This window comes from Oncorhynchus clarkii, chromosome 6, assembly GCF_045791955.1.
Source record: "Oncorhynchus clarkii lewisi isolate Uvic-CL-2024 chromosome 6, UVic_Ocla_1.0, whole genome shotgun sequence".
NCBI classification, from domain to species: domain Eukaryota; kingdom Metazoa; phylum Chordata; class Actinopteri; order Salmoniformes; family Salmonidae; genus Oncorhynchus; species Oncorhynchus clarkii.
In genome coordinates, this window is record NC_092152.1 from 78,368,973 (window position 1) to 78,513,151 (window position 144,179).

General features: G+C 44.4%; 3 protein-coding genes across 9 annotated transcripts in view; 2 read left to right on the forward strand and 1 right to left on the reverse strand.

Annotated features, from left to right (window-relative positions):
* The first annotated feature begins 1,091 nt into the window (after nucleotides 1–1,091).
* On the forward strand, nucleotides 1,092–90,357 carry LOC139411650 (proprotein convertase subtilisin/kexin type 6-like). The gene is made up of 21 exons (XM_071158259.1): nucleotides 1,092–1,693; nucleotides 3,909–4,013; nucleotides 8,080–8,205; nucleotides 9,720–9,863; nucleotides 11,151–11,227; nucleotides 15,842–15,930; nucleotides 23,995–24,167; nucleotides 28,088–28,300; nucleotides 33,244–33,344; nucleotides 34,690–34,793; nucleotides 35,826–35,943; nucleotides 54,434–54,622; nucleotides 58,416–58,552; nucleotides 58,628–58,810; nucleotides 59,186–59,288; nucleotides 61,554–61,750; nucleotides 67,726–67,813; nucleotides 68,007–68,110; nucleotides 73,920–74,049; nucleotides 85,949–86,061; nucleotides 89,396–90,357. The coding sequence occupies exons 1-21, from the start codon at nucleotides 1,457–1,459 to the stop codon at nucleotides 89,491–89,493; spliced, it is 2,829 nt and encodes a 942-aa protein (XP_071014360.1). The 5' UTR covers nucleotides 1,092–1,456; the 3' UTR covers nucleotides 89,494–90,357.
* Nucleotides 90,358–125,403: 35,046 nt separating this feature from the next.
* LOC139411656 (BTB/POZ domain-containing protein 1-like) lies at nucleotides 125,404–135,668 on the reverse strand. Of its 4 annotated transcripts, none has more exons than XM_071158266.1 (9): nucleotides 135,102–135,665; nucleotides 133,524–133,680; nucleotides 132,761–132,866; nucleotides 131,803–132,000; nucleotides 131,219–131,411; nucleotides 129,212–129,299; nucleotides 128,690–128,836; nucleotides 126,928–127,095; nucleotides 125,404–126,075 (listed from the first exon to the last, which is right to left on the reverse strand). In XM_071158266.1, the coding sequence occupies exons 1-8, from the start codon at nucleotides 135,518–135,520 to the stop codon at nucleotides 126,937–126,939; spliced, it is 1,467 nt and encodes a 488-aa protein (XP_071014367.1). In that variant the 5' UTR covers nucleotides 135,521–135,665; the 3' UTR covers nucleotides 125,404–126,075; nucleotides 126,928–126,936. The 4 variants fall into 4 exon arrangements, with proteins under 4 accessions (XP_071014367.1, XP_071014370.1, XP_071014369.1 ...); XM_071158269.1 differs by having other exon boundaries at nucleotides 131,219–131,348; nucleotides 135,102–135,664; XM_071158268.1 differs by having other exon boundaries at nucleotides 125,404–127,095; nucleotides 131,219–131,348; nucleotides 135,102–135,668.
* A 6,170-nt stretch (nucleotides 135,669–141,838) lies between these two features.
* Nucleotides 141,839–144,179, forward strand: part of LOC139411660 (transmembrane 6 superfamily member 1-like) — a 12,133-nt gene continuing 9,792 nt past the window's right edge. The window contains exons 1-5 of one of the 4 annotated variants that reach the window (XM_071158274.1): nucleotides 141,870–142,006; nucleotides 142,212–142,346; nucleotides 142,571–142,674; nucleotides 143,109–143,210; nucleotides 143,547–143,646. In XM_071158274.1, coding sequence (XP_071014375.1) covers nucleotides 142,228–142,346; nucleotides 142,571–142,674; nucleotides 143,109–143,210; nucleotides 143,547–143,646 — 425 coding nt within the window. In that variant the 5' untranslated portion in view covers nucleotides 141,870–142,006; nucleotides 142,212–142,227. Of the gene's footprint in view, nucleotides 142,007–142,175; nucleotides 142,347–142,570; nucleotides 142,675–143,108; nucleotides 143,211–143,546; nucleotides 143,647–144,179 lie in introns of those variants that run through there. The other 3 variants (XM_071158277.1, XM_071158275.1, XM_071158276.1) reach the window with 3 other exon arrangements.

Consider the following 144,179-nt stretch of genomic DNA (forward strand, 5'->3'; position numbering starts at 1 on the left):
GATTCAGTCAAAGCCAGAACAGTTAGTGGCAATCAGCAACAAATATTGTGATTAATTTAGGATGACTGCATCCTAAATCCCAAATGGCACCCTATTCCCTATATAGTGCATGTATATTTGGTCAAAGTAGAGCCCTATGTAGAGAATAGGGTGCCATTTGGGACGCAGGTATGATTCACCCTCAGAGGTTTGGGAATGGAAATGTTCTGGTCTTCTATGCTAACTCCAGAGTGAGAACAGATGGCCTTGGTAAAGATGTTAATAATGACTATTCTCATATCAGCATTGTAAATATCCCCCCCAAAATCTGGCTGCAATTATTTTTTTATGAGCTATTTTTCGTTGAAAGCGAGAGAAAAAAAGCCCAATTTAAAAACTGTGGGTGTTTGATGTGCTCTAATCCCAAACGTTGTTTTAAATTAGAAAAGGGGACAATGCCACCACTGTAATCTATATAGGATGTGTCTCAAAAGGTCCTTTATTCCCTACATGGAGCATTACTAATCTCTACATAGAACACTGTGTGTATGTGTGTGTGTGTGTGTGTGTGTGTGTGTGTGTGTGTGTGTGTGTGTGTGTGTGTGTGTGTGTGTGTGTGTGTGTGTGTGTGTGTGTGTGTGTGTGTGTGTGTGTGTGTGTGTGTGTGTGTGTGTGTGTGTGTGTGTGTGTGTGTGTGTGTGTGTGTGTGTGTGTGTGTGTGTGTGTGTGTACATGTGTGTACATGTGTGGTAAAAAGTGTGTGTTTGTGTGTTTGTGTTTGTCATGCTGTATAGAGACACACAATCAGAGTGATTGCAATGATTGATTGCAATTACTATCTTATGTTTCCATACAGTATGCCTATGGCAGAGCAGCAGTCTTGACAAATAGACAGGATGTTGTATTATTCAACCGTTATTCATTCTTCACTCTCCAATGGCTTCTATCAACATAACTGTTTTCAAGAGACAGGGCCTACTTGACAGTCAGATGACAAGTGTATAAATATTTTCTTTATTCCTCTAAGATAATTGGACTTTGGGGTAGTTTATTGAATAATTCATTATCATATTGTTGCAGCAGCCAAAGGCAGAGGAATTATGCCATTGTTCAGTAGCGCATTGACTCTTCAGAGCAACGTGCTGCTATTATAGCGCAGGTTGGAGAGGCGTGGGCTACTACCGATCCCCTATGAGTGAGGCTTTGATGTTCGCACAGACGGGCTCTTTACCAGTGCGTCCCGCTGCTATAGGCTTGGCATGAATGGCATTCTCTGTTGGTGGCTGTGCGTACACGTAGAGGAGCGCTAGCGCGGGATAAGGGTTGGCGCCTGAGGTTCATATTTTACACTTTTTAAGGAATTAAATATCAGTCAACCCAACCCGGCTGTAAATTTCGCTCGGACATGATGGATTTATGACAAACTGCATGCCTTTTCTGATGGAGTTGGATTGACGACTGACTCATTTGAGCGTCCATGCGTGTTATATTTGTAGAGATGTGTTTTATCCCTTATTCTAGAGCTGATGTTGTAGGACAAGTTTCGGACACCAAAATGTGTATATTTTTTATTTTCATATTATCAACTTTAGAAATATGTCAGTCGCTGGCCCCTCGGAACGTTTATACAAATCACTGGGCAGTGCGTATTGCAGGGGGACAAGAAGAAGCGGATAAACTTGCTGCTAAATATGGTTATAATAATTATGGACAGGTAAGACCATTACCGTGTTTTTATTTTGTGCAGCGCGACCTGTTATGATTCCCTCTTTCTGCTTTGCGGATCAATAGTCTAATGTTTTGTCGAGTTCAGCTGCTGAACTTCGATACAGTAGGCTGGCTATTTGTCGATCATAATGCAGAGACATTCATAGAGGAATCAAAGAAAAGTGACGTGTGCGATTATTATCCGTGTCTGGCAAGCACCTGAACCCCAGCGCCAAATGTACAGCTTTCGGAGTTACAGAGCGATTTTCAGTTGGCAACACAAACGCACCAGCGCCACTGAAGTACATTCTTTTCAGGCCGTTCACTTATGGGCAATGGTCACGTTGCACTGTCCATACCCAACGAGACTAAACATGACGCTGTAACTATACAACGTGTTGTAGACTACAATAGGCTTGTGCACGATGATCAACATTGGAAATGGCGCTGTGCCAAAAAAAGGAAGTGCTCAAATTTGTAATATTGGGTCATTTTCATTTCCCAAAAAGGACTACATTCCAACTTGGTACACTATTGATGTTTTCACTTTAAGGATGTTATATATGACTGGAATGGGTTTACTTAATTATAATAGTGGATTTGTTCTGCTCTTGTTTTAGCCATAATAGGCCTTTACAATCCTTCCCAGGGGGTAAAGCAGTGATTATCCAGATTATTTTTAAGAAGAGTGTCCCACAGCATGGCTTCTGTTGCAGCCTTCTTATTGAAGTTGACCACATGCTATAAACAGCAATAAATGATCATGTGGTCTTGACATTTTAGTATTGTCTCCCATTGGGATTCACCCCCTATGGAACTTCCTAACGGATCTTAATTTGAATTTACTGACAGGGGATAGATACCCTTGCAGAATTCATGCAGACTGTGAAGATGACAAGCTTGTGGATGGGGGAGAAAGCAGTAGATAATCTATAGATTATTGACATGAATCTGAGGATAACAAGTCATTTAGGAGTACGGACGTGGCCCACATAACTACTGTAGCCTAACAGATGACACATTTATTCAGGGTATAAGGATTGACACAGTGTTTGCATGATTCAGAGAAGTGTGACATCTGAAATTTACGTTTATTCAATGGACCTTTGACCTTTTATGTTGTGACATTTTATATCTGCAGCGTCTGTGTACACTCAGCTTGCTATCTAGGCAATCATTCCAAATTCCTAAGAACTGACAGACTTGAATGGAGAGGGAGAGAGAAAGGCAGAGGGTGAGAAAGAGGGGAGAAATGGAGTGAGAACAGCAGAGTGAGAGAAAGAGGGAAAGAGAGAGTTGAAATGAGTGGGGGAGACATATCGAGCAAGAGACAGAGAGAGAAAGAGGCTGAAATGACAAATGAGTGAGAACAAGACAGAGGGAAAGAGATGAAGGGAGGTAGCGAAAGGTTGAGCGAGAGAGAGTGTTAAAGAAGTCCTGGTTCAGATAATAACGCGCCTCAGTGCCAGAAGTGCACATGTGCTCTGGGAATCCTGCCCGCATTTTTGGTGCAAAGTCACAAGAGAAAAAAAAATCCTATTTATTACTTCACGTGCTTTGGATCTGAAATGGTTATTTTCCTCAGAGTAAGCAACATTAGCAGAAAAAGTCCTTCTGTACAAATGTAGGATCTTAAGTTGATCACCATGTTGCAGGAGACAAAACCTTGTTTATTTGAGGTTTAAAAAGGCTTCTGAAGTTTGTAATTTCCACTTTGAAAATTCAGACTCGACTTTCCCTTACAAAAATTGTATCAACCCCCTACAAAAATGTCCATGAATTCTAATCCACATAATAATGAACTTGTCCCGTTGCTGCAGGATTATTTTCCTGCTGTAGTAAACTGGCTCACATTAAGATCCTACATCTGTATGTGTTCACAAACTTCGCATTGTTGGATACCGGTGCAAACATGTTTTTTCTCAGAACAATGTAGGCTGTTTGGTCTTAGGTAATCCTTAGATAACCAATATCATGTACTGTATATCGATTTGCATTGATGTACAGACAGTAACATACAATACAATTATATTTGATCACTTCACTGCATACTCTATATCTCACTTTACTGTAGAATGCAGATTTAAGCTGGCGTTACCCTGTCTGCTGCCCACCATGATCATTTGTATGTATACTGTAAAGATTGTAGTGTATTTTATTTTTCTTCTTCTTCTTCTTCTCGCTGCAACCCTACTGTTTGTTTTCATGTTGTTGCTGTCCAGATCGGGAGTCTGGAGGACCATTACCATTTCCACCACAGCAGAGTGGTGCGCAGAGCAGCTTTCTCCACTAGGGGCGCTCACTCCTTCATCCAGATGGACCCAAGGGTGAGACATCTACTTGGTAGTTACTTGGGGTGAATCCTAACCTAGAATTTTCACATAGTGGTCTATTTTCGTCATGTGAAAACTGGTGCATTTGCATTTTCCAGCCCTAACACCAGGTTCGGCAATTTACCTGTCAAACATCAGCACACTTGTGCTCAGATGGAGGGGTTGGAAATATTTGAGGTGTGTCCTTAAAAACATGATCCAAAGTGCTAATTTCAGGCAGTGCTGGTAGGGATATTTAAGACCGACCTAAAGCTGGTTTCAGCAGTAACGTAGATGGTTATGACATTAATATTGACAGCAGAAACACAGCCTATCCAGCCGTGACGCACACTGTCCATATGAACATGGAACAAGAGGAGCCTGATGTGCTTTTGGAGTCTGAATACTTCCTATTTAGAAACACAGTCTATCCAGCCGTGACGCACACTGTCCATATGAACATGGAACAAGAGGAGCCTGATGTGCTTTTGGAGTCTGAATACTTCCTATTTAGAAACACAGCCTATCCAGCCGTGACGCACACTGTCCATATGAACATGGAACAAGAGGAGCCTGATGTGCTTTTGGAGTCTGAATACTTCCTATTTAGAAACACAAAAAACGTGCTTTTCCCCATTTTCTTTCATTTGCTTTAAAACCAAGCATAGCCTCCTCTCAATGAAGGCTTTTTTTCTGCCCAAATCAATCGCAAAGTAGTCAAGACTGTCGATAAAGGGTTTGGCTCCCGAGACCACTTGGAGATAAATCTTAATCACCAAAGCTTTATTAAAATGTAAAGTTTGAGAAGAGTAAAACGGTGAGCTGACATTCTCTTTTTATGTCTGCATTGTAGGCAGGCCCACATTATTTTAGCCATGCAGGTCCCGTTTAGCTTTTGTGTAAGCCCCTCCATAGTCTGCGTTGTTTTAATATTATATGCCCAAGGGAAGAAATGTTGGTGCCTGTAAGTGTGACATAGCCTATTTTAAAAAAGTTGTGTCTTTTGTTGTTTCATTCTCTTTTTAGGCCTTATCAATAATACATTTCATCTTGCTTATTGACAATGTTTTGCATGTCCATGCTCAGCTATAATGCAATTTGCTGTAGACCTAGTCCCTATATCAGTGTGAATTCTATTGAAGCCATGCCATTACTTAGAACAATGCTGACTGCAAATGGGTTCAAGTTCATCTATTTAGCAAAGATGGAATAGATAGGTGTACATGTTGTTATTTCGTATCTGTAAGCCATTTAACTAACTATAACGGACAAATATTGGCATTGGACTTGATTCCAAGGCAAGACATAAAAGATCATAAATACACAACTTGAAGCAACCACAAGTTTAGCCATGGAGCACATTCTGATTGGCCAGTGAGGGGCCAAGCCTTGACACACCCACAACTTGGTAATTCATCAAAACCCAGCCCTTTCCAGCCAAAGCCAGCAAGTCCCCAGATAATTGTAGTAGTGAAAAACGTGTACAAGTCTATTAATATGTATGTGTGAATTGTAAATGTGTTTTTTGCATATCCTAACTCCCCCTGAGACACCTTCGGAGAGTGGGGTCACGGCCAGGGTCTGTTATCACTTTCAGCAACCCGGGAGCAACAGATGAGCAAGTACCAGAGGAGGCTGGTGGGATGAGCTATAGGAGGAATCAATGCAACGGTATCACACACATCAAACATATGGAAACCACATGTTTGACTCCGTTCCAATTATTCTGTTCTTGCCATTACAATGAGGTCGTCCTCCTATAGCTACTCCCACCAGCATCCACTGGCAAATACATAGTCACAACAGTATAACGTTAGTCACAAAAGATGAGCAAACACATGAGCTTAGGGATAGTTCCCTCGAAATTCAAATGTACATGATTTTCCACTTAGCTTGGCTGTTGTTGATTCTCTAAGACAGCTGTTGATATTTGCTTCTGTAGCAGGAGCCTACTGGGGCATGGAAGCCTGTGACATCATCAGCTCTTGTGCTCTGCTACAGATTTTGACTCATGTCTCTGGGTTAGAAATGTGGCAGACAGATGAAATATTTAATGGTAAAGAGCAAAACTTCATATTTGAAGTGGAATTTCCCTTTAAAGTTGGAATCCTTAACTTCTTATGGCTGCAGGGGCAGTATTGAGTAGCTTGGATGAAAGGTGCCCAGAGGTGCACAGAGTAAACTGCCTGCTCCTCAGTCCCAGTTGCTAATATATGCATATTATTATTAGCATTGGATAGAAAACACTCTGAAGTTTCTATAACTGTTTGAAAGATGTCTGTGACTATAACAGAACTCATATGGCAGGCAAAGACCTGAGAAGAAATCCAAACAAGAAGTGGGAAATATTGAGTCCGTCTTCTAAGACTGGCGCAAGGGTTGAACTAGTGTTATGGATACGGTAATGGTTAGGAGTTAAAATCCCATTTGTCGCCAGAAAGTCTTGTACCTCTGTTCTTCCGACCACTTCAGCCCAGCTGTTTTACAGACGCAGCCCGCACACAGAGTTGGGTCTTTAACATACCTAACATAGTGATAGTTGACAGACCATTTTTCCACTCAAGTGTCTCTCTCCCTGCATGCCCAGATCTCATCATTTACTCTGTCTGGATGAAACATAAGCAGAGAGACTGACACGCACACACACACACACACACACACACACGCACACGCACACGCATGCGCACGCGCACACACACATGCACACACGCACACACACACACACACACACACACACACACACACACACACACACACACACACACACACACACACACACACACACACACACACACACACACACACACACACACACACACACACACACACACACACACACACACACACACACACACACACACACACACACACACACACACACACACACACACAGGGACCAAGAGAAGGCAATCCAATCAAAATCCTATCAGAACCTCGAGACAGATACACTTGGATAGATACATAGATACATGTACCCATCACCTGTATCACATCAGGCCCATCAGGTATTACTGGAGGCCTCCTACCACCCTCCACTTATAGCCTACAGGCAGCTTTAAGAATAAAAGTTGCAGCTGTTTGGGGAGCCTCTCCTCTGGCCTTCTCCCTGAGATTATCTCACTCAGACAGGCAGGATCTCAAGAGTAATAAAAGCCAAAGCCCAAAGTCTGGAGCTCCTCGACAGAGCTCATCCTGATCATATCACGCTCTAAGCCCTGTGTGTTTAAATGAAAGGTTGGGGCTGATGCCTAGAAACCAATTTTACCTCTGTCAGGCCTCTGATTTGCTGTCCCCCCCCCCAGCCTGTGTGATTTCACCACCAACCACTGTCACAACATAACTTATCAAGAAGAGAAATCTAAACACGTCATCTATATGGTTTCTGGGCCTCTCACCACAACCACTGGCCTACTACAGTAGGCTATATACAGTAGTTAATAAGATAGGACAGGTTTCCCGGATACAGATTAAACCTAGTCCTGGACTTTAAAGCTATTTCAATTGATATTCTCCATTGAGCATGCTTTTAAGTCTATGGCCAGGCTTAATCTGTGTCTGGGAAACGGGCCCATTGTGTACAATTAACTCCTAATATGCAATGGTTTGAGACTGCTATGAAGGCATGCACTGAATCGGAGCATGCAGACACCACATGCAATTAAAACACGTCTTTGAATTGGGACCGCACTGCACGTAAACAGAGTGTGTACGTATGCAGGGTGCTTTGTGAATTTGTATTTCAATATGTTTATCACATGGATTAAGAATAGATAGGATGGCTCCCAAATGCCCCCTGTTCCCTATGTAGTGCAATACCTTTGACAGGAGCCCTATGCGCCTTGGTTAAAAGTAGTGCTCTACATAGCAAACAGGGTTCCATTTGGGACAGATAAGTAGTCATTCATTCCAATTTGCAAATCGACAAACGTGTTTGTTTGTTAATGTGTGTAAAACCCATATCCATCCATGCAAGCCACAGTGTCCCTATGGTCTCTCTACTGTGTATGTGTGTGTGTGTGTGTGTGTGTGTGTGTGTGTGTGTGTGTGTGTGTGTGTGTGTGTGTGTGTGATGTCTTTTTAGGTTGACTGGGTCCAACAGCAGCTAGTGAAGCAGAGAGTAAAGAGATACATCAAAAGCGACACCAGAAGCCCTGACCCCAACTTCGTCCACTTCAACGACCCCAAATGGTCCAACATGTGGTATATTGTAAGTACACTACATATCTACCATCTATCCTCACTGGAGTCATATATGTAGTAGTACTTGAAATAATTGAATCAAGGAATAAATAAAAATCAGGGTCATATTCATTAGGGCACGCAGTGGAAAACTTTACTCGGCCCTGGTCAAAAGTAGTGCATTATCTAGGGAATAGAGTGCCATTTTGGACGAACCCAAACGAGTGCCCTCACATCTCCTTGACACCATGGATCCCCCTGTTTAAGGTGCACCACTATTCCCTGAACATGTTTTTGTCACCACACGAGTCTAATACAAACTGCCTTGAGCTAATGCATCTCTGCGGCTATGGTCCGGTCGTCTTTTAGTAATTAAACCAGGTTGACGATAAGAGCTTTGGGTCGGAACTCAAGTGTGAAATTGTCCAGAGCCTGCAGTTCTGTTGTCTACTCGGGAGAAGTGTCCGAACTTCTCAGGGCTCAGGGTAAATCTGGGGTTAGGATGGATTAGATGCTATAGAGGCGATGGATGTGGGCAAAATGATTCACTACCTGAATGTGCACTACATGGCAAGAATGGAACTGTTGCCTATGCTGGGGATGGGCCTCCGCTTTGGCATTCCGTGGGAGAAGACATTTTTAAACAGACAGATGGCCTATAATGGTTTCTCTCCCACAGAGCTTACGTTGTATATCTCTTTATCCTATATCTCATGCCAGAGTCTGTTGGGGCGAGTGTTTAACATGCATACTAAAAATAGGAGTCAAGGGGCAGAATCCTAATGCTCTTTAAGAAACGTGGGCTGGGTAAATGTAGGGGAAGTGCTGGGTTGTGATACTGGGTTTGGATCCAGACCTGGTTCTCTTAAATACTTTGAGCATTTGATAGATTAAGCCTGCCTGGAATGCCAGATGGGAAGAGTTGACACTTGTTGGACTATTCTGTTCCATTGTGCCAGACAAGCTAAATCAAGCACTGTTAAAGTATTTGAAAGAAAACACATTATGTGAACCCAGATCTTTTGGAGGGGATTGGGTGATATAACATATAGAGAGACGATAATGGATGGAGAATTTATACTCAGGGTCATGTTTGTCTCACATCATCCTAATGCTGGGTGAGTTCAGAAGGGCACACCTTATCAAAATGTTTTGCAACAGAAAATGAAAATCTGTGTTCCTATTGGACAATATCTGGTAGTACCTCCCAGATGAATTCTGTTTTGAAACCTTTTGTACCTATTTAACACGACCCTAGTATCCTGCCAGACAGTTTCACTCATCTGAGGGGAACAAAATTTGCTCTTCAATGTCCCCACATTCAAATTAGGAAGTGGGATGCAAAGATAAAAAAATGACAAACTCAAGGACAACCAAGCCATCGCTGTTGAATAAAGGTAACTTATTTTCCATTTTTAAGGTTGTCAGTGACACATCGGTTGACATGACAGATATACGTACTGATTAACCTAGGACCCCAGTCTGACCACTCCTCTGTTTCCTATTAACATTGTGTGTGTCCTCTGTGGTCCTCTTCCTCAGCACTGTACAGACAAGAACAATCGCTGTCGGTCAGAGATGAACATTCTGGCAGCGTGGCAGAGAGGCTACACGGGCAAGAACGTGGTGGTCACCATCCTGGACGACGGCATCGAGAGGAACCACCCTGACCTGGCACAGAACTATGTAAGTATACTATTGGGGTCTCTTCACATAGTCAAAAGTTTTGTTCACATATTCCTAGCACACAATGACTACATCAAGCTTGTGACTCTGAACTCATTGGATACATTTGCATTTTGTTTGGGTTGTGTTTTGGGTTGTGTTTTGGGTTGTGTTTTGGGTTGTGTTTTGGGTTGTGTTTTGGGTTGTGTTTTGCCCAGTGGGAACTGAATGGGGAGTTATTTTTATGTTTTGAAAGGGCTACAGTAAAGTAAAGTGTTTATATATTCCAAAATGATGTCGCAGTCAAATGAAAAATGACAACTGCTATCAGTGCCCATCCCTAATGGATATGAATAAAGATGTGTACAGAATATAACACAGAAAATAACAGAACGTCCACCACCACCACCGTAGTTGCTGGAAAGGACAATGTGAAAAGAAAATACCCGGCCAGAACAGTTTGAACAGAAAGGGTACGTCCACAGAAACAAGACACCCACACTGCTAGTATTTGTTGAGGCCATAACAACACACCACCTTTGTCGGACACATTTCATTTCTGTGCCTGACACATTGGATTACGTCTCTAAATTATGGCCGGTGTTGGTTCCAATCTGTCTCTGGTTCTTTAATAGCGCACGAGATGAGATATGACTGAAATGCGGAAAAACCATGGCAATATATTTCCTTTTCTGTTTTATATCCTTCAGTGAGCAAGACATGCTTTGTTTTCTCCTTCTATCTGTCTCTCTGTCCCTCTGTCTCTGTCTCTCTGTCTCTCTGTCTCTGTCCCTCTGTCTCTGTCTCTCTGTCCCTCTGTCTCTCTGTCCCTCTGTCTCTGTCTCTCTCTCTGTCTGTCTCTCTGTCTCTCTGTCCCTCTGTCTGTCTCTCTGTCTCTCTGTCTCTGTCTCTCTGTCCCTCTGTCTCTGTCTCTGTCTCTCTCTCTGTCTGTCTCTCTGTCTCTCTGTCCCTCTGTCTGTCTCTCTGTCTCTCTGTCTCTCTCTCTCTGTCCATCTGTCTCTGCCTCTCTGTCTCCCTGTCCCTCTGTCTCTGTCTCTCTGTGTCTGTCACTGTCTCTTTCTCTGTCTGTCTCTCTGTCTCTCTGTCCCTCTGTCTGTCTCTCTGTCTCTCTGTCTCTCTCTCTCTGTCCCTCTGTCTCTGTCTCTCCGTCTCTCTGTCTCTCTGTCCCTCTGTCTCTGTCTCTGTCTCTCTGTCCCTCTGTCTCTGTCTCTCTGTCTCTCTGTCTCTCTTTATCTGTCTCTCTGTCCCTCTGTCTCTGTCCCTCTGTCTCTGTCTCTCTCTCTCCAGGACCAGCTGGCGAGTTATGATATCAACGGGAACGACCATGATCCAACTCCTCGTTATGATTCTAGCAACGAGAACAAGTGAGAGCAAACATCCTTCAGTCCCCATCCTATCCCTCTATCCTTCATTTATTCCCTCCCTCTCCGTCCTTCTACGTCATCACTTCATTCCTTCACCTATCCATCCATCCTTATATTCCTCATGTATTTATTCCCCTGTCCCTCTATCCATCATCCATCACTCTATTCCCTCTTCACCTATCCATCCATCCTTATATTCCCTCTTCCCCTCTCCTTATCCTTATCCATCCTTCCATTCCCTCTTCCCCACTCCTTATCCTTATCCATCCTTCCATTACCTCTTCCCCTCTCCTTATCCTTATCCATCCTTCCATTCGCTCTTCCCCTCTCCTTATCCTTATCCATCCTTCCATTCCCTCTTCCCCTCTCCTTATCCTTATCCATCCTTCCATTCCCTCTTCCCCTCTCCTTATCCTTATCCATCCTTCCATTCCCTCTTCCCCTCTCCTTATCCACCCTTCCATTCCCTCTTCCCCTCTCCTTATCCATCCTTCCATTCCCTCTTCCCCTCTCCTTATCCATCCTTCCATTCCCTCTTCCCCTCTCCTTATCCATCCTTCCATTCCCTCTTCCCCTCTCCTTATCCATCCTTCCATTCCTTCTTCCCCTCTCCTTATCCATCCTTCCATTCACTCTTTCCACTCACCCCTCCATTACTTGCACCCCTTTCTATTCCCCGTTCCCCATCCCCACGTACCTCCAGTCCTCCATCCTTCTATTCCTCCATATTTCCTTCCATCTATCCCAATGTACCTTTACTATGTACCTTTATCACTCTTTTCCTCCATCCCTCCATCTCTCCATCAACCCATCCCTTGGGCTATTGATGTCACACTTCCCTACACCACGCTTCTGATGTGACCTAAATGACTCATGCACTGTTTTAATGTACATCATTATTAATATGGTACTTTAATGAAACACTTTGACTTTCATCTCTGGTGGATGTGGCTGGGTGTACATATGCTGCCTTGTAGGGTCTCTCTCTCTCTCTGTCTGAGGTCTACAGGCTGGCTAATGAATATAAACAGCACACAAAGACAACTTTGAAATGTGACAGGAAAATGTGATGGCCTTGAAATGTGACAGGAAATTGTGATGGCCTTGAAATGTGACAGGAAAATGTGATGGCCTTGAAATATGACAGGAAAATGTGATGGCCTTGAAATGTGACAGGAAAATGTGATGGCCTTGAAATGTGACAGGAAAATGTGATGGCCTTGAAATGTGACAGGAAAATGTGATGGCCTTGAAATGTGACAGGAAAATGTGATGGCCTTGAAATATGACAGGAAAATGTGATGACCTTGAAATGTGACAGGAAAATGTGATGGCCTTGAAATGTGACAGGAAAATGTGATGGCCTTGAAATGTGACAGGAAAATGTGATGGCCTTGAAATGTGACAGGAAAATGTGATGGCCTTGAAATGTGACAGGAAAATGTGATGGCCTTGAAATGTGTCCCCCAGCTGCAGTGCACCACTGTTTTATTTGTCATTGAACCTTGTGTTGTTTTTATCAGACTTGTCCCACTGGAACATCCAACATTCCATTGGTGACGATTTGAGCAACTTGCTATGAAATAGTTTGACCTGATTTGTGACCTACTTTATTCTATTATACGTATTCAGTTACACACATGTCTCATCTATGGTTATAAACTGACTCCAGACCAGATAGACTAGCCACTCATCATATCCTGTTGTGTATTCAGTTTGAGAGTTACTTATTCAGTTACACAAATGTCTCATCTATGGTTATAAACTGACTCCAGACCAGATAGACTAGTCACTCATCATATCCTGTTGTGTATTCAGTTAGACAAACGTCTCATCTATGGTTATAAACAGACTCCAGACCAGATAGACTAGTCACTCATCATATCCTGTTGTGTATTCAGTTACACACATGTCTCATCTATTGTTATAAACAGACTCCAGACCAGACAGACTAGTCACTCATCATATCCTGTTGTGTATTCAGTTACACACATGTCTCATCTATGGTTATAAACTGACTCCAGACCAGATAGACTAGTCACTCATCATATCCTGTTGTGTATTCAGTTACACACATGTCTCATCTATTGTTATAAACAGACTCCAGACCAGACAGACTAGTCACTCATCATATCCTGTTGTGTATTCAGTTACACACATGTCTCATCTATGGTTATAAACTGACTCCAGACCAGATAGACTAGTCACTCATCATATCCTGTTGTGTATTCAGTTACACACATGTCTCATCTATGGTTATAAACTGACTCCAGACTAGATAGACTAGTCACTCATCATATCCTGTTGTGTATTCAGTTTGAGAGTTACTTATTCAGTTACACAAATGTCTCATCTATGGTTATAAACTGACTCCAGACCAGATAGACTAGTCACTCATCATATCCTGTTGTGTATTCAGTTAGACAAACGTCTCATCTATGGTTAGAAACAGACTCCAGACCAGATAGACTAGTCACTCATCATATCCTGTTGTGTATTCAGTTAGACAAATGTCTCATCTATGGTTATAAACTGACTCCAGACCAGATAGACTAGTCACTCATCATATCCTGTTGTGTATTCAGTTAGACAAATGTCTCATCTATGGTTATAAACTGACTCCAGACCAGACAGACTAGTCACACATCATATCCTGTTGTGTATTCAGTTGCTATCATCATGTTTCTTATTGCTGCACTGAAGGCATTTCTGTCACAACACAAACTTCACCAAGCAATCAAATTAATCTGGAGTCTTGTTGACAAGCAAACAAACCCAAAAGGTCTTTATTGATGTTCTCCTCCATCTCTCTCCCCTTCACATCTCTCTCTCTGTATAGTGTAATTCACCCCTGGCTGTAGAGGGAAACGTAATTGGGATCAGGGGGAGAGGGAAAAAAACTATTAAAGAGAAAGCCATTCATGTCGTTTCTCTGTCACCCAGCCTTGGTGAGATGAGTTCCCTGGATGCACCTGGACTGGGGTGAGATTAGTGTGTGTGTGTGTGTGTGTGTGTGTGTGTGTGTGTGTGTGTGTGTGTGTGTGTGTGTGTGTGTGTGTGTGTGTGTGTGTGTGTGTGTGTGTGTGTGTGTGTGTGTGTGTGTGTGTGTGTGTGTGTGTGTGTGTGTGTGTGTGTGTGTGTGTGTGTGTGTGTTTGTGTGTGTGTGTGTGTGTGCATTGGTATACAGGCCTGATCTCTCTCCTCTTAAACTCATTACTGCGTGGCCTAACAGGAGGCGATGTGACACCATGTTTTGTAATCCACCATGTTTGGCCACACATACATTTTCAAACAAGGCGACCAGCTGCACTGCAGGGGAGTGAACAGCATACTGGTCCACGTACTCACCTCAGTTCTCGCTTTCTCGGGAGAAAGGACTGGAACAACACTTCTTGTAGTTCTCCTCTCTTTATCTGTTTCTCTCCATCACGCTCTCACTAATTCCACATCTCAGTTGAAGGCTGAAATTCACCTTTTACAGTTTCAGTAGATCTCTGTATTCAGTACGATAACGTCTTTGTCACTTCCTTACTTAAAACTTCACAACATTTTCTCATCTCATCTTTTCTCTTCTCAATCATTTTTTCATCTCAATATTTTCTCATCTAATTTCTCTTTAAAACATCTATTTGGTGAGTCTGGTTTGTTTTTGTGAAGAGGTGAAGTAAGAGGTTTTTCATGTCTCTCGCTGGTGAAACAGTCATTATCCAGTAGCCGTCGGTCCCTTGGTGCTGTAGACTCCTATCAGGTGTGTTAACATGCTGTGATAAAGAGCGTAGGGAAGGAGAGAGAGAGAGAGAGAGAAGAAGGGAATGAGGAAGAGTGTCAGGTGTTGAATATTCACTCCTCCACCACCTGCTGAGCCTGTGAAGAGAGGATAACCTTTACTTCATTCCAGAGGTGGACTGATCCCTTCTGTTTGTGTGATATGTAAATGAAGAGTGGGAGATGAAATGCTTAGTATAGACCTTCAACTCTTTTCAGTCCTTTACTAGTCCTTATGTTTAGTGACGGTATTACCCTGGACAGCCTCGAAGAGGACGGACCCTTCTGAGCCTGGGTCCTGTTACACTATTAGAAAAAAGGGTTCCAAAAGGGTTCTTTGGATGTTCCCATTGGAGAACCCTTTTAGGTTCCATGTAGAACCCTCTATGGGAAGGGTTTTACATGAAACCCAAAAGGGTTCTACCTGGAACCAAAAAGGGTTCTTTAAAGGGTTCTCTTATGGGAACAGCCAAAGAACCATTCTAGGTTTTTATATAGCACCTTTTTTTCTAAGAGTGTAGTAAAGTTTCTTCCTTGTAGGGAATTGTTCCCTGTGCTTCTGCTTGTGATTGTTGTTTGGTCGAGGCACGGTTACTGCAAAATCACTTTGTGACAACTGCTTTATAAATAGGATTTATTTGGTTGGAGCCATTTTAGATAAGGTACATGTATGTGCCAGCACTACCATAAGATAACATTCATTTACATTGGAATGAGTTTCTGTATGACAGCATTCCATCATGTAGTTCTCCTGGGCTAATACTAGCCATACTGATGAAAAACGTTCCTCTTCTTGCTCCATCTCTCCTCTCCATCTCTCCTCTCCCCCTCTGTTCTTTTTCTCTCCAGACATGGGACGCGGTGTGCCGGTGAGGTTGCAGCTGTGGCCAATAACTCCCACTGCATTGTGGGAATTGCATACAATGCACGCATTGGAGGTATAGTATCCTCTCCTCTCCTCTCCTCTCCTCTCCTCTCCTCTCCTCTCCTCTCCTCTCCTCTCCTCTCAGACAGAATTATTCTGCACGTGTGCACCAGATTAACCTTGACTTGTCCTGCTCTGTGTAAAAAGTGTGTGTGAGAGGTGTAATAAGAATGTTTCTCTAGCTTGCAGCGCTAAGTTGTGGACATTCATGCGTTCACAAGGCATTAATCCCGGCGCGGTTTCTGTGATGTCAAATGTCGAGTGTTTTTAATCAAAGGACAGAATCTCACATCCCCTCCCACTGTCTTGTCTTCTCTGCAGCTGTGCTGAAAGCGCAGGCATTTTTGTCTTTCTCCCTCTCTCTTTTTCCATTCATCCATCTCTCTATCTCTCTCTCTCTTTGTCTTTCTCCCTCTCTCTTTTTCCATTAATCCATCTCTCTATCTCCCTCTCTCTTTGTCTTTCTCTCTCTCTCTTTTTCCATTCATCCATCTCTCTATCTCCCTCTCTCTTTCTTCTCTCACCCCATTGATCCCTCTCTCGTTTTAAACATATTTCTCTCTCTTTCTCTATTTCATCTCTTTATAACCCTCTCTCTCATCTGCAGATGTCTGGAATGGTACAAGTAGCCTTTACAGTACTATAGTGTAGTGAATGGTACCAGTAGCCTGTACAGTACTATAGTGTAGTGAATGGTGCAAGTAGTCTTTGCAGTACTATAGTGTAGTGAATGGTGCAAGTAGCCTTTACAGTACTATAGTTAGTGAATGGTGCAAGTAGCCTTTAGAGTACTATAGTTAGTGAATGGTGCAAGTAGCCTTTACAGTACTATAGTTAGTGAATGGTGCAAGTAGCCTTTGCAGTACTATAGTGTAGTGAATGGTACCAGTAGCCTTTACAGTACTATAGTGTAGTGAATGGTACCAGTAGCCTTTACAGTACTATAGTGTAGTGAATGGTACCAGTAGCCTTTACAGTACTATAGTGTAGTGAATGGTACACATAGCCTTTACAGTACTATAGTGTAGTGAATGGTACAAGTAGTATTTACAGTACTATAGTGTAGTGAATGGTACAAGTAGCCTTTACAGTACTATAGTGTAGTGAAGGGTACAAGTAGTCTTTACAGTACTATAGTGTAGTGAATGGTACAAGTAGCATTTACAGTACTATAGTATAGTGAATGGTACAAGTAGCCTTTACAGTACTATAGTATAGTGAATGGTACAAGTAGCCTTTACAGTACTATAGTGTAGTGAATGGTACAAGTAGCCTTTACAGTACTATAGTGTAGTGAAGGGTACAAGTAGTCTTTACAGTACTATAGTGTAGTGAATGGTACAAGTAGCCTTTACAGTACTATAGTATAGTGAATGGTACAAGTAGCCTTTACAGTACTATAGTATAGTGAATGGTACAAGTATCCTTTACAGTACTATAGTGTAGTGAATGGTACCAGTAGTCTTTACAGTACTATAGTGTAGTGAATGGTACACATAGTCTTTGCAGTACTATAGTGTAGTGAATGGTACAAGTAGTCTTTACAGTACTATAGTGTAGTGAATGGTACAAGTAGCCTTTACAGTGCTATAGTGTAGTGAATGGTACAAGTAGCCTTTACAGTACTATAGTGTAGTGAATGGTACCAGTAGCCTTTACAGTACTATAGTGTAGTGAATGGTACCAGTAGTCTTTACAGTACTGTAGTGTAGTGAATGGTACCAGTAGCCTTTAAAGTACTATAGTGTAGTGAATGGTACCAGTAGCCTTTACAGTACTATATTGTAGTGAATGGTACCAGTAGCCTTTACAGTACTATAGTGTAGTGAATGGTACCAGTAGCCTTTACAGTACTATAGTGTAGTGAATGGTACCAGTAGTCTTTACATTACTATAGTGTAGTGAATGGTACAAGTATCCTTTACAGTACTATAGTATAGTGAATGATACAAGTAGCCTTTACAGTACTATAGTGTAGTGAATGGTACCAGTAGTCTTTACAGTACTATAGTGTAGTGAATGGTACACATAGTCTTTACAGTACTATAGTGTAGTGAATGGTACCAGTAGCCTTTACAGTACTATAGTGTAGTGAATGGTACCAGTAGCCTTTACAGTACTATATTGTAGTGAATGGTACCAGTAGCCTTTACAGTACTATAGTGTAGTGAATGGTACAAGTAGCCTTTACAGTACTATAGTGTAGTGAATGGTGCAAGTAGCCTTTACAGTACTATAGTGTAGTGAATGGTACCAGTAGCCTGTACAGTACTATAGTGTAGTGAATGGTACCAGTAGTCTTTACAGTACTGTAGTGTAGTGAATGGTACCAGTAGCCTTTACAGTACTATAGTGTAATGAATGGTACCAGTAGCCTTTACAGTACTATAGTGTAGTGAATGGTACCAGTAGCCTTTACAGTACTATAGTGTAGTGAATGGTACCAGTAGCCTTTACAGTACTATAGTGTAGTGAATGGTACCAGTAGTACAGTACTATAGTGTAGTGAATGGTACCAGTACTACAGTACTATAGTGTAGTGAATGGAATCAGTAGTCTTTACAGTACTGTAGTGTAGTGAATGGTACAAGTAGTCTTTACAGTACTATAGTGTAGTGAATGGTACAAGTAGTCTTTACAGTACTATAGTGTAGTGAATGGTACCAGTAGCCTTTACATTACTATAGTGTAGTGGATGGTACCAGTAGTCTTTACAGTACTATAGTGTAGTGAATGGTATGCTTGGATAATGGGAAGAATGAGTAGACGTTACTGGGTTCTAACTTCTAGGGTTCTAGGTTCTAGATGGGCTCTAGATTATATAATTTACACAAACCAGTTATTGATGCATGGGCTTGCCTGCCATGCAATATTGTGATGGCTAAAACCCTTTTAGGTTTTATAGTTAGGCTAAACTACATTATATTTCTCCAACACTCATCTTACTCAGTAGAACTGTTGGTTTGCCCTCTGTGGACCCTGTCCCTTTTCATTAATCCCTCCTCTCTGATTTTCCTCATCTGCTTCAAGTCAGTGTATTTGTACTCTCTCTCTCTGTCTCTCGCTCTCTCTTCTATCTTCTCTCTCCTCTCTCTCTCTCCCTCTCTTTTCTTTCTCTCTCTCTCTTCTCTCTTGTTCGCCCTCTCTTTTCTCTCTCTCATGCTATCTGTCTCTCTCTCTCTCTCTCTCTTCTCTCTCTCTCTCTCTCTATCCTCTCTCTCTCACTCTCCCTTGCTCGGTCTCTCTCTCTCTCTCTCTCTCTCTCTCTCTATCCTCTCTCTCTCACTCTCCCTTGCTCGGTCTCTCTCTCTCTCTCTCTCTCTCTCTCTATCCTCTCTCTCTCACTCTCCCTTGCTCGGTCTCACTCTCTCTCTCTCTCGCTCTCTATCCTCTCTCTCCTTTCTTCTTTACAGTGAGGTTTCTCTTGTGAACGCAGCTCTCATCAGGTCTGTATCCCCCCAACCCCCAAAGGAACAACAGGAGAGGGCATAACAAACCAATACAAACACCATAACACTCCCCCTACCCCCTTGTTCCCCTTTCATCACCAACCCTCCCCAAGGCACAACTTCAATGATATTTCTCTCTGTCGCTCCAAAATAAAAAGTGACTTAAACAAGATACCATACTAGATTACCTACCGTGGCTGTGAGAGCTATGCTATTGCTGGAACAAATTTTTCTGTTTTGATTTAGTAGAATCAGGTGTGTTGGTTGTTAGTGTGTCTGTGGGGGGTTTGGGGTGGGTGAAGAGGGCCGTGGGTTTGTTATGGTGTTCGTATTGGTTTGTTACGCCCTCTCCTATTGTTCCTCTGCTAACACAGAAAAGTCAATTTCTATAATGGGAAAGACACTTGACACACAGGTGTGTGTGTCTGATGGATTGTGAGATATGGGCGACAAGAGACTATTCAAGAAATAATCATCCTCCACAACCGTACAGAAAGATGCTCTTGTCAAATAGTCATTTCTAGATCCAGCACACATTTCCTTTATCTTCCTCTCCTGCCAAATACAGAACTAGAACTCTGGCATGGCAACCATCGTCAGAGGAATGCATGCGTATCCCTCGCATTAAAAAACTTCTGGACTTCCTGGTTGTAACCTTGTGAGACACATCAGGAGCCTCTTAGTTTTCTTCATGCACCATGGAAACAGAACCATGACACTCACTCACTCACTCACTCACTCACTCACTCACTCACTCACTCACTCACACACTCACACACACACACACACACACACACACACACACACACACACACACACACACACACACTGTTGGAATCCTTGATGGAGGCCTGTGTCTAATGGAGTAATGGATTCAATAAAGTAATTATAGATTGACCACAGAAACACTGTTTGTTAGTGTGTGTGTGTGTGTGTGTGTGTGTGTGTGTGTGTGTGTGTGTGTGTGTGTGTGTGTGTGTGTGTGTGTGTGTGTGTGTGTGTGTGTATGTAACTGGAGGCAATGCTGGCGGAGGGCCAGAGTAAATGTTGTCATAGCGGATTCCACCCGTTGACTTCATAGCTTATTTCTATTGCTTTTTAACCTAGCTGTCTGAACAGGCTCTCTGTTTGAATTTACCACACACACACGAACATGCACACACACACACACACACACACACACACACACAAACACACACACACACACACACACACACACACACACACACACACACACACGTTATGTTCTTCTATCTTTGTGGGGACCTAAAATGTATTTCCATTCAATATCCTTTTTTCCCTAACCCCTAACCCTAAACCTTTACCCTAATTCTGACCCTAACCATAATTGTAAACCTAAAACCTAAGCTTAAAATAGCCTTTGTTCTCATGGGGACTTGGGTAATGTCCCCACGGGGAGAATTTTCCTTGTTTTACTATCCTTGTGGGGACTTTTGTGGATTTTTGGTCCCCACAAGGCATTTTTCTTATTTTGTTGCCTCACAACCTGGAATTAAAATAGATTTTTGGGGGGTTTGTATAATTGGATTTACACAACATGCCTACCACTTTGAAGATGCAAAATATTTATATTGTGAAACAAACAAGAAATAAGACAAAAAAATGAAATTCTCAATTGGATTGAGGTCTGTGCTTTGACTAGGCCAAGACATTTAAATGTTTCCTCTTAAACTACTCAAGTGTTGCTTTAGCAGTATACTTAGGGTCATTGTCCTGCTGGAAGTTGAACCTCCGTCCCAGTCTCAATCTCTGGAAGACTGAAACAGGTTTCCCTCAAGAATTTCCCTGTATTTAGCGCCATCCATCATTCCTTTAATTCTGACCAGTTTCCCAGTCCCTGTTGATGAAAAACATCTCCACAGCATGATGCTGCCACCAACATGCTTCACTGTGGGGATAGTGTTCTCGGGGTGATGAGATGTGTTGGGTTTGCGCCAGACATAGCATTTTCCTTGATGGCCAAAAAGTTCAATTTTAGTCTCATCTGACCAGAGTACCTTCTTCCATATGTTTGGGGAGTCTCCCACATGCCTTTTGGCAAACACCAAACGTGTGTGCTTATTTTTTTCTTTATAAGCAATAGCTTTTTTTCTGGCCACTCTTCCGTAAGGCCCAGCTCTGTGGAGTGTACGGCTTAAAGTGGTCCTATGGTCAGATACTCCAGTCTCTGCTGTGGAGCTTTGCAGCTCCTTCAGGTCTATCTTTGTTCTCTTTGTTGCCTCTGATTAATGCCCTCCTTGTCTGGTCCATGAGTTTTGGTGGGCGACCCTCTCTTGGCAGGTTTGTTGTGGTGCCATATTCTTTCCATTTTTTAATAATGGATTTAACGGTGCTCCGTGGGAAGTTTCAGATGTTTTTTTAGAACCCAACCCTGATCTCTTTCTCCACAACTTTGTCCCTGATCTGTTTGGAGAGCTCCTTGGTCTTCATGGTACCGCTTGCTTGGTGGTGCCCCTTGCTTAGTGGTGTTGCAGACTCTGGGGCCTTTCAGAGCAGGTGTATATATACTGAGACAGATCATGTGACACTTAGATTGCACACAGGTGGACTTTATTTAACTAATTATGTGACTTCTGAAGGTAATTGGTTGCACCAGATCATATTTAGGGGCTTCATAGCAAAGTGCGTGAATATATATGCACGCACAAACAAGTCTTTTTTTCCATTTTACTTCATTAGTTGGACTACATGAAATCCAAATATAAATCAATTTAAAATACAGGTTGTAATGCAACAAAATAGGAATAACACCAAGGGGGATGAATACTTTTGCAAGGCACTTTAAGAACCAACCCACCAACACACACACACACACACACACACACACACACACACACACACACACACACACACACACACACACAAACAAAATATCACAAAGAACTGCTGGTTCAATACTGCCATGTCTTTTTTGGACAGAGTTGCCCTTACAGAAAAAAACTATATATTTCACGTGAAATTTCACATAGGAAGTCTTGTGTGTTTTTGGAACACTTCACATGTGATCATATGTTTTCACATGTGTAGTTTCATGTTATCACATGTTGCTTTACATGTTGTCACATGTTATCACATAAACTTCACATAAGATCACGTGATCACATGAAAACGTGTTTTTGGAACACTTCACATCTGGTCACATGAGAATTTCATGTGGTTTTTCCATAAGGGTGTTGTCGCATGTACTTTATATTAGATACATTTATGTCACTCTGTATTCCAGTTGAATTGCTTGTTAGCACATTGGTGTTCTTAACAGCTGTCGCCAGGAATAGAAGGGAATGTCTTGGGCACCTGCGAGCCTCTAAATAACTACAATAAAATGTATTGGAACAGATTTGCCAGCTTGTAATTGAGGGAAATTGTTTTGCTAATGCAAACAAACAGCCTTTATGAGTGAGCCCCTGCTTTATAATTTGTTTTACGCTCAGAACTTCCTCCAGAACTTTTCACTCACTCACTCACTCTCTCCCTCTCTCTCTCTCTCTCTCTCTCTCTCTCTCTCTCTCTCTCTCTCTCTCTCTCTCTCTCTCTCTTGCTCCCCCCCTTTGGGAACATACTGTTCATTTTTAAATGAGGAGATGGGTGGATGGAGGAGTGAACTCAATGGAGGGTTGGAGTAGAGTTAGAGGGATGGATGGAGGGGAAAGGGGGAGAGAGAGTCTTGCCGGGGTACAGCGAGTAGAGATCTATCCATGTAACCCACACACACACAAGCACACACACACACACACACGCATACACACACACGCACACACACACACACACACACACACACACACACACACACACGCGCACACGCACACACTCACACACACACACACACCACACACACACACAGTCTTTTTCACACACCCTCTTGCCGGCTGTGTTGTTTGACAATAAATATGTGTTTAGAGTGGAAGATAAAGCAGAAGAGGAGGGCTGAACCAAACAACAGAGTGAAACTGTGTCTTTGTGCTTCAGTAAAGGGAATGCATGTGTCGGCATAGTTTCACATTGGTCCCACTTTTCTCTGAGTTCTCAGCGGTCGCCTAGCTGGCAGCAAAGGCTTCTGATTATAATCATGCCATGTTGACCATGAGTGGGATCTTAATTCTGCCCTCAAACCCTTTGGCCCTGTTTCAATTCTATAAAGCGACATCGTTTGTTGGTTCGTTAGTTTGTTAGTTCGTTAATTTGTTGTTTTTTGGTTAGTTGGCTGGTTCCTTCCTTCCTTCCTTCCTTCCTTCCTTCCTTCCTTCCTTCCTTACTTCCTTCCTCGGTGTAATCACTGATCTGACTAATCGTTATCAAAGCTATGTGAATATATCCTGGCTCTCAACTATCCAACATGTGTATTTTGAGGGGACCCAAGGTAGACTAGCTGTTACTGAAGCTGAACACACACAAACAAAACAAATACGCTGACTCATTCTTTTAAACGGCAAGTCACCTTTGGACACAAATATCTGCTAAATGACCATCTATTTGTTATTGTAAAACACTTTATGACAACGATTTTAAAAAAGTGACTTATAAATGCATTTGATTGGTTGAGCGATTCATTGTTTTATTTATTGATTTATTGATTGGTTGATTGATATTGGTTGTGTAACTGTGAGTAGGTATTCGTATGCTGGATGGTGATGTGACAGATGTAGTAGAGGCGAAGTCCCTCGGTGTCAGACCTGACTACATAGACATCTACAGCGCCAGCTGGGGACCTGACGACGATGGAAAGACTGTGGACGGACCAGGGCCTCTGGCCAAACAGGCCTTCGAGATGGGCATCAAAAAGGTGAAGTATGGTCAATAACCACGTTTCCATCCACAGTTTTATGTGAGTAAAGTCATATAGAATTAAAAAAGACTGCTGTGCTGAAAACCGGATGTTTCGGTACAGTTTTCTGAATGGCGACAGATCATCTGTTCGTTTGACATGGTGGGATCTTTTTGTGCAGGTAAAATTCATTTTGCGAGAAATGCTGGTGGAAATGCCTTTATGCGCAAATATTGATATAATAACCATCACATTGAAGTAAACTTGGAGTCACATGATGATATGTTGTGTGGTCCTCCCACTACGACTCAGGAAACCATGTAGTTGATGAGGCTACAGATGAAATAAGTAACGATGAACTTCACAGGGTGGTGAAAGTGCACGATGATGAGCTTGATGCTTCTTTCCGTTAAATATCGAGGGTGACATGATGATAGGTGCTTGACTGCCGTTTGACAAATGTAAATATTCTTATCCATAATAATCTCATCATGGAGACGACCCTACCTGCACTGTATCTGTGAGCGCTTGGCTAGAGCACCAAGACCAGAGGAGGCACATTGCTATTTAACGCAACAGTTTTTATTTTTAAACTATCTGTAGAGTTGAAAATGTGATGAAAACACATTGAACTTTAGATGTTTATCGGATACCTGAAAACTTAAGCAAAAAGTAAATGTTGTGCACACGAACTCATAACTCACCGATTGTTTTGCGGAAACAAACCACTGGTGGGATAATGTGCATATTTTATTTATTGATTTTAGAATATTCACATGAAAATCTGTTGACAATTGGATGGAAACCTAGTTTATAGCTAATCCCACCCTATGTATTGCCCAATGTAGCGCACTACACTGCTGTCGATGATACCCCATTCCCTGGGCCATATAGTGCACTACTGATAACCCCCTTTGGGCCGTATAGTGCACTACTGATAACCCCCTTTGGGCCGTATAGTGCACTACTGATAACCCCCTTTGGGCCGTATAGTGCACTACTGATAACCCCCTTTGGGCCATATAGTGCACTACTGATAACCCCCTTTGCCATATAGTGCACTACTGATGACCCCCTTTGGGCCATATAGTGCACTACTGATGACCCCCTTTGGGCCATATAGTGCACTACTGATGACCCCCTTTGGGCCATATAGTGCACTACTGATGACCCCCTTTGGGCCATATAGTGCACTACTGATAACCCCCTTTGGGCCATATAGTGCACTACTGATGACCCCCTTTGGGCCATATAGTGCACTACTGATGACCCCCTTTGGGCCATATAGTGCACTACTGATAACCCCCTTTGGGCCATATAGTGCACTACTGATAACCCCCTTTGGGCCATATAGTGCACTACTGATAATCCCCTTTGGGCCATATAGTGCACTACTGATGACCCCCTTTGGGCCATATAGTGCACTACTGATAACCCCCTTTGGGCCATATAGTGCACTACTGATAACCCCCTTTGGGCCATATAGTGCACTACTGATAACCCCCTTTGGGCCATATAGTGCACTACTGATGATCCCCTTTGGGCCATATAGTGCACTACTGATAACCCCCTTTGGGCCATATAGTGCACTACTGATGACCCCCTTTGGGCCATATAGTGCACTACTGATGACCCCCTTTGGGCCATATAGTGCACTACTGATAACCCCCTTTGGGCCATATAGTGCACTACTGATGACCCCCTTTGGGCCATACAGTGCACTACTGATGACCCCCTTTGGGCCATATAGTGCACTACTGATGACCCCCTTTGGGCCATATAGTGCACTACTGATAACCCCCTTTGGGCCATATAGTGCACTACTGATGACCCCCTTTGGGCCATATAGTGCACTACTGATGACCCCCTTTGGGCCATATAGTGCACTACTGATAACCCCCTTTGGGCCATATAGTGCACTACTGATAACCCCCTTTGGGCCATATAGTGCACTACTGATAATCCCCTTTGGGCCATATAGTGCACTACTGATGACCCCCTTTGGGCCATATAGTGCACTACTGATAACCCCCTTTGGGCCATATAGTGCACTACTGATAACCCCCTTTGGGCCATATAGTGCACTACTGATAACCCCCTTTGGGCCATATAGTGCACTACTGATGATCCCCTTTGCGCCATATAGTGCACTACTGATAACCCCCTTTGGGCCATATAGTGCACTACTTTAGACCAAACATTTGATCAAATGAAACCCAATTGTACTGCACTACTTTCTTACATGAGTGTTTCAATGACACCCTCCAATCCCTTCCTAGTGTACTACTTTGACTTGAGCAACTCAAATTACACCCTATTTCCCATGTAGTGCACTACTCCTGACCAGAGGAACTTTTGATCAGAAAACGTCATGAATTTAAGCCTTTGAGGAACATGATTTGCCCAAAATACCTCTTGAAATCAGTGTACAGAACTGCATCACTCAAATTAGATTAGACAGTAACAGGATCTCAATATGAGGCACTTGATTTCAAAAGGTATTTTGGAGCAAATCAATCTACTTAACCGAGTCACTCAAATGAAACGAATAAGGAAATGCAATTCCACTTGTTTAGCGCCCCCAGAAGTACAAAGTGAAAAGGACCTTATTGCTGTGTGGTATTGAACTTGGCCTCAACTCTGTTGAAAAACAGATTGCATTGATTCAGTGGAGCGCTAAGAGCACATTACATAACAAAGAGAAAAGTGTTTTTGGGGGGGATGTACGAAGCCCATCTACAATGGAGATAGTTTTAACGAGAAAGACGTATTTTTCAAATCAACTTTCAATGTCTACTGATATCCTTTTCACACTATCGTGCTGAACCAAACTGTGCAGGCTCGGGTATCTTCTTTTCAAGTTGTATTTCTCAACAACTATGATGGATGAGTAACCCAGCTTGATCTTCTCTGTTTGGCTCAGTTGTTCACATCTGTCCCTCTCTCCCTCTCAAACAGGGCCCTAAAGGGTCTGGGCTCCATTTTAGTTCACATCTGTCCCTCTCTCCCTCTCAAACAGGGCTCTAAAGGGTCTGGGTTCCATCTTAGTTCACATCTGTCCCTCTCTCCCTCTCAAACAGGGCCCTAAAGGGTCTGGGCTCCATCTTAGTTCACGTCTGTCCTTCTCTCCCTCTCAAACAGGGCCCTAAAGGGTCTGGACTCCATCTTAGTTCACATCTGTCCCTCTCTCCCTCTCAAACAGGGCCCTAAAAGGGTCTGGGCCCCATCTTAGTTCACATCTGTCCCTCTCTCCCTCTCAAACAGGAACCTAAAGGGTCTGGACTCCATCTTAGTTCACATCTGTCCCTCTCTCCCTCTCAAACAGGGCCCTAAAGGGTCTGGGCCCCATCTTAGTTCACATTTGTCCCTCTCTCCCTCTCAAACAGGAACCTAAAGTGTCTGGACTCCATCTTAGTTCACATCTGTCCCTCTCTCCCTCTCAAAACAGGGCCCTAAAGGGTCTGGGCTCCAACTTAGTTCACATCTGTCCCTCTCTCCCTCTCAAACAGGGCCCTAAAGGGTCTGGGCTCCATCTTAGTTCACATTTGTCCCTCTCTCCCTCTCAAACAGGGCCCTAAAGGGTCTGGGCCCCATCTTAGTTCACATCTGTCCCTCTCTCCCTCTCAAACAGGAACCTAAAGTGTCTGGGCTCCATCTTAGTTCACATCTGTCCCTCTCTCCCTCTCAAAACAGGGCCCTAAAGGGTCTGGGCTCCAACTTTGTTCACATCTGTCCCTCTCTCCCTCTCAAAACAGGGCCCTAAAGGGTCTGGGCTCCAACTTTGTTCACATCTGTCCCTCTCTCCCTCTCAAACAGTGCCCTAAAGGGTCTGGGCCCCATCTTAGTTCACATCTGTCCCTCTCTCCCTCTCAAACAGGGCCCTAAAGGGTCTGGGCTCCATCTTAGTTCACATCTGTCCCTCTCTCCCTCTCAAACAGGGCCGGAAGGGTCTGGGATCCATCTTTGTTTGGGCGTCGGGGAACGGCGGTCGCCAGGGCGACCACTGTTCATGTGATGGCTACACCAACAGCATCTACACCATCTCCATCTCCAGCACCACAGAGAACGGCAACAAGCCCTGGTACCTGGAGGTCTGCTCCTCCACACTGGCCACCACCTACAGCAGCGGGGAGTTCTATGACAGGAAGATAGTAAGTGTGTGTGTGTGTGTGTGTGCGCGCGTGTGCGTGTGTGCGCGCGTGTGCGTGTGTGTGTGTGTGTGCGTGTGTGTGTGTGTGTGTGTGTGTGTGTGTGTGTGCGTGCGTGCGTGCGTGCGTGCGTGTGTGTGTGTGTGTGTGTGTGTGTGTGTGTGTGCGTGCGTGCGTGTGTGTGAGTGCAAGCCCTAGTACTTGGAGGTCTGCTCTTCGTGGCAAGTTTTACGAAAGGAAAATAGTTGAGTTTTGAGGGAGTGTTGATGTTTAAATCAAGTGTGCCTTTGTCTGCTTTGCCATGGAAGGAAAGATGTTTAGTTGCAGGGTTACAAACCATAAAAGCCCAGGAACGCTAGTACACATTATTATGGCATCCTTCATTCTGTCAAATGTGCATTTCCATCTAAGCAGATTAACATTCAGACTGCTATGATACAGTTCAGTGGCCAGACTCAAACACATGCACACACACTCTCACTCTCTTTCAGAAACATGCTATCATTCATTCTGGCATTCATAAACACACACACACACACACACACACACACACACACACACACACACACACACACACACACACACACACACACACACACACACACACACACACACACACACACACACACACACACACACACACACTCACACACACACACACACACACACACACTCACACTCACACTCACACACACTCACAACACCATCCCCATATCATGTTTTTGATGTCCTCTGGGATAAGGGAATGGTGTAGCGTTGCCAAAGCACAGACATGCCACATCCATCAACTACACACTGTTTTCCCCCAACTACACAGAGATGGCCTCCCCTTACTGGAATTATGACAGCGTCAACAACTTGGACACAGCTCAAATGTGCTGTTTGTGTTGCTCTTTTTAACAAATATCCAGCATCCATTTTAATGAGGAAAGGTTGCTACTGGACAAGGCTAATATTTAGCCAGGCTTGTGCTTGACAGAGGAGAGGCATGCTGACCAAGTCACATAAGTTGCATGGACTCTCTGTGCAATAACAGTGTTTAAGAAGAGTTTTAATGACTACTTCATCTCAGTATCACACACATACAATTATCTGTAAGGTCCCTCAGCTGAGAAGTGAATTTCAAACATATTCAACCATAAAGACCAGGGAGGTTTTCCAATACTTCACAAAGAAGGGTACTTATTGGTAGATGGGTTTAAAAAAGCAGACATTCAATAGCCCTTTGAGCATTGTGTATTTATTAATAACACATTGGATGGTGTATCAATACACCCAGTCACTACAAAGATACAGGCGTCCTTCCTAACTCAGTTGCCTGAGAGGAAGGAAACCGCTCAGGGATTTCACCATGAGGCCATTGGTGACTTTAAAACAGTCACAGAGTTTAAATGGCTGTGATAAGAGAAAACTGAGGATCGATTAACAACGTTGTAGTTACTCCACAATACTAACCTAAATGACAGAGTGAATAGAAGGAAGCCTGTACAGAATAAAAATATTCCAAAACATGCATCCTGTTTGGAATAAGGTACTAAAGTAAAACTGCCCAAAAATTGGCTAAGAAATTAACTTTATGTCCTGAATACTAAGTGTTATGTTTTGGGCAAATCCAGCACACGTCACTGAGTACCACTCTTCATATTTTACAGCATGGTGGTGGCTGCATCATGTTATGGGTGTGCTTGTCATCACCAAGGACTATGGATTTTATAGGATACAAATAAATGGAATAGAGCTAGGCACAGGCAAAATCCTAGAGGAAAACCTTGTTCAGTCTGCTTTCCAACAGACACTGGAGACAAATTAAGGACAATAACCTAAAACACAAGGCCAAATATACACAGGAGGTGCTTACCAAGATTAAGAAGGAAAGCAATTCCACAAATTCACTTTTAACAAGGCACACTTATTAATTGAAATTCATTCCAGGTGACTACCTCATGAAGCTGGTTGAGAGAATACCAAGAATGTGCAAAGCTGTCATCAAGGCAAAGGCTGGCTACTTTAAAGAATCTCATATATAAAATATATTTTGATAAAATTGTAAAAATCACGAAAAACCTTTGAATGAGTAGTTATGACCAAACTTTTGACTGGTACTGTATGTAAATTAAATATTTCTCTATTTCATTTTCATTTGCAAAACAATTATTAGATATAAATATATATGTTTTGCTGATGCAACCTGGTATTGCCATGCCGTCTCCCATCCAAGTACTAACCAGGCCCAACATGTCTAAAAACGTGTTTTCACTTTGTCATTATGGGGTATTGTTTGTAGATGGGTAAGGGAAAATAATGATTAAATACATTTTGAATGCAGGCTGTAAAACAAAACAATGTGGAATTGGTCAAGGGGTATGAATACTTTCTGAAGGCCCTGTAAGTAGTTCATTGAATTTTCATAAAATTCAAATGTAGACTGGCTTACAGGTAGAGATAAAACAGATAGTGAGTATTTTGTGGGTGGAAACTTGGACAAAAGATAGATAGGTCTGTGTTTAGAGATGCTATATTGATGGATGCTAGTTAAATTAAATGTCAGGGTTGCGTTCACTACATTCCACAAATCTGAAAGTAGTGGATTGGTGGAGGCATAGGCTAGAGTTTTTATTTGTATTTATTTTAGATTACAGCACCAGGTATTCCAGGCTGTCTCCCATCCAAGTACTAACCAGGCCCGACTCTGCGGAGCTACTGAGATCAGAAAATATCAGGCGTGTTCAGGGTGGTATGGCCTCAAGTGTATTTAAAAAATAATAATTCTCCCCAAATTACGACCTTGGCTCATCGCTACAGTACAACTCCCGTATGGGCTCGGAAGAGACCAGTACAACTCCCGTATGGGCTCGGGAGAGACCAGTACAACTCCCGTATGGGCTCGGGAGAGACCAGTACAACTCCCGTATGGGCTCGGGAGAGACCAGTAAAACTCCCGTATGGGCTCGGGAGAGACCAGTACAACTCCAGTATGGGCTCGGGAGAGACCAGTACAACTCCCGTATGGGCTCGGGAGAGACCAGTACAACTCCCGTATGGGCTCGGAAGAGACCAGTACAACTCCCGTATGGGCTCGGAAGAGACCAGTACAACTCCCGTATGGGCTCGGGAGAGACCAGTACAACTCCCGTATGGGCTCGGGAGAGACCAGTACAACTCCAGTATGGGCTCGGGAGAGACCAGTACAACTCCCGTATGGGCTCGGGAGAGACCAGTACAACTCCCGTATGGGCTCGGGAGAGACCAGTACAACTCCCGTATGGGCTCGGGAGAGACCAGTACAATTCCCGTATGGGCTCGGGAGAGACCAGTACAACTCCCGTATGGGCTCGGGAGAGACCAGTACAACTCCAGTATGGGCTCGGGAGAGACCAGTACAACTCCCGTATGGGCTCGGGAGAGACCAGTACAACTCCAGTATGGGCTCGGGAGAGACCAGTACAACTCCCGTATGGGCTCGGGAGAGACCAGTACAACTCCCGTATGGGCTCGGGAGAGACCAGTACAACTCCCGTATGGGCTCGGGAGAGACCAGTACAACTCCCGTATGGGCTCGGGAGAGACCAGTACAACTCCCGTAAGGGCTCGGGAGAGACCAGTACAACTCCCGTATGGGCTCGGGAGAGACCAGTACAACTCCCGTATGGGCTCGGGAGAGACCAGTACAAGTTAGCAGATCCCCCAGTATTCAGAGATCCCTCGCTTACAATTCTTTAAAATTACAAACTTATAAATGTGTTTACTTAACTTGAAAGCAGTCCAGGGACAAGGAGACGTAAATCCACACTTAGGTTTGGTATACATAGCCATTACCACTAACTGCTAACATAAGCATTTTCTAACAAACCTACAACAGTCAATGTATCCCAAAGTAGAAGTATCCTTCAAAAAGCTTGGCATTACGTGGTAAAAAAAATCTGGTCCAAATCATCTCAAACTGTAAATATTAGAGGTTGGTAGCAGGTTGGTAGCAGGGGCATAGGTGAACAAAACAAGTGTGTCTTGCTGTTTCTCATTGACTGCTTCCAAGGTAAAGAAACTAAATGTAATATGCAATTTTGTAATTTGGGTGAACTATCCCTTTAAGGCCCTGGTGTGATAACTCTGGGTGGGGCTCTGACCTCCTGGGCTCAGGGGCCATATTTGTCAAGATGCTTGATACAGCCCTCTGGGGCTGTGGATCCTGTACCTCTCGCTGCCCCCTCCCCTGCCTATGGTCTAGACCAACACTGTGGGTGTCCTGGTTAGTTTTACAGGGACCAAATTGAGAATAATATTTACTGAGTTGAGCAGAAGCTGAACCTGTGGCCCCAGCCCAGTACACATGGTGGGGCAGTGGTGGTATTTGGTATTTATTAGGATCCCCATTAGCCGCTGCAGAAGCAGCTACTCTTCCTGGTGGTGGGTGGCAGGGTTTACGGCGAGGTTCTGCCCTTCTCCCCTCACCCAGCTGTCATGTACTTTAACAAGCCTTGGCTATGTGCTCCCTGCTCCGCCATCCAGTTAACAGTCAATTGGTCTTTCCTTGCCAAGAGTCCCAAATAGCCTCCACTCATTGCTGTCTCCTTGCCGTCATTACTATTGATTTGTGAGAATGTCATATGTGAGTGAGAGTGTAGTGGCAAAGGGAACAAGAAAAGGAAGCTGCATAAGAGTATTAGGACATAACCCAAGATGCCAAAAAACAAGTTCCTGTACTTAGTCATTATTATGTCATCACTACTGTAAATAACTGTAAATATTACTGTAAATAGAATGCATGTTGTATTGATATAGTTTGTGTGTCTCGACAGGCAACTGATTGTACAGTGCATTGTGTGGTTTAAGGAACACATTTCTGAGTGTCAGTCTTTGCGGCAGCCATTCTAACTCAAACAGAAAGGAATGTAAAGAAAGATGATGAGTGAATAAGATGTAATCTCTGTCGTTTTCCCTTCTGTCAGGTGACCACAGACCTGCGGCAGCGATGTACTGATGGCCACACTGGTACCTCTGTGTCGGCTCCCATGGTGGCTGGGGTCATCGCTCTCACTCTGGAGGCCAAGTCAGTACCCCCCTCTCTCTCTACCCTATCCCTCCATCCCTCTCTCTACACTATCCCTCCATCCCTCTCTCTCTCTACCCTATCCCTCCATCCCTCTCTCTCTCTATACTATCCCTCCATCCCTCTCTCTCTCTACCCTATCCCTCCATCTCTCTCTCTACCCTATCCCTCCATCCCTCTTTCTCTCTACCCTATCCCTCCATCCCTCTTTCTCTCTACCCTATCCCTCCATCCCTCTCTCTCTCTACCCTATCCCTCCATCTCTCTCTCTACCCTATCCCTCCATCCCTCTTTCTCTCTCTGCCCTATCCCTCCATCCCTCTTTCTCTCTACCCTATCCATCCATCTCTCTCTCTACCCTATCCCTCCATCCCTCTTTTCTTGTTTCTGTCTACCGTCTGTCCGTCTGTCCGTCCGTCCGTCTGTCTGATTAGACCTTTCAGTGACATCTGTCCTGTCAAGGAGGTCTTATCTTGACGTTGCACAGACTCTGGAGTCTCAACATCGTGGCGTTTTTCTCATAACTGGTTCATTACTGTGGAAGGACATCCCTTTTCAGGGTCCACATTCTTTTAGGAGAACGGTTCATGGGATGTTTTGGCACGCACGCCAAACGCACGCATCACACACATACATTTGAGCTGAGGAACTCAGGTAGTAGCAGGGGTGATTTGTGTTCACACCTTCAGTAGCTCTGCACCTGTGGATCAGGGACTATTAGACTATTCCCACGTCTGTAGATAACAGAGAATAATTGAAGATAATAATAGATGGAATACTAACTAGATGTGTTAATGGTGTTGCTGTTACTGGGTCATGTAGCTCATAGTTGTCTCCTAGACAGTGGGAGGAGCCCTGGATATAGACTATGTGCGTAATACTCAATTATAAACTGGGTGGTTGGAGCCTGAATGCTGCCAGGCTGACAGCCGTGGGAGATCACGGGTTTGACAAAACATGCATTTTTACTGCTCTAATTACGTGCTAATACACAATTAGACAATGATACACAATGATACGACTGCAGAATGGGGTACATTTCATTTGATCGCTCTACATCAGATTTTAAAGAGCGAATTGATCTTCTAAATGATTTAAATGAAGTAAAACGTCAAACTATTTGTGAGTGACTTGTGCAAATACATTTGACTTATTTCTATAGTTTTCTACTTTTGGCCATACTGTATAAGGAAAACAATATGGGTAAACAGCTGTCATTTCTTACTGCCTTCTTTGTGATTTTCTTAAGACCTGGGCACAAACCACAAGCTAAGTCATGAAAACTGGATGTATTGGGTCGTGTTCATCAGGGCACGCTGCAACACATTTATTTATGTTGTTCCAGCCCATTGGTCAGCTGGAGAGATATTCAGCACCTGCTGGTCAAGACGTCCAGGCCTGTCCACCTGAAGGCCAACGACTGGAAGACCAACGCAGCCGGACACAGAGGTAGCTACAGTACAATGGACTCCTCCTGTACCAGTGGAGGCTGGTGGAGGGAGGGATGGGGAGGACAGGCATTTTTCCTCCACCAGCCTCCGCTGTCTTATACTGTATGGCAGTGTTCGTTAACTTGGTCCTTCAGAGATCCCCAGCAGAGATCCCCCAGCATTCAGAGATCCCCAGCATTCAGAGACCCACCAGCATTCAGAGATCCCCCAGCATTCAGAGACCCGCCAGCATTCAGAGATCCCCCCAGAATTCAGAGATCCCCCAGTATTCAGAGATCCCCCAGTATTCAGAGATCCCCCAGCATTCAGAGATCCCCCAGTATTCAGAGATCCCCCAGCATTCAGAGATCCCCCAGTATTCAGAGATCCCCCAGCATTCAGAGATCCCCCCAGAATTCAGAGATCCCCCAGTATTCAGAGATCCCCCAGCATTCAGAGATCCCCCAGTATTCAGAGATCCCCCAGTATTCAGAGATCCCCAGTATTCAGAGATCCCCCAGCATTCAGAGATCCCCCAGTATTCAGAGATCCCCCAGCATTCAGAGATCCCCCAGTATTCAGAGATCCCCCAGTATTCAGAGATCCCTCAGTATTCAGAGATCCCTCAGCCATTGTACATATTTGTTCTGTTCCAGCACTCGTGTTGGTTTATGATTTCTACTTAATTGCTGGCCTTTGACTCACAAGGCACACTGTAGAGCTGAGTGGGTGTGTGTATGTACGTGTGAGTGTGTGTGTTTGATTAGGGCTGGTAACCTCTCTTATCACTTCACCTGGAGAGGAAGGTGTAACATTTGAACTGTTTGGTATAAATCCATCATCAGCTTTGTAGTAGTTACACCAGTTCAGGATATGCTTCCTCCCTGCCCTCCCCCGCAATTAAAGGAAGGAAAACAGAAAGATGGAATGTAATCATTTAGGGCAGCTTTCTCTTTAGAAGCTTCACTCATCCATTTAGACACAGGTCTAACTCCTTCTCCTCTTTCTCTCCCTCTCTCTCTATCTCGCTCCACCCCTCCCTCTCTCTCAGTGAGTCACCTGTATGGCTTTGGGCTGGTGGATGCGGAGGGTATGGTGGTGGAGGCTAAGAAGTGGAGGAGTGTTCCTACCCAGCACGCCTGTACTAGGATGTCTGAACGACGTACCAGGTAAGGAAGCAGCGCCCTACTGGTTATGTGGTTCCCTTTGTGCCAAGACAACCTGTAACGTTCGGAAAACATTTTAAAAAACGTTCAAATACCCATTCAGGAGGGCTGTGGTATATTTGGTGAAGCATTCAGAATGTTTCAGATAGAACTCTTAATGAATAGAGCTCAAACAATTCCTTGTTCTACTGGACACACACACACACACACACACACATTCAGACACACATTCAGACACACAAGCACACACACACACACACACACACACACACACACACACACACACACACACACACACACACACACACACACACACACACATTCAGACACACATTGAGAAACACACACACACACATACACACGCACATACAAACATACACACACACACATACACACATACACACACACGTCCTCCTCCCTCACATACGACTAGTGTTATATTCTAGCTGTTATAAACTGTATGTGAAAACAGGGATCTGATGATTGTAATGCTTTGTAATTAAATCAGTTTATTTTCATCAGGAGGATATTGTCAGTAATTGGAGAATGTCTACGCATGATGAGCTCATAGCAGGCTGTTGAAGATGCATAGCGTTGAGGTGTTTATGAAGCACATAGAGGCACTGACTATTATTATTATATATTATAAGATAATAAAAACAGAGTCGTTTAACGCCAGATGAACATGTCTACACCCTAACCTTCAGCTAGTTGCAAAACACTCTTTATATTTTCTTTGGGGTGGAAATCATCAGAGTGGATCCAGGGGTATGTGAGGTGTGTGTGCAGGTGTTTAAGTGTGTGTGTGTGTGTGTGTGTGTGTGTGTGTGTGTGTGTGTGTGTGTTTGTGTTTGTTTGTGTGAGTGCACTACTTTTGAGCCCTATTCCCTATATAGTGCATTACGTTTCATCCCTACAAAGTACATTTCATTTAATCCTTATTCTCTATATAGTGCACTACTTTTGAGCCCTATTCCCTATAGGAGATAAAACTGGATCCATCTAGGGTCAGTGACTGCCTGGCTGCCATCCACTTGACTTGAGAGAAACAAAATGGCGGTTGTTTGTTTATGTAACGATGTGAAGATGTCATTCCATTCCAAAACAGCCAGAGAATAAGAAGTGAAAACTGGCTCACCGTCCGGCCAAAAACCCACTCAGAAGTTAGTCGTGGACACATAGGGAGCCACTTTGCATATAAAGGGGCAATCAGCAGTTGCTACATCCATTTTTGGACTGATATGTACCCATTGATTCTTGAAAAATATAACATATGCCTCATGAGCTTAGATCAACTGTTGTACCCCTTCAGAACCCAAAATATAAGCTTGTTTTACTCCAATGTTTGTCAACAATGTAAATGTAAACAAACACTATATAGCCTTAAAACATGGTTAAAACTATAATGTGGATATCATGGATGGTCAGTCCTTGCATCCATAGCACTGTTTATGATTTTTAATTCAGAAAAATTGTTAGTTTCTACTGCTGATTGCCCCTTTAATGGTTCATTTCAAAGACCACTGGTTTTTACACTGCCAAAAACGCTCAAAAGAGGGGAAATATCAAACGCTGTGTGCTTCTTTCCATTCCCTTATCATAGGATTGACTCCTACTCTGCCAAGTTTGACAATGGACCGAGCTGAGTCGTGTTAGCTATCATCACCATGGTGCTGTTGTGCCTGGCACAAACTGGGGGACACTTTTTACGGGTGCACAGGGGAGCTGCTGGACTATGTGTGTCACTATGTTCTGGTACTGCAGCTGTGGCACTAGTGTTCCATTTGAACAGAGAATAGTTTCTCATCATTCCTAGACGTTGCTCCTGAGATGCACAGGGATCAGAGGGGAGGATGGCTTGTGTGTGTGTGTGTGTGTGTGTGTGTGTGTGTGTGTGTGTGTGTGTGTGTGTGTGTGTGTGTGTGTGTGTGTGTGTGCCTGTGTGTGTGTGTGTGCCTGTGTGTGTTTGTCCATGGGCCAGAACCTCTCAACTTATTCCTGCCACACAAAACCCATACAGATCCCTGGTTGGTTGCGTGTGGGTGAGAACAGCAAATGTGTAAAGCAAGAACTACAATTAGCTACACAAAATGGTGATCCTGTGTATTTGCAGAGCAAAAATATGCAGACGTGTTATTTTAACCAGTTTAATGGAACTAAATGTACACTACAATTCAGAAGTTTGGGGTCACTTAGAAGTGTCCTTTTTGTCCATTTTTTTGTCCATTAAAATAACCTCAAATTGATCAGTAATACAGTGTAGACATTGTTAATGTTGTTAATGACGTTTGTAGCTGGAAACAGCTGATTTTTTAAATGGAATATCTACATAGGCATACAGAGGTCCATTATCAGCAACCATCACTCCTGTGTTCCAATGACACGTTGTGTTAGCTAATCCAAGTTTATCATTTTAAAAGGCTAATTGATCATTAGAAAACCCTTTTGCAATTATGTTAGCACAGCAATAAAACTGGCCTTCTTTAGACTAGTTGAGTATCTGGAGCATCAGCATTTGTGGGTTCGATTACGGGCTCAAAATGTCCAGAAACAAATAACTTTCTTCTGAAACTCGTCAGTCTATTCTTGTTCTGAGAAATTAAGGCTATTCCATGCAAGAAATTGTCAAGAAACTGAAGATCTCGTACAACACTGTGTACTACTCCCTTCACAGAACAGCTCAAACTGGCCCTAACCAAAATAGAAAGAGGAGTGGGAGGCTCCGGTGCACAACTGAGCAAGAGGACAAGTACATTAGAGTGTCTAGTTTGAGAAACAAACGCCTCACAAGTCCTCAACTGGCAGCTTCATTAAAGAGTACCCGCAAAACACCAGTCTCAACGTCAACAGTGAAGAGGCGACTCCGGGATGCTGGCCTTCTAGGCAGAGTTCCTCTGTCCAGTCTCAACGTCAACAGTGAAGAGGCGACTCCGGGATGCTGGCCTTCTAGGCAGAGTTCCTCTGTCCAGTCTCAACGTCAACAGTGAAGAGGGACTCCGGGATGCTGGTCTTCTAGGCAGAGTTCCTCTGTCCAGTCTCAACGTCAACAGTGAAGAGGCGACTCCGGGATGCTGGCCTTCTAGGCAGAGTTCCTCTGTCCAGTCTCAACGTCAACAGTGAAGAGGCGACTCCGGGATGCTGGCCTTCTAGGCAGAGTTCCTCTGTCCAGTCTCAACGTCAACAGTGAAGAGGTGACTCCGGGATGCTGGCCTTCTAGGCAGAGTTCCTCTGTCCAGTCTCAACGTCAACAGTGAAGAGGTGACTCCGGGATGCTGGCCTTCTAGGCAGAGTTCCTCTGTCCAGTCTCAACGTCAACAGTGAAGAGGTGACTCCGGGATGCTGGCCTTCTAGGCAGAGTTCCTCTGTCCAGTCTCAACGTCAACAGTGAAGAGGTGACTCCGGGATGCTGGCCTTCTAGGCAGAGTTCCTCTGTCCAGGCTCAACGTCAACAGTGAAGAGGTGACTCCGGGATGCTGGCCTTCTAGGCAGAGTTCCTCTGTCCAGTCTCAACGTCAACAGTGAAGAGGTGACTCCGGGATGCTGGCCTTCTAGGCAGAGTTCCTCTGTCCAGTCTCAACGTCAACAGTGAAGAGGGACTCCGGGATGCTGGCCTTCTAGGCAGAGTTCCTCTGTCCAGTCTCAACGTCAACAGTGAAGAGGTGACTCCGGGATGCTGGCCTTCTAGGCAGAGTTCCTCTGTCCAGTCTCAACGTCAACAGTGAAGAGGTGACTCCGGGATGCTGGCCTTCTAGGCAGAGTTCCTCTGTCCAGTCTCAACGTCAACAGTGAAGAGGTGACTCCGGGATGCTGGCCTTCTAGGCAGAGTTCCTCTGTCCAGTCTCAACGTCAACAGTGAAGAGGTGACTCCGGGATGCTGGCCTTCTAGGCAGAGTTCCTCTGTCCAGTCTCAACGTCAACAGTGAAGTGGTGACTCCGGGATGCTGGCCTTCTAGGCAGAGTTCCTCTGTCCAGTCTCAACGTCAACAGTGAAGAGGGACTCCGGGATGCTGGCCTTCTAGGCAGAGTTCCTCTGTCCAGTCTCAACGTCAACAGTGAAGAGGTGACTCCGGGATGCTGGCCTTCTAGGCAGAGTTCCTCTGTCCAGTCTCAACGTCAACAGTGAAGAGGTGACTCCGGGATGCTGGCCTTCTAGGCAGAGTTCCTCTGTCCAGTCTCAACGTCAACAGTGAAGAGGTGACTCCGGGATGCTGGCCTTCTAGGCAGAGTTCCTCTGTCCAGTCTCAACGTCAACAGTGAAGAGGTGACTCCGGGATGCTGGCCTTCTAGGCAGAGTTCCTCTGTCCAGTCTCAACGTCAACAGTGAAGAGGGACTCCGGGATGCTGGCCTTCTAGGCAGAGTTCCTCTGTCCAGTCTCAACGTCAACAGTGAAGAGGTGACTCCAGGATGCTGGCCTTCTAGGCAGAGTTCCTCTGTCCAGTCTCAACGTCAACAGTGAAGAGGTGACTCCGGGATGCTGGCCTTCTAGGCAGAGTTCCTCTGTCCAGTCTCAACGTCAACAGTGAAGAGGTGACTCCGGGATGCTGGCCTTCTAGGCAGAGTTCCTCTGTCCAGTCTCAACGTCAACAGTGAAGAGGCGACTCCGGGATGCTGGCCTTCTAGGCAGAGTTCCTCTGTCCAGTCTCAACGTCAACAGTGAAGAGGTGACTCCGGGATGCTGGCCTTCTAGGCAGAGTTCCTCTGTCCAGTCTCAACGTCAACAGTGAAGAGGGACTCCGGGATGCTGGCCTTCTAGGCAGAGTTCCTCTGTCCAGTCTCAACGTCAACAGTGAAGAGGTGACTCCGGGATGCTGGCCTTCTAGGCAGAGTTCCTCTGTCCAGTCTCAACGTCAACAGTGAAGAGGGACTCCGGGATGCTGGCCTTCTAGGCAGAGTTCCTCTGTCCAGTCTCAACGTCAACAGTGAAGAGGTGACTCCGGGATGCTGGCCTTCTAGGCAGAGTTCCTCTGTCCAGTCTCAACGTCAACAGTGAAGAGGCGACTCCAGGATGCCGGCCTTCTAGGCAGAGTTCCTCTGTCCAGTCTCAACGTCAACAGTGAAGAGGCGACTCCGGGATGCCGGCCTTCTAGGCAGAGTTCCTCTGTCCAATCTCAACGTCAACAGTGAAGAGGCGACTCCGGGATGCTGGCCTTCTAGGCAGAGTTCCTCTGTCCAGTCTCAACGTCAACAGTGAAGAGGCGACTCCGGGATGCTGGCCTTCTAGGCAGAGTTCCTCTGTCCAGTCTCAACGTCAACAGTGAAGAGGTGACTCCGGGATGCTGGCCTTCTAGGCAGAGTTCCTCTGTCCAGTCTCAACGTCAACAGTGAAGAGGTGACTCCGGGATGCTGGCCTTCTAGGCAGAGTTCCTCTGTCCAGTCTCAACGTCAACAGTGAAGAGGTGACTCCGGGATGCTGGCCTTCTAGGCAGAGTTCCTCTGTCCAGTCTCAACGTCAACAGTGAAGAGGTGACTCCGGGATGCTGGCCTTCTAGGCAGAGTTCCTCTGTCCAGTCTCAACGTCAACAGTGAAGAGGTGACTCCGGGATGCTGGCCTTCTAGGCAGAGTTCCTCTGTCCAGTCTCAACGTCAACAGTGAAGAGGTGACTCCGGGATGCTGGCCTTCTAGGCAGAGTTCCTCTGTCCAGTCTCAACGTCAACAGTGAAGAGGGACTCCGGGATGCTGGCCTTCTAGGCAGAGTTCCTCTGTCCAGTCTCAACGTCAACAGTGAAGAGGTGACTCCAGGATGCTGGCCTTCTAGGCAGAGTTCCTCTGTCCAGTCTCAACGTCAACAGTGAAGAGGTGACTCCAGGATGCTGGCCTTCTAGGCAGAGTTCCTCTGTCCAGTCTCAACGTCAACAGTGAAGAGGTGACTCCGGGATGCTGGCCTTCTAGGCAGAGTTCCTCTGTCCAATTTCAACGTCAACAGTGAAGAGGTGACTCCGGGATGCTGGCCTTCTAGGCAGAGTTCCTCTGTCCAGTCTCAACGTCAACAGTGAAGAGGGACTCCGGGATGCTGGCCTTCTAGGCAGAGTTCCTCTGTCCAGTCTCAACGTCAACAGTGAAGAGGTGACTCCGGGATGCTGGCCTTCTAGGCAGAGTTCCTCTGTCCAGTCTCAACGTCAACAGTGAAGAGGGACTCCGGGATGCTGGCCTTCTAGGCAGAGTTCCTCTGTCCAGTCTCAACGTCAACAGTGAAGAGGTGACTCCAGGATGCTGGCCTTCTAGGCAGAGTTCCTCTGTCCAGTCTCAACGTCAACAGTGAAGAGGTGACTCCAGGATGCTGGCCTTCTAGGCAGAGTTCCTCTGTCCAGTCTCAACGTCAACAGTGAAGAGGTGACTCCGGGATGCTGGCCTTCTAGGCAGAGTTCCTCTGTCCAGTCTCAACGTCAACAGTGAAGAGGTGACTCCGGGATGCTGGCCTTCTAGGCAGAGTTCCTCTGTCCAGTCTCAATGTCAACAGTGAAGAGGTGACTCCAGGATGCTGGCCTTCTAGGCAGAGTTCCTCTGTCCAGTCTCAACGTCAACAGTGAAGAGGCGACTCCGGGATGCTGGCCTTCTAGGCAGAGTTCCTCTGTCCAGTCTCAACGTCAACAGTGAAGAGGTGACTCCAGGATGCTGGCCTTCTAGGCAGAGTTCCTCTGTCCAGTCTCAACGTCAACAGTGAAGAGGTGACTACGGGATGCTGGCCTTCTAGGCAGAGTTCCTCTGTGTTCTTTTGCCCATTTTAATCTTTTATTTTTATTGGCCAGTCTGAGATATGGCTTTTTCTTTGCAACTCTGCCTAGAAAGCCAGCATCCCGGAGTCCCTCTTCACTGGAATGTAAATAAATTATTAGTGCTTTCTCGCTGGTCACACACTGGTTGAATCAACGTTTTTTCCGCATCATTTCAATGGAATTACGTTGAACCAATGTGGAATAGACGTTGAATTGACCTCTGTGCCCAGTGTGATGTGCTTTTATGGTCTGTCCTACACTCTTAGAAAAAAAGGTTCCAAAATGGTGCTTTGGCTGTTCCCATATGAGAACCCTTTTTGGTTTCTGGTAGAACCCTTTTGGGATTCATGTAGAACCCTCTGTGGAAAGGGTTCTACCTGGAACCCAAAAGTGTTCTACCCGGAACCAAAAATGGTTCTTCAAAGGGTTCTCCTATGGGGACAGCCGAAGAACCCTTTTAGGTTCCAGGTAGCACTTTTTTTCTACGAGTGTAGGAAGTCAGTTAGCCAATGATATGTGACGGTAATTCAATTTCATATTGGCTGCTTTCTATTCATTCTGTCACTGCCCGGGTACTTCCCTTAGTAACACAACTATCCTCTAACACCCCATGCAGTCTATAATACGGTCTACATTTGTCTATTACAGTCGTTTCAGAAAAGGGTGGCTTTTATGGTAGCAGTATGTTTCACATGTCTGGTTGTCTTTGATTTGTGAGTGGCCCCAGGCTTGCATAACAGTGATACTGCTTCTGACTCAGTCCTTCACAGAAAAACAGGAAGGAAAGAGAAAACATTGCTTTGATTCGAGGAAACCATTTTTTTTAAACATTCACCACTTTGCAACGGAGACACATTGAATAGGTTCAGAGCTTACTTTTTCTCAAGAATGTTCAAGGCAATCTTCTTGTTTAGAAAATCATTTTTGAAAGGCTTTAATATATTATCTTCACATTTCAATAGAAGCTTTCACAGAAAGTTATTCTTAAATTGAAATGCAATACTTGAGATGCTTTTTCTACCTCTTTCTGGGAAATAGGCTTCTTTCTTTCTGGCATTGTGCATCTTTCGCAATGAATATGAGAGAACCAATCTCAATGAGAGAACCAATCTCATAATGTGGCTCTTAGCCAATAAAAACAGTCCTCAATCAGCTCTAAGAGGTTAGAGGTCAGCTGGGTTTGAATTAAGATGGGGAATAAGATGGAATATTAAAGAGGACAATAATATCCACCACTGCCCTATCCCAAATCGACCCCTACTCCCCCCTCTCTTAAAGGCGTCCGCATGCATTACACCTGAAACAGTTCGGAACAGTTAGTGCGTATATTATGACAACATTTTGTGACGTCTTTGTCTGTTTTGGTCTTCGGGCTGTTCGTGTGCACTACATTTTTTCTCGAAGCAAGTCGAAGTTGGTAGCCGAAGTCTACACCCCTTCGACGGTGATTGGTCAATAGTAGGGATTCTTCAACGTGAGACAAATCGTTTTCATGCTAACATCTTAGTTAGATGTAAAATTGCGCAACTAAGATTTCTTTGGCAAAATTTATGACAGATTTCTTGAATAATTCTGACTATTTTGAAGTGGACAAACCATACTATTGCTAGTATTGTTTTTCAAGTGAAGGTGTTTTACAGGAGTATGGGAGCACACTCGTTCAGTACGCCTAGCCGGTACGCTTAGCTAGGCGCCATGATGTTCATACGTATTGTCAGGAATTGTTACTAACCACATGAAGTATTTACACGTATCAGATCCTTTCAGATCTACACAAGTGTCTCTAGGCCCCAGGGCAGGGGTCACCAACCCTGTTCCTGTAGAGTTACTGTCCTGTATATTTTAACTCCAACCCTGTTCCTGGAGAGTTACTGTCCTGTATGTTTTAACTCCAACCCTGTTCCTGGAGAGTTACCATCCTGTATGTTTTAACTCCAACCCTGTTCCTGGAGAGTTACCATCCTGTATGTTTTAACTCCAACCCTGTTCCTGGAGAGTTACCATCCTGTATGTTTTAACTCCAACCCTGTTCCTGGAGAGTTACTGTCCTGTAGGTTTTAACTCCGACCCTGTTCCTGGAGAGTTACCATATTGTAGGTTTTAACTCCAACCCTGTTCCTGGAGAGTTACCATCCTGTATGTTTTAACTCCAACCCTGTTCCTGGAGAGTTACCATCCTGTATGTTTTAACTCCAACCCTGTTCCTGGAGAGTACTGTCCTGTAGGTTTTAACTCCGACCCTGTTCCTGGAGAGTTACCATCCTGTATGTTTTAACTCCAACCCTGTTCCTGGAGAGTTACCATCCTGTATGTTTTAACTCCAACCCTGTTCCTGGAGAGTTACCATCCTGTATGTTTTAACTCCAACCCTGTTCCTGGAGAGTTACTGTCCTGTAGGTTTTAACTCCGACCCTGTTCCTGGAGAGTTACCATCCTGTAGGTTTTAACTCCAACCCTGTTCCTGGAGAGTTACCATCCTGTAGGTTTTAACTCCGACCCTGTTCCTGGAGAGTTACCATCCTGTAGGTTTTAACTCCGACCCTGTTCCTGGAGAGTACTGTCCTGTAGGTTTTAACTCCAACCCTGTTCCTGGAGAGTTACTGTCCTGTAGATTTTAACTCCAACCCTGTTCCTGGAGATAACAATATATCCTCAGGTCACCCCTAACAAAGGTCTCTGAACACTTCCCTCTCTAAAAAACATCTCACTCAATGTGAACAGGGTATTCTGTACACGTGTGCGTGTCAGTCTGCTAAACCAAAATCAACTTAGATCTTCCATGATTTACTGTACTACCACCCTGACTGCCTGTCAGCGGTCCAAATGTCATCACCTCATATGACTCCCTTGGATAGGATCTGGAGCCTCCTGATAATAGAAGTCAAATATCTAGTGAGGAATAAGGATTTGATTATGTACAGTAGCACATCCATCAAAGACTGTGTTCCTGCCACGGATTCTTAACACAGGGTGCTTCCCAAATGGCAGCCTATTCACTAGGCAGCCTATTCACTAGATAGTGCACTACATTTGACCTATTTGGGATGTAGCCACAGTCAAGTATAGCAGCACTGGAGGGCATTGTGGACTGTTGGCAACGTGACGCTGCTTTTATTATTGATTGGTGACAATCTGTCCGTCAGTGTGACATGTCACACTCTGTCACACACACATGCATGCAAACATACACTCGCTGTCTCTCTCTTCTTCTCTCTCTCGCTCTCTCTCTCGCTCTCTCTCACACACACACATAAACTCTCTCTCACTTACTCAGCCACACACACGCATGCACGCACGCACGCACACACACTCACTCACACACAAACACACACACACAGGCTTGTTGGTCTTCAGTTGGATTTTCATTAGCCTGGAGGCTGAGTCAATTGATTGCCTATGCTGATCCACCTCCGTCCAATAGAGTAGTGGAAAATATCCTGTCAGGTTTCATGAGAGAGATGACTATATCTCTGCTGTGTGTGTGTGTGTGTGTGTGTGTGTGTGTGTGTGTGTGTGTGTGTGTGTGTGTGTGTGTGTGCGTGCGTGCGTGCGTGCGTGCGTGCGTGCGTGCGTGCGTGTGTGTGCGTGCGTGCGTCTGTGTTGTCTGTGTCGGTGCCTTTGTCTGTGTGTGCCTGTGTGTGCGTGTGTGCGTGCCTGTGTGTGCGTGTGTGCCTGTGTGTGCATCTGGATGGGGGGATTACACATTTTGGATGAGGACATAGTTCTGTGTCATCCAAATCAGTGTTATTGACTTGCCATCTGTGGGTCATAAACTAAGCAACTGTGATTCCATGTCTTTAAACTGTTGTGTTCGTAGATCAGTGGAAATATAACTGTTATTATGTGTTGCCTATGAAAACACATGAATAAGCCTCTGGCATTTTGTTGCAGAAATGTTTTTGCGAGCAACTTGCTTTGAACATTGCTCATCCATATATTTATATATTCTTATTCCTTCCTATTACTGGTTAGATATTGCTGCACTGTCGGAGACTAAAAGCACAAGCATTTCGCTACACTCGATATAACATCTGCTAACCATGTGTATGTGACCAATACATTTGATTTGATTTGATGATGTGCCCACCAGAGGCTGTGAGAGAAGATCAGTGGGGAAAAAGAGAAAACCTGAACATGCATTTACAGCTTTATAATGCTCACTGTAAGGGGGTCACCATGAATTTGACAGATTTATAATGCTCACTGTAAGGGGGTCACCATGAATTTGACAGATGTATAATGCTCACTGTAAGGGGGTCACCATGAATTTGACAGATTTATAATGCTCACTGTAAGGGGGTCACCATGAATTTGACAGCTTTATAATGCTCACTGTAAGGGGGTCACCATGAATTTGACAGATTTATAATGCTCACTGTAAGGGGGTCACCATGAATTTGACAGATTTATAATGCTCACTGTAAGGGGGTCACCATGAATTTGACAGATTTATAATGCTCACTGTAAGGGGGTCACCATGAATTTGACAGATTTATAATGCTCACTGTAAGGGGGTCACCATGAATTTGACAGATTTATAATGCTCACTGTAAGGGGGTCACCATGAATTTGACAGCTTTATAATGCTCACTGTAAGGGGGTTACCATGAATTTGACAGCTTTATAATGCTCACTGTAAGGGGGTTACCATGAATTTGACAGCTTTATAATGCTCACTGTAAGGGGGTCACCATGAATTTGACAGATTTATAATGCTCACTGTAAGGGGGTTACCATGAATTTGACAGATTTATAATGCTCACTGTAAGGGGGTTACCATGAATTTGACAGATTTATAATGCTCACTGTAAGGGGGTCACCATGAATTTGACAGATTTATAATGCTCACTGTAAGGGGGTCACCATGAATTTGACAGATGTATAATGCTCACTGTAAGGGGGTCACCATGAATTTGACAGATTTATAATGCTCACTGTAAGGGGGTCACCATGAATTTGACAGCTTTATAATGCTCACTGTAAGGGGGTCACCATGAATTTGACAGATTTATAATGCTCACTGTAAGGGGGTCACCATGAATTTGACAGATTTATAATGCTCACTGTAAGGGGGTCACCATGAATTTGACAGATTTATAATGCTCACTGTAAGGGGGTCACCATGAATTTGACAGATTTATAATGCTCACTGTAAGGGGGTCACCATGAATTTGACAGATTTATAATGCTCACTGTAAGGGGGTCACCATGAATTTGACAGCTTTATAATGCTCACTGTAAGGGGGTTACCATGAATTTGACAGCTTTATAATGCTCACTGTAAGGGGGTTACCATGAATTTGACAGCTTTATAATGCTCACTGTAAGGGGGTCACCATGAATTTGACAGATTTATAATGCTCACTGTAAGGGGGTTACCATGAATTTGACAGATTTATAATGCTCACTGTAAGGGGGTTACCATGAATTTGACAGATTTATAATGCTCACTGTAAGGGGGTCACCATGAATTTGACAGCTTTATAATGCTCACTGTAAGGGGGTCACCATGAATTTGACAGATTTATAATGCTCACTGTAAGGGGGTCACCATGAATTTGACAGTAGCTTACAAGCAGCTCGGTGGTCAGTAACATTCTGTATTTCATATTACAGTACACCTTCTATAATATGAATATGGTATCAAAGCAAGTACTGTGTAATGACACAGTACAATACTGTAACATTTACCTTATTATTCTGTAAAAAAAGTCAATGTTACTGTAATCGGAATGAATGAATGAATGAATGAATACATGAATGAATACATGAAATGAGGGGATGGGTTTGTATTTCACAGTATTTTACTGTGGGATTAGTGCAAGCAGTTTGGCTGCTAAGTGTTTCCACATTACAGCAAACAGTATCAATGATTATGTTGTGTTTTATATCACTTGTACTTCTAGAGGCCTTAACAAATACTTCCAAACTGGCAGCGACTGACAGGACAAACAGACCAAAAGGACATGGCAAAATGAACCATTTAAGGTTTAAGACTTTCTGCCAGTCCAATGTGTTCCCTAGAAATGTTTCATTGATGGGGCACTTTAACCACATAGGAGTAAAGTTGGTACAGCATTCTCGCTCATGGGTGCCACAAATATAGCCTCTTACAAGGTACGCTTCACAATATGTTAATGAGACAGAAATAACAATACTGTGCACCCACTAGTGGACAAAATGGTTTTTGGCACTCAAAATATACAGTACGGTACTGTATTCTGTGGGGTAGAATTACAATACCATTTGAAAAACAGAACCAACTTTGGGAAACTTTGATTTACAGTATGGTGCAGTAAAATGTTTCAGAGTTTTTTTTACTGTTGATAATGCCTCAAATGACCTAATAAATTACAGTTTTCCGTTACAGTGCTCTATGTACTGTCATGACGTTGCCCTCTTTGGGTACAGCGAGCACCATCCCCCTCTCTCTGCTCCTACAACCAGGCTGCTGTGGTCAGTGAGGTCGTAATTCCTAGGGAAGACCCTGCCTCATGGCCACACAGTATAGAGACAGAGTGAAGTTTCATAGAGAACAAAGGATTTTTTTCCACCTCACAGAACTTAAGGACCGAACAACATTTATGTTCCGGAGAAGGTATAAAAGATCGGTGAAGAATCCAGCTACGAACTGGTCCGTTTGTTACATTTTGGTGAGGCTCATGGGAGACGGTGCGGCCACATTACCATAACGCTGTTTATATAATAGCCTCAGATATGAGGTTTACATCTAATTGTTGTATAAGATGAATGAGTGAAGATGATACTGTTTGTAAAATTGTGTAATGTGATTTTGGACTGTTTAATGAAGGAAACTCCAATTCCCTTTTGAGTTTAACTAAATCAGAGGACCGCCCATGAGCCCAGTTAGGGTCGGGCATCCTGGGACAGGCCCTTTTCTGCAATTCCAAATAAAAACCCCAACTTTAAGAAGTTCTCAACAGACCATGTTTTTCTCCATTACGAGAGGACAAAGGTTACTTTTGCTGAATCTTTTAACCATACCACGTGGTTAAACTCTTAGACTATCAATACCGACAGAATAAGAACAAGTCTTTGATATTAATTACTAGTCTGCAGCTAGGAATTCGGTATCATTGAACGCGAAGAATGACAACCGCGGAAACATCCATTCTACAGCAACATGAACTAATGTCACTCTGAACTATCCACTCAAAATTGGATTTGATTTGAGTTGCTTACTAAGAAGAAAGTGAATGTTCCTGAGAGGCAGAGTTACAGTTTTGACTTAAATCTGCTTGAAAATCTAGGGCAAGACTTGAAAATGGTGGCAATGATCAACAACCAATTTGTCAGAGCTTGAAGAATTTAAAAAATAATAATGTGCAAATATTATACTATCCAGGTGTGCAAAGCTCTTAGAAACTTACCCAGAAAGTCTCACAGCTGTATTCGCTGTCGAATGTGATTCTAACTGAGGGGTGTGAGTACTTACGTAAATGAGATATCTATGTGTTTCATTTTCAATAAATTTGATTTAAAAAAAAAAAAAACATGTTTTCACTTTGTCATTAAGGGGTAGGTAATGTGTGGAGGGGTGAGAAGAAAAAAAACATAATTTTAATTCAGGCTGTAACACACAAACACACAGTTAATTTGCTCACACACAAATAACACATACACTTATTCATACTGACTCTACACATGCACACACACTCTCATACAATCATTTATCATATATCCTGATGCCTAGTCACCCTATAGACTATCAATATACATACAGTACTACCCCTACCACTCCAGTAAATATACAGGCTGTGTATAATATTACAGGCTGTGGCACAGCCGCCCGTAACCGGGAGACCCATGTAAATATGGTATTGGCACTGACCCTGGAACTGACATTGTATATAGCTGCTGATCCTGGCACTGACCCTGGAACTGACATTGTATATAGCTGCTGATCCTGGCACTGACCCTGGAACTGACATTGTATATAGCTGCTGATCCTGGCACTGACCCTGGAACTGACATTGTATATAGCTGCTGATCCTGGCACTGACCCTGGAACTGACATTGTATATAGCTGCTGATCCTGACACTGACCCTGGAACTGACATTGTATATAGCTGCTGATCCTGGCACTAACCCTGTATACTTACTTTCTTGTGTTCTTCTTTTTATTCTACTTTACTTTATTTTATAGTATACTCTTTTTACTACTGATATTGATTACTGCATTGTTGGGAAAGAGCTCGCAAGAAATGCATTTCACTGTACTTGTGCACGTGACAATAAAACGTCAGACTTGATCAACTTTTCCAAAGATGCAGAGTTAAATAACAAAAATGAAACACTTCAGAAATATAACACACAGGAATGAAGTGATATTCAAGGAGTACCAAAACAATTGAATAAAATAAATAATTTATTAGGAGATGCAAAAATATTGCATATTTATTTGGACATGATGCTTGCACAGCAGGGTTGGGGTCAGTTTGAACTGAAGTCAGTCGATTCAGGAAGTGATTTGTATTAAAAAAATGTTTGAAATAAATACCTTCTCCTTTTCAGTTCATTGAAATAGATACCCTTTTTCCAATTATTGAATTGGAATGTCAGTTTACTGAGCCCAACCCTGGTTTATTGAGCCCAACCCTGGTTTATTGAGCCCAACCCTGGTTTATTGAGCCCAACCCTGCTTTGCTGTGCAATAAAGTGCTTTTTTTTTTGTTGTAAAAAAACGGTTTTGTAAGTCAGCATCAGTGTCTCAAAGGCTAGCACACACACCTGGCTTACATACAATTATTTGTCCTAATTAATATATCATATTTATATAATATCTTTGCATCTGTTTGAGATCTGTTTGAGATTTCCCCCCTCATCAGTACATTTGGCTACACCTGCTATCTTTGACCGCATCACAGCTCTGCCAATAAATGACATAACCCACACACTCATGTGCTACTGCTTTGTGTGGCCCTTCTGTTCTGTAGTACTGATAGTAAGACCCTCACACTCAATTGCTTCAACACAAACCTTTATTAGTTGACCATATTTCAATTCCAATTTCAATAAAAAGGTCTTAAGGATCGGAATGTTGTAAAATAATAAAAGTAGCCAATGTTGAAGTAATTGGGGGTGCGAGGTCCTAGTTCACTCACTTCACACTGCTCTCTCCCACTTGGACAAGAGGGGAAATAACTATGTGAGAATGCTGTTCACAGACTAAAACTCAGCGTTGAACACCATATTCCCCTCCAAGCTCATCACCAAGCTGGGGACCCTGGGACTGAACACCTTCCTCTGTAGCTGGATCCTGGGCTTCCTGATTGGACGGCCCCAGGTGGTGAGGGTAGGCAACGACACCTCAGCCACGCTGACCCTCAACACGGGGGCCCCTCAAGGGTGTGTGCTTATTCCCCTCCTGTACTCCCTGTTCACCCACAACTGTGTGGCCACGCATGATTCCAACACCCTTATCAAGTTCGCTGACAACACGGCGATGCTAGGCCTGATCACCGACGGCGATGGGACAGCCTACAAGGAGGAGGTCAGAGACTTGGCAATGTGGTGCCATGACAACAACCTCTCCCTCAACGTCAGTAAGACCAAGGAGCTGATGGTGGGCTACAAGAGAAAGAGGGAACGCCCCCATCCACATCGACAGGGATATAGTAGAGGTTGTTGATCTGGTACTGGTACTCCCTGTATATAGCCTCACTTTGATCTGGTACTGGTACTCCCTGTATATAGCCTCACTTTGATCTGGTACTCCCTGTATATAGACTCACTTTGATCTGGTACAGGTACTTCCTGTATATATCTCCATATTGATCTGGTACAGGTACTTCCTGTATATCTCCACATTGATCTGGTACTGGTACTCCCTGTATATAGCCTCACTTTGATCTGGTACAGGTACTTCCTGTATATCTCCACATTGATCTGGTACTGGTACTCCATTCTTGTTTATTTTATTCCACTTTTTGCTCTGGATCGTAAGTAAGCGTTTCACAGTTAAGTCTACACCCATGGTATTTGGCGCATGTGACAAATAAAATAGCATTTGATTTGATTGATGTGTTTTGTCCCAGCACCCTTTGAAAATGATGTGCATTACATGGTTTTATTGAACAGATAGTAAGTAACATGTTGACAAATAGGAAAAAGAATGTGTTAAGGTAAACGGAGAACGCGTCACAGGGCAGTAGGTCACATCTTAACCAATGTCACACCTCTACATCTTAACCAATGTCACAACTCTACATCTTAACCAATGTCACACATCTACATTCTAACCAATGTCACTCCTCTATATTTTAACCAATGTCACACATCTATATTCTAACCAATGTCACTCCTCTATATTTTAACCAATGTCACACATCTATATTCTAACCAATGTCACTCCTCTATATTTTAACCAATGTCACACATCTATATTCTAACCAATGTCACACATCTATATTCTAACCAATGTCACACATCTATATTCTAACCAATGTCACTCCTCTATATTTTAACCAATGGCAAACCTCTACATTTTAACCAATGTCACTCCTCTATATTTTAACCAATGTCACACATCTATATTCTAACCAATGTCACTCCTCTATATTTTAACCAATGTCACACATCTATATTCTAACCAATGTCACTCCTCTATATTTTAACCAATGGCAGCAAACCTCTACATTCTAACCAATGTCACTCCTCTATATTTTAACCAATGTCACTCCTCTATATTTTAACCAATGGCAGCAGACCTCTATATTCTAACCAATGGCAGCAGACCTCTATATTCTAACCAATGTCACACATCTATATTCTAACCAATGTCACACATCTATATTTTAACCAATGTCACACATCTATATTCTAACCAATGTCACTCCTCTATATTCTAACCAATGTCACACATCTATATTCTAACCAATGTCACTCCTCTATATTCTAACCAATGTCACACATCTATATTCTAACCAATGTCACACATCTATATTCTAACCAATGTCACTCCTCTATATTCTAACCAATGTCACACATCTATATTCTAACCAATGCCACTCCTCTATATTCTAACCAATGTCACACATCTATATTCTAACCAATGTCACACATCTATATTCTAACCAATGTCACTCCTCTATATTTTAACCAATGGCAGCAGACCTCTATATTTTAACCAATGGCAGCAGACCTCTATATTTTAACCAATGGCAGCAGACCTCTATATTCTAACCAATGGCAGCAGACCTCTATATTCTAACCAATGTCACACATCTATATTCTAACCAATGTCACACCTCTATATTTTAACCAATGTCACTCCTCTATATTTTAACCAATGGCAGCAGACCTCTATATTCTAACCAATGGCAGCAGACCTCTATATTTTAACCAATGTCACACATCTATATTTTAACCAATGTCACACCTCTATATTTTAACCAATGTCACTCCTCTATATTTTAACCAATGGCAGCAGACCTCTATATTCTAACCAATGGCAGCAGACCTCTATATTTTAACCAATGTCACACATCTATATTTTAACCAATGTCACACATCTATATTTTAACCAATGTCACTCCTCTATATTTTAACCAATGGCAGCAGACCTCTATATTTTAACCAATGTCACACCTCTATATTTTAACCAATGGCACACTTCTATATTCTAACCAATGTCACTCCTCTATATTTTAACCAATGTCACACCTCTATATTTGTGTGTAAGAGGCAGCAGCACTAACTGCTAGACTACCCAGCCCACACATACTAACTAGTTGACCTTGTTTCCCTTCCTGCCAGGTACATCCGTGCAGACCAGAGCCTGAACAGCACCATCACAAGCACAGGGTGTACAGAGCAGGCGGAGCAGCATGTGAGCTACGTAGAACATGTGGTGGTCAAGGTACTGGTTGTCCATCCACGACGAGGAGATCTGGAGGTCAGCCTCATATCACCCTCAGGAACACGCTCACAGCTACTGGCCAAGAGGTGAGAGATACACACAGATACACACACACATGAACCTCGGTCTACCGCTCTGGAAAACAACTTCTTTACCATTAGACCAAAAGGAAATTCCTTCCTGGTGTGAGATTGACAGGCAGGGCTACTTTTTCACGACAGCATGATTCCAAATCACATCTGCAATACACACACACACACACACACACACACACACACACACACACACACACACACACACACACACACACACACACACACACACACACACACACACACACACACACCATATGGGGCCTGAATGATTATTATTATCATCTCTTCATGAACAGTAGAAGAACAGAGTGTCTTGGAGAATAGATAGATCTTTCAGTTCATTATATGTGTGGGGAAAGCACAAAGTGAGGAAGACACAAGTGAGGAAGACACAAGTGAGGAAGACACAAGTTAGGAAGACACAAGTGAGGAAGACACAAGTGAGGAAGACACAAGTGAGGAAGACACAAGTGAGGAAGACACAAGTGAGGAAGACACAAGCGGCACTCTCCTTTTATTTTCCACAGAGTGCCATAATGATGTTAGTCAACTTCAAAACAGCTCCCTTTCTCCCTGCAGCCGCAAACACACACACACACACACACACACACACACACACACACACACACACACACACACACACACACACACACACACACACACACACACAGCCTCCCTGCAGCCAGAGGCTCAGCTAGTCCCTTTGTTTCCCTGCACTTGTTCCTTGTTGTTCTGACGTTGGCTCGGAACACTTTGACGATTACTTTCCACGAGTGGCTTTTACTTTCAAGATTAGTTTTTAATTGACTCCTTCTTCCATCCTAATGCAGCGCTGAGCCTCTAGTGATCAAACACTCAGGGACTTTGTTCAATCAAGGCTGGTGTACAGGGGTGTATTCATTAGTGCAAATAGGAACATGTTTGCATCGAAAATCAATCTTTGTTATTGGATAAGTTCAGGTAAGTCCTCCCGCTGTGAATACACCCCTGGTATGCAGAAGTTTTACTGACATGGTAAATAGTGTATATGTTGTGGCAAACAGCAATGTCCCTTGCGGGTCTCCCAGCCCGTAGGCATAGCTGCTGACCACTACTCCAGTATATGGAACGCTCTCCAAAAGTCCTTCAAGTTGGTGCCTCGAGGGCAATTCAGGCGGACGTTAGGGGGCCTTTTTTACTGAACAATTTGTTTGTTTCATATGATACAGTATGTATGGTGTAATTGCTGTGTGTTGATGTGTTCATGTAGGACTCATCTGCAAATGAGACCGTGATCTCAGCATGACTCACTGGCTAAATAAAGGTTAAATAAATAATCATAATAACCCCCTCGGGAAGATCAAAACAAGTCTTCCTAGGGAATGTTCCTTACTATATGATGGTTGTTATGTATAAATCTGGAGACATCCAGATAATGTTTTTGATTGAACAGCATCCCCTTTTAGCCTCCCTCGATCCCCATATGGGTATTACATGATATATGAGTTTGTTTTCCCAAACTAAGCCTGGATTGAGTGCTGCCCGTCTTTATAAAAGGTTACGATTGTATTGGGCAATATTTTTCTCACTTCAAGTGCTCTATAGAGTAGAGATGATGTCACATATGTTTGGCTGTCCCATGTTTCATCTTTCTCTCTCTCTCTCTTTCTCTCTCTCTCTCTCTCTCTTTCTCTCTCTGTCTCTCTTTCTCTCTCACTCTCTCTTTCTCACTCTCTTTCTCTCTCTCTCTCTTTCTCACTCTCTCTCTCTCTGTTTCTCACTCTCTCGCTCTCTCTCTCTCACGCTCTCTCTCTCTCTCTCTCTCTCTCTGTCTCTCTGTCTCTCTCTCTCTGTCTCTCTCTCTCTCTCTCTCTCTGTCTCTCTCTCTCTCTCTCTCTCTCTCCCTGTCTCTGTCTCGCTCTCCCTGTCTCTGTCTCTCTGTCTCTGTCTCTCTCCTCTGTTTCCATCGGTGGATACTAATAAAGCATCCTCTCCTTCATTATGTCTCTGAGGTTGCCAGATTGCCAGCCAAGACATTTGGCTTGAGTTAGAGTGTGAGGGGTAAATTAGTGGTCAGGAGGACCTCACAGAACCCATCCATTAAAACCATTTACCACCGGCGGGACTTGACAGATAGATTTACGCTTTCATTTTCTCCCATTGGCCTGGAATGGGAATGGTTCAATCCCCTTCTCCCGACTCATCTCCTAAAGTAAAATGATTGTAGATTGCCTGGTGTAATGTAATATATTGTAATGTACATAGCTAACTAGCACTAGTGCAGTGACGAGTAATTTTGGACTTGAAGTAAACAGAGTTAATTTGCAGCTTGGGCTGGTTGCCAGATTGGGAATGCACTGTGCGTTGCCAGATTGGTGCACTGTGTAAAGGGAGGTATTGCTGTTGCTGATTATGTCCCCTGACAGCGAAAGAGAGAGCGAGAGAGAGAGAGAGAGAGAGAGAGAGAGAGAGAGAAGGGAAGAAAGAGAGATGGGAAGAAAGAAGGGGGAGAGGGAGAGAAAGAGGGTAGAAAGAAGGGGGAGAGGGAGAGAGATGGGAAGAAAGAAGGGGGAGAGGGAGAGGGAGAGGAAGAAAGAAGGGGGAGAGGGAGAGGAAGAAAGAAGGGGGAGAGAGAGAGATGGGAAGAAAGAAGGGGGAGAGGGAGAGAGAGAGGGGAAGAAAGAAGGGGGAGAGGAAGAGGAAGAAAGAAGAGGGAGAGAGAGATGGGAAGAAAGAAGGAGGACAGGGAGAGAGAGATTTTGTAGCTTTATTCAAACTGCTAGCTACAGTAGTTCAAAGAGACACACACACACCGCTGAAGAGAGTTAGCCCCTTGGACATGAACTCCCTCCACGCAGCATGTGGCACAAACACAGACAGATAGATAGCCCTTGAAAATCCATTCTAGTACACCTGTTCAGCAGCTAGTTGTTGGAATATGTCACACCCTCCTCTGACAGTTGGCTCTGGTGCCGATGCGAGGGCTCTTTCTCACGTATAGATGCAGAAACCTGCTGGCTTGGCTGCTGTTCAGATTCCCATTTCTTTCATCAATATAATTATACAGGCTGGGTGACAGATATTCCAAAGGTTGGATGTCCTTTTTTCCTTTTTTTTCAACCATCCAAGCCAACAGTAGACTGTCACTCTGTGAGTGACAGTTAGCTTTAGATCTCAGGGAAGGTGTGATGTCAGTGCTTGACAGTGCTAACTGCTAGACCAACCCCAGGGCACTGATGCCCTTTCTCTGTTCCTCTCCTGTAAAGGGGCAATCTGTTTACCAAACTTTTTGGTGGAAACAGCTGAGGGATGGAGCTAGACAAATGCAACCACTCTCAACTAAGTGATGTTCTTCAAGAATCAATGGCTGTATCGTTAATTTGACGTCCAAAATGGAATGTACCAATCCCAGATTGCCCCTTTTAACACAGTTTACCCACCCTGTAGAGTAACCAAAACAGCTTCCTGAAACTTCCTGATAGCGTGCACAAACATTATTCCCAATCACACCAACACAGTAGCAGCCACACCAGACCTCACCACATGCCACAGAGAGCTGAAGCCACTGTGATGTTACTTGAGCCCATTGATGTGATATTATCTCCTGTCGCGGCTAGCTTTAAAGCAGCCAGTGCTTACATTTCTCTTCAATTAGCCTCTTTGAATAATTCTATATTTTTCTTCAGGGGGGCTGAGAAAGTACAAAGGCGTTGAGATTGGTCTGTTTGCGCTGTGAAACAGAATTTAATTGCCTTAGAAGTTGAGAAGTGACTTACTTTCTCTCTCCCTCCCTCTCTCTCTTCAGGTTGTTTGATAACTCTAATGAAGGATTTAGGAACTGGGAGTTCATGACTGTTCACTGCTGGGGGGAGAGGGCAGAGGGCCAGTGGATCCTGGAGATCATAGACTCTCCTTCATCTCTACGCAACCCAGAGGTGCTGGGTAAGAAAACACACACACAAACACAGTGATCTCTTCATACTGTGTTTTTATGGAGATTTCTTCTCCTTGTTCTAGGTAAACTGAAAGAGTGGACACTGGTCCTTTATGGCACCTCGGGGCACCCGTACCAGTCTCACGGGACCCAGCACTCTCGCTCCAGGATGCTTGAGATTCCAACCCCCAGCCGGGACCCCAACGGGCCCGAACCACCTCCGGAGGTCCTCAAGCACCAGGAGGAGGAAGAGGAGGAGTACAGCGGTAGGAGAGGCTCTGCCATAAACTGTTCGCTCTGAACTGTTACAACACTGTAGTCCGACAACACAACTCAACCTCAATCTAACCTCTGTGTGTGTGTGCTTTGTGTGTACCTTTGCATTTGTGCGTGTGTGTGCTTGCTTTTGTGTGTGTGTGATTGTGTGTGTGTGCATGTGTGCGTGTGTGCGTGTGTGTGCATGTGTGATTGTGTGTGTGTGTGTGTGTGTGCGTGTGTGCGTGTGCGTGTGTGTGCGTGTGTGATTGTGTGTGTGTGTGTGTGTGTGTGTGTGTGTGTGTGTGTGTGTGTGTGTGTGTGTGTGTGTGCGTGCGTGCGTGCGTGCGTCCGTGTGTGTGTGTATTCTCTGTAACCCCTCTCAGGGCCGTGCCACAGTGAGTGTGGGGACCAGGGCTGTGACGGGCCAGATCCTGACCACTGTCTGAACTGTATCCACTACAGCCTGGGCAGCCTCAAGACAGGCAGGTAAACAAACAGACTTGGACCAAAGATACTTTTAACTAACCCAAGATGGAACAAAAGGAACCGCTGAATGTTTTATATACAGTATGAGAAAATTTGTGGAATGGCCCGGTCCATCTCACTCCATCTTCTCCCTCTGTCTACCACTGGACTTCCTCTCATCACCATATTTGGTGGTGAGTGGAAGCCCCCACCAGATGCTTCAGATTTGTGAACCATCTTGGTTTCCTCTTTTATCTGTGCTGTGACTGTGACCATATCTGATTCAAACTCAGTAATTATTTGCTATTTGTTCTGTTTCTGCTCAACATCAAGACAGGAAGGCACAACAGCATGTTGAGGAATGAGAGCATGTTGAAGAGTGGGAGAATTTTGAAGAATGGGAGCTGTTAGGAGTGTGTATCGGAGGCGAAGTCAGGTGCAGGAGAGCAGAGTGTAGTGAACAGGCGCACTTTTTATTACGGTCAAAATGACAGCACAAAATAACATATAATGTGCCCAAAACACGGAACATAGACAAAAAGTAATGCGCGTAACAATATCCACAATATCAAAATACACGTAACACAAACAATCCTACACAAAGTCATGATGGGGAACAGAGGAATAAATACATATGAATTGATTGGGGAATGAAAACCAGGTGTGCAGGGAACAAGACAAAACAAATGGATAAATGAAAAATGGAGCGGCGATGGCTAGAAAGCCTGTGACGTCGACCGCCGAACACCGCCTGAACAAGGAGAGGAGCCGACTTCGGCGGAAGTCGTGTCAGGAGCATTTTAAAGAGTGGGAGAATTTTGAAGAGTGGGAGAATTTTGAAGAGTGGGAGCATTTTGAAGAGTGAAAGCATTTTGAAGAGTGGGAGCATTTTGAAGAGTAGGAGCATTTTGAAGAGTTGGAGCATGTTGGGGAGTTTGAGCATGTTGAGGAGTGGAAGCATGTTGAGGAATGGAAGCATGTTGAGGAATGGAAGCATGTTGAGGAATGGGAGCATGTTGAGGAATGGGAGCATGTTGAGGAATGGGAGCATGTTGAGGAATGGGAGCTTGTTGAGGAATGGGAGCATGTTGAGGAATGGGAGCATGTGGAGGAATGGAAGCATGTTGAGGAGTGGAAGCATTTTGACTGTGTCCATTCTTATTCAGAAAACCTGTATTACTTCGGTAGCTCTTTATTTTACGGTACAGAATTGACCTGGTATTTACTTCGAAATTATCTGGTTTTTACTTAGAAATGACATGGTAAAATGGTAATTACACAATAATACTTTTAAAAAATAAAGGAGAGTCACATGCTCTAGGAGCTCAGATGCAAAAAAAAATGTATGTCCAACATTTGGACAGACAAGCTGTCTACATCAGGGTATAATGACTAACACTGTGGGATGACTCATTTATATAGTGTCAAAAGACACACAGGTGTCTGTAATCATGGCCAGGTGCGGCCTGATATCATTGGGTAATTCTCATATATTAAAATAGCATACGAAAACATAAATGGATAGCGTACGATCATAGATACAATTTGACTACATAAGCCTACAAACATTTACAATAGCAAAATCACAATAATCACGAGAATGGCTTCAGATCAAAGTCTACGTTGAGACCGAAGGGAGCGAGGGTCTTTACACAGTAATAACCTAAGAAAACGTACTTGTTTATTTGATACTCCAACCAAAGAACACATCGGCACCATTTGGTACCAGGTAGTTACCAATTGTGTGAAATTCTTTGAATTAAATACCAGAAAGATACCTCTTTATTTCCTAACAAATCTCAGGTCATTTCTGTACCATAAAACAGTGCTACCATAATACTTCTAATAGAAGATTACAGGAGAGGAATAATGAAGCTAATATAGGAATAATGAATTAGACATGGAATCTACTTGCCCTCTTTTTATGATGTTGTAGTCTTTCTGACTAATTCATTCAACGAGTCTTTTTCCCCATTTACTTGATCTGTTGTTTATGTGAAATTCATTAATCAATTTAATTGATTAGATAAAACAGAAAAATAAACAATTGCCAACTTGCAGAGAGATTACATTTCACATAATGAACAGATCGAGAATATGGGAAATAGGTCATTTTGAATGAATAAATCCATTCGTTCATGCATCCATTCATCCATCCATTCATCCATCCCAGGACTTGTGAAATACAGCAGAGCCAGTCTCTACAAATCGGCTAATGTGTGTTTTACTGTATTATCAACTGAATTTACTGTAATTAGAACTCATCAATCAATCAATCCATGACAGGACGTGTGTGAGCCACTGTCCGCTGGGCTTCTACGATAACTTGGAGGCCAGGAGGTGTCGACGCTGTCACAAGGGCTGTGAGAGGTGTGTGGGACGCACCCCCACCGAGTGTCGCTCCTGTCGCAGGGGACTCTACTTCAACCCCCTCAACACTACCTGCTCTGAGACCTGCCCTGCTGGGTACTTCGCTGACGACAGTAAGTCAAGTGGAGTTGCTTGAAAAAGTTGAGCCTAACCACAGATCTAGGATCAGTTTCCCCAAACTAACCACAGATGTAAGATCAGTTTCCCCAAACTAACCACAGATCTAGGACATGTTTACTGTAACTCTGCTGCTAGTGATGTTACTGTGAAGAGAAATGGTTAGGAAAATAAAAGAGATCTAGGTAGAACTTTATAACCACAGATCTAGGATCAGTTTACCCTAACTAACTAAGCCCTAACTAACTGTATCACATCCGGCCGTGATTGGGATTCCCATAAGGCGGGGCACAATTGGCCCAGCGTCGTCCGGGTTTGGCCGGGGTAGGCTGTCATAGTAAATAAGAATTTGTTCTTAACTGACTTGCCTAGTTAAATAACGGTAAAATATATATATATACAAAAATATAATTGAAGCTATTAGTGTAGTCTCTCCAAGAAGAAACAATGTACCACTTTACTTTAAGTTGCCCTCATACCTATTTAACTACACGATAATAACTGTAGTAATAGTGTTGTATTGACATAGAATCTGCTTAGTAACATAGTAACAGTTAGATTGAGTGTGTGAAGATATTTTCCATAGAAGGAAATAAGGGAATGATTTGCGGCTCAAAAGGGTTGATGTGATGAGGTTTTTGCGTGACCACACAACAGGTCAATGTTCAACTCCCACGCTGCCTGTTATCCTGGACGCCAGGGATTAACTGAGTATGGTGGAGTGGGTTCATGTGTTGATTTGTGAATGACACACACGCACACACACACAGTCGAGCACGCATTGACGTCATCTGTCATAACCTGAGATACCCTCTGACGTACAGAGCACTGACAGAGCCGCTCTCATCTGTTTTTCAGCCATACTGTGTGTGTGTGTGCAGGACCAGATAGGCTGGTCCGCTGTTAGCCCAGTCGGCCTGTCTAAATGATCATTATCTGGCTAATAATGGGGGACTGGCCGGTGTGCAGGACCAGATAGGCTGGTCCGTTGTCCAGTCGGCCTGTCTAAATGATCATTATCTGGCTAATAATGGGGGACTGGCCGGTGTGCAGGACCAGATAGGCTGGTCCGTTGTCCAGTCGGCCTGTCTAAATGATCATTATCTGGCTAATAATGGGGGACTGGCCGGTGTGCAGGCATCAAGGAAATAAGTGGGCCGGTGTGTTAGAAATCCCAGGGCCGATCTTTTGTCCCAGTCTGACCTGTGTGTGTGTGTGTGTGTGTGTGTGTGTGTGTGTGTGTGTGTGTGTGTGTGTGTGTGAGTGAGTGAAATGGTTGAAACTGGGTTGCATGCTCATTTACGGAGGTCGTTTTATGCTATGTTTGGATGGTATTTCCTCTATAAATCCTACAAACTCGCCAGGTTCCAGATACTACACTGTTTTAGAAGAGAGAGAGAGAGAGAGAGAGAGAGAGAGAGAGAGAGAGAGAGAGAGAGAGAGAGAGAGAGAGAGAGAGACAGACAGACAGACAGACAGACAGACAGACAGACAGACAGACAGACAGACAGACAAAAAACAATTAGGCAACAACAAATTCAATCCCTTTTAGACAATTTCCTGGACAAATCGTTCCACTGTAATAGTGAAGGTGTAAACTTGGCAGTAAAAAGCCTAAACAGTATATTTGACCTCTCAGCTTCCCTATCAAGTCTAAAAATCAAATCTCAAATAGAAAACCGAAGAAAATGAACAACAATGACAAATTATTTGATGAAGAATGCAAAAATCTAAGAAAGTACAGTGCCTTGCGAAAGTATTCGGCCCCCTTGAACTTTGCGACCTTTTGCCACATTTCAGGCTTCAAACATAAAGATATAAAACTGTATTTTTTGTGAAGAATCAACAACAAGTGGGACACAATCATGAAGTGGAACGACATTTATTGGATATTTCAACCTTTTTTAACAAATCAAAAACTGAAAAATTGGGCGTGCAAAATTATTCAGCCCCTTTACTTTCAGTGCAGCAAACTCTCTCCAGAAGTTCAGTGAGGATCTCTGAATGATCCAATGTTGAACTAAATGACTAATGATGATAAATACAATCCACCTGTGTGTAATCAAGTCTCCGTATAAATGCACCTGCACTGTGATAGTCTCAGAGGTCCGTTAAAAGCGCAGAGAGCATCATGAAGAACAAGGAACACACCAGGCAGGTCCGAGATACTGTTGTGAAGAAGTTTAAAGCCGGATTTGGATACAAAAAGATTTCCCAAGCTTTAAACATCCCAAGGAGCACTGTGCAAGCGATAATATTGAAATGGAAGGAGTATCAGACCACTGCAAATCTACCAAGACCTGGCCGTCCCTCTAAACTTTCAGCTCATACAAGGAGAAGACTGATCAGAGATGCAGCCAAGAGGCCCATGATCACTCTGGATGAACTGCAGAGATCTACAGCTGAGGTGGGAGACCCCTTAAGCTAATACTTTGTAGCGCCACCTTTTGCTGTGATTACAGCTGTAAGTCGCTTGGGGTATGTCTCTATCAGTTTTGCACATCGAGAGACTGACATTTTTTCCCATTCCTCCTTGCAAAATAGCTCGAGCTCAGTGAGGTTGGATGGAGAGCATTTGTGAACAGCAGTTTTCAGTTCTTTCCACAGATTTTCGATTGGATTCAGGTCTATACTTTGACTTGGCCATTCTAACACCTGGATATGTTTATTTTTGAACCATTCCATTGTAGATTTTGCTTTACGTTTTGGATCATTGTCTTGTTGGAAGACAAATCTCCGTCCCAGTCTCAGGTCTTTTGCAGACTCCATCAGGTTTTCTTCCAGAATGGTCCTGTATTTGGCTCCATCCATCTTCCCATCAATTTGAACCATCTTCCCTGTCCCTGCTGAAGAAAAGCAGGTCCAAACCATGATGCTGCCACCACCATGTTTGACAGTGGGGATGGTGTGTTGCTTTTACGCCAAACATAACGTTTTGCATTGTTGCCAAAAAGTTCAATTTTGGTTTCATCTGACCAGAGCACCTTCTTCCACGTTTGGTGTGTCTCCCAGGTGGCTTGTGGCAAACTTTAACCAACACTTTTTATGGATATCTTTAAGAAATGGCTTTCTTCTTGCCACTCTTCCATAAAGGCCAGATTTGTGCAATATACTGATAGACTGATTGTTGTCCTATGGACAGAGTCTCCCACCTCAGCTGTAGATCTCTGCAGTTCATCCAGAGTGATCATGGGCCTCTTGGCTGCATCTCTGATCAGTCTTCTCCTTGTATGAGCTGAAAGTTTAGAGGGACGGCCAGGTCTTGGTAGATTTGCAGTGGTCTGATACTCCTTCCATTTCAATGTTATCGCTTGTACAGTGCTCCTTGGGATGTTTAAAGCTTGGGAAATATTTTTGTATCCAAATCCGGCTTTAAACTTCTTCACAACTGTATCTCGGACCTGCCTGGTGTGTTCCTTGTTCTTCATGATGCTCTCTGCGCTTTTAACGGACCTCTGAGACTTTCACGGTGCATTTATACGGAGACTTGATTACACACAGGTGGATTGTATTTATCATCATTAGTCATTTAGTTCAACATTGGATCATTCAGAGATCCTCACTGAACTTCTGGAGAGAGTTTGCTGCACTGAAAGTAAAGGGGCTGAATAATTTTGCACGCCCAATTTTTCAGTTTTTGATTTGTTAAAAAAAGTTGAAATATCCAATAAATGTCGTTCCACTTCATGATTGTGTCCCACTTGTTGTTGATTCTTCAAAAAAAATACAGTTTTATATCTTTATGTTTGAAGCCTGGCAAAAGGTCGCAAAGTTCAAGGGGGCCGAATACTTTCGCAAGGCACTGTATTTCCCTCAAATTACACAAATGCACAATGAATACGAAAACAAACCCAATTTTGATAAACTCCCATATCTACTGGGTGAAATACCACAGTGTGCCATCACAGCAGCAAGATATGTGACCTGTTTCCACAAGAAAAAGTCAACCAGTGAAGAACAAACACCATTGTAAATACAACCCATATTTATGCTTATTTATTTTCCCTTTTGTACATTAACCATTTGTACATCGTTACAACACTGTATATATATATATATATATATATATAATATGACACTTGTAATGTCTTTATTCTTTTGGAACGTCTGTGAGTGTAATGTTCATTTTTTTACTGTTCATTTTTATAGTTTATTTCACTTTTGTATATTATCTACTTCACTTGCTTTGGCAATGTTAAGATGTGTTTCCCATGCCAATAAAGCTCCTTGAATTGAGAAAGGGAGACTGAGAGAAAGAGAGAGCGACAGAGAGAGAGACTGGGAGAGGGAGAGAGAGAGGGGGAGAGAGAGAGAGACAGAAAGAGGGAGACAGAGAGACAGAGAGACAGAGAGACTGAGAGAGAGGGAGATGGAGAGAGAGAGAGACAGAAAGAGGGAGACAGAGAGACAGAGAGACTGAGAGAGAGGGAGATGGAGAGAGAGAGGGAGAGAGACAGAAAGAGGGAGACAGAGAGACAGAGAGACTGAGAGAGAGGGAGACAGAAAGAGGGAGACAGAAAGAGGGCGACAGAGAGAGAGAGACTGAGAGACTGAGAGAGAGACAGAGAGAGAGACTGGGAGAGGGAGAGAGAGGGGGAGAGAGAGAGACAGAAAGAGGGAGACAGAGAGATAGAGAGACTGAGATAGAGAGAGAGAGACAGAAAGAGGGAGACAGAAAGAGGGCGACAGAGAGAGAGAGACAGAGAGACTGAGAGACAGAGACTGAGAGAGAGGGAGAGAGAGGGAGAGAGAGAGACAGAAAGAGGGAGACAACCCGGGTGGCGCAGTGGTTAAGGGCCAGCTGTGCCATCAGAGTTCCTGGGCTCTGTCGTAACCGGCCGCGACCGGGAGGTCCGTGGGGCGACGCACAATTGGCCTAGCGTCGCCCGGGTTAGGGAGGGCTTGGTCGGTAGGGGTGTCCTTGTCTCATCGCGCACCAGCGACTCCTGTGGCGGGCTGGGCGCAGTGTACGCTAGCCAAGGTGGCCAGGTGCACAGTGTTTCCTCCGGCGCATTGGTGCGGCTGGCTTCCGGGTTGGATGCGTGCTGTGTTAAGAAGCAGTGCGGCTTGGTTGGGTTGTGTATCGGAGGACGCATGACTTTCAACCTTCGTCTCTCCCGAGCCTGTACGGGAGTTGTAGCGATGAGACAAGATAGTAGCTACTAACAATTGGATACCACGAAATTGGGGAGAAAAAGGGGTAAAAATTCAAAAAAAAAGAACAAAAAAAAAAAAAGAGGGAGACAGAAAGAGAGACAGAAAGAGGGAGACAGAAAGAGAGACAGAAAGAGGGAGACAGAAAGAGGGAGACAGAGAGAGGGAGACAGAGAGAGAGACAGAAAGAGGGAGACAGAAAGAGGGAGACAGAGAGAGGGAGACAGAGAGAGAGAGACAGAGAGAGAGAGACAGAGAGACAGAAAGAGGGAGACAGAAAGAGGGAGACAGAGAGAGAGAGACAGAGAGAGAGAGACAGAGAGAGAGACAGAGAGACAGAAAGAGGGCGACAGAGAGAGAGAGAGACAGGCAGAGAGACTGAGAGAGAGGGAAAGAGAGGGAGAGAGAAAGACAGAAAGAGGGAGACAGAGAGAGAGAGCGAGAGAGAGACAGAAAGAGGGAGACAGAGAGACTGAGAGCCTGTGAAAGTTGGTTTCATGGTTGTTTGTGTGTTTGGTTTTGGTGGTTGAATGAGCAGTCCTCTGAGAACTATACTGAGTTAAAAATGGATAACTATATTTATTTCTCACGCTCCCTTCCCATCTGCCCCCTCTACCTCCCCTCCTTCCCCTTCCTTCCTTCCTTCCTTCCTTCCTTCCTTCCTTCCTTCCTTCCTTCCTTCCTTCCTTCCTTCCTTCCTTCCTTCCTTCCTTCCTTTCTTCCTTCCTTCCTTCCTTCCTTCCTTCCTTCCTTCCTTCCTTCATTCCTTCCTTCCTTCCTTCCCTCCCTCCCTCCCTCCCTCCCTCCCTCTCCCCAGTTCAGAGGAAATGTCTGAGGTGTCATGAGAACTGTATGAAGTGTCTGCGGGACTCAGACAGGTGTACTGCCTGTAACGACGGCTACAGGTAAACTACATGTAATCTCTTTAGGGAATGTCACTGATGAAAAATGTCATGCAGAGAACATAAGCGTGTTTTTGTGTGTGTATGTGTGTGTGTGTGTGTGTGTGTGTGTGTGTGTGTGTGTGTGTGTGTGTGTGTGTGTGTGTGTGTGTGTGTGTGTGTGTGTGTGTGTGTGTGTGTGTGTGTGTGTGTGCAGTCTGGCGGGGATGACCTGTGTACCGGAGTGTGCCAACGGAACCTTCTTTCATCTGGAGGAGATGAAGTGTAGTCCCTGTCACACCTCCTGCTCTACCTGCACAGGTCAGTGTCCCTGTCACACCTCCTGCTCTACCTGCACAGGTCAGTGTCCCTGTCACACCTCCTGCTCTACCTGCACAGGTCATTGTCCGTCACACCTCCTGCTCTACCTGCACAGGTCATTGTCCCTGTCACACCTCCTGCTCTACCTGCACAGGTCAGTGTCCCTGTCACACCTCCTGTTCTACCTGCACAGGTCAGTGTCCCTGTCACACCTCCTGCTCTACCTGCACAGGTCAGTGTCCCTGTCACACCTCCTGCTCTACCTGCACAGGTCATTGTCCCAGTCACACCTCCTGCTCTACCTGCACAGGTCAGTGTCCCTGTCACACCTCCTGCTCTACCTGCACAGGTCAGTGTCCCTGTCACACCTCCTGCTCTACCTGCACAGGTCAGTGTCCCTGTCACACCTCCTGCTCTACCTGCACAGGTCAGTGTCCCTGTCACACCTCTGGCTCTACCTGCACAGGTCAGTGTCCCTGTCACACCTCCTGCTCTACCTGCACAGGTCAGTGTTCCAGTCACACCTCCTGCTCTACCTGCACAGGTCAGTGTCCCTGTCACACCTCCTACTCTACCTGCACAGGTCAGTGTCCCTGTCACACCTCCTGCTCTACCTGCACAGGTCAGTGTTCCAGTCACACCTCCTGCTCTACCTGCACAGGTCAGTGTCCCTGTCACACCTCCTGCTCTACCTGCACAGGTCAGTGTCCCTGTCACACCTCCTGCTCTACCTGCACAGGTCAGTGTTCCAGTCACACCTCCTGCTCTACCTGCACAGGTCAGTGTCCCTGTCACACCTCCTGCTCTACCTGCACAGGTCAGTGTCCCTGTCACACCTCCTGCTCTACCTGCACAGGTCAGTGTCCCTGTCACACCTCCTGCTCTACCTGCACAGGTCAGTGTCCCTGTCACACCTCCTGCTCTACCTGCACAGGTCAGTGTCCCTGTCACACCTCCTACTCTACCTGCACAGGTCAGAGTCCCTGTCACACATCCTGCTCTACCTGCACAGGTCAGTGTCCCTGTCACACCTCCTACTCTACCTGCACAGGTCAGTGTCCCTGTCACACCTCCTGCTCTACCTGCACAGGTCAGTGTCCCTGTCACACCTCCTGCTCTACCTGCACAGGTCAGTGTCCCTGTCACACCTCCTGCTCTACCTGCACAGGTCAGTGTCCCTGTCACACCTCCTGCTCTACCTGCACAGGTCAGTGTCCCTGTCACACCTCCTGCTCTACGTGCACAGGTCAGTGTCCCTGTCACACCTCCTGCTCTACCTGCACAGGTCAGTGTCCGTCACACCTCCTGCTCTACCTGCACAGGTCAGTGTCCCTGTCACACCTCCTGCTCTACCTGCACAGGTCAGTGTCCCTGTCACACCTCCTGCTCTACCTGCACAGGTCAGTGTCCCTGTCACACCTCCTGCTCTACCTGCACAGGTCAGTGTCCCTGTCACACCTCCTGCTCTACCTGCACAGGTCAGTGTCCCTGTCACACCTCCTGCTCTACCTGCACAGGTCAGTGTCCCTGTCACACCTCCTGCTCTACCTGCACAGGTCAGTGTCCCTGTCACACCTCCTGCTCTACCTGCACAGGTCAGTGTCCCTGTCACACCTCCTGCTCTACCTGCACAGGTCAGTGTCCCTGTCACACCTCCTACTCTACCTGCACAGGTCAGAGACCCTGTCACACATCCTGCTCTACCTGCACAGGTTAGTGTCCCTGTCACACCTCCTACTCTACCTGCACAGGTCAGTGTCCCTGTCACACCTCCTGCTCTACCTGCACAGGTCAGTGTCCCTGTCACACCTCCTGCTCTACCTGCACAGGTCAGTGTCCCTGTCACACCTCCTGCTCTACCTGCACAGGTCAGTGTCCCTGTCACACCTCCTGCTCTACCTGCACAGGTCAGTGTCCCTGTCACACCTCCTGCTCTACCTGCACAGGTCAGTGTCCCTGTCACACCTCCTGCTCTACCTGCACAGGTCAGTGTCCGTCACACCTCCTGCTCTACCTGCACAGGTCAGTGTCCCTGTCACACCTCCTGCTCTACCTGCACAGGTCAGTGTCCCTGTCACACCTCCTGCTCTACCTGCACAGGTCAGTGTCCCTGTCACACCTCCTGCTCTACCTGCACAGGTCAGTGTCCCTGTCACACCTCCTGCTCTACCTGCACAGGTCAGTGTCCGTCACACCTCCTGCTCTACCTGCACAGGTCAGTGTCCCTGTCACACCTCCTGCTCTCCCTGCACAGGTCAGTGTCCCTGTCACACCTCCTGTTCTCATAAAGATAGGAGTAAAAAATATTGGCATCCCTGTTTGCAATACTCCGGCACTCTCCTCTTGAGAGGGTAATGGCACTGAGCCTTTTTGTCAAATATTTTAAAACGACAGATGAAGTGCGCGTGTGTGCGTGTGTGCGTGTGTGCGTGCGTGCGTGCGTGCGTGCGTGCGTGTGTGCGTGCGTGTGTGTGTGTGTGTGTGTGTGTGTGTGTGTGTGTGAAGCCACCAGTTATAGGTTCCGTGACAGGTTTCTGGAATGCATTTTTGAGTATTACACACAATGCCAATAGTAAACGTTTGCATTGTTTCACTCAATGGTCCTCTTAACGTTGAACTATTAATGAATGTCAGGCTCAAATGTCAACGGTCTATATGACCCATATATGGAGGTCATAGTGTCAGAGTGACCTTGCTGTGTCACACTGTCATACTGGCCTGTTCTGGAGAGAACATCTCCCATACTCCAGCACAGTACCTTCAGAAAGCATTCATACCCCTTGACTTATTCCACATTTTGTTATGTTACAACCTGAATCTTCTCACCCATCTACACACAATACCGCATAATGACCCCATAATAATAAAACATGTTTTTAAACATGTTTTATTGAAAATTAAATACAGAAATATCTCATTTACATAAGTATTCACAGCTCTTTGCTGTGACACTCCAAATTGAGCTCAGGTGACTCCAATTTCCATTGATCATCCTTGAGATGTCACTTGATTGGAGTCCACCTGTGGCCAATTCAATTGATTGGACATGATTTAGAAAGAAACATACCTGTCTATATAAGGTCCCGCAGTTGACAGTCAGAGCAGAAACTACACCATGAAGTCCAAGGAACTGTCTGTAGATCTCTGAGATATAATTATGATGAGGCATATATCTGGGGAAGGGTAGAAAACAATTTCTAGAGAGTTGAAAGGTTCCAAGAGCACACTGGTTTCCATCACTGGCTGTCTGACCAAGCTAAGCAACCAAGCAAGAAGGACCTTGGTCAGGGAGGTGACTTAGAACAGTACAGAGTTCCTTGGCTTAGATGGGAGAACCTGCCAGAAGGACAACAGTCTCCGCACTTCACCAATCTGGGTTTTATGGGACAGTGGCCAGACGGAAGCCACTCCTGAGAAAAAGTCACATGACAGCACACCTGGAGTTTGTAAAAAGGCATGTGAAAGACTCTGAGATCGTAAGGCAAAAGATTCTGTGGTCTGATGAGACAAAAATGTACTCTTCTGCATGAATGCACCGCGCTACATCTGGAGAAAACCAGGCACAGCTCATCACCTGTCTAACACAATCCCTACCGCCTTGCATGGTGGTGGCAGCATCATACTATGGGGATGCTTTTCAGCGGCATGAACTGGGAGACTGGTGAAGAGCCAAATACAGGCAAATCCTTGAACTGGGAGACTGGTGAAGAGCCAAATACAGGCAAATCCTTGAACTGGGAGACTGGTGAAGAGCCAAATACAGGCAAATCCTTGATGAGAACCTGCTTCAGAGAGCAAATGACCTTAGACTGGGGGCGTAACGTTTCAACAGGAAAACACCAAGCATACAGCCGAAGCAACGCTGGAAAGGCTTCAGAACAAGAATGTCAACGTCATTGATTGGTCCAGTCAAAGCCCAGACTTGAATCTCATTGAAAATCTGTGGAAAACTTGAAGATTGCTTTTCACCGTTGCTCCCCATTTAACTTAACAGAGTTTGAGAAAAGGAAGAATGGGAAAAAAATCCCCAAATCCATATGTGTAAAGCTGATACAAACAAACCCAAGACGACTCACAGCTGATACTGTCACACCCTGACCACAGTTTGCTTTGTATGTTTCTATGTTTTGTTTGGTCAGGGTGTGATCTGAGTGGGCATTCTATGTTGTGTGTCTAGTTTGTCTGTTTCTGTGTTTGGCCTGATATGGTTCTCAATCAGAGGCAGGTGTTAGTCATTGTCTCTGATTGGGAACCATATTTAGGTAGCCTGTTTGGTGTTGGGGTTTGTGGGTGATTGTTCCTGTCTTTGTGTTTGTTACACCAGATAGGGCTGTTTTCATTTTTTCACATTTCTTGTTTTTGTATATTGTTCTATTTTAATCTTTATTAAAGATGTATCACAATAACCACGCTGCGTTTTGGTCCGCCTCTCCTTCAACAGAAGAATCCCGTAATAGATACAGACAAACCCAAGATGACTCAAAGCTGATACAGACAAACCCAAGACGACTCACAGCTGTAATCGCCACCAAAGGTGCTTCTACAAAGTGTTGACTCAGGGGTGTGAAAAGTCATGTAAATGAGATATTTATGTATTTCATTTAATACATTTGCAAAAATGTCTAAAATCATATTTTCACTTTGTTATTATGGGGTTTTGTGTGTAGATGGGTGAGAAAAAAAATCTATTCAATCAATTTTGATTTCAGGCTACAAAATGTTGAATAAGTCCAGAGGTTATACGTTCTGAAGGCACTGTCATTTGGCCAAGTTTCAGCCTCCTGGCAGAGACACTTGTGTGCGTGGTCAAAGACCTCTATTTTCATGTCATCCAACAAATATAAATGTCTGGAGTTTGCTAAACGGCACTGGCACTTGGATTGGAACCTGTGCTATGGTCCGAAGACATGACAATACCATCATTTCACAACGAATTATAACTTCATTTGCCAACTAAAAGGTTGCTTGCCAGTTCTGCTTATCGTGATCATGACTTTCGGCATGGTGTCGACATCTCACGTCTGTGATCTACATGGGTGTCAGATTTAAGTCAATTCGCTCATTGATTTACATGAATTAAATGGGCCCCTAATTATGAGCGCTGTGTCCTGGGGTTAGGCCGTCGGCCGCAGTTGACATTTAGCTGGCAAAGCTCTGGCGTTGCCCTGAGACAGTAGTATTGACAGACAGAGCCAGACGTGCTGTGGGGAGAGAAAGCTGAGGGATTAGATTGTGTGTGTGCACATGTGTGCATGCTTGTGTGCATGTCTGTGGAACAAGTGAATTTAGCCTCAAAACACCCAGTAGAGAGAGATGCTTATTGCTGTAGTAGAGGAGCTGTATTAGTGGTTCACCTCTCAACCAAGGCCCTAGCACTGATTGTAATGAGAGAGAGAGAGAAAGAGGGGGTACATTAAAGGGACTGTTCGTCCCCAAAACAAGCCAGACATTTTCCTAAAGGCGTGTATCTGGCTTCAATTCCAAATAAATTGTATCAATTTCTTATATGTTGTTATTGGCAATTGGGATTAGGAAAGGTATCATCATTTTGAGTGCAGTCGGACCACCATTGCATTTGATGTCTTACTTTTGGTCTACGCACCACCGCATGTTCAGGGGACAGACGTTTAAAGTCCTTTGAACCAGGAACGGACTGGGACCAGAAATCGGCCCAGGAATTTCTTACCCACCAGACAATTTGTTTCCTTGAGGACCATATTATTAACCAAATAATGATACAACTCACCCCACTGGGCTAAAGATGGACCCGTCCTTTTCTGTTTGGAACTGTTGCTGTGTGTTGTTGCAGGTCCAGGTAAGGAGGAGTGTATCCAGTGTGCCAGAGATCACCTGCAGCAAGAGTGGAGGTGTGTTCAGACCTGCGCCCCAGGATACTACTCAACAGAGGATGCTGGCTACCACCAGGGGATGTGTCACAAGTGAGTGACCCCATCATTAGGCTTAGTTGTATTTCAGTCATTTAGCAGACACTCTTAGCCAGAGCGACTTACAGTATTGAGTCCATACATTCTGGTCCCTTTTGGGAATTGAACCCACAACCCTGCCGTTGCAAGTGCCATGCTCTACTAACTACACTATGGATTTCAAAGCCCGCTCTTTTAAATCTTAACTGTAGGGCAGAAATTCTAAACGTTAAGCTATATGCTGAAAATCGAGCGGGAGGTTTTCCTGCACCTGCCATAGGCTTCCATTCAAGTCCCTTTTTTAGGCGCTGTGAAACCAGACGGCTTGACAGAGAGAGAGCCGGGTAGAGGACAAGATTCTATTTCCTTCTCTTTTGCCTCTTGAGCACCCTACGGGCCTGGGCCAGAGGCTTCAGCCCCTGCATTCATCTGGCCATACATTTTAAGAGATATACAGTACCCTTCTAACACTATTGGGCCAACCCAAACTGTACTGCACTGGATATTTGGATCTTTTCTTTTCACATTGTCCTGTCCAGCTCTGTTCCAGTGGATCCAAGTATGGTGGATGTGTAACAGGCTACAGTACAGCTACAGTACAGCTTGGCTCGGCTCTGTAGGGTGAAAAGTGCCAAACAGGAAATTCCGGGTCAGTTTTCCATACAGAACTTCTATTGCTTTTTAGTCCAAGACAATGCTTAATTTACGGAAAATCAGTTGTCAGTTATAAAATCACAATTAAGGCTTAGTTAAACTCCAAATGATTAATCTACTTCTCTTAAAAGTAGTCTAAACTCCAGCTGAGTTCATATTCTGAACCCTCTGTGGCAAAGATTAGCAGCCTCTAATTAGATAGAATTAGATGGTGCCAATCTTTCCTATTCATGTGGGATTAAGGCGTAAAGAAATCTCTAAACTACCTTCAATATCAGCGCTCCTCTTAAAGAAATCTCTAAACTAGCTTCAACATCAGCGCTCCTCTTAAAGAAATCTCTAAACTACCTTCAACATCAGAGCTACTCTTAAAGAAATCTCTAAACTACCTTCAACATCAGCACTCCTCTTGAATAAATCTCTAAACTAGCTTCAACATCAGCGCTCCTCTTAAAGAAATCTCTAAACTAGCTTCAACATCAGCGCTCCTCTTAAAGAAATCTCTAAACTACCTTCAACATCAGCGCTGCTCTTAAAGAAATCTCTAAACTACCTTCAACATCAGAGCTTCTCTTACTCTCTCTCTGTTTCTTTTCACTTTCATTTTCTATTTCCACTTGTCTCGCTCTCCTTTCTCGCTCCCTCTTCTCTGTACCTTCTCTCTCCCTTCTTTCTCTTCTCTCTGTCCCTTCTCCCTCCCTTCTCCCTCCATCCCTTCTCTCCCTCCCTTCTCTCTAACTCCCTTCTCCCTCTCCTCTCTTCCTTCTCTCTCTCCTCTAACTCCCTTCTCTCTCTCCTCTCTGTCCCTTCTCCCTCCATTCTTTCTCTCCTCTCTGTCCCATCTCCCTCCTTTCTCCCTCCCTTCTCTCCCTCCCTTCTCCCTCCCTTCTCTCTCCCTTCTCTCTCTCCTCTCTCTCCCTTCTCCCTCCCTTCTCTCTCCCTTCTCTCTAACTCCCTTCTCTCTCTCTCCTCTCTGTCCCTTCACCCTCCCTTCTCTCTAACTCCCTTCTCCCTCTCCTCTCTTCCTTCTCTCCCTCCTCTAACCCCCTTCTCTCTCTCCTCTCTGTCCCTTCTCCCTCCCTTCTCTCTAATTCCCTTCTCCCTCTCCTCTCTTCCTTCTCTCTCTCCTCTAACTCCCTTCTCTCTCTCCTCTCTGTCCCTTCTCCCTCCCTTCTCTCTAACTCCCTTCTCCCTCTCCTCCCTTCCTTCTCTCTCTCCTCTAACTCCCTTCTCTCTCTCCTCTCTGTCCCTTCTCCCTCCCTTCTCTCTAACTCCCTTCTCCCTCTCCTCTCTTCCTTCTCTCTCTCCTCTCTCTCCCTTCTCCCTCCCTTCTCTCTAACTCCCTTCTCTCTCTCCTCTCTGTCCCTTCTCCCTCCCTTCTCTCTAACTCCCTTCTCCCTCTCCACTCTTCCTTCTCTCTCTCCTCTAACTCCCTTCTCTCTCTCCTCTCTGTCCCTTCTCCCTCCCTTCTCTCTAACTCCCTTCTCTCTCACCTCTCTTTCACCTTTCTTCTGTTGGAGACTGACTGACTGAGGGTCAGTACCATCGACCATCTGGGTCTCATTAATTGGTATGTCTCGCTGTCTCGCTTTCTCTCTCCCTTTCTCTCTTGCTCTCTCTCTCAAATAATTCGTTCCAAACGCCTAGCCTTAGACAACAAGGCGCAATGAAAGTTCCAGAGGGATCCTTAACAATACCCCCCCCCCCCCCCCCCCCCCGACACGCTGAACTAGCACGCCGGTCTTGAGGGCGATCACAGGAACGCAGTGCGGGTCGATCAGAACCTGATGCAGCTGCCGAAGTTGAGTCGTCGTCGGACGGCTGCTGTTGTAAAAAAAAAAAGACACAGCTCCACTATATCCTCCTGTTTGTTATCCCTCTGCTCCACTATATCCTTCTGTTTATTCTCCCTCTGCTCCACTATATCCTCCTGTTTGTTCTCCCTCTACTCCTCCTCCCTCTGCTCCTCCTCCCTCTGCTCCACTATATCCTTCTGTTTATTCTCCCTCTGCTCCTCCTCCCTCTGCTCCACTATATCCTCCTGTTTGTTCTCCCTCTGCTCCACTATATCCTCCTGTTTGTTCTCCCTCTGCTCCACTATATCCTTCTGTTTATTCTCCCTCTGCTCCTCCTCCCTCTGCTCCACTATATCCTCCTGTTTGTTCTCCCTCTGCTCCTCCTCCCTCTGCTCCACTATATCCTTCTGTTTATTCTCCCTCTGCTCCTCCTCCCTCTGCTCCACTATATCCTCCTGTTTGTTCTCCCTCTGCTCCTCCTCCCTCTGCTCCACTATATCCTCCTGTTTGTTCTCCCTCTGCTCCACTATATCCTTCTGTTTATTCTCCCTCTGCTCCTCCTCCCTCTGCTCCACTATATCCTCCTGTTTGTTCTCCCTCTGCTCCACTATATCCTTCTGTTTATCCTCCCTCTGCTCCACTATATCCTCCTGTTTGTTCTCCCTCTGCTCCACTATATCCTTCTGCTCCTCCTCCCTCTGCTCCACTATATCCTTCTGTTTATCCTCCCTCTGCTACACTATATCCTCCTGTTTGTTCTCCCTCTGCTCCACTATATCCTTCTGTTTGTTCTCCCTCTGCTCCACTATATCCTTCTGTTTATTCTCCCTCTGCTCCTCCTCCCTCTGCTCCACTATATCCTTCTGTTTGTTCTCCCTCTGCTCCTCCTCCCTCTGCTTTACTATATCCTTCTGTTTGTTCTCCCTCTGCTCCACTATATCCTTCTGTTTGTTCTCCCTCTGCTCCACTATATCCTTCTGTTTGTTCTCCCTCTGCTCCACTATATCCTTCTGTTTATTCTCCCTCTGCTCCACTATATCCTTCTGTTTGTTCTCCCTCTGCTCCACTATATCCTTCTGTTTGTTCTTCCTCTGCTCCACTATATCCTTCTGTTTATTCTCTCTCTGCTCCACTATATCCTTCTGTTTATTCTCCCTCTGGTCCACTATATCCTTCTGTGTATTCTCCCTCTGCTCCACTATATCCTTCTGTTTGTTCTCCCTCTGCTCCACTATATCCTTCTGTTTGTTCTCCCTCTGCTCCACTATATCCTTCTGTTTATTCTCTCTCTGCTCCACTATATCCTTCTGTTTATTCTCCCTCTGCTCCACTATATCCTTCTGTGTATTCTCCCTCTGCTCCACTATATCCTTCTGTTTATTCTCCCTCTGCTCCACTATATCCTTCTGTTTATTCTCCCTCTGCTCCACTATATCCTTCTGTCTGTTCTCCCTCTGTTCCACTATATCCTTCTGTTTATTCTCCCTCTGCTCCACTATATCCTTCTGTGTATTCTCCCTCTGCTCCACTATATCCTTCTGTTTATTCTCCCTCTGCTCCTCCTCCCTCTGCTCCTCCTCCCTCTGCTCCACTATATCCTTCTGTCTGTTCTCCCTCTGCTCCACTATATTCTTCTGTCTGTTCTCCCTCTGCTCCACTATATCCTTCTGTCTGTTCTCCCTCTGCTCCACTATATCCTTCTGTCTGTTCTCCCTCTGCTCCACTACATCCTTCTGTTTATTCTCCCTCTGCTCCACTATATCCTTCTGTCTGTTCTCCCTCTGCTCCACTATATCCTTCTGTCTGTTCTCCCTCTGCTCCACTATATCCTTCTGTTTGTTCTCCCTCTGCTCCACTATATCCTTCTGTTTATTCTCCCTCTGCTCCACTATATCCTTCTGTTTGTTCTCCCTCTGCTCCACTATATCCTTCTGTCTGTTCTCCCTCTGCTCCACTATATCCTTCTGTCTGTTCTCCCTCTGCTCCACTCATTATTCTTTGTCATCTCCATAATTGTCTTTAAATCAGATGGTGTTGTGCAGTCAAACAAGATCAACAGGACTGACTGAGGGTGTAAATCTCACCTGCACCAACGCTGAGAATTTAATGGCAGCATCAACATCCCTTTAGCTCACCGTAATGACTGAGTGTGGAGTGGAGAGGGGCACTCGCTTTCTCAATCTCTCTCTCGTTCTCTCTCTCCTCTATCTCTCTTTCTCTCTCCTCTCGCTATCCCTCCTCTCTTTCCACTGAGGAGTGGGGAGGGAGAAAGCTGTTTTTGACGCACAGGGATTTTTATAAATCAGTCCAGTGGTTTATGGGAGATGTCAGGAACAAATAGAGGCTCTGATAGAAGGTCATGGTTTTGCGACGGCAGAAGGGATGGGTTCTTCTTTAGTTCTTTCTCAATGTCATCGTCTTGCTCTCTCTTTGTCTCTCTAGCTCACTCTTTCCTTCTTTACATATCTCTGTCTTTCTCTCTCTCTAGCTCTCTCTCCCCTCTCTCTCTATTCCCCCCCTCTCTCTCCCTCTCTCTCTCTCTCTCTCTCTCTCTCTCTCTCTCTCTCTCTCTCTCTCTCTCTCTCTCTCTCTATTCCCCCCCCCCTCTCTCTCTCTCTCTATTCCCCCCATCTCTCTCTCTCTCTCCCTCTCTCTCTCTCTAGCTCTCATTCTCTCTCCCCCTGTCTCCCCCCTCACTCTATTTCTCTTCCTCTCTCACTTCCTCTATCTTTGCTTCCCTCTCAGTTTCTCTTTCTTGTTTACTCTCTCTGGTTTGGGGCAGGAGATGGAAATGGCAGGGGAACAGATGGATAGTCAAAAGGAGGAAGAGAAGGGGTGTGGGTGGCTCGTGGCAACGGTGCTAGAAGGCAATAAAATATCTGTAAAGGCTATGACCCATGGGTAACAGGGCAAGGAAATGTTTTAATTACAAGAGAAGGAGCGACAGAGAGAGAGAGAGGGGGGAGAGAGAGAGAACCTGTTTACAGTATCATCATCATATCACATCATATGAGAGTCTGAAAAAGAGGGCTTTATTATTGGCATGCAGAAACATCAAATATTATGTTGTTCTATTTCGATATGATAAAGCCACCGGTTTTTAAAAAATGATGAAAAACCTAATCATATTGCAAAGAACTAATCCTAATCAGCATGGCCGGTTTAAATCAACTTAGTCTATCTTGTGACTCCACTCACTTTCTCTCTCTCTCTCTCTCTGTCTCTCTCTCTGTCTCTGTCTCTGTCTGTCTCTGTCTGTCTCTGTCTCTCTCTCTGTCTCTGTCTCTGTCTATCACCTCTTTCTCTTTCTATTGCTTTACATTGTTACAGTTCTTGTTGAGCCATGTCACTCTCTCGCCCCCTGTCCCATCATCCACTCTCTCGCCCCCTGTCCCATCATTCACTCTTTCGCTCCCTGTCCCATCATCCACTCTCTCTCCCCCTGTCCCATCATCCACTAGGTCAGACCCTGTCCCATAATCCACTCTCTGCCCCCCTGTCCCATCACCCACAAGGTCAGACCCTGTCCCATCATCCACTAGGTCAGACCCTGTCCCATCATACGTTAGGTCAGACCCTGTCCCATCCTCCGTTAGGTCAGACCCTGTCCCATCATCCACTAGGTCAGACCCTGTCCCATCATCTGTTAGGTTAGACCCTGTCCCATCATCCGTTAGGTCAGACCCTGTCCCATCACCTGTTAGGTCAGACCCTGTCCCATCACCCGTTAAGTCAGACCCTGTCCCATCACCCGTTAGGTCAGCCCCTATTCCATCACCCTTTAGGTCAGACCCTGTCCCATCATCCGTTAGGTCAGACCCTGTCCCATCCTCCGTTAGGTCAGACCCTGTCCCATCACCTGTTAGGTCAGACCCTGTCCCATTGCCTGTTAGGTCACACCCTGTCCCATCATCCGTTAGGTCAGACCCTGTCCCATCCTCCGTTAGGTCAGACCCTGTCCCATCACCTGTTAGGTCAGACCCTGTCCCATCACCTGTTAGGTCAGACCCTGTCCCATCACCTGTTAGGTCAGACCCTGTCCCATCATCCGTTAGGTCAGACCCTGTCCCATCACCTGTTAGGTCAGACCCTGTCCCATCACCTGTTAGGTCAGACCCTGTCCCATCACCTGTTAGGTCAGACCCTGTCCCATCACCCGTTAGGCCAGACCCTGTCCCATCATCCGTTAGGTCAGACCCTGTCCCATCACCTGTTAGGTCAGACCCTGTCCCATCACCCGTTAAGTCAGACCCTGTCCCATCACCCGTTAGGTCAGCCCCTATTCCATCACCCGTTAGGTCAGACCCTGTCCCATCATCCGTTAGGTCAGACCCTGTCCCATCCTCCGTTAGGTCAGACCCTGTCCCATCACCTGTTAGGTCAGACCCTGTCCCATCACCTGTTAGGTCAGACCCTGTCCCATCATCCGTTAGGTCAGACCCTGTCCCATCCTCCGTTAGGTCAGACACTGTCCCATCACCTGTTAGGTCAGACCCTGTCCCATCACCTGTTAGGTCAGACCCTGTCCCATCATCCGTTAGGTCAGACCCTGTCCCATCCTCCGTTAGGTCAGACCCTGTCCCATCATCCGTTAGGTCAGACCCTGTCCCATCACCTGTTAGGTCAGACCCTTTCCCATCACCTGTTAGGTCAGACCCTGTCCCATCATCCGTTAGGTCATACCCTGTCCCATCCTCCGTTAGGTCAGACCCTGTCCCATCACCTGTTAGGTCAGACCCTGTCCCATCATCTGTCAAGTCAGACCCTGTCCCATCATCCGTTAGGTCAGACCCTGTCCCATCCTCCGTTAGGTCAGACCCTGTCCCATCACCTGTTAGGTCAGACCCTGTCCCATCACCTGTTAGGTCAGACCCTGTCCCATCATCCGTTAGGTCAGACCCTGTCCCATCCTCCGTCAGGTCAGATCCTGTCCCATCACCTGTTAGGTCAGACCCTGTCCCATCACCTGTTAGGTCAGACCCTGTCCCATCCTCCGTTAGGTCAGACCCTGTCCCATCATCCGTTAGGTCAGACCCTGTCCCATCATCCGTTAAGTCAGACCCTGTCCCATCACCCATTAAGTCAGACCCTGTCCCATCACCCTTTAGGTCAGACCCGGTCCCATCACCCGTTAGGTCAGACCCTGTCCCATCACCCGTTAAGTCAGACCCTGTCCCATCACCCGTTAGGTCAGACCCTGTCCCATCACCCATTAGGCCAGACCCTGTCCCATTACCCGTTAAGTCAGACCCTGTCCCATCACCCGTTAGGTCAGACCCTGTCCCATCACCCGTTAAGTCAGACCCTGTCCCATCACCCGTTAGGTCAGACCCTGTCCCATCACCTGTTAGGTCAGACCCTGTCCCATCACCCGTTATGTCAGACCCTGTCCCATCACCCGTTAGGTCAGACCCTGTCCCATCACCCGTTAAGTCAGATCCTGTCCCATCATCCGTTAGGTCAGACCCTGTCCCATCACCCGTTAGGTCAGACCCTATCCCATCACCCGTTGAGTCAGACCCTGTCCCATCACCCACAAGGTCAGACCCTGTCCCATCACCCGTTAGGTCAGACCCTGTCCCATCATCCGTTAGGTCAGACCCTGTCCCATCACCCGTTAGGTCAGACCCTGTCCCATCACCTGTTAGGTCAGACCCTGTCCCATCACCCGTTAGGTCAGACCCTGTCCCATCACCCGTTAGGTCAGACCCTGTCCCATCACCCGTTAGGTCAGACCCTGTCCCATCACCCGTTAAGTCAGACCCTGTCCCATCACCCGTTAGGTCAGACCCTGACCCATCACCCATTAGGTCAGACCCTGTCCCATCACCCATTAGGCCAGACCCTGTCCCATCACCCGTTAAGTCAGACCCTGTCCCATCACCCGTTAGGTCAGACCCTGTCCCATCTCCCGTTAGGTCAGACCCTGTCCCATCACCCGTTAGGTCAGACCCTGTCCCATCACCTGTTAGGTCAGACCCTGTCCCATCACCCGTTAGGTTTAGACCCTGTCCCATCACCCGTTAAGTCAGACCCTGTCCCATCACCCATTAGGCCAGACCCTGTCCCATCACCCGTTAAGTCAGACCCTTTCCCATCACCCGTTAGGTCAGACCCTGTCCCATCTCCCGTTAGGTCAGACCCTGTCCCATCACCCGTTAGGTCAGACCCTGTCCCATCACCTGTTAGGTCAGACCCTGTCCCATCACCCGTTAGGTCAGACCCTGTCCCATCACCCGTTAGGTCAGACCCTGTCCCATCACCCGTTAGGTCAGACCCTGTCCCATCACCCGTTAAGTCAGATCCTGTCCCATCACAAACAAGGTCAGACCCTGTCCCATCACCCGTTAGGTCAGACCCTGTCCCATCATCCGTTAGGTCAGACCCTGTCCCATCACCTGTTAGGTCAGACCCTGTCCCATCACCTGTTAGGTCAGACCCTGTCCCATCACCCGTTAGGTCAGACCCTGTCCCATCACCCGTTAAGTCAGACCCTGCCCCATCACCCGTTAGGTCAGACCCTGTCCCATCACCCGTTAGGTCAGACCCTGTCCCATCATCCGTTAGGTCAGACCCTGTCCCATCACCTGTTAGGTCAGACTCTGTCCCATCACCCGTTAAGTCAGACCCTGTCCCATCACCCGTTAGGTCAGACCCTGTCCCATCACCCATTAGGTCAGACCCTGTCCCATCACCCGTTAAGTCAGACCCTGTCCCATCACCCGTTAGGTCAGACCCTGTCCCATCATCCGTTAGGTCAGACCCTGTCCCATCACCCGTTAAGTCAGACCCTGTCCCATCACCCACAAGGTCAGACCCTGTCCCATCACCCGTTAGGTCAGACCCTGTCCCATCATCTGTTAGGTCAGACCCTGTCCCATCACCCGTTAGGTCAGACCCTGTCCCATCACCCGTTAGGTCAGACCCTGTCCCATCACCCGTTAGGTCAGACCCTGTCCCATCACCCGTTAAGTCAGACCCTGTCCCATCACCCACAAGGTCAGACCCTGTCCCATCACCCGTTAGGTCAGACCCTGTCCCATCATCCGTTAGGTCAGACCCTGTCCCATCACCCGTTAGGTCAGACCCTGTCCCATCACCTGTTAGGTCAGACCCTGTCCCATCACCCGTTAGGTCAGACCCTGTTCCATCACCCGTTAGGTCAGACCCTGTCCCATCACCCGTTAGGTCAGACCCTGTCCCATCACCCGTTAAGTCAGACCCTGTCCTATCACCCGTTAGGTCAGACCCTGTCCCATCACCCATTAGGGCAGACCCTGTCCCATCACCCGTTCGGTCAGACCCTGTCCCATCACCCGTTAGGTCAGACCTTGTCCCATCACCCGTTAGGTCAGACCCTGTCCCATCACCCGTTAAGTCAGACCCTGTCCCATCACCCGTTAGGTCAGACCCTGTCCCATCACCCATTAGGTCAGACCCTGTCCCATCACCCACAAGGTCAGACCCTGTCCCATCACCCGTTAGGTCAGACCCTGTCCCATCATCCGTTAGGTCAGACCCTGTCCCATCACCCGTTAGGTCAGACCCTGTCCCATCACCCGTTAGGTCAGACCCTGTCCCATCACCCGTTAGGTCAGACCCTGTCCCATCACCCGTTAAGTCAGACCCTGTCCCATCACCCACAAGGTCAGACCCTGTCCCATCACCCGTTAGGTCAGACCCTGTCCCATCATCCGTTAGGTCAGACCCTGTCCCATCACCCGTTAGGTCAGACCCTGTCCCATCACCTGTTAGGTCAGACCCTGTCCCATCACCCGTTAAGTCAGACCCTGTCCCATCACCCGTTAGGTCAGACCCTGTCCCATCACCCGTTAGGTCAGACCCTGTCCCATCACCCGTTAAGTCAGACCCTGTCCCATCACCCGTTAGGTCAGACCCTGTCCCATCACCCATTAGGTCAGACCCTGTCCCATCACCCGTTAGGTCAGACCCTGTCCCATCACCCGTTAAGTCAGACCCTGTCCCATCACCCGTTAGGTCAGACCCTGTCCCATCACCCATTAGGTCAGACCCTGTCCCATCACCCGTTAAGTCAGACCCTGTCCCATCACCCATTAGGCCAGACCCTGTCCCATCACCCGTTAAGTCAGACCCTGTCCCATCACCCGTTAGGTCAGACCCTGTCCCATCTCCCGTTAGGTCAGACCCTGTCCCATCACCCGTTAGGTCAGACCCTGTCCCATCACCTGTTAGGTCAGACCCTGTCCCATCACCCGTTAGGTCAGACCCTGTCCCATCACCCGTTAAGTCAGACCCTGTCCCATCACCCATTAGGCCAGACTCTGTCCCATCACCCGTTAAGTCAGACCCTGTCCCATCACCCGTTAGGTCAGACCCTGTCCCATCTCCCGTTAGGTCAGACCCTGTCCCACCACCCGTTAGGTCAGACCCTGTCCCATCACCTGTTAGGTCAGACCCTGTCCCATCACCCGTTAGGTCAGACCCTGTCCCATCACCCGTTAGGTCAGACCCTGTCCCATCACCCGTTAGGTCAGACCCTGTCCCATCACCCGTTAAGTCAGATCCTGTCCCATCATCCGTTAGGTCAGACCCTGTCCCATCACCCGTTAGGTCAGACCCTGTCCCATCACCCGTTAGGTCAGACCCTGTCCCATCACCCACAAGGTCAGACCCTGTCCCATCACCCGTTAGGTCAGACCCTGTCCCATCATCCGTTAGGTCAGACCCTGTCCCATCACCTCTTAGGTCAGACCCTGTCCCATCACCTGTTATGTCAGACCCTGTCCCATCACCCGTTAGGTCAGACCCTGTCCCATCACCCGTTAAGTCAGACCCTGTCCCATCACCCGTTAGGTCAGACCCTGTCCCATCACCCGTTAGGTCAGACCCTGTCCCATCATCCGTTAGGTCAGACCCTGTCCCATCACCTGTTAGGTCAGACCCTGTCCCATCACCCGTTAAGTCAGACCCTGTCCCATCACCCGTTAGGTCAGACCCTGTCCCATCACCCATTAGGTCAGACCCTGTCCCATCACCCGTTAAGTCAGACCCTGTCCCATCACCTGTTAGGTCAGACCCTGTCCCATCACCCGTTAAGTCAGACCCTGTCCCATCACCCGTTAAGTCAGACCCTGTCCCATCACCCACTAGGTCAGACCCTTCCATAACTATTTATAACATAATTGTCTTCTTGTCGCTATTCATTATCCAATACATTCTCTTTCTCCCTCTCAACCTCCCCCTCTCTCTTTCTCTACTCCTCTGTGTCTCTTTCTCCCTCTCAACCTCCCCCTCTCTCTTTCTCTACCCCTGTGTCTCTTTCTCCCTCTCAACCTCCCCTCTCTCTGTCTCTCTCTTTCTACATCTCTCTGGGGGGAAAAAGCCCACCTTGTTTTCTGGACGTATCCCATACTCTTTCTTTCTTTTCATTCTCTCTCATTCTCTTTTGTCCCTCTATGTTATTGTGTGGGTGCGGTGTCCAGGTGTGAGGAGAATTGCCTGAGTTGCGACGGCCCCGGGACGACCTGCGTCAAGTGCAAAGACAGCTACAACCTCGTCAGCAGGATGTGCATCGTGAACGCCACCTGTAACAATGGTGAGTGTATGAGAGCTTGTTGAGGGTCACTCAAAAGGCCTGAAATACACACTCACACTTTCACACTTTCACACACACACACTTTCACACACACACACACACACACACACACACACACACACACACACACACACAAATAGCGGTGGTGACACATACCCCAACAGTTCTTTCTCTGGTGGGATGTTAATACAGGAGGCTTGTGTGAATGAATTGTGTGAATGCAGAACAGATTGGCGAGGGGTGCTAACAATGTCATTACTGTGACCCCTGTGTCACACTTAATCTCTTTCACCCTGAGTGAAGTAGGTGGCGGTTCTGAAAGGCATGCAATTGCCATTAACAAGTGCTTTGAATTCTCTCTCGGAGCATCAAGGTGCGTCCCAAATTGCACCCTATGGGCCCTGGTCCAAAGTAGTGCACTATATAGGGAATAGGATGCCACTTGGGAGCCAGATACAGTAGCTACTGCAGCTAGGCTCTTAGAAGCTGCTTTCAGCTTTCGGCTCTCACATCCAGAACCAGCTGCTTGGTCATTATTGTAATAACTAGTTGGTCTTTTTACCGCCATGTGAAAATGGACCATAACTGAACCGAGCAGAGGCATTTTCAATTGAATGGGCTTCCTCCCTTTTCTGAAGTGTGTGGTGGTGGTGGGGCTTTGGAGCTGTGGTTAGTGATTCATACAGTAGGCATTCACAATGGATCGTGACGAGTGTCATTTCAGAAAAAGGGCCATTTTATTCTGACTAGGAAATGTAATTGAATTGAACATTTGCGATGGTTGACAAAGGTACCAATGCGAATACTAGTTTTGCTTGAAAAATATGATAGTTTTTCTTTGACATGATATTATCATAACAACATCACACCAAGATGGTTTGTTGTTTTTGAGTGGGACGACATTCATATGACACGGTGATGGTGGTATAGAATAAGATATTTAAAGGTAGTGTTCAAGTGTTTCCTCCTGACTTACAGTAACACTCTATTAATGCTATTTGGCTGTGTGGAGAGAGTCAGTCAGAGGGGAGTTGGGAGAGAGTCGGTCAGAGAGGGGAGTTGGGAGAGAGTCGGTCAGAGAGGGGAGTTGGGAGAGAGTCGGTCAGAGAGGGGAGTTGGGAGAGAGTCGGTCAGAGAGGGGAGTTGGGAGAGAGTCGGTCAGAGAGGGGAGTTGGGAGAGAGTCGGTCAGAGAGGGGAGTTGGGAAAGAGTCGGTCAGAGAGGGGAGTTGGGAGAGAGTCGGTCAGAGAGGGGAGTTGGGAGAGAGTCGGTCAGAGAGGGGAGTTGGGAGAGAGTCAGTCAGAGGGGGGGTTGGGAAAGAGTCGGTCAGAGAGTGGGAGTTGGGAGAGAGTCGGTCAGAGAGGGGAGTTGGGAGAGAGTCAGTCAGAGGGGGGGTTTGGGAAAGAGTTGGTCAGAGAGTGGGGGTTGGGAGAGAGTCGGTCAGAGAGGGGAGTTGGGAGAGAGTCGGTCAGAGAGGGGAGTTGGGAGGTTGCCATGTTTATGAGGTTGCCATGTTCATTAGGTTGCCATTTTCATTAGGTTACCATGTTCATTAGGTTACCATGTTCATTAGATTACCATGTTCATTAGGTTACCATGTTTATGAGGTTACCATGTTCATTAGGTTACCATGTTCATTAGGTTACCATGTTTATGAGGTTACCATGTTCATTAGGTTACCATGTTCATTAGGTTACCATGTTCATTAGATTACCATGTTCATTAGGTTACCATGTTTATGAGGTTACCATGTTCATTAGGTTACCATGTTTATGAGGTTACCATGTTTATGAGGTTACCATGTTCATTAGGTTACCATGTTTATTAGGTTACCATGTTCATTAGATTACCATGTTGGCCCGCTTTATGTCTACCGTGCCTGTTTCTGCATTCTACAACCCTAACAGCCCGTCCAAGAAGGTGAGGTAAAGAATGAATGAGAAGAGTCTAGGTCTATCTTGCTAAGCCTTACTAAGCCACTATCCAGGGGATATAGAGCTGTAATGTTGGATGTTTCACATACTGTAGGTGGCTATCGAGACATCTTGTGAAATGTTTGTTTATTCTGTTTTTACAGTGGCGGAGTTCGTCCAACTGGATGCACTCAGCAAGATATTGGATATAGGAATAGACACATTGCTTTCCAGACTTGGGTTCAAATACAATTAGAAATCTCAAAAAAAAACTTTCAGCTTTTGCTTTTTCCTGCTCGGAGTGCCAGATGGTCAGTGTTTACAGTTTTGGGACTATTCTATTGGCCGATTACACCAGGCAAGCTCAATCAAGCACAGATAAAGTATTTTATATTATTTCCAATAGTATTTGAACACAGGTCTGCTGCCTTCTGCAAACCTCGTAGCTCGTTCCCCAATACTTTTTTTAAAGAAACACCCCTACGTTTGTGCCTTTAGGAAATGTTTCACGTTCAGATTCTCTCACCTTAAGTTTTAGTTACTTTCAGTTGTTGGGCCCTGCGGGGTGCTCGCTCGCTCAGGTCTCCAGGGGTGTTTCTCAATTGCATGCCGCAGGATGTGAGAGGAAGGGATGTGATTTGGGTTTGAAAGAGCAACTAGGGCCCATGGCTGTAGCAGCCTGTGAGCTATATAAGGGAGGGAGGGAGGGAGGGAGGGAGGGAGGGAGGGAGGGAAAGGCTATGGGCCCTAGTCAAAAGTAGTGCACGACATAGTGAATAGAGTGCCAATTGGGACGCACTGAAAGTATTGGCCGAGCAGCCATAATGTTGCTATGAGTAAACAGTGCCTTTGTATGGCCTCACCAGGGCCTCACACCTCCATGGGAGCTTTGGTATAACAGGGAACAGGATTGGTCTGGGCTCCTCTCTGTGGTTAACAGGCTTCTCTCTCTGCACCACGGGCTCTCTACAGTGACCCAATTCCACCACCGGACTAGAAAGAATATTCTAACAGAGTAGAGGGGTCATTGCAAAGTGAGAACGGATGTGGGAAAGGGGGAAGAGGAGGAAGAGGAGGAAGGAGGAGACGGCACAGAAAGGGTAGAATGGATGGATATGGAGAAAGGATGTAGTGGAGAGGAGGGGACAAGGAGAGGTCATGAGGAGGGCAGAAGGGAGGGGGCTGAGAGTGGAGAAAGAGGTGAGGAGAGGGAATTTTTGGAGGATGACTGGGAAAGGGGGGGTTTGTGTAGTAGTAAAGGTTTGGCACAGAAAGTTTGTATAGGGGAAGGGAGGAAAGTGTGGGAGAGGACATAGCTGTGTGTATAATCTATGAAGTCTCTCTCTCTCTCTCTCTCTCTCTCTCTCTCTCTCTCTCTCTCTCTCTCTCTGTGTGTGTGTGTGTCTCTCTCTCTCTCTCTAGCCGACGAGGTGTTTTGTGAGATGGTAAAGTCCAACCGGCTGTGTGAGAAGAAGCTGTTCCGCCAGTTCTGCTGCAGAACCTGTCTGATGACCGGTTGAGAATCCTAGTAGAGAACCTGAAGAGTGGAACCTGGAGAGGAACCCTGCGTGGAACCCACCACTTCCTCATCCACTGTACATTTCCAAACTAGCTAATGTCTGTGTCTGAATGAAAATAAAGAGTGAATATGCCTTCACCAGGGTTGGGGTCAATTCAAGGGTAGACTTGATTTTCATACGATACATACAGTATTTTAAAGTGGTCTTTTTTATTAAAAAAACAACATACATGTAACATGTATATTTTGTATTGTAATGCTGCATTGTTGTAAAGTACAGTACTTTTACAATGACACGTTAGTGGATAACTCTCTGATTGAACCACTGTGTTTTGGAAGTGAAGCTGGTTGATAAACCAACAGCATCACTCAAAATGGGGATGGTATTTATAAGGCACCAAGTGGAATAAGACAAACTGAAACATGAAGGGACTACTTGAACGTTTCTGTTTTCTGCTGTGTGCCCTACCGAATACAACCCTGATCAACTTTTTCATACTTAAGATACAAACTTCCTCACAAAAAAATGGTTTATACTGTATAAGGCTTTTAGTTTTTTTTTATAAAGAAATATGTAAAACAATGAATTACTGTAATTGTATTTTAGCAGACACCATTATTCAGAATGACTTACAGTAGTGAGTGCATACATTTTCATGTACTGGTCCCCGTGGGAATCACACCCACAACCCTGGCGTTGAAAGCGCAATGCTCTACCAACTGAGATACACGGGACTATTACTGAATACTGTACAATTCCTGTATACTGTACCATTTACAATGCTGTTGTACATTTTAGAATGTGTATTTGATGTTTTTATCGTTTGTTTTTATGTATGAAATAAAAGACGTACATTGTGTATGATATCTTTTTGCATAGAAATGTTTGACACAGGCTTTCAAACTCACTAAAGCTTCAACCCGAATATGACTCATCAGATTTCGACAAACCAATTCCAAAACAATACAAGGTGTTTGTGAAGTCAACATTGTTGTTAAGTTGTGTCTAAAGCCTCAGGCCTAGATTCAATCCATTCACCGTGTTTAGCCGATGTCTGAGGTGGAACTGCGTTGGAGCTGTCACATCCACAAGTGGTTTCCACTGTCAATACTATCCTAGACGTTGCCTTTGGATACACGGAGTCGCAGAGACGGGCTAGCTGACAACGTCACGTAAACAATGGGGCAGAAGTCTGTGTGTTGCTGTGATTCTGGATGGCCAGATAACTAGCAACAATGACAAGAAGCTGCCGTGTGGGGAATCGTAGGTGGCTCGTTTCAGCTCGTTGTATATTGATACCATGTTGTTTTGAGGTGTTTTGACTGCTCATGTCTAAGCTGATAAGGCAAATTCGCTAGCTAGCTAACCAACAACTGTAATGTATCGATAACGACAATAAATGCTCATTGTGCAAATTGATTTATGTTTTAATAAACATTGTGGAGGTAATACAGTTTACATGTAAACAGTCGAAGCCAACCCCGTCGGTTGTGTTGATAAACAACCGTCTTTTAGTAGAAACCCCATGCAGCACAAGTTGACCACTGGAATGTGTGATGTAATCTTCACTTTGATAAGGCTGATATATATCGTTATTATTTTGTTGAATGATTTTAAATCTAATTTCTATATTGCCTACACTTTCTCGTTCTGAACTTCTAAAGCTAGTGGAAAGGGTGTGGCGTCGTGACAATGACCACATGAGCAGTCGCTCACCGATTTGACAGCTCTAACGCAGTTACTCCTCCCACATCGCCTAAATAAAAACAATGATATGCTATGCAATTGTCGGTTAACGCTGAATTGATTGAATCTAAGCCTCAGTTTTCACCAGCATGACTTAAACATCATTTCATTTAGCTTGGCACATTACAATGCGTTCTCTAATTGAAAACACCTTGCAGTGATTTCACTTAATCTCTTGTCCTTTACATTTGCAAACCTTCTTACCAACATGATGGTTTAAATAGGATTTAGTGTCAAAATTCTGATCACTTCAGGGTGTCTGATAACACCATGCTCTCTGGAAATCATGTTTGTTCAAGCTTTTTAAGTCTAATGCTGACTTCCCAGAAAACACACAACAACCCCACAACTATGTCTGACGTTGCAATTTACAAAAATGTCCTGTGGTAATCCTGGTAAATTTAACACACAGTCAAATATTCCTTTGGTACTTCTCCTGTGGTAGTCTTGTGGTACTCTGGGTTATTCCTGTGGTACAAGCCACAAGAGCATTAGTGAGGTCGGACACTGATGTTGGGCGATTGGGCCTGACTTGCAGTCAGTGTTCCAATTCATCCCAAAAGTGTTCGATGGGGTAGCGTTCTCCTGGCATCCGCCAAACATAGATTTGTCCGTCTGACTATCAGATGGTGACGTGTCATTCATCACTCCAGAGAATGCAGATGAACAACATGGCATTGTCCGTGGTGATCTTAGTCTTGTGTGCTGCTGCTCGGCCATGGAAACCCTTTTCATGAAGCTCCCGACAAACAGTTATTGTGCTGACCTTGCTTCCAGAGGCAGTTTGTAACTCGGTGGTGATTGTTGCAACCGAGGACAGACGATTTCTACACACTATGCACTTCAGCAGTCCCGTTCTGTGAGCTTGTGTAGCCTAACACTTCGCGGCTGAGCAATTATTGCTCCTAGATGTTTCCACTTTACAATAACAGCACACAATAACAGATGGTGCTACATTGAAAGTCACTGAGCTCTTGAGTAAGGCCATTCTACTGCCAATGTTTGTCTATGGTGATTGCATGGCTGTGTGCTCGACGTTATACTACTATCAGCAACGGGTGTGGCTGAAGTAGCCGAATTCACAAATTTGAAGGGGTGTCCACATACTTCTGTATATACAGTATATTTTGGACCATTTTACCACACAACTGTGTTATTGCTGTGGTACAAATCCTGTGTGGTTTTAGTTTTTTAATGTGGTCATTCTGTTTATTTGTGTGGTTATTTAGTGGTACCACATGGTATGGTAATTTTTGCATTTTATCTATGTGAAACTGATCTGTAAAACGCAACTCACAAATGTGAGGCAACTCACAAATATGTATATACATGTGCCATGATCTATTGAATTGATGTCATGTATGCCTTTTAAAAGTGAAATATTCTTAATTACATTTGACACCGGGGCTCCAGACGAAGTGTATAATGAATAAAAATAAACAATAAACTTCTAAAAAAATATTACCTGTCTTATTTCTCCTGAAAGTGGCTGTTTTAAGATTTGAATGGTCCAATTTGTCTAATCCTACTCAGAACATGATATTGATATATCAGAACATGATATTGATATTACCTATTAGCTACATTTTGAGGATGATTCTGTTTAGGCAGTATGGTACCACAGGAATAGTTTGCCTTTGATGATTTCTGTCAAATACTGCAAGATTACCACCACATTACCACAGAAAAAGACATTATCACCACATTTGTTTTACTCTTGTGGTAATTTACCACATTACTTGTATTCTTGTGGTACGGTGCCACAGGACCTTTCTGGTGTATTCCTTTCGTTCTGACAGGTTTTAATGAACATTTTGCCTCAGTGGGATAAATCAGGGTCACACAAAGTGTTTCTTAGTAGTCTTAAACAATTCTACTTTGAAACAAAAGTATACACCTCACTCACATGGTTATGATCTTAAAAAAAAGACACCTGTACCATGTCAGATATGGAGCTGAAATGTATTTCATTTTGAGTTTGCATCCCAATATTACACTTTATATGCATCACAGAAGACAGAAATATAACAGAACTGTTTGACATAGAAACACAAGATTTTCAGTGTTTTTGTTGTTGTTTAAATAATGTTGATTAATTATGAAATTATGAAAAATATTAATAACTTTCTACCCATGGGGCCAATAGAGGGCGATTTGGTCATTTGGCTTCATGATTCTTGTGGTACTTTCTGATCTGGAATACTAGTCAAAAGTTTGGACACACCTACTCGTTCCAGGGTTTTTCTTTCTTTTAAAACATTTTCTACATTGTAGAATATTAGTGAAGACATCCACACTATGAAATAACACATGTGGAATCATGTAGCAACCAAAAAAGTGTTAAACAAATCCAATTATATTTTATATTTCAGATTCTTCGAAGTAGCCACCCTTTGCCTTGATAATAGCTTTGCACACTCTTGGCAATATTTGAGGTGTGTTCTTGAAAACAAGCACAAAAGTGACAATTTCATGCAGCGCTAAAGATAATTTTTAAGAGCCACCAAAAGTCTTAACTGTAGTTATTAATTTTGAGAGCGGAAGGGCAGCCTGCCCAGCAGTGATGCACAGTGCCCATGGAACAAGAGATGTGCCTTTTGTGCCTGTGAATGTCATATTTAGAAACAGAGAAAACCGATTGGGTTACTCCACTTAGTTGAATTTTATTTTAAAAAACAAGCATAGCTTCCCTCCCCTTAATCAAGGCTGGTTTAGCAGCTTCACATGGAGTATATTTTTATTCTGGCATTACCTAAGTAGCCTATATGAATAAAGGAGTTTAAATGTTCTACTGAGTGTGCCTTGAAATATTTTGGAGGTTTTTGCCCTCTAAATGTATTGCTTTTTCATTATTCACAATTCATATACAGTACCTGCGTACTTAATTTCACTTGTTCAGTAGACTATCCATTTCAAAGAGTGTCCTATTACCAAAGACGCACCCCTCCAAACTATTCAGTCCTCCTATAATGCCATAGCAACTGCAGATTTTTTTGAGAATGTGCATTGCACATAGGCAATGATACAATTGACAGGAGTCTTTTTTTTCTAGATATGTCAATGTTATGCAAAAAGATATTTAGGACTATGTTTGCACACAGTGCCTTGGAACAATAGATGTGATTTATGACTAGAGGTCGACCGATTATGATTTTTCAACGCCAATACCGATTATTGGAGGACCAAAAAAAGCAGAATCCGATTAATCGGCCGATTTTTTAAAAATTAATTAATTAATTAGTTTATAATAATGACAATTACAACAATACTGATTGAACACTTTTATTATAACTTAATATAATACATATTTCAAATCAATTTAGCCTCAAATAAATAATGAAACATGTTCAATTTGGTTTAAATAATGCAAAAACAAAGTGTTGGAGAAGAAAGTAAAAGTGCAATATGTGCCATGTAAAAAAGCTAACGTTTAAGTTCCTTGCTCAGAACATGAGTCTTCAATATTCCCAGGTAAGACGTTTTAGGTTGAGGTTATTACAGGAATTATAGGACTATTTCTCTCTATACCATTTGTATTTCATATACCTTTGACTATTGGATGTTCTTATAGGCACTTTAGTATTGCCAGTGTAACAGTATAGCTTCCGTCCTTCTCCTCGCCCCTACCTGGGCTCGAACCAGGGAAACATCGACAACAGCCACTCTCGAAGCATCGTTACCCATCGCTCCACAAAAGCTGCGGCCCTTGCAGAGCAAGGGGAACAACTACTCCAAGTTTAGCGCACCCCGCTAGTTTAGCTCACCCCGCTAACTAGCTAGCCATTTCACATCGGTTACACCAGCCTAATCTCGGGAGTTGATAGGCTTGAAGTCATAAACAGCTCAATGCTTGAAGCACAGCGAAGAGCTGCTGGCAAAACGCATGAAAGTGCTGTTTGAATGAATGCTTACGAGCCTGCTGCTGCCTACCACCGCTCAGTCAGATTGCTTTATCAAAAATCAAATTATAGACTTAATTATAACATAGCACTGGGCTAAGGGTGCGCACTGGAGGCACAGTGCGCAGAACTGGAAAACATGGTATCTGAACTGTGACCAACTCCTCATCATAATTACAGGGAGTTGGTTCTTGTTCCCACCTTTGCTCCGCTCGCCACCCCGTGTGCCGCCCCCAAACATTTTTTTCAGTCTGCCTCTCTGGCTTCCGTCGTTTCTTTGATTCCTGGTTTCGTCGCCGTTCCTCTCTCGCTGCCTCCGCCTGTTCCATGGCAGGGTCTTGTCCCCTGCCATAACCTCCTCCCATGTCCATGATGTCCTCCACTCACTTTTCTCCCGGGCCCAGGATCCCTGCTCCTCCTTGCCACGCTGCTTGGTCCTTTGGTGGTGGGATCTTCTGTTACGCCCGTTGACGGAATGAGACCAAGGTGCAGCATGGTAGGCGTACATTTTCCTTTTATTTTAAATGACGCCACAAAAACAACAAAATATCAAAACGAACGTAAAGCAGTGCAACAGCTACTACACACAAACAAGATCCCACAACTGAAGGTGGGAAAAAGGGCTGCCTAAGTATGATCCCCAATCAGAGACAACAATAGACAACTGCCTCTAATTGGGAACCATACCCGGCCAACAAAAAAATAGACAAACTAGAATGCCCACCCAAATCACACCCTGACCTAACCAAATAGAGAAATAAAAAGGCTCTCTAAGGTCAGGGCGTGACACAATGACCATTTGTTGTCTCTCAAATACATCATTACAATTGTAGGTTAGCTAACTAGCAATTTTTTTTGCCATATTAGTGTTGACATGAAATCAGTCAAAACACCTCAAAACAAGACATGGTATCAATAACATGGTGAAACAAACTGAAACAAGCCACGTACGATTCCCCACATGGCAGTTTCTTGTCATTTTTGCTAGCAATCTGGCCATCCAGAATCAGAACAGGCTAACTTCTGCCCCATTGAAGCGCGCACATCATTTTTGTAAAGTTGTCAGCCAACCCATCTATGCTTTCACCAAATAGCAGCCCATCAATAAAGGGTTTGGCTCGTGAGATTGCTTGGAAATAAATATGAATCACCAAGCTATATTAAAAGATCAAGTTTCAGACCAGCAAAACAGGGAGCGGTATCGTATTTGTTATCATTATTTTAGCTAGCATCTAGTATTATTTTGGATGTATGTAAAAGCCTCCATAGTCTACCTTCATTCTGCCCACGGGGAGCAGTTATGATTCCTGTAACTGGATTTACACATATCCTATTTAAAACAAGTTGTTTCGTTATGATTAGAATTGGATTAAAATTATTCACTCACTTTTTAAGCATTATCAAGAGTGATTTTAATCTTGCTTCTGACAACATCTGGCGTGTCCATGGCTGAGACATGGCAGACAATGCAATTTCACAGTAGGCCTCTATATCAGTGCAAATGCTATGTTTAACAATATATTTTCATATTGAAGCTATGCAATTAGGCTTCTTACAATGTTGACTGCAAATATGTTCAACATGTTTAGAAAAGATGGGATAGGCCTTCATGCATCTTGTTATTTTGTTTCTGTAGGCCATTTAACAAACTAGGCTTATATGGGTTAACATTCAAATTGGAGTAAAACACAGTAAATACACTACTTGAAGCAACCACATAGTTAATCATGGACCACTTTCTGATTGGCCAGTGAGGGGTCATGCCTAAGTTTATTTTACTCACTGCTTTAGCACACTCTGCCAACCCGGATGTCTTAGCCGTGTCTGAATCCTGGCTTAGGAAAATCACCAAAAACCCTGACATCTCCATCGCTAACTATAACATTTTCTGCCAAGATAAATCAAATCAAATCCAATTTTATTTGTCACATACACATGGTTAGCAGATGTTAATTCAAGTGTAGTGAAATGCTTGTGCTTCTCGTTCCAACAATGCAGTAATAACCAACGAGTAATCTAACCTAACAATTCCACAAAAACTACCTTATACACACAAGTGTAAAGGGATAAAGAATATGTACATAAAGATATATGAATGAGTGATGGTACAGAACGGCATATGCAAGATGCAGTAGATGGTATCGAGTACAGTATATACATAGGAGATGAGTATGTAGGGTATGTAAACATAAAAGTAGCATTGTTTAAAGTGGCTAGTGATACATGTATTACATAAAGATGGCAAGATGCAGTAGATGGTATAGAGTACAGTATATGCATATGAGATGAGTAATGTAGGGTATGTAAACATTATATTAAGTGGCATTGTTTAAAGTGGCTAGTGATACATTTTTTACATACATTTTCCATTATTAAAGTGGCTGGAGTTGAGTCAGTATGTTGGCAGCAGCCACTCAATGTTAGTAGTGGCTGTTTAACAGTCTGATGGCTTCGAGATAGAAGCTGTTTTTCAGTCTCTGTGTCCCTGCTTTGATGCACCTGTACTGACCTCGCCTTCTGGATGATAGTGGGGTGAACAGACAGTGGCTCGGGTGGTTGTTGTCCTTGATGATCTTTATGGCCTTCCTGTGACATTGGGTGGTGTAGGTGTCCTGGAGGGCAGGTAGTTTGCCCCTGGTGATGCGTTGTGCAGACCTCAATACCCTCTGGAGAGCCTTACGGTTGTGGTCGGAGCAGTTGCCGTACCAGGCGGGATAGAACTGCCAAAGGGGGCGGTGTTGCAATCTACTGCAAAGATAGCCTGCAGAGTTCTGTATTACTATCCAAGTCTGTACCCAAACAATTCGAGCTTCTACTTCTAAAAATGCACCTTTCCAGAAACAAGTCTCTCACTGTGGCCACTTGCTATAGACCTCCCTCTGCCCCCAGCTGTGCCCTCGATACCATATGTGAATTGATTGCCCCCCATCTATCTTCTGAGCTCATGCTACCAGGTGACCTAAACTGGGACATGCTTAACACCCCAGCCATCCTACAATCTAAGCTTGATGCCCTCAATCTCACTCAAATTATCAAAGAACCTACCAGGTACAACTCCAAATCTGTAAACACGTGCACCCTCATAGATGTCATCCTAACTAACTCCCCCTCCAAATACACCTCTGCTGTTTTCAATCAAGATCTCAGCGATCACTGCCTCGTTGCCTGCATCCGTAATGGGTCTGCGACCAAACGACCACCCCTCATCACTGTCAAATGCTCCCTAAAACACTTCTGCGAGCAGGCCTTTCTAATCGACCTGGCCGGGGTATCCTGGAATGACATTGACCTCATCCCGTCAGTAGATGATGCTTGGCCATTCTTTAAAAGTGCCTCCCTCACCATCTTAAATAAGCATGCCCCATTCAACAAAAACAAAATCTAGGAATAGATATAGTCCTTGGTTCACTCCAGACCTGTCTGCCCTTGACCAGCACAAAAACATCCTGTGGCATTCTGCATTAGCCCCCGCGATATGCAACTTTTCAGGGAAGTTAGGAACAAATATACACAGGCAGTTAGGAAAGCTATGGCTAGCTTTTTCAAACAGAAATTTGAATCCTGTAGTACCAAGTTCTGGGACACTGTAAAGTCCATGGAGAATAAGAGCACCTCCTCCCAGCTGCCCACTGCTCTGAGGCTAGGAACCACTGTCACCACCGATAAATCCACTGTAATTGAGAATTTCAATAAGCATTTCTCTACTGCTGGCCATGCTTTCCACCTAGCTACCCCTACCCCGGTCAACTGCCCGGCACCCTCCACAGCAACCCGCCAAAGCCCCCACCATTTCTCCTTCACCCAAATCCAGATAGCTGATGTTCTTAAAGAGCTGCAAAATCTGGACCCCTACAAATCAGCCGGGACAATCTGGACCCTCTCTTTCTAAAATGATCTGCCGAAATTGTTGCAACCCCTATTACTAGCCTGTTCAACCTCTCTTTCGTATCGTCTGAGATTCCCAAAGATTGGAAGGCTTCCGCGGTCATCCCCCTCTTCAAAGGGGGTGACACTCTAGACACAAACTGCTACAGACCTGCTACCCTGCCTTTCTAAGGTCCTCGAAAGCCAAGTTAACAAACAGATTACCGACCGCTTCGAATCCCACCGTACCTTCTCCGCTATGCAATCTGGTTTCAGAGCTGGTCATGGGTGCACCTCAGCCACGCTCAAGGTCCTAAACGACATCATAACCGGCATCGATAAGAGACATTACTGTGCAGCGATATTCATCGACCTGGCCAAGGCTTTCGACTCTGTCAATCACCACATTCTTATTGGCAGACTGGACAGCCTTGGTTTCTCAAATGATTGCCTCGCCTGGTTTACTAACTACTTCTCTGATAGAGTTTTGTGTGTCAAATTGGAGGGCCTGTTGTCCAGACCTCTGGCAGTCTCTATGGGGGTGCCACAGGGTTCAATTCTCGGGCTGACTCTCTTCTCTGTATACATCAATGATGTCGATCTTGCTGCTGGTGATTCTCTGATACACCTCTACACAGACGACACCATTCTGTATACATCTGGCCCTTCTTTGGACACTGTGTTAACTAACCTCCAGATGAGCTTCAATGCCATACAACTCTCCTTCCGTGGCCTCCAACTGCTCTTTAACGCAAGTAAATCTAAATGCATGCTTTTCAACCGATCACTGTCCGCACCTGCCCGCCTGTCCAGCATCACTACTCTGGATGGCTCTGACTTAGAATACGTGGACAACTATAAATACCTAGGTGTCTGGTTAGACTGTAAACTCTCCTTCCAGACTCACATTAAGAATCTCCAATCCAAAGTTAAATCTAGAATCAGCTTCCTATATCACAACAAAGCATCCTTCACTCCTTCACTAACGTCATTTCCGGTCACGACTTGCAGACTTGTTTTTGAGTTGCTGTGCGTTTTGTTGCCAACCTGTTTTGCTACCTGACAAATTTACGGTTTTTACTTTTTAATTACCGTTTATATTTTTGTTTTTTCCTACTCAACTTTTTCACTCCGGACGCTTTATCTGGACACGGTTCGTCAGGACCTCCAACAGCCGAAGCTAAGTAGTAACATTAACATGATGCCTTCTAATTGCAGTCGCTGTACTCGCCTTACGGCGAGGATAGCTGTGCTACAAGCCCAGCTTCAGACGCAATCGCTAGGCAAGGGTAATTTCAGTGTAGGAAAGGATGAAGCCGCGTCTGTGCCACCAGTAAGTACAGATAGTAGTATAAATCCCCTGGCACAGTCCCCGCAGCCGGACAACTTTCTCACGGTTTCTGGAAGGAAATGCTGTAGGAACGCTCAACCGGTGTCGCTCATTCAGCCGACAGAAACTTTCAACCGGTTTTCCCCATTAAGCAGCGGGTCGGAGTCAGAGGCCGAGTCTTCTCTGGTCTCTCCTCCTCCCGTTACGGGGTCTGAGACGCCGAAGCTTCCCACCATTAGCTCTGACAAATTGAAAACTCTAGTCATTGGCGACTCCATTACCCGCAGTATTAGACTTAAAACGAATCATCCAGCGATCATACACTGTTTACCGGGGGGCAGGGCTACCGACGTTAAGGCTAATCTGAAGATGGTGCTGGCTAAAGCTAAAACTGGCGAGTGTAGAGAGTATAGAGATATTGTTATCCACGTCGGCACCAACGATGTTAGGATGAAACAGTCAGAGATCACCAAGCGCAACATAGCTTCTGCGTGTAAATCAGCTAGAAAGATGTGTCGGCATCGAGTAATTGTCTCTGGCCCCCTCCCAGTTAGGGGGAGTGATGAGCTCTACAGCAGAGTCTCACAACTCAATCGCTGGTTGAAAACTGTTTTCTGCCCCTCCCAAAAGATAGAATTTGTAGATAATTGGCCCTCTTTCTGGGACTCGCCCACAAACAGGACCAAGCCTGACCTGCTGAGGAGTGACGGACTCCATCCTAGCTGGAGGGGTGCTCTCATTTTATCTACCAACATAGGCAGGGCTCTAACTCCTCTAGCTCCACAATGAAATAGGGTGCAGGCCAGGCAGCAGGCTGTTAGCCAGCCTGCCAGCATAGTGGAGTCTGCCACTAGCACAGTCAGTGTAGTCAGCTCAGCTATCACCATTGAGACCGTGTCTGTGCCTCGACCTGGGTTGGGCAAAACTAAACATGGCGGTGTTCGCCTTAGCAATCTCACTAGGATAAAGACCACCTCCATTCCTGTCATTATTGAAAGAGATCATGATACCTCACATCTCAAAATAGGGCTACTTAATGTTAGATCCCTTACTTCAAAGGCAATTATAGTCAATGAACTAATCACTGATCATAATCTTGATGTGATTGGCCTGACTGAAACATGGCTTAAGCCTGATGAATTTACTGTGTTAAATGAGGCCTCACCTCCTGGCTACACTAGTGACCATATCCCCTGTGCATCCCGCAAAGGCGGAGGTGTTGCTAACATTTACGATAGCAAATTTCAATTTACAAAAAAAAAAAAGACGTTTTCGTCTTTTGAGCTTCTAGTCATGAAATCTATGCAGCCTACTCAATCACTTTTTATAGCTACTGTTTACAGGCCTCCTGGGCCATATACAGCGTTCCTCACTGAGTTCCCTGAATTCCTATCGGACCTTGTAGTCATAGCGGATAATATTCTAATATTTGGTGACTTTAATATTCACATGGAAAAGTCCACAGACCCACTCCAAAAGGCTTTCGGAGCCATCATCGACTCAGTGGGTTTTGTCCAACATGTCTCTGGACCCACTCACTGTCACAGTCATACGCTGGACCTAGTTTTGTCCCATGGAATAAATGTTGTGGATCTTAATGTTTTTCCTCATAATCCTGGACTATCGGACCACCATTTTATTACGTTTGCAATTGCAACAAATAATCTGCTCAGACCCCAACCAAGGATCATCAAAAGTCGTGCTATAAATTCACAGACAACACAAAGATTCCTTGATGTCCTTCCAGATTCCCTCTGTCTACCCAAGGACGCCAGAGGACAAAAATCAGTTAACCACCTAACTGAGGAACTCAACTTAACCTTGCGCAATACCCTAGATGCAGTTGCACCCCTAAAAACTAAAAACATTTCTCATAAGAAACTAGCTCCCTGGTACACAGAAAATACCCGAGCTCTGAAGCAAGCTTCCAGAAAATTGGAACGGAAATGGCGCCACACCAAACTGGAAGTCTTCCGACTAGCTTGGAAAGACAGTACTGTGCAGTACCGAAGAGCCCTTACTGCTGCTCGATCATCCTATTTTTCTAACTTAATTGAGGAAAATAAGAACAATCCGAAATTCCTTTTTGATACTGTCGCAAAGCTAACTAAAAAGCAGCATTCCCCAAGAGAGGATGACTTTCACTTTAGCAGTGATAAATTCATGAACTTCTTTGAGGAAAAGATTATGATTATTAGAAAGCAAATTACGGACTCCTCCTTAAATCTGCGTATTCCTTCAAAGCTCAGTTGTCCTGAGTCTGCACAACTCTGCCAGGACCTAGGATCAAGAGAGACGCTCAAGTGTTTTAGTACTATATCTCTTGACACAATGATGAAAATAATCATGGCCTCTAAACCTTCAAGCTGCATACTGGACCCTATTCCAACTAAACTACTGAAAGAGCTGCTTCCTGTGCTTGGCCCTCCTATGTTGAACATAATAAACGGCTCTCTATCCACCGGATGTGTACCAAACTCACTAAAAGTGGCAGTAATAAAGCCTCTCTTGAAAAAGCCAAACCTTGACCCAGAAAATATAAAAAACTATCGGCCTATATCGAATCTTCCATTCCTCTCAAAAATTTTAGAAAAGGCTGTTGCGCAACAACTCACTGCCTTCCTGAAGACAAACAATGTATACGAAATGCTTCAGTCTGGTTTTAGACCCCATCATAGCACTGAGACGGCACTTGTGAAGGTGGTAAATGACATTTTAATGGCATCGGACCGAGGCTCTGCATCTGTCCTCGTGCTCCTAGACCTTAGTGCTGCTTTTGATACCATCGATCACCACATTCTTTTGGAGAGATTGGAAACCCAAATTGGTCTACACGGACAAGTTCTGGCCTGGTTTAGATCTTATCTGTCGGAAAGATATCAGTTTGTCTCTGTGAATGGTTTGTCCTCTGACAAATCAACTGTAAATTTCGGTGTTCCTCAAGGTTCCGTTTTAGGACCACTATAGTTTTCACTATATATTTTACCTCTTGGGGATGTCATTCGAAAACATAATGTTAACTTTCACTGCTATGCGGATGACACACAGCTGTACATTTCAATTAAACATGGTGAAGCCCCAAAATTGCCCTTGCTAGAAGAATGTGTTTCAGACATAAGGAAGTGGATGGCTGCAAACTTTCTACTTTTAAACTCGGACAAAACAGAGATGCTTGTTCTAGGTCCCAAGAAACAAAGAGATCTTCTGTTGAATCTGACAATTAATCTTAATGGTTGTACAGTCGTCTCAAATAAAACTGTGAAGGACCTCGGCGTTACTCTGGACCTTGATCTCTCTTTTGAAGAACATATCAAGACCATTTCAAGGACAGCTTTTTTCCATCTACGTAACATTGCAAAAATCAGAAACTTTCTGTCCAAAAATGATGCAGAAAAATGAATCCATGCTTTTGTCACTTCCAGGTTAGACTACTGCAATGCTCTACTTTCCGGCTACCCGGATAAAGCACTAAATAAACTTCAGTTAGTGCTAAATACGGCTGCTAGAATCCTGACTAGAACCAAAAAATGTGATCATATTACTCCAGTGCTAGCCTCTCTACACTGGCTTCCTGTCAAAGCAAGGGCTGATTTCAAGGTTTTACTGCTAACCTACAAAGCATTACATGGGCTTGCTCCTACCTATCTCTCTGATTTGGTCCTGCCGTACATACCTACACGTACGCTACGGTCACAAGACGCAGGCCTCCTAATTGTCCCTAGAATTGTTAAGCAAACAGCTGGAGGCAGGGCTTTCTCCTATAGAGCTCCATTTTTATGGAACGGTCTGCCTACCCATGTCAGAGACGCAAACTCGGTCTCAACCTTTAAGTCTCTACTGAAGACTCATCTCTTCAGTGGGTCATATGATTGAGTGTAGTCTGGCCCAGGAGTGGGAGGGTGAACGGAAAGGCTCTGGAGCAACGAACCGCCCTTGCTGTCTCTGCCTGGCCGGTTCCCCTCTTTCCACTGGGATTCTCTGCCTCTAACCCTATTACAGGGGCTGAGTCACTGGCTTTACTGGGGCTCTCTCATGCCGTCCCTGGAGGGGATGCGTCACCTGAGTGGGTTGAGTCACTGATGTGGTCATCCTGTCTGGGTTGGCGCCCCCCCCCCCCCCTTGGGTTGTGCCGTGGCGGAGGTCTTTGTGGGCTATACTCAGCCTTGTCTCAGGATGGTAAGTTGGTGGTTGAAGATATCCCTCTAGTGTTGTGGGGGCTGTGCTTTGGCAAAGTGGGTGGGGTTATATCCTTCCTGTTTGGCCCTGTCCGGGGGTGTCCTCGGATGGGGCCACAGTGTCTCCTGACCCCTCCTGTCTCAGCCTCCAGTATTTATGCTGCAGTAGTTTATGTGTCGGGGGGCTAGGGTCAGTTTGTTATATCTGGAGTACTTCTCCTGTCCTATTCGGTGTCCTGTGTGAATCTAAGTGTGCGTTCTCTAATTCTCTCCTTCTCTCTTTCTCTCTCTCGGAGGACCTGAGCCCTAGGACCATGCCCCAGGACTACCTGACATGATGACTCCTTGCTGTCCCCAGTCCACCTGGCTGTGCTGCTGCTCCAGTTTCAACTATTCTGCCTTATTATTATTCGACCATGCTGGTCATTTATGAACATTTGAACATCTTGACCATGTTTTGTTATAATCTCCACCCGGCACAGCCAGAAGAGGACTGGCCAGCCCACATAGCCTGGTTCCTCTCTAGGTTTCTTCCTAGGTTTTGGCCTTTCTAGGGAGTTTTTCCTAGCCACCGTGCTTCTACACCTGCATTGCTTGCTGTTTGGGGTTTTAGGCTGGGTTTCTGTACAGCACTTTGAGATATCAGCTGATGTACGAAGGGCTATATAAATAAATTTGATTTGAAATTTGACTAACCTTCACTCATGCTGCCAAACATACCCTCGTAAAACTGACCATCCTACCGATCCTCGACTTCAGGGATGTCATCTATAAAATGGCCTCCAACACTCTACTCAACAAACTGGATGCAGTCTATCACAGTGCCATCCGTTTTGTCACCAAAGCCCTATACACTACCCACCATTGTGACCTGTACGCTCTCGTAGGTTGGCCCTCGATTCATACTCGTTGCCAAACCCACGGGCTACAGGTTATCTACAAGTCTCTGGTAGGTAAAGCTCTGCCTTATCTCAGCTCACTGGTCACCATAGCAGCACCCACTCGTAGCACGCGTTCCAGCAGGTATATCTCACAGGTCACCCCCAAAGCCAATTCCTCCTTTGGTCATCTTTCCTTCCAGTTCTCTGCTGCCAATGACTGGAACGAACTGCAAAAATCTCTGAAGCTGGAGACTCATATCTCCCTCACTAGCTTTAAGCACAGGCTGTCAGAGCTGCTCACAGATCACTGCACCTGTACATAGCCCATCTGTAAACAGCCCATCCAACTACCTCATCCCCATACTGTATTTATTTATTTATCTTGCTCCTTTGCACACCAGTATCTCTACTTGCACATTAATTTTCTGCCAATCTACCATTCCTGTGTTTAATTGCTATATTGTAATTACTTCGCCACAATTGCCTATTTATTGCCTTAACTCCCTTATCTTACCTCATTTGCACTCACTGTATATATACTTTTTGTTTTACTTTTGTTCTACTGTATTATTGACTATGTTTTGTTTATTCCATGTGTAATTCTGTGTTGTATGTGTCGAACTGCTTTGCTTTATCTTGGCCAGGTCGCAGTTGCAAATGAGAACTTGTTCACAACTAGCCTAAAGGTGAAATAAATAAAATTAAATAAATGCCTTGACACACCTACAACTTGTTTATTCATCAAAACTCATCCCTTTCACGCCACCACCAGCAACTGCGCCCATAACGCTGCTCTAAGATTTACCATTGTACGAGATTTGTTCAAATAGAGACCTCAGACTTTTGCATAAATAATGCAATGAAGTCAACAGGAGATTTTGGCATAAAATCCAGTCATGCACAATGACCTCAATTTGGACCTCAACTAACCCTTTGTGCTGGGAATGTGGCTGTGTATTCTCCTATGGTAAATCACCATGTCTGTGTAAAAAATGGCAACCTATTCCCCATTTAGAACACAAAGAAGTGCACTATATAAAGATGAAGGTGCTATTTAGGATGCAGCCCATCTTAGCTTTCAACACTCACAGACCCCGAGTTGCCTAACATTGGGAGCATGAAGTTCACTGGAAGAGGATTTGTTTGTTGTATTCACTATCAGCACATTGCTCCTTGAGGAGAAAATGTGCTCTGCTTTTTTCAACTGGGGTTATCCTCCTATTAGCCTTGTATTTTGTCCTCTTGCCCTACTTCACTTGTATCCTGAGGATTGTGTATGTGCATGTATGTTTGTGTATTTGTTCGTATGTGTGCGTCAGTCCATTCAATACTGTCCTTGCCCATGAACTAATCTCATCCTCTTACAGTAATTTCCTCTCATCATGGATTCCCCAACATTTGACAGCTTTCAGATTTCCATAACGTTTAGCAGCCTGTGTCTGTTGACAGAATGACCAACCACATATTTTTGCATCTAGTATTGTTTACTTGCTAACACACACAAAGGAGTCAAGCATATTGAGGAGAAACAGCTGGCTTCTGGTGAACGACCAAAGGGCTAAGAAGTCTTGACCTGACCAGAATAACTGTTGCTCGTGTGCTGGTTTCCACATCACTGCTACTGTTTCCCATCACTGCTGCTGTTTCCAATCACTGCTGCTGTTTCCCCATCACTGCTGCTGTTTCCACCTCACTGCTACTGTTTCCACCTCACTGCTACTGTTTCCCCCTCACTGCTGCTGTTTCCCCTCACTGCTGCTGTTTCCCATCACTACTGCTGTTTCCCATCACTACTGCTGTTTCCCCTCACTACTGCTGTTTCCCATCACTACTGCTGTTTCCCTGTCACTGCTACTGTTTCCCCTCACTGCTGCTGTTTCCCTGTTACTGCTACTGTTTCCCATCACTACTGCTGTTTCCCTGTTACTGATACTGTTTCCCTGTCACTGCTACTGTTTCCCATCACTGCTGCTGTTTCCCATCACTGCTGCTGTTTCCCTGTTACTGCTACTGTTTCCCATCACTGCTGCTGTTTCCCTGTTACTGCTACTGTTTCCCATCACTACTGCTGTTTCCCTGTTACTGCTACTGTTTCCCATCACTACTGCTGTTTCCCTGTTACTGCTGCTGTTTCCCATCACTGCTGCTGTTTCCCATCACTGCTGCTGTTTCCACATCACTGCTGCTGTTTCCCTGTTACTGCTACTGTTTCCCTGTTACTGCTACTGTTTCCCTGTTACTGCTACTGTTTCCCTGTTACTACTGCTGTTTCCCATCACTGCTGCTGTTTCCCATCACTGCTGCTGTTTCCCTGTTACTGCTACTGTTTCCCTGTTACTGCTACTGTTTCCCATCACTGCTACTGTTTCCCATCACTGCTGCTGTTTCCCATCACTGCTGCTGTTTCCACATCACTGCTGCTGTTTCCCATCACTGCTGCTGTTTCCCTGTTACTGCTACTGTTTCCCTGTTACTGCTACTGTTTCCCTGTTACTGCTACTGTTTCCCATCACTGCTGCTGTTTCCCTGTCACTGCTACTGTTTCCCCTCACTGCTGCTGTTTCCCTGTCACTGCTACTGTTTCCCATCACTGCTGCTGTTTCCCCTCACTGCTGCTGTTTCCCATCACTACTGCTGTTTCCCATCACTACTGCTGTTTCCCCTCACTACTGCTGTTTCTCATCACTACTGCTGTTTCCCCTCACTACTGCTGTTTCCCATCACTACTGCTGTTTCCCCTCACTACTGCTGTTTCCCATCACTACTGCTGTTTCCCATCACTGCTGCTGTTTCCCATCACTGCTGCTGTTTCCCATCACTGCTGCTGTTTCCCATCACTGCTGCTGTTTCCCATCACTGCTGCTGTTTCCACATCACTGCTGCTGTTTCCCTGTTACTGCTACTGTTTCCCTGTTACTGCTAATGTTTCCCTGTTACTGCTACTGTTTCCCTGTTACTACTGCTGTTTCCCATCACTGCTGCTGTTTCCCATCACTGCTGCTGTTTCCCTGTTACTGCTACTGTTTCCCTGTTACTGCTACTGTTTCCCTGTTACTGCTACTGTTTCCCATCACTGCTACTGTTTCCCATCACTGCTGCTGTTTCCCATCACTGCTGCTGTTTCCACATCACTGCTGCTGTTTCCCATCACTGCTGCTGTTTCCCTGTTACTGCTACTGTTTCCCTGTTACTGCTACTGTTTCCCTGTTACTGCTACTGTTTCCCATCACTGCTGCTGTTTCCCTGTCACTGCTACTGTTTCCCATCACTGCTGCTGTTTCCCTGTCACTTCTGCTGTTTCCCTGTTACTGCTACTGTTTCCCATCACTGCTGCTGTTTCCCTGTCACTGCTACTGTTTCCCATCACTGCTGCTGTTTCCCATCACTGCTGCTGTTTCCCTGTTACTGCTACTGTTTCCCATCACTACTGCTGTTTCCCTGTTACTGCTACTGTTTCCCATCACTACTGCTGTTTCCCTGTTACTGCTACTGTTTCCCATCACTGCTGCTGTTTCCCTGTTACTGCTACTGTTTCCCTGTTACTGCTACTGTTTCCCTGTTACTGCTACTGTTTCCCATCACTGCTACTGTTTCCCTGTCACTGCTACTGTTTCCCCTCACTGCTGCTGTTTCCCTGTTACTGCTACTGTTTCCCTGTTACTGCTGATGTTTCCCATCACTGCTGCTGTTTCCCCTCACTGCTACTGTTTCCCATCACTGCTGCTGTTTCCCTGTCACTGCTACTGTTTCCCCTCACTGCTGCTGTTTCCCTGTTACTGCTACTGTTTCCCATCACTACTGCTGTTTCCCTGTTACTGCTACTGTTTCCCTGTTACTGCTACTGTTTCCCATCACTGCTGCTGTTTCCCATCACTGCTACTGTTTCCCTGTTACTGCTACTGTTTCCCTGTCACTGCTACTGTTTCCCCTCACTGCTGCTGTTTCCCTGTTACTGCTACTGTTTCCCATCACTACTGCTGTTTCCCTGTTACTGCTACTGTTTCCCTGTCACTGCTACTGTTTCCCATCACTGCTGCTGTTTCCCATCACTGCTGCTGTTTCCCTGTTACTGCTACTGTTTCCCATCACTGCTGCTGTTTCCCTGTTACTGCTACTGTTTCCCATCACTACTGCTGTTTCCCTGTTACTGCTACTGTTTCCCATCACTACTGCTGTTTCCCTGTTACTGCTACTGTTTCCCATCACTGCTGCTGTTTCCCATCACTGCTGCTGTTTCCACATCACTGCTGCTGTTTCCCTGTTACTGCTACTGTTTCCCTGTTACTGCTACTGTTTCCCTGTTACTGCTACTGTTTCCCTGTTACTACTGCTGTTTCCCATCACTGCTGCTGTTTCCCATCACTGCTGCTGTTTCCCTGTTACTGCTACTGTTTCCCTGTTACTGCTACTGTTTCCCTGTTACTGCTACTGTTTCCCATCACTGCTACTGTTTCCCATCACTGCTGCCATCACTGCTGCTGTTTCCACATCACTGCTGCTGTTTCCCATCACTGCTGCTGTTTCCCTGTTACTGCTACTGTTTCCCTGTTACTGCTACTGTTTCCCTGTTACTGCTACTGTTTCCCATCACTGCTGCTGTTTCCCCTCACTGCTACTGTTTCCCATCACTGCTGCTGTTTCCCTGTTACTGCTACTGTTTCCCTGTTACTGCTACTGTTTCCCCTCACTGCTGCTGTTTCCCTGTTACTGCTACTGTTTCCCATCACTACTGCTGTTTCCCTGTTACTGCTACTGTTTCCCTGTTACTGCTACTGTTTCCCATCACTGCTGCTGTTTCCCATCACTGCTACTGTTTCCCTGTTACTGCTACTGTTTCCCTGTCACTGCTACTGTTTCCCCTCACTGCTGCTGTTTCCCTGTTACTGCTACTGTTTCCCATCACTACTGCTGTTTCCCTGTTACTGCTACTGTTTCCCTGTCACTGCTACTGTTTCCCATCACTGCTGCTGTTTCCCATCACTGCTGCTGTTTCCCTGTTACTGCTACTGTTTCCCATCACTGCTGCTGTTTCCCTGTTACTGCTACTGTTTCCCATCACTACTGCTGTTTCCCTGTTACTGCTACTGTTTCCCATCACTACTGCTGTTTCCCTGTTACTGCTACTGTTCCCCATCACTGCTGCTGTTTCCCATCACTGCTGCTGTTTCCACATCACTGCTGCTGTTTCCCTGTTACTGCTACTGTTTCCCTGTTACTGCTACTGTTTCCCTGTTACTGCTACTGTTTCCCTGTTACTACTGCTGTTTCCCATCACTGCTGCTGTTTCCCATCACTGCTGCTGTTTCCCTGTTACTGCTACTGTTTCCCTGTTACTGCTACTGTTTCCCTGTTACTGCTACTGTTTCCCATCACTGCTACTGTTTCCCATCACTGCTGCTGTTTCCCATCACTGCTGCTGTTTCCACATCACTGCTGCTGTTTCCCATCACTGCTGCTGTTTCCCTGTTACTGCTACTGTTTTCCTGTTACTGCTACTGTTTCCCTGTTACTGCTACTGTTTCCCATCACTGCTGCTGTTTCCCCTCACTGCTACTGTTTCCCATCACTGCTGCTGTTTCCCTGTTACTGCTACTGTTTCCCTGTTACTGCTACTGTTTCCCCTCACTGCTGCTGTTTCCCTGTTACTGCTACTGTTTCCCATCACTACTGCTGTTTCCCTGTTACTGCTACTGTTTCCCTGTTACTGCTACTGTTTCCCATCACTGCTGCTGTTTCCCATCACTGCTACTGTTTCCCTGTTACTGCTACTGTTTCCCTGTCACTGCTACTGTTTCCCCTCACTGCTGCTGTTTCCCTGTTACTGCTACTGTTTCCCATCACTACTGCTGTTTCCCTGTTACTGCTACTGTTTCCCTGTCACTGCTACTGTTTCCCATCACTGCTGCTGTTTCCCATCACTGCTGCTGTTTCCCTGTTACTGCTACTGTTTCCCATCACTGCTGCTGTTTCCCTGTTACTGCTACTGTTTCCCATCACTACTGCTGTTTCCCTGTTACTGCTACTGTTTCCCATCACTACTGCTGTTTCCCTGTTACTGCTACTGTTCCCCATCACTGCTGCTGTTTCCCATCACTGCTGCTGTTTCCACATCACTGCTGCTGTTTCCCTGTTACTGCTACTGTTTCCCTGTTACTGCTACTGTTTCCCTGTTACTGCTACTGTTTCCCTGTTACTACTGCTGTTTCCCATCACTGCTGCTGTTTCCCATCACTGCTGCTGTTTCCCTGTTACTGCTACTGTTTCCCTGTTACTGCTACTGTTTCCCTGTTACTGCTACTGTTTCCCATCACTGCTACTGTTTCCCATCACTGCTGCTGTTTCCCATCACTGCTGCTGTTTCCACATCACTGCTGCTGTTTCCCATCACTGCTGCTGTTTCCCTGTTACTGCTACTGTTTCCCTGTTACTGCTACTGTTTCCCTGTTACTGCTACTGTTTCCCATCACTGCTGCTGTTTCCCCTCACTGCTACTGTTTCCCATCACTGCTGCTGTTTCCCTGTCACTGCTACTGTTTCCCTGTTACTGCTACTGTTTCCCATCACTGCTGCTGTTTCCCTGTCACTGCTACTGTTTCCCATCACTGCTGCTGTTTCCCATCACTGCTGCTGTTTCCCTGTTACTGCTACTGTTTCCCATCACTGCTGCTGTTTCCCTGTCACTGCTACTGTTTCCCATCACTGCTGCTGTTTCCCATCACTGCTGCTGTTTCCCTGTTACTGCTACTGTTTCCCATCACTACTGCTGTTTCCCTGTTACTGCTACTGTTTCCCATCACTACTGCTGTTTCCCTGTTACTGCTACTGTTTCCCATCACTGCTGCTGTTTCCCTGTTACTGCTACTGTTTCCCTGTTACTGCTACTGTTTCCCTGTTACTGCTACTGTTTCCCATCACTGCTACTGTTTCCCTGTCACTGCTACTGTTTCCCCTCACTGCTGCTGTTTCCCTGTTACTGCTACTGTTTCCCTGTTACTGCTGATGTTTCCCATCACTGCTGCTGTTTCCCCTCACTGCTACTGTTTCCCATCACTGCTGCTGTTTCCCTGTCACTGCTACTGTTTCCCCTCACTGCTGCTGTTTCCCTGTTACTGCTACTGTTTCCCATCACTACTGCTGTTTCCCTGTTACTGCTACTGTTTCCCTGTTACTGCTACTGTTTCCCATCACTGCTGCTGTTTCCCATCACTGCTACTGTTTCCCTGTTACTGCTACTGTTTCCCTGTCACTGCTACTGTTTCCCCTCACTGCTGCTGTTTCCCTGTTACTGCTACTGTTTCCCATCACTACTGCTGTTTCCCTGTTACTGCTACTGTTTCCCTGTCACTGCTACTGTTTCCCATCACTGCTGCTGTTTCCCATCACTGCTGCTGTTTCCCTGTTACTGCTACTGTTTCCCATCACTGCTGCTGTTTCCCTGTTACTGCTACTGTTTCCCATCACTACTGCTGTTTCCCTGTTACTGCTACTGTTTCCCATCACTACTGCTGTTTCCCTGTTACTGCTACTGTTTCCCATCACTGCTGCTGTTTCCCATCACTGCTGCTGTTTCCACATCACTGCTGCTGTTTCCCTGTTACTGCTACTGTTTCCCTGTTACTGCTACTGTTTCCCTGTTACTGCTACTGTTTCCCTGTTACTACTGCTGTTTCCCATCACTGCTGCTGTTTCCCATCACTGCTGCTGTTTCCCTGTTACTGCTACTGTTTCCCTGTTACTGCTACTGTTTCCCTGTTACTGCTACTGTTTCCCATCACTGCTACTGTTTCCCATCACTGCTGCTGTTTCCCATCACTGCTGCTGTTTCCACATCACTGCTGCTGTTTCCCATCACTGCTGCTGTTTCCCTGTTACTGCTACTGTTTCCCTGTTACTGCTACTGTTTCCCTGTTACTGCTACTGTTTCCCATCACTGCTGCTGTTTCCCTGTCACTGCTACTGTTTCCCATCACTGCTGCTGTTTCCCTGTCACTGCTGCTGTTTCCCTGTTACTGCTACTGTTTCCCATCACTGCTGCTGTTTCCCTGTCACTGCTACTGTTTCCCATCACTGCTGCTGTTTCCCATCACTGCTGCTGTTTCCCTGTTACTGCTACTGTTTCCCATCACTGCTGCTGTTTCCCTGTCACTGCTACTGTTTCCCATCACTGCTGCTGTTTCCCATCACTGCTGCTGTTTCCCTGTTACTGCTACTGTTTCCCATCACTACTGCTGTTTCCCTGTTACTGCTACTGTTTCCCATCACTACTGCTGTTTCCCTGTTACTGCTACTGTTTCCCATCACTGCTGCTGTTTCCCTGTTACTGCTACTGTTTCCCTGTTACTGCTACTGTTTCCCTGTTACTGCTACTGTTTCCCATCACTGCTACTGTGTCCCTGTCACTGCTACTGTTTCCCCTCACTGCTGCTGTTTCCCTGTTACTGCTACTGTTTCCCTGTTACTGCTGATGTTTCCCATCACTGCTGCTGTTTCCCCTCACTGCTACTGTTTCCCTGTCACTGCTACTGTTTCCCCTCACTGCTACTGTTTCCCATCACTACTGCTGTTTCCCTGTTACTGCTACTGTTTCCCATCACTACTGCTGTTTCCCTGTTACTGCTACTGTTTCCCATCACTGCTGCTGTTTCCCTGTTACTGCTACTGTTTCCATGTTACTGCTACTGTTTCCCTGTTACTGCTACTGTTTCCCATCACTGCTACTGTTTCCCTGTTACTGCTGATGTTTCCCATCACTGCTGCTGTTTCCCCTCACTGCTACTGTTTCCCATCACTGCTGCTGTTTCCCTGTCACTGCTACTGTTTCCCCTCACTGCTGCTGTTTCCCTGTTACTGCTACTGTTTCCCTGTTACTGCTGATGTTTCCCATCACTCGCTGTTTCCCATCACTACTGCTGTTTCCCTGTTACTGCTGCTGTTTCCCATCACTGCTACTGTTTCCCCTCACTGCTGCTGTTTCCCTGTTACTGCTGCTGTTTCCCTGTTACTGCTGATGTTTCCCATCACTGCTACTGTTTCCCCTCACTGCTGCTGTTTCCCTGTTACTGCTGCTGTTTCCCTGTTACTGCTGCTGTTTCCCATCACTACTGCTGTTTCCCTGTTACTGCTCAAGACTACCCAGGCATTTAGTTAACCACACCAGTGGCTGTTTGGGAGCTAGGTCAAGTTGTTAACAGAGTGCAGTATTGATATTAATTATCGGCTATCTGTCTATCTCCCCCTTTATTGAAAAGTATCTGATGGTTAGACCCTTTGTACAACAACACTAAATATATTGTTTCTGTGCAACAACACTCTAAATATATATCTTCTGTACAACGACACTCTAAATATATTGTTTCTGTACAACGACACTCTAAATATATTGTTTCTGTAAAACAACAAGCTAAATATATTGTTTCTGAACAAGAACACTCTAAATATATCATTTTTGTACATCAACATTAAATATACAGTTTCTGTACAACAATACTCAAAATATATTGTTTGGGGCACATGGATTGTTGCCTTTGATCATTTGATAGTATGACATTTAAGGGGGGAGTATGCCGGTCCAGGGCCCAAGGGATAGTACTTGGTTTCCTAGGTGATCTAATGACCTGCCTAGCTGATAGAGAGATGGCTGTTCTGAGTTGTTTTTCATGTGGACCCAATATGAAGGTGTGGGGCAGTCAGACCAGGGTTCAAATACATGTATGTTAAATCAATACTTATTTTCTGTGTATTTGAGTATTTTCAAATAATGTGGCGGAATCAACTACTTCTATTTGAAGTATAAGCAATTGTTTTCTAACAATTTCCTATAAATACTATTTTCAAACTATTTTCAAATACTTGTTTCCAAATAAGTACACGTGACTGTTTGTCTCAGTTAACTGAGCATAGAACTTGTAGGTTCAATCACTAAAGGGGTACAGCGTAACTGAAAAGAACACTCTTTGACCAGACTTTGCATGCACTAAGCCCACTGTAACTAGCTTTTGATGAAAACCGATGTTGAATTGCTAAAGGCCTATTAGATGACACCTGAGAAGTTGATTCTCTGAGCGGAGTTAGACCTACCTATTTTTGCAATACACTAATATTGTAGAACAGTGTAGCCTGCATGTGAAAGTTGACACTTGTTTGTTTTGTGCATAATATCAAATATTGTTTATTTCCTAAATAGGCAATGAGAATATCAAAGAGGATCATATTTATTCGCCTCTTTTCTCAAATATCATATCAGAAAACTATGATACAAATCATCACTGATCAAAAACGTAGCAGTAGACTTCTGAGTATCAACAAATTACACCAAGTAGGCCGATGTTTGACTAATACCATTGTATTTTGAACTGCCAACATTGATTTGATTTCAGTTGAATTGCTTCACCAAATAAAAATAATGAGGTGGGCGATTTGCTCGCATTTTAATGGTTGTTTCTTTAATTAAAATCAGACTGATAAATAATATGACTTTAAAATAATGAAAATGGAAAAGTGATACCTCTTGTTTGTATTCGTTCTCGTGGTTCATACATGACAGCTCTTTCCACGTTCATTCTCCACGTCACCGTATAATCCATCAGTATCACCACACCGGTCTGGGCAGACTAGATCTAGACCATCAGTATCATCACACCGGTCTGGGCAGACTAGATCTAAACCATCAGTATCACCACACCGGTCTGGGCAGACTAGATCTAGACCATCAGTATCACCACACCGGTCTGGGCAGACTAGATCTAGACCATCAGTATCACCACACCTGTCTGGGCAGACTAGATCTAGACCATCAGTATCACCACACCGGTCTGGGCAGACTAGATCTAGACCATCAGTATCACCACACCGGTCTGGGCAGACTAGATCTAGACCATCAGTATCACCACACCGGTCTGGGCAGACTAGATCTAGACCATCAGTATCACCACACCGGTCTGGGCAGACTAGATATAGACCAATCAATACGCAACCCTTTCTGGGCCAAATCAAGTACGGACCAGCCCCGAAAATATACCTATGATTGGCCCATATTTAGTCCATCCAGGCTGGCCTTGTTTGGGGGCGGGGCTCATTACAATAATTCCCAGTGTTCAGTTTACGTAACTGGGAATATTGTTGTAGTTAATGTGTTCTGTTGGTTCTTTTAACATGATCACTACCTGTTCTAAAGCTTTTACCATAAGTGCAAGTGACGAATAGGAGCAATAATATATACTTCAACTTTGAACTTGACATGTAGTAATGCTTTCTTCATTGACATGTAGAAAGACATTCAATTATATGGGGTTGAAATTTGGCCATAGAAACATTGATCAAAAATGTTTCACCAGTTACTTCAAATGGTGATATGGTAACTGGTGAAACCTTTTAGGTGGATGTTTCTACGGCCCTAGACTAATAAGGAGAACATCCCATGCTTATACTATATTCTTCGATAGACATAGAAGTATGCTTTGTAAGCTTATTCTGTGTTCCTCCCAAACAGGACCCTATGCCCTATAGCAGAGATGCACAATTGGCGGACCTTGGTCCGGGTCCAGACCGAGTGAAGGTTCTATCTGGACCTGGACACATTTCTCATAAATAATTGTTAAATTAAATAATGATGAAGCAACACTTTTTTTCAATGTACACATAATGCACTGGCTCAGCGCAGGTCCCAGAGAGCGCCCCATAGAAAATCTTTGGAGGGAGTTGAAAGTCCGTGTTGCCCAGCAACAGCCCCAAAACATCACTGCACTAGAGGAGATCTGCATGGAGGAATGGGCCAAAATACCAGCAACAGTGTGTGAAAACCTTGTGAAGACTTACAGAAAACGTTTGACCTCTGTCATTGCCAACAAAGGGTATATAACAAAGTATTGAGATAAACTTTTGTTATTGACCAAATACTTATTTTCCACCATAATTCGCAAATAAATTCATTAAAAATCCTACAATGTGATTTTCTGGAATTTTTTTTCTAATTTTGTCTGTCATAGTTGAAGTGTACCTATGATGAAAATTACAGGCCTCTCTCATCAGGCCTCTCTCATCTTTAAGTGGGAGAACTTGCACAATTGGTGGCTGACTAAATACTTTTTTGCCCCACTGTATGTGCATGAGAATGGCACTGACTCCATTCCAGCCAAGGTTCAAATGACTGGCAGGGCAAGCAATAGCCCATTTCTCTCACCAAAGAAGAGAGATGGAGAAGTGAAGTGTGAGAGAGTAGGAAAGATACAAATTAAACCTGTGGTTTCTTATTTGTTCAAAATCTAAGCATTTTTTTCAGAAACAGGCACTTGTTATTTTTTGTGAAGATGCAGTCTTGTTTTGATTGAAAGGAGAACATTTGTGATAGACCTACTTTTATTTATGTTTAGGCTGCATATTTATTTTACCTCATGTTTATTGTGTCTGCATTGAAAATGTGCAATAAATATTGTTGAAATGTTATTGAAATGTAGTACTTTATTTATTAGCTATAAAGCTATAAGAACTACATATGCCCCCAAATCATAGCGCACGTTAGACATTTTAATGGTTTGGACCTTTGGGGGGAGAAAATGTTAGCCACTGGACCTCTTTGAATTCTAATGGTGTTCCCCTGCCCTTCTGGTCAATAGTTGGCCTAGTGCACTACATAGGGAATAGGTTGTCATTTCGTGATGGAAATAAAGGCTATGGGTTAAGCTCTGTAGGGAACCCCTCAGTCCCCCTCTGGAGCTCCAAACATGAAAGGCTACTTTAATCTTTCAGAGCACAAATTCATTGTCTGACCCCTTTTGGCTTCTCTGACACTCCATCCTTACCCATCGTCCTTACAAGCCTATTTAGCCAGCGCTAACATCCAAGCATAGCACATGAATCATCACTCAGTGTGACTTTTATGTCTGTTTCCAGCTACCCGTGCTCCTCAGCTCATTGTTTTCTCTGCACTGGAGACAGGTTACTCATAACTTCAATTGCCCAGAACCTTGTTCTTGATGTGGCTGTGTCGCAGTGTGGAGGTGATTACTGCTTTACAGCAACGGCAGTATGGCTCCGCGGTGACCCATTTCTCAGGCCGATAAGCGTGTATGATTAGGAAACTTTCCGAGGTGCAGCATCATTCTGGGTGTGAGTCGCAAATCCACTTCTACTGAGACGTCTCGCCCCATATAGGGAGGGAGGGAAGAAGGGGAAAGACGTTTCCTTTTGATGGACCTCCCTGTCTTTCCAGAATAATAACAAAAGTGTAGAACAGTGTGATATCAGAGAAGATTGGTTTCTGTTGTAAAAGTGAAAACCACTATATAGTTCAGAATCTGACTGATCGCATCAGTTCTTTCTGTGTACTGACACCTTATGTACCAATCTGTTGCAGACTACCTGACTGCTAGTATGATGAATAGCTTAATTTGACCTCACACACTCTTAAAACAGTAAAACACTAAAAAACACTCTCTTTGGACTTGATCAAGTTGTGATAGCCTTGTGCAGGGCTTTTTCCTATAGAGCTAAATAAAATAAATATGGAATGGTCTGCCGATCTATGTGACAGATTCAGATTCGGTCTCAACCTTTAAAGGGATACTTCAGGATTTTGGCAATTAAGCCCGTTATGTATACTTAACAAAAATATAGATGCAACATGTAAATTGGTGGCACCATGTTTCATGAGCTGAAATAAATGACCCCAGATATTTTCCATACATACAAAGCTTATTTCTCTCAAATGTTGTGCCACATTTGTTTACATCCCTCTTAGTGAGCATTTCTCCTTTGCCAAGATAATCAATTCACCTGACAACTGTGGCATATTAAAGGCTGATTAAACAGCATGCTCATTACACAGGTGCACCTTGTGCTGGGGACAATAAAAGGCCACTCTAAAATGTATAGTTGTGTCACACAACACATTGCAGAAATGTCCACCAGAGCTGTTGCCAGATAATTGAATGTTAATTTCTCTACCATAAGCTGTTTCCAATGTCGTTTTAGAGAATTTGGCAGTACGTCTAACCGGCCTCACAACCACAGACACATGTAGCCACACCAGCCCGGGACCTCCACATCCCGCTTCTTCACCTTCAAGATCGCCTGAGACGAGTCACCCAGACAACTAAATGAAACGGTTTGTTTGTACGACTGAGGTATTTCGGCACAAATTGTCAGAAACCGTCTCAGGGAAGGTCATCTGCATGCTCGCTGTCCTCACCAGGGTCTTGACCTGACTGCACAACTGACTTCAGTGGGCAAATGCTCACCTTCGGTACGCTGGAGAAGTGTGCTCTTCATGGATGAATCCCGGTTTCAGCTGTACCAGGCAGATGGCAGACAGTGTGTATGATGTCGTGTGTGTGAGCGGTTTGCTGATGTCAATGTTGTGAACAGAAAGCCCCATGGTTGTAGTAGGGTTATGGTATGGTATGGGCAGGCATAAGCTGCAACAAAGAACGCAATTGCATTTTATCAATGGCAATTTGAATGCACAGAGATGCCGTGATCCTGAGGCACATTGTTGTGCCATTCATCCACAACCATAACCTTATGCTTCAGCATGATAATGCATGGCCCCATGTCAGGAAGATCTGTACACAATTCCTGGAAGCTGAAAATGTCTCAGTTCTTTCATGTCCTGCATACTCACCAGACATGTCACCCATAGAGCATGTTTGGGATGCTCTGGATCAATGTGTAGGACAGCGCGTTCCAGTTCCTGCCAAGATCCAGCAATTTTGCACAGCCATTGAAGAGAAGAGGGACAACATTTCACAGGCCACAATCAACAGCCTGATCAACTCTATGCGAAGGAGATGTGTTGTGCTGCACGAGGTAAATGGTGGTCACACCAGATACTGACTGGTTTTCTGATCCATGTCCCTACCTTATTTTTAAGGTATCTGTGCCCAACAGATGCATATCTCTATTCCCAGTCATGTGGAATCCATAGATTAGGGCCTCATTTATTTATTTAAATTGACTGATTTTCTTATATGAACTCTTAAAAAAAATGTCATGTTGCGTTTATATTTTCTTTCAGTGGACTTCCCCAGAGTCAGATGAACTCATGGATACCATTTATGTCTCTGCATCCAGTGTGAAGAAAGATAGAAATAGTTTTGTGACCCAATGCTAACCAGTGTTAGCGCAATGACTGGAAGTCTATGGGAAACACTAGTTAGTAACTTCCTTCAACCTGCTTGCAGAGATATAAAAATGAGTTCATATGACTATGGGGAAGTAAATGAAGGGCTTCATTGCCAAAATCCTGAAGTATCCCTTTAATTCTTTACTGAAGACTAATCTCTTCAGTAGGTCCTATGATTGAGTGTAGTCTGGCCCAGGGGTCTGAAGCATGAACCACCCTTGCTGTCTCTGCCTGGTAGGCTCACCTCTCGCCACTGGGATTATCTGCCTCTGACCCTATTATGGGGGCTGAATCACTGGCTTGCTCACGTTCTCCCATGCCGTCCTTAGGAGGGGTGCATCATGTCTAGCCAGGCTTTTTTTGCTATACTTGACCTAAGTGGGTTGAGTCAGTGACTTGATCTCTCTTCCTGTCCTCAGGCTTGTGCAGTGGGGGAGATCTTTGTGGGCTATACTCGGCCTTGTCTCAGGGTAGTAAGTTAGTGGTCTGTTGATATCCGTTTGGTGGTGTGGGGGCTGTGCTTTGGCATCGTGGGTGGGATTATATCCTGCCTGGTTGTTGGCCCTGTCCATGGGTAACTTTGGACGGGGCCACAGCGTCCCCCGACCCACCCTGTCTCAGTCCCTAGTATCTTTGCTTCAATAGTCTATGTGCCGAGGGGCTAGGGCCAGTCTGTTCTATCTGGTGTAATTCTGCTCTTTTATCTGGTGTCCTGTGTGATCTTAGGTATGCTAAATCTAATCCCCCTCCCTCCCTCTCTCTCTCTCTCTCTCTCTCTCTCTCTCTCTCTCTCTCTCTCTCTCTCTCTCTCTCTCTCTTTGTCCCTCCCTCCCTCTCGGAGGACCTGAGCCCAAACACCATGCCTCAGGACTACCTGGCCTGATGACTCCTGGCTGTCTCCAGTCCAGCTGGTCATGCTGCTGATCCAGTTTGTGCTGTTCTGCCTGCAGCTATGGAATCCTAACCTGTTCACCGGTCGTGCTACCTTGTCCAGGACCTGCTGTTTAGACTCTCTCTCGTCTCTCTCTCTCTCTACCGCACATGCTGTCTCGGCCTTTGAATGCTTGGCTATGAAAAGCTAACTGACATTTACTACTGAGGTGTTGACCTGTTGCACCCTCTATAACCACTGTGATTATTATTTGACCCTGCTGGTCATCTATATGGACGTTTGAATATCTTAAAGAATGATCCAGCCTTAATGGCCAAGGACTCTTATAATCTCCACCCAGCACAGCCAAAACAGGACTGGCCACCCCACAGCCTGGTTCCACTCTAGGTTTCTTCCTAGGTTCCAGCCTTTCTAGGGAGTTCTTCCTAGTCACCGTGCTTCAATATCTGCATTGCTTGCTCTCTGGGGTTTTAGGGTGGGTTTCTGTACAAGCACTTTGTGAAAACTGCTGATAAATATAAATACATTTGATTGATTGATTGATTGATTGGTTGGTTGGTTCAGGTGCATCATTCAAGTCCCCCAAATACGCAAGGTAAGTAGTTTTGTAAGTTATGAGACTCTGCTATCTCTCTCTGAGATGTCCTCCTTTTCTTCACAGTCTGACTTTCCATTCCAGCGTCCTCTTCTCTCGCTCACGTATGAATCAACTGGAGCTTTCAAATCCCCCTCAGTGAATCCTCGGAGGCAGATAAGCATTTGAAGGAAGAAAAAGACCAGGGATGTGGAGAGTTGTGCTGAATTTTACAGAGCTATAGCGTATATGCTGGAGACACACACTCACTCATGCATGCATGTACATGCTCACACAGACACACAGGTGGAATTAGATCCCCCCCAAGCCAGACTGAGATCTGAGTCTGTGGGTACCTCAGGTTATCACCTACCAGCAGCACAGGGGTAGTTAGAGCTATCGCTCATGCTCCCAGAGAGGGGAAGTACTCAAGACAAGTCGAACAAGGCAAACTTGGGCTTAGCATGATCACAATAACTAAGGCGGATAAGTTTTGAAGAATTAAACTTTGGAGAAAGTAACGTTATGTGACGTTATCTGTAGGGATGGATTCCAAAGTTGCTAAACAAGATAGGAGTAGTGTAAAATGGTAATTTAGCAGATGATGCTATTCAAAGTGATTTACAGTTGACACATGGTATTCAGTACAGTATTTGTATGGCAGCTGCCTGTTGGCATTGCTTGGAGATAGGAATGGGGAAATCTAATCCTCAGGGTCTGAAGTACTGCTGTTTTTCTGACTTATTCGTGTCACTGATTGGCCAGAGAGTTTTCTCACCTGGGACATGTTCAGAAGGAAAACATGGTTGAACGTTGCAGATAGAAATGTCATGAATAAGAGACAAAATGATTCATTATTCTACATGTCATAGTCAGGCATGTTTGTTCTACAGTATATATTTCTACCCGAACGTTATGCCCCTGATGTCCCAGGTCTCTGACGCAATGGAAAGGGTGAACACCAGCAATGCTGGCGACTTCGACATCTAAATTAGTGTACCCCTGGCTTATGTGATAACCTACCATACCTTTAGGCTCAACTCTATTTCCCTCCTACCGGCAAGTTGTAAAGATCCCATCCTCTTTTGTTCTGTCCAGTCTCACAGTCCCAAAGGAGGCGCGAAGACACTGTGCCTTCTGAAGCAATTCACAGCAAAACCGCAGTGCAGAAAAACCCATTACCTTTGGAAAATAAGACGCCGCTGGTCCACAGAGCAGAAATTGCTTGAACAATCCCCCCTGATCTCAGCCCCGGAAAAATAAGTAAAGACGATTCTGAAAGTCAAGAAGATCCATAGCAGGTAAATAATAATGTGAGAAAAGGGCGAGGAAATGCCAGCCAGGAAGTCCCCATGTGTCCATGTGCAGAGAGGGGCTTTAGGCCTTACACACTCCAACAGGTCGGGATTGAACTCATCCTGTCTGTGAGTGGCACAGTATTACAGGCTTTTGGGCCTGGAGAGAGAAACATGATTGAGCCTTACTCACAGCGAGAGACATCAAGTCTTTAAATATTTCAATAGCTGTTTAGTGAAAACGGCCCTTAGCTTTGGATTCCATGTGTATCTCAGTCGGAATACACTGTCTCCCTGGGATCTAATAGTCTTACTGCAAGATGCCACCAAACATGAAAAGCAATATCCACCTGGGTCTTTACTGGCCTGTAAGCAATGTCAGCTTATGGAAATATCAATGTTTTACAGGGGGGGGGGGGGGCATGCAGAGATCAATGCATTTCATTTACAAATGTCCTGGATATATTCTGTATCTGGATATGGCTCAGTTATGGATAGCCAATATTCTCTACTAATATTCTCATTTGGATGGCTGAGAATTTGGTAGTAAAAGGAATACAAAGAATAATTACCTCATGCATAATCATCTTTCAAACCATAGGTGTTTTTTATTGTCTGTGCAAACAAAAGGTCAGAAATACCCATACATCACTTCCTACATTTGGTTATTGCTTTTAATAGTCTTTGAAGACTCATCACAAACCCCTAATGTGCACACATCCGTTTCAAAGTAGCTATTCAGGGAATCACTGTTCAACCAAAGTGCTAACTTATTCAGAGATAGCACACTGAATATTCATTAGGAAGAACACAAGTTGGTTGGCTTTTGGTAGTTTCATAATTTTGATCAAATAAGCAATAGTTTGCCTGTGGATATTTGTCTTCAATAGGTATACTGCTACTTACCTCTCTGCTACTGTCCATGTAGTGTGACAATTGGTTTGTAAAATATTGATATTGATATTTAATAGGTCTACTATTCAACGATAGCTGTCTGGAATAAGTCTACTATAACTATTACTTATCTGCCTTATTCAAGAGCTATGTTGTGTTTAGATGTTTGTAAGAGACAGTAAGATGTTCTGAGAATTCAACATGGTGGAATGGGAACATTTCTTCACCAACCTTTCAAACCCAGCCCCAAGTATGATTCTGGAAAATATTGCCAATTTTTACACCATTTGGCAAATTGTTTTTCACAAAATGTATTTTGCACGAAATATATCTATTTCAATAAGATTATTTCCTGAGCTTGACAATTGAACACATTTCTTCCCAGTAAAGTATGCCTAATGTGGAAGTGATGTAACTTTTTTTTTCTCACAGGCCAATGTCCTTGCCGGAGTGGCATTCCTCATTTAACAACAACAAAAAACAGCTGCTGCATCTTTGACAAGCAACCAAAGCAATTCAGCATATGAAACTAAAAAACAAGCATATCCCTTTCTCTCTCCTCCATTACCTACAAGGCAGGCCAACTTGTCTAGCATGTTATCTGATGTATATTACCTTTGATATTGTAGAAAATCAAACAAGTGGACATTCGAAAAACCATATTTCCATAGCATGGACAAGAGAGACCAGGGGTGGTTGGTTTTAGATCTGGAACTCATGCAGATACAAAGCTATTTAAAATGTATGCCTAGAAGCACAACACTTGATTCAGCTAATCAACTATTAATCAAAGCCTTGGTTGGTTGACTCAAGTATTAATGCTGGGATGGAACAAAAGCCTGCAGCACAGCGAGTGGGTTCAGGGTCCCTATGAACTGGTTTGAAGATAGGTTGGAGCAGGTGTTGTTGGAGAGCCATTGATTTAACTTGGAGCTCCACCTACAGGAACTATTGTAGTATTACAACTACTTGTTACGTTGCCATTCCCCCCCATCTTTCTGTATAGTCCTACATTATGTATGAGAGCATTAAATCTGTGATGTATTGTTGAACTGTTTCCCAGATTATGGGTGTGTTTGAGAGCATTAAATCTGTGATGTATTGTTGAACTGTTTCCCAGATTATGGGTGTGTTTGAGAGCATTAAATCTGTGATGTATTGTTGAACAACTTCACCGATCCCAGACTGTAGCTTTAATGACACACTTCACTGAATCATTTCAGAATGTATCAGACAAATACATCATTGGTGTCAACATACTTTATTGCAGAGAGATAAAAATATACATTTCCACTTGTTTCAGCAATTAACAGTCACAATATTATCCTGTCTTACTCTTAGATGACATGCTAAGGAAACAAATTAAAGCATGTAACATACATTGGCAAACTTTAACATACGCACAAATACTCAGACGTCACTAGTTAAGATTTTACTTGCACACGAAAAACCCCACCTGCAAATATAATCAATGAAGGTTAAGCACGAAAACAGTGGAACTTTTACCACGTCAGCATTCAAACTACAAAATGACATTGATCGAACAGTGAAGGGCACTCTGCGATTTTACACTACATGGGGTGTATTCATAAGTGCACACCATAGCTAAACGTTTTGCAATGAAAACGAGTTTCTTCAGGTAGTCCCTTCTCGTTTCAGTGTCTAGTGAATACACTCCAGACAACAGCACTGTAGTGGGTGATTCCCTGATGAAGGTACGGACCACAGAAAGCCAGTAGTAGAATATAGAACATTTCCAACTGTGTCATTGTCTACCAACACCCAGATTCCAGCCAGTCCACAGTCCTATTATACATCTCTACATGTAACAATCCTTTTTGAGTTACAGTTCTATTATGTCAAATGTCTCACACAGTGGAGGCTGGTGGGAGGAGCTATAGGAGGACAGGCTCACTGTATTGGCTAGGATGGAATAAATTTAACGGTATCAAAAATATGGAAACCACATTGACTCCTTACCATTTATTCCATTCCAGCCATTACAATGAGCCTGTCCTCCTATAGTTCCTCCCACCAGCATCCACTGATCTCGCACACATCCAAGTTCACAAACCAGCAGACTAGACCGACACTAATCCACTCCTTTTGGTTTCCAAAAGTCTTTGTATCCGTTCCTGAACAGCAGAAGGCACAATCCCTCTTGCCTGGGTGTCGGTCTGTTTCTGCCCTTTTGCCAACTCCTTCTGGAATCGTCTTGGACAACGACAGAAACGGACTCAGCCAGAGCACAAACAGATCTGGAACCAGGCTACAATCCTCCCTGCAGGGCGCCATTCCATTCCACTCTCAGACTTACCCAACCTCATAGGTAGTTCTCATTAGAGCACACCATAGCAAAACATTTTGGAACAGAAAACAAGTGCTTCTTATTGGACAAGCTCAGGTAGTACCTCCCAGTCGCACTGCGTTTCCTCCATTCTATGCCTACAGAACATGGCCCCCTGGTTTAGGTGTGGTAGATGGTGTCTACCTGACCCAGGGCATTGTTCAGCAGGGAACAACATTGCGGAACGTTCAGAAAGAAATACATTACCTAGAAAAAATATGCCGCAATGAGTCATCACGTCATCTCTATTCATGGCGTTTCTAGCTGCAACAGGTTTGCCTACCGAACACAACCCAGTCGTGTTTACTAGGGATCCATGTTTAATAGTACAAGCAACAGAATTTTTTTTTGTTTAAGTGCGGCAACGGAAACCAAAATGCAAAAATGTTTCATGGACGAGTTCAGGTCCATGGTTCTACAGGAGTTGTCTAGGTGTAGTAGATGATCTCTGGGATCTGTCCGTCCTCCACTGACGTGCCGTTGTTGTTCCCAGGAGAGCTGAAAAAGAAAAAGGTGGTCTTGGTCCCCGTGGCAGACTCCTGGCTCACTTTCTTTAACCCTTTAGTGCCGTAGTGAGAGTCCGGGCCCTACAGGAGACAAGTGGATTGTTAGCATAGAGAAATTATGCACAAAACGCAGTTTTCGCAACGTACTGAAATTATCCACCGTGAAAGCTTGACATAAAACATTCCTAAAAAATTGTAACAGTGAACTAATGGACACAATACACAAATAACTGTTTATACTGTAGTTGTTTTGTGTGAACAATCCCCTTAAGATGAGCTGACGATTAAAATGTTCATACAAAGTCTCAACTGTGGTCACACAGGGTTGATGATCTAGTAGAATACAGACCAAAACTAGTTTGCATCAACATTTGATTCAAGTCTATAATAACTATGCTGATGTTAGCAGCAGAGGCAAAAATAAAACACAATAGCCTATTTGTTTGTAAACATGCACTTGAGTACTGTCGTTATGGGGTGAGCGTACCTTTAAGGTTACACTTGAGTACTGTCGTTATGGGGTGAGCGTACCTTTAAGGTTACACTTGAGTATTGTCGTTATGGGGTGAGCGTACCTTTAAGGTTACACTTGAGTATTGTCGTTATGGGGTGAGCGTACCTTTAAGGTTGCACTTGAGTACTGTCGTTATGGGGTGAGCGTACCTTTAAGGTTACACTTGAGTATTGTCGTTATGGGGTGAGCGTACCTTTAAGGTTACACTTGAGTATTGTCGTTATGGGGTGAGCGTACCTTTAAGGTTGCACCTGAGTATTGTCGTTATGGGGTGAGCGTACCTTTAAGGTTACACTTGAGTATTGTCGTTATGGGGTGAGCGTACCTTTAAGGTTACACTTGAGTATTGTCGTTATGGGGTGAGCGTACCTTTAAGGTTACACTTGAGTATTGTCGTTATGGGGTGAGCGTACCTTTAAGGTTACACTTGAGTATTGTCGTTATGGGGTGAGCGTACCTTTAAGGTTACACTTGAGTATTGTCGTTATGGGGTGAGCGTACCTTTAAGGTTGCACTTGAGTACTGTCGTTATGGGGTGAGCGTACCTTTAAGGTTACACTTGAGTATTGTCGTTATGGGGTGAGCGTACCTTTAAGGTTACACTTGAGTATTGTCGTTATGGGGTGAGCGTACCTTTAAGGTTGCACCTGAGTATTGTCGTTATGGGGTGAGCGTACCTTTAAGGTTACACTTGAGTATTGTCGTTATGGGGTGAGCGTACCTTTAAGGTTACACTTGAGTATTGTCGTTATGGGGTGAGCGTACCTTTAAGGTTACACTTGAGTATTGTCGTTATGGGGTGAGCGTACCTTTAAGGTTACACTTGAGTATTGTCGTTATGGGGTGAGCGTACCTTTAAGGTTACACTTGAGTATTGTCGTTATGGGGTGAGCGTACCTTTAAGGTTACACTTGAGTACTGTCGTTATGGGGTGAGCGTACCTTTAAGGTTGCACTTGAGTACTGTCGTTATGGGGTGAGCGTACCTTTAAGGTTACACTTGAGTACTGTCGTTATGGGGTGAGCGTACCTTTAAGGTTGCACCTGAGTACTGTCGTTATGGGGTGAGCGTACCTTTAAGGTTACACTTGAGTACTGTCGTTATGGGGTGAGCGTACCTTTAAGGTTGCACCTGAGTACTGTCGTTATGGGGTGAGCGTACCTTTAAGGTTGCACAAGCGGTGTAACTAACGTTGGGTAAAATCTCCACCGGCTCCTTGAACATGACTCTGAACGTGTTGGCTGTTCCGTCACAGCTGAAGCCCGTGTCGTTTGTTGCTAGCGTTAGGCTTTTGTCACTCTCAATAATCTGAAAAAAATGGATACAATTATTGTCAATTACTGTTTGCACTATAGCTTAAAAAAATTAAAAAGGTTTTCTGAACAAATTCACTATAATGGCCTGGATCGTGTTCAGTTGGCACCAAACAGGGGACAAAAACATTTTGAAACAGAAAGGTACTACCTGACCTTGTCTAATAACCCAGGTTTTTGGTTTTCCACTGCAAAACGTTTTGTTACTATGTGCCCTACTCGACACAACCCTGGTAACCAGATCTCTTAGTGCTTCATACGCAGTAAGGAACATTGGAGAAGTTATTGTGTGACTGAAGCACTAACAGGACACATTTGGTCTGGCTACCAGGCTGATAACATCATTAGCTCTTCATTATTAAATGCTTACCTGTATATTAACCTGATAGTCCGTAGGTCCGTGGATCGAGCCATACAGTCCGAAACCCACCACTGATATTCTTCTATTTACATTAAATCTACAGGAGATGGAAATGACAAGATACCTTTAGAAACCTCAAACGAACGAACACAGCCTTTAATAATACACATGCAGTAGAAACTCCACCAATGGGAGACGAACACTGCCTTTATTAATACACATGCAGTAGAAACTCCACCAATGGGAGACGAACACTGCCTTTATTAAAACACATGAAGTAGAAACTCCACCAATGGGAGACGAACACTGCCTTTATTAATACACATGCAGTAGAAACTCCACCAATGGGAGACAAACACTGCCTTTATTAATACACATGCAGTAGAAACTCCACCAATGGGAGACGAACACTGCCTTTATTAAAACACATGAAGTAGAAACTCCACCAATGGGAGACGAACACTGCCTTTATTAATACACATGCAGTAGAAACTCCACCAATGGGAGACGAACACTGCCTTTATTAATACACATGCAGTAGAAACTCCACCAATGGGAGACGAAGACAGGCTTTATTAATACACATGCAATCGTCTCTGCCAATGGGGGTGTGGTGAAGAGGTATGAGGCTGGAGAAAGACCATCGCTCAAATTCACCTGGTTGACTCCTTTAACAGCACACATTGCAATAGAAGAACAACCATCTCAAACTATTCTGGGGGTGTTGATTTGCATTGAAATGTTCCACCACTGTAAAAAACAGTGATGTGGCTGGTTTTTTATGGCTCTGCCAGAAGCAACACCCCTCCAAAAATATGTTGAACCGACTTATTATTTTGACATTTTGTCATTTATCAGACGCTCTTATCCAGAGAAATCAGGTTTAAGTGCCTTGCTTCAAAACAGCAACCTTTCTTACTGGTCCAACGCTCTAACCACTAGGCTACCTGCTGGTTACTGGCCCAACGCTCTAACCACTAGGCTACCTGCTGGTTACTGGTCCAACGCTCTAACCACTAGGCTACCTGCTGGTTACTGGCCCAACGCTCTAACCACTAGGCTACCTGCTGGTTACTGGCCCAACACTCTAACCACTAGGCTACCTGCTGGTTACTGGCCCAACGCTCTAACCACTAGGCTACCTGCTGGTTACTGGCCCAACGCTCTAACCACTAGGCCACCTGCTGGTTACTGGCCCAACGCTCTAACCACTAGGCTACCTGGCTACCTGCTGGTTACTGGCCCAACGCTCTAACCACTAGGCCACCTGCTGGTTACTGGCCCAACGCTCTAACCACTAGGCTACCTGCTGGTTACTGGCCCAACACTCTAACCACTAGACTACCTGCTGGTTACTGGCCCAACGCTCTAACCACTAGGCTACCTGCTGGTTACTGGCCCAACACTCTAACCACTAGGCCACCTGCTGGTTACTGGCCCAACGCTCTAACCACTAGGCTACCTGCTGGTTACTGGCCCAACGCTCTAACCACCTAGGCCACCTGCTGGTTACTGGCCCAACACTCTAACCACTAGGCTACCTGCTGGTTACTGGCCCAACGCTCTAACCACTAGACTACCTGCTGGTTACTGGTCCAACACTCTAACCACTAGGCTACCTGCTGGTTACTGGTCCAACACTCTAACCACTAGGCTACCTGCTGGTTACTGGCCCAACGCTCTAACCACTAGGCCACCTGCTGGTTACTGGTCCAACACTCTAACCACTAGGCCACCTGCCGCTCATAAGTGTTTCTCTCCTCTGAGGTCTGTAGAAAAAGTCTTATAGGTTATTGAAGGACAAACCAGTGTTGTACTGAGGCTGCATTTGACACACCATCATCTGAATTAGTATTAATAGTTTATCTTTTTCCGTCTGAATAATTTGCATGTCCAAAAACAAATACGAGCCAAAAAAAAGCCATTTCTGTGCAAGGGCTTTTAGTCATTGTAATTGTATAGTGTGGGGCCGGTAGGACATTGTCACGGTGTAGACAAGCAGGTACACAGTCTCACCTGATCCTGTCACTGGTGCCACTGTATCCCCAGCGACTTTCAACCTGCTGGAACCTACTAATGCTGCCCTCCTTTCCTCGGAGGCAGCAGCGGGGCCTGTCAATGTAGTCTACCCGCGGCTTGGGGTTTACTGTAAAGTGTAAAAACAGATTTACCACCTCCCGATCGAACAATATTCCAGACTGGGCAGGCCCTGTTGCACAAGAAAGAATATCAAACTGGTTTCAGACTGGGCAGGCCCTGTTGCACAAGAATTAATATCAAAGTGGTTTCAGACTGGGCAGGCCCTGTTGCACAATAATTAATATCAAAGTGGTTTCTAGGGCTGGGTTCATTGGACAGCAGAAACACAAACACATTCATAAAATGATTATATACCGTTATGTTCAAAATGAATTCTAGGTTACAAGTATGTTCAAGTATTTACATTTTACAAAACTGAGCTTGATGAAAAGCAGTGCTTACTCGTATTAAAAAGTAATAACATTTAGGATATGTGAAATCTGACAAAGCAGAGTTCTAACTTATTTAGCATTTTAAACTACAACTCTCTGTGTGTATGTCTCAGACAGAGAGATGCCCACCCGCAGCAAACTCCTCCACAGTCATGAGTGGGAAGCGGATGAGGGTTAGGGCCTTGCCCAGAACCTTCTGTTTGTTCTCAGAGGTGAGGGGAAGCTGTTGCCTGTAACACTCGGCATCCGCCCAGCGCACCACCGCACCAAATAGACGGTTTTCGCGAATCCCCAGGGTGTCTCTCTCCAGCACTGCACACAGCGTATCTAAAAACACAGGCTCAGTGTTAGGTCTAGTACACAGTATGACAAAAAGGGAAGGGGTTAGGGTCAAAGGTTAAACTCAATTGCCTCCAGAATGCACCCAGAAACCAACATACACTTAAAGCAGTCAATTTCTTCCACTACCTCTATGATGGGAATCCTAATAAAATACTGATGGATTCTATTAAAATGTAACATGTTACAAGTTAAACTGTAGTTAGTTTGTATCCTGTTTAGTGAAAGATTACTGTGAGTATTAATGGAGTTTAGGCCATGAAACTGTGTGTACGCTCATTTAGAAACCATGACCTAATGATCAGGGTGAGGCCCAGAACAGAAGATGGACGGGGTGTGATTCTAACATCTGGTTAAACAAAGAGGACCATGGACATTCCACAGGGGAAAGGAGGGAAACTCATTGGGGTCATAAAATGTATAGCTGGGGAGGTGACACCTACAAGGGAAGAATATAAAATGTGTTGTGAGCTTTCTAATTGTAAACACTCAGCTGACTGTATCCTTGGTATTAAACACATGACACTTCTATTGAGCTTTTGGTCTCAATTCCTTATTGCAAAGAGGTAGCAATAGCATTTTCCTTTTTAACAACACTATAAGTCTATTGGCGGTTCCACTGTATATCATTGGGATATGTTCCTGTATATCATCCACTGTATATCATTGGGATATGTTCCTGTATATCATCCACTGTATATCATTGGGATATGTTCCTGTGTGAATAATAGGCCATACTGATGCATACCTAGGTCAATGTCAGTGAATCCTTCTGCGTTTATGGCATCACCGGTGCTTTTGTCTATTGTTTCCAAACAGAGGCTGGCAAGCTGAGGCTCATCGAATAGTCTGGCCTGCAGAAAGAATGAGCACGGTCCAAGATGACACATCAGCATGAGACACATGGGGAAGTTGTCTGTTCAAGTACCGCCCCACCAATTGGCACTTGATTTGATAAAGGCATAACGTAATATACAACATTCTAGGATCAAACTTGCTCGCTCAACAGAACAAAAACAGGAAACAAGAACACTTGAATATACCTTACATTTTTGAAGATGTTTTGTTTTGGAAGCACATTGGCCTACACAAATACTTTGTGGGATGTGACCTGTGTTTAAGCTAGTTTATTCTGTAGTACTACCCAAGTCATCTAGGCCTGTGTATTATCTTCAGTCATGGCTTAGGTTTTGGAGTTTTGATTACCCTGTTCTGAATTGTTACCCAAGAGGAATTGGCAGAGATGCCATCTTGGCTATTCTTTCTAAGTGATGAACTACAGTAGTCTATTCTATTTCGTGAAGAGCTGGCATATTCTTTAGTACCCACATGAGGGTTTTATGTATTATAGTTAATGATACCAGTTCTATATACTACCTGAGTGAGTAGCAGTATTATGTAGAATAGTTTATGCAATAGGAGTAATATTAGCAGCCCTATATACCTGAGTGAGTAGCAGTATTATGTAGAATAGTTTATGCAATAGGAGTTATATTAGCAGCCCTATATACCTGAGTGAGTAGCATGAATGCATTGTCTGCCCTGAGGTGTTTGGTAAGGAACTCCACACACTGAGTCTCTAGAGCAGGAACGGCATATTTCTTCGCCGTGTACAGAGTGGTCATCACCGTCTCTGGTCCTATGTGGACCTCGTCAGAGTACAGGAACCTACACACACACACACACACACACACACACACACACACACACACACACACACACACACACACACACACACACACACACACACACACACACACACACACACAGTAAGTGGTCAAAGAAGGTGGAATGTACAGGCTTCCAGAACACCAGAATGTCTGTCTTCTAAAACAAAAGCTTGACATTGCATATAGAAGAGAAAAACGTTTCATTTTTTAAAAGAGGTAAATAGGCATAGTAATTAGGAATAGCTCAGGCAGGAGCCTCGTTTGATATCAGTTTCATCAACTCACATCAAATCAAATTGTATTGGTAACATACACGTAATTAGCAGATGTTATTGCAGGTGTCTCAAAATGCTTGAGCTTCCAGCTCCAACAGTGCAGTAATATCTAACAAATTACACAACATATACATAAAACACACACCATTCTAAGTAGGAATCAATTAAGACTATGTACATATGGACGAGCGATGACAGAGCAGAACGGACTAAGATACAGTAGAATAGTATAGAATACAGTATATACATATGGATGAGCAATGTCAGAGCGGCATGTACTAAGATACAGTAGAATAGTATTGAATACAGTATATACATATGAGATGAGTAAGCCAGATATGTAAACATTATTAAGTGACTAAGATACAGTAGAATAGTATAGAATACAGTATATACATATGAGATGATTAAGCCAGATATGTAAACATTATTAAGTGACTAAAATACAGTAGAATAGTATAGAATACAGTATATACATATGAGATGAGTAAGCCAGATATGTAAACATTATTAAGTGACTAAGATACAGTAGAATAGTATAGAATACAGTATATACATATGAGATGAGTAATGAAAGATATGTAAACATTATTAAGTGACTAAGATACAGTAGAATAGTATTGAATACAGTATATACATATGAGATGAGAAATGCCAGATATGTAAACATTATTAAGTGACTAAGATACAGTAGAATAGTATTGAATACAGTATATACATATGAGATGAGAAATGCCAGATATGTAAACATTATTAAGTGACTAAGATACAGTAGAATAGTATAGAATACAGTATATACATATGAGATGAGAAATGCCAGATATGTAAACATTATTAAGTGACTAAAATACAGTAGAATAGTATAGAATACAGTATATACATATGAGATGAGAAATGCCAGATATGTAAACATTATTAAAGTGACTAGTGTTCCATTCCTTAAAGTGGCCAGTGATTTCCAGTCTATGTCTATAGGCAGCAGTCTCTAATGTGTTAATAATACATGAATATTATCATACAGACAATGCAATGTCAGCACTCATAACATAAGGGGAACAATTTAACTAACGTACTGGGGTAACAAACACCTCTCTATAAATATATTATATCGCAATGCAGTGCATGGTCGGTCAATAGATGTTACCTTAGCAAGGCTAGGAAGGCTGCAGGTTCCACATCAGGTAACTCTATCTCGGCCGAGGTGGTGGCCATTCCCCCGTTGAACATGGCGTCAAATACTGCACTACCAGCAGCTAGGACGAATTTATGCGCTGGTATCCTCTGCGCCTGTCTACCTTTACCGACAATAAACCTAACGTCACTGAGCAGTTCGTTATTGAAGAGAAACGCGAATCGCTCTTTTACTGAGCTCTTCGTGGCCTGCCAGTTGTACATAGGCTCCCGGTGAAGGCCACCCGACGGGGGTGAGATTGGTGCTGCGACCACGGGGACTGGCATATTCGAGGCCACTCCAGCATTTCTTCCCGCTCCAGAATGGGCGAAATTTGATGCTCGTCCTTCAAGATTGGACGGTGGACCGATGCCACCACCCCCAGTCGCCATTTCGTACCGTTGTCCTTATTGGCTTTTACGATTGATAACCGTGGAAAATATTAATGACGCATTTTTGCGTTTTATTGCGAATTTTTCAGACTAAAGGGCCAGTGTTTGTTACTGCTTTCTTTCTCGCTCTCCAGGAATGACGCACACTTCCGCGGTTTACGTCTCTTCCTGTGAATCCTTCTTGTTGTTTTCTTTTAACCCATTAGGTGGCGCTGTTTTCTGGTGTCAAGTCAAGCAGACAGCATCGCTGAATACCTTTATTTTGGAATTACCACAAATCTGTCTGGATCATGCATATTAGACACCCGACACGAAACACGACAACACACAGTTGATCATTTCCACACAATCCGAATGCGGCAGAGAAAAACTGCTTTGCAACAAGCCAAGTATTCTCGAATAGTTTATATACTCGTTTTTTTAGTTAATACTTTCCAGCTAAATTCTGGAAAATTGTCAAATCTTTGAAACACGGCTCCAACCCCTCCTTGCCCCGGCGGGTTTTGACAGCCTCTGGTCCCATACTAGACAACGTGTACATTTGTAGTGCTTTTACAGTTTTTCTCAGTCGCTTTGGTGCATTTTTCACATCATCCCTAACATGTGCAAAATAATAAGTGCATTTCTCAGAACAATTTGTACACACTGCAATATACAATAGATATGTTTCTAAAGCTAGTCAATCACTAAAAATCCTTAGTACATCTCTCAAAAGTAAATATTCATGCCAATGATCATGTCAGTGTCATCACAATGATAAGTCATTGAGTCATTGTTCACGAACAAGGTCGTCAAAATGTTTAGGCATGTTGTCAATGTAACTGTGTACTTTGACAGTATTACCTGATGTAAACTTAGGCTACAGTTTGGATGACAGTTACTGTATTGAAAATGCACAAGGCTGCACTTCTATGGCATATATCAATTTCAACAGTACTATTTACATATTACTGTATGTGAGTTATTGATTGAAAGAGACTGGACAACCCAAGGGGCACAAAGGGAAAAAAACTAAATTAGAAAGAAACACAGGAAACCACCCCTAAGGCACAACTTTGCCCGCAGCACTGTTGTGCTGTCTCTACACATCCAGACGTTCCTGTCTGTCGGCCCACATATTCTCATCCACATCACACTGGATATTTTCCCTTCCAATGCAACGTGGAAAGAATCTTTTGGAATGCCTTATCCATCCTCTGCAGGCGTCTACTGTGATGTCCTCACATGCTGCATCCATTGCAGCCAGCAGGGTCATCTGTGTGTGTGGCTGACGATCGTACACCTTCCACCTCCACGCTGAAAATAACTCCTCAATTGGGTTAAGGAATGGTGAATAAGGTGGGAAGAATTCTATGAGCATCCTCGGGTGGGTCACAAACCATTGCCTTATGATGTTTGATCGATGGAAACTCACATTATCACAAATGACCACATACTTTGGCAAATCCTCTCTAAACAGACGCCTCTCATCATCAGGGATGAGAGCCCTGTAGAGAGTCTCTAAAAAGTTGAGTAGATGCTGGGTGTTGTATGGCCCTATAAGGGGGATATGGGTTAGGACACCATGCTCCAAAATAGCAGCACACATGGTGATATTTCCTCCCCGTTGGCCTGGCAAATCCACAGTAGCTCTGTGACCGATGATATTCCGACCCCGCCTTCTGCATTTGGTCAGGTTGAAGCCAGCCTCATCCACGTTTACAAAGTTGTGAGAGGGTTCACTTGATTCCAACTCCATTATACGCTATATCCCAGAACACACAGTTTAATTTGTTTTGGTAAGGAAGAGTGACATAAAATGTACATATATTGCATGTTCCTTCCACAGCAATGGAAATGTGTGCAGTTTATGCTTACTGTACTATGTATCACTATAAAATGTTGCTGTAAAGTAGTTACATAGATATATGTTTTACCTGTACATACTGGTACCGTAGCTCCTTAACTCTGTCCTCATTCCTTTGGAATGGTACACGGTACAGCTGTTTCATTCTCATCTGGTTTCTATGCAGCACCCTGTCGATGGTTGAGATGCTAACCGTATGGATGTTTTCAAAGACATCGTTGTCTTCTATAATGGTTCTTTGTATTTCCCTGAGTCTCATGGCATTGTTTGCTCGGACCATGGTGCAAATAGCCTCCTCCTGTTGAGGTGTGAAAAGGCATCCTCTGCCACCAGTTTGAGGTAATCTTGCAGTCCTATGTGGGGAAAAATGCAGTGATGCATCGCACACTTTCACATAGACAAAAACTATGCGAACACACATTTTACTGTAAAACATACAGGTGGGTGCATGTAAGGTGCAGTATGTATCTGTATAGAGTATATTTCTGTATGCTGTGAAATACAAGTGGACTACTGTAATATGAAGCATTGTAGGAAGTATACAGTATACTCATTATATACAGTAACAGTGCACTGTACATTGGTGGACAGACCTGTTCTCTCTTCTAAACGTTTGAACTATTGAGGACACGGTTGATCTCCCAATATTCGGCTGCACCCTTCGACCCGCCTCAGCCATTGTAAGGCCATGATTGACAACATGGTCTACAATAGTGGCCCTTATGTCATCAGATATGCGCCTATGTCCTCTTCTGCCTCTTCCTCTGTTTGCCTTCCACCACGCATCCTTGCTCCTCTTCTTCCTCCTCTTGGCTGTTGACCCTGTTCATTTCCTGGTCCATCCATTATTGGAAAATTGCAACTCTGTGTTGTGGTCTGTCTATATATTCTTGCCAATTGATTCTTCATGAGATGCACCTTTGAGAAATTCAGACAACTGGTTGATTGTTGGTTGAACTAACACTTTACATTCGTTCATGAGTGAGGGTCAATTTCACCTGCACGATTCATCAATTCAGGTTTTTGTACAAAAGGTCTAATAGAAATGTGTAAAACTATGCTTGACAGTTTATGACAAATAGTTCAACAATTTTGCATGTAATGGCTTATGCAAGGAACTAATGCCTAGATGTTTTGAGGGGTAAGACTATTCAACAGAGAACCATCTAGTATATTTTGATCAACATGACATGAGCAATTGATAATGTGGAAAAAAGCTGACACTTGTACATTATCAATTGCAATTTGTTCAAAGGAATAAGACATTGCTTTAATGATGTGCACAAGTGACTAGATGATTTGGAATTTGTACAAGGAGTATCAAGAATTGCACTTTTGATCTAAGAAATGCACCAAAGCGACTGAGAAAAACTGTAATAAGCGTTAGGCTTCAGCTGGCCACCTGCTTGAAAGGATAGTCTCTGAAAGAAGTAGTCCTTTAGTCGCCTCAACAGATTGTAAAGAATAATGCTCTAACAGACTCACATAGTTTATTTTCATTTCAACCATTTGATGTCTGATGTACTAAGTGCCTTGCTAAAGATCGATGTAAAATGATTCACTTGACCCCTTCTTATTACAGCTCTCTGTCCATAGTCGCAGGAAGTAGGGATGCTGAGGGTGTTGCAGCTCCCCCTGAAAAATCGGAATATATATATATATATATATATATATATATATATATAAATGTAATATTAATCTCTCTCTCTCTCTCTCTCTCTCTCGCTATATATATATATATAGATAGATAGATAGATAGATAGATAGATAGATAGATACATAAAGGCGGAGATACTTATGATAATTACCGCTAGATAGATAGATAGATAGATAGATAGATAGATAGATAGATAGATAGATAGATAGATAGATACATAAAGGCGGAGATCCTTATGATAATTACCGCTAGATAGATAGATAGATAGATAGATAGATAGATAGATAGATAGATAGATAGATAGATGAATACATAAAGGCGGAGATCCTTATGATAATTACCGCCAATCTCCAAGTTATCTTGCCTAGCCAAGGTACGAGAATCCCTGACCAACTCCCCGCTACAAACTTTTTTAACATCTCACTCTATTCTAAATATGCACTAGTCTGGTTTTAGAGCTGGGCATAGAACTGTTTCAGCTACTATGCTTGTTTTAGATGATGGGATTGCCTAGATCATAAAAAACATTGTGCTGCCTGATTTATAGACCTTTCTAAGGCATTCAACACCGTTGACCATTCCCTACTCATTCAAAAACTGTCAGAAATGGACCTGGACAATAAGTATTTCAAATGGTTTAAGAGCGATCTGACAGACAGGACACAATGCTTTGTGATGGTGTCAAGTCTCATTTTCTCAATATTACGAAAGGTGAACAGCAGGGGTCTGTATTGGGACCTGTCCTTTTTAATGTTTATATAAATAATATTGGTCTATGTATTAAATCTTGTAATATTCATCTGTATGCAGACAATATGGTTATGTATGCCATTGCACCGACTGTTGACCAAGCAATGTTAGAGCTGCAATCTGATTTAGTTGCATTACAGAAAGCCCTTGTTGATTTAAAACTTGAACTTAATGCAGACAAAACTAAATATATGTTGTTCTTTAATTCACTGAAAAATGTCTCAGATCGGCTACATATTCACTCATTGGATGGCTCTCTCTTCAAGCAGGTTCCCGCCTATAACTATCTGGGCTTTGGATTTATAAAGATGTAACTTTTAAAAACATACTGAGGTTAGTTAAAAAGCTAAGATTTAAAGTGGGCTTATTTTTTAGAAATAGATCTTGCCTCTTCATGAACAGCAGGAAGCAGATTGTACAGTCAACTTTCCTGACAGTTCTTGAGTATGTTGACACCATTTACCTGATTGCAGCAGCCACTACTCTTAGTCTTAAACCTTTGGATGCCGTCTACCATATCTCCCTTCACTTTATTACAGGTGACAGTTTTAATACTTATCACTCCATCCTTTATCAGAAGGTCGTCTAGACCTCACTAGAATCCCGTAGATCACTTCATTACTCCCTTCTTGTTTACAAAGCTCTGCTTCACAAGCTTCCAACCTACCTCACTTTCCTGTTGAAATATAAAAATATGAGATACCAAACCCATTTGCAACTCGAGGTCTCACTTGTCTCCACTAAGTTTGGTAAATCTGCCTTTAATTTGAATGCACCACAGTTATGGAATAACTTACAAAACAAATTCCACCTGGATTCCCTGGTACCAATAGGGCAGTTTAAAAGTTTGTTGTTAAATGAGTTCGCTGAAGTGTGCAATTGTTTCAATTGACTATTATAACTTGTTGTAATAACCTGATGTCATGTATTTATCTGTCTTGTAGTTTATTTTTTTATCTTTTGTTGTTGTGTTGATGGATTTATTTGTCCTCAGGGCACCATTCCAAATGAGACACTGGTCTCAATTGGGCTCTCCTGATTAAATACAAGTTTTTTTTTAATTGTAGGCCATGGAAATATGTTGTCTGATGGATTTATATTGCACTACATAGAGTAGGCCAATGGCATTTAAATAGCCTAAATTCAAGATGGCCATATAGCTCATCATCACTTTGCTCAGTGGTTACTCCACCACCAACTGAAATTTGCTCTTCCAGGACCAGGGTACAAGCATTGCTAATAAATCACTAGCTTGCTATTCAGTGGAGTGGCTGTGTGGTCCCAAATCTGGGATTAAGGGGCTCTTTTCCAAGTTTAAAATGATAAACATTCAACATTGGCCATGCTGTCAATGAATCATGATTTGTGCCGCGTACAAAACAAGAGTTAACTTGGAACTGCGAAAACTTGACTTCAATGAATTAAAAAAACCTGTGAAATCGTGAATAAATGAGCTCCGACTGGGAAAATAAATGTTGAACGGTCATCCAACTCGGAATTGTGAATCTGGCCTCTTTCTAGAGCTACGACCTTAAGATCATTGACGTCATCATGATTCAACCGTTTTTTTCAGAGTTCCCAGTTGTTTTGAAAGCATCATAAATTCAGAGAATGCCAGACTTTGATGACAAAATTTGCCCCAGAAGGACCATCGCGCCACCTTCCTGTTCAGGTGAGCACAGCACAACAAGGTGAGTCCAAAAATGTAATGTATGCTGCTGCATACATGATGTAATATGCCAAGGAGATATGTATACTGTAGCTAAGAAAGTAATACTAAGTGTATGTTGTGTAGAAGGTGTTAGTAGCCCATGTGCCTCACTCTAATTATTTGGTCTATTTACCCCTCTTAATTCCGCCTACTGTTCTGACTTGGTGGTGCACATGTGGCCTATAACCTATTTTAGAGAAATATAATCAGAATATTGTAAGAGCTTTCATTGTCTGCTTATATGCCCCCCATTATTTATCCTACGGTTCTGCCTTGGTGTACAGGGAGAACACTGCATCCCACTTTTTTTATTTTGTTTGCCCCAACCAAAATGTACATGATAAAATGCCATTGATCACGTGTCATGTTCAGGGACGTGAACTCCACTTGTGGGATCATGAGTCGACGACAGCAGTCAGAATAGAATTTAGCGCCATAGGAAAGGGGATCTCAATGCTTTGCAGTCTCTTCCTCTCCTTGCTCCCTTCTCTTCATCCATACTGACCTGTGACACATGGATAGGTAAAAGCAGATAACCTAAGCCTAGGTTTCCCGACTTCTGCATTGTTAATTAGGCAGGGAGAGAAGGAAGCCTTATTATACGATTGAGATGCGCACAGGGTGCTGGCATAATAGTAGTACGGCGCAGCACGCGCCCAATAAAAAATGTATTGAGCAACATGTTCTAATGGTTTTTAACATATATAATTTTGTGTTTTATTTTCAGTAACAAATAATTATTTATGCGCGTCGACAGTGTAAATAGAGCAATGCACGCGTCTGCTGGGACGGGAGTTTTTATCTTGTCCTTGACATCAATACCCATTTCATTTTTCTTCAACTCTCTGATCTACACTAACAGGTGAGTAGGGATATTGTCGATAATATAGTTGTCATGTGTTTTACTGTAGCCGTTAATAAACCTTATAATGCTAGATAGTGGATGATGCTGTAGCCTAGTAGTTTTGTATGCAGTCTTGTATGCAATCTAGTTTAAAAGCATTAGTAATATGTATCCTAGTTGATTTGATTCTTAGCACGTTATTTCTGGTTAGGCCTAATTTATTGAGTATTTTTTATGTCTAGCATTGAGACAGTATTTTTCGCTGGATCTACAACTGTTCTTATCTTGGCTATATCTGCATGCTTTCTATTCAAGAAGAAGGCACCCAAAGACCCTCTATTCTATGGTGAGAGTTTACACTGTTTTCCTCTACATTCACCAGTGTTTTCCCATGCAGGTATTCTCTATTTTAACTAAGACTTGTAGGTTTAGGCTAGTTTTTATATACATACAGTATATCCAAAGTGACTTACATGCATGCATACATTTTGATATGGGAGGCCCCAGTGGGAATGGAAAAGCGACGATCCTGGACCTGGTGTTACAAGCGCTCTGCTCTACCAACTGAGCCACAACGGGCTCTAACTTCGCTGTTGTACCTGTCTTTGCTACGCACACTAGACCACTCATTTTGCTGATTTTTGAAGGTTTACTTTGCTATGATTTTGTTATGTGTTTGTTAATTGAAGGAACTGATTGTAAGAGCATCTGCTAAATGACTAGAATAACTAAAATAAGTAAAGTAGAACTGTATTATTCAGTGTTCTCTTGTTCTGCCAGTGTTTGCAGTGTATGCATTCCTGAGTGTGGTAAACCTGATCATTGGTCTGGAGCAGGACAGTATCATCGATGGTTTCATCACCTTCTATCTCAAAAATGCAAGTAAACATCCCTGTGGCACACACACGGGCGCATGCACACACACGGACGGACGGACATACATGGACCTAATGGACGCATGTATGGACACACACACACACACACACACACACACACACACACACACACACACACACACACACACACACACACACACACACACACACACACACACACACACACACACACACACACACACACACTACCTACAGTCCATGCCACTGAATACAGAAATGAAAACTGAAAACTGTCCCATGCAATGAAGAACCCAATGAAAGCAGACTTTAACAGTGTTATAGTAATATATCTTTATATCTTTATCATGTTCATTACAGGCAGACCCCTACATTAACACGGCCCATGGACACATGATCTCCTATTGGGATGGATGTGTCCACTATCTCATGTACCTGCACATGGTTGCAGCTATAACCTGGGGGTATGTGCTTTACATTGACTTTATAGCCGTTTAGGAGACACATCCAAAGAAGTTTAGAAAAATAACATTTAAGTGAGTCTGTTAAGACTATATAAGTACGTTTAATGGAATCTGTTAAGACTGTATAAGTAAGTTTAATGGAATCTGTTAAGACTATATAAGTAAGTTTAATGGAATCTGTTAAGACTATATAAGTAAGTTTAATGGAATCTGTTAAGACTATATAAGTAAGTTTAATGGAATCTGTTAAGACTATATAAGTAAGTTTAATGGAGTCTATTAAGACTATATAAGTAAGTTTAATGGAATATGTTAAGACTATATGAGTAAGTTTAATGGAATCTGTTAAGACTGTATAAGTAAGTTCAATGGAGTCTATAAAGGCCATATAGGTAAGGAAGCTAAAACAATCCGTTTTTTATTCATTTAACCAGGCAAGTCAGTTAAGAACAAATTCTTATTTAAAATGACGGCCTAGGAACAGTGGGTTAACTGCCTTGTCCAGCAGCAGAACAACAGATTTTTACCTTGTC

Bases quoted from the DNA above. Each gene is read 5' to 3' on its own strand.
- LOC139411650 (XM_071158259.1), top strand. From the start codon at position 1,457: ATGCGTGTTATATTTGTAGAGATGTGTTTTATCCCTTATTCTAGAGCT. The intron at 1,694-3,908 runs GTAAGACCATTA...GTTGCTGTCCAG, and splicing joins GTTATAATAATTATGGACAG to ATCGGGAGTCTGGAGGACCA. The intron at 15,931-23,994 runs GTATAGTATCCT...AACTGTGAGTAG, and splicing joins ATACAATGCACGCATTGGAG to GTATTCGTATGCTGGATGGT.
- LOC139411656 (XM_071158265.1), bottom strand. From the start codon at position 135,520: ATGGCGACTGGGGGTGGTGGCATCGGTCCACCGTCCAATCTTGAAGGA. The intron at 132,867-133,523 runs GTATATAGGGCT...TTCTTTCTGCAG, and splicing joins CATTCATGCTACTCACTCAG to GCCAGACTATTCGATGAGCC. The intron at 127,096-128,689 runs GTACGCTCACCC...TGTCTCCTGTAG, and splicing joins CCGCTTGTGCAACCTTAAAG to GGCCCGGACTCTCACTACGG.